We start from the raw sequence: 135,231 nt of genomic DNA on the forward strand, positions 1-135,231 counted from the left end.
TCTTTGTTTGTCGAAATGAAGCCTTAAGCAAACACACCTCTGCCCTCTGGCGAGCCCTTGGCCACCATCTCCAGAACAAAGTCCGGATTTGCTGAAGAGGCTGCGCGCATGCCAGCTTCTTTGCCTCACAGGATTCTAAACCAGGAATGCTCAAGGGAATCCCGCCCGCCACCCCTTTCCCTGCCCCTTCCCTCTGCCCACGTGCACCCCAGTGCTGTGAGGAGCATACAGAGGATCCCCTCATGCCCCCCAAGACCGCACGCCACCCCCAGCTCCTCTGACACGCCCACACCAGATGAGGTGACTCAGTGCAGAGGCAAGCGCACACCAAGGGCTCTTTAAGGTCTGGAGGCAGGTGAGCCATTGAGCAATCAGCCAGTGGGATGACGCCTCCTCCAGAAGCCCTCCTGGTTCCCACATCAAGCGCTCCTTTTCCTGAACTGTGGCAGCACTGCCCATGACTTGAGGTGACACATTTGGTTTCTCTATTTCTCTGTTTCCCCATTTCTGCCATTTCAGTAGGTGAGAATCAGAACGGGTTGTGTTTACAAGCGGGGTACTCAGGAAAGGCCTAGAAAAAGGAGACCCTGTGGCAATGACCGTGACCTCTCCGGGGGACATTGGTCAGGGTCACACCCTGCCACCTGCTAGTTAGGTGATCACCACCCACACGGGCCAACCACACCTGTCTGTGACCCCCCACCCAGAAGACTCGCTGGCTGGCCCTTGTGAACTTTCCACAAACCCTCCCCACCCACCTACCCCTGAGTATGTTCAGGCCACTCCCGGCTCTGCACTCAGGGATCACTCCTGGCGGCCCAGGGGGCCCCATGTGGGGCTGGGATCGAACTTGGGTCTGGTACAAGCAGGGCTGTGGCGCTAGAACAGAAACCAAGACAAACCCTCACACTCCCAGCTGCTCTCTGAGCTGGCCACTGTCCCAGTTCTGCGTCCACCCCCCCACAAGGGCCTGAGGCACTCGGAAGTTGGGATGCAGATGCTTGTTGAGTACCGATGCTTGGTCCTGGAGGGTCACAGGGTGGGATGGCCCCTCTGTGACTATTTCACCCTCTGAGTCCACGCTCTGGCTGTTCCCCACGCCCAGAACACTCTTCCCTGCACTCTCCACCAGCCATTCCCGCCCCCCCACCCAAATGAAACCGCCTCCTGGAAGCCCTCGCAGACCCTCCGCTGGGGCCTTTCCCTGGCTCCCACCTGCTTCCCCCCAGAACCCCTCTCAGGCAGCTCAGCTAAGGGTTAAGTTCTGCCCCGCCTCCTGCCCGCTCTGCTGGGGTCTGCAGCCCGGCTCTCCCGGGCGGGCGCACAGGGCCGGCTTCGAAGGGAGGGAGAGGTCCGGGCTGGCGGGCAGGGGGAGGCGGAGCCTGGGACTCCAGGCGGGGACGGAAGTTGCAGAAATACATTACTTTCAGTTTTGCTTCTTTCAAAGCCCAGCCACCGGGGGAACCCGGGCCGCAGGGCCCCCCAGACTCGGCCTGCAGCTCGGTAAGGGGGCGCGGGGGCGCAGCAGGGGGCTGCCCCGCGGGAGAGGGGGAGGGGAGGCGGCTGGGGCAGACGCATCCACCACTCCCTCCAGCTCTCCCGGTCCCTGGAAGTTTGGGAGGGATTCCCCCAACTCACCGCAACAAGTCTCCCCATCCGAACCTGGGGGGCTGTTTCCAGGTGCCCCTCAGACTCTGGCCGCAGCAGGGAGGGCCCTGAGGAGGGGACCCTGGGAGTCAGGCGCAGGCGCTGGACCCCAAGAGCCAAAACAGGAAGGAGGGGGCAGGCGGCTGTGGCCTCCTAGCCAGCTTGGCCGGGGAGAGCAGGAAGGGGGTCCGCACCCCTCCAGGGGTCTGCGAGGCCCACGAGGGGCATCATAGGCAGACCCCACTGCCAGGCCTCAGCCGTTTACCCACCCCCACCCCCAGGTCCAAAGTGGCCACTGGCCGGCAGGGCACAGTCCAGCGGCTGACCCAGGAGCCAGGCCAGTTTCCTGAATGTCCCTCGGCTTGCCCGGGGCCCAGCAGGAAGTCTTCGCGCCCTTCAGGTGAGCGGGCACCTGGTCGGCAGGGGGGACTGGGAGGAGGCCCTGTGGACCTGCCCTCTGACCCCGCCCCTGCCCGCAGCATGTTCTCCAAGGCGGCCCCATCCCTGCTGGAGGCCCTGAGCAGCGACTTCCTGGCCTGCAAGATCTGCCTGGAGCAGCTGCGGACGCCCAAGACGCTGCCGTGTCTGCACACCTACTGCCAGGACTGCCTGGCGCGGCTGGCCGAGGGCGCCCGGCTGCGTTGCCCCGAGTGTCGCGAGGCCGTGGCCGTGCCCCCGGAGGGCGTGGCTGCCTTCAAGACCAACTTCTTCGTCAACGGGCTCCTGGACCTGGTGAAGGCCCGCGCCCCGGACCTGAGCACGAACAAGCCCGCCTGCGCCCTGTGTCCCCTCATGGGCGGCAATAGCGCCGGGGGCCTGGCCACCGCCCGCTGCCTGGACTGTGCCGACGACCTGTGCCAGGCCTGTGCCGACGGGCACCGCTGCACCCGGCAGACCCACACCCACCGCGTAGTGGACCTGGTGGGCTACAGGGCCGGCTGGTACGATGAGGAAGCGCGGGAGCGCCAGGCCGCGCAGTGCCCGCAGCACCCCGGGGAAGCGTTGCGCTTCCTGTGCCAGCCCTGCTCGCAGCTGCTGTGCCGGGAGTGCCGCCTGGACCCCCACCTGGACCACCCCTGCCAGCCGCTGGCCGAGGCCGTGCGCGCGCGGAAGCCCGGCTTGGAGGCGCTGCTGGCCGGCGTGGACCAGCACGTGACCGAGCTGGAGGCGGCGCAGCGTGGGGAGCGGGAGGCGCTGGCCGCGCTACGGGACCGTGCGCAGCGCGTGGGCGCGCAGGCCGAGGAGGCGGCCGAGGGCTTCCTGCGGGCCCTCCTGGCGCAGAAGAAGGAGGTGCAGGGCCGGCTCCGCGCCCACGTGGACGCCGCCGAGGAGGCCGCCCGGGCGAGGCTCGGGGAGCTGGAGGAACGGGAGGCAGCGGCCAAGGCGGCGGCCGGCTTTGCCCGCCGGGTGCTGAGCCTGGGCCGCGAGGCGGAGATCCTCTCTCTGGAGGGGGCCATCGCCCAGAGACTGCAGCAGCTGCAGGGACCCCCCCGGGCGGCGTCCCCCGGCCCCTACAGGCTGCCGGAGCTGCAGCTTCACCCCAGCCTCCAGGACCCGGCCTGCCAGTTCCTGCTGCTCTCCTTGGAAGAGCCTGAGCGCTCCAGCGCCCAGAGTCCACCGAGCCCCAAAGGCGAGGGAACCAAGACGGAAAAGCCAAGCGCAGCCAAGCCCCCGAGTCGGGAAAGGACCCCCGACGCCCAGGCCCAGACCCCGAAAGACGGCAGAGCCCAGACGCCCGAGACTGAGAGGGTCCGGACACCCCGGGGCCGCAGGGCCCACAGGAAGGGGAAGTTCAAGGACAGGCTGAAGTCCATGTCCAGGGAGGTCAGCCCGGCGCCTGGGCCCAGCCTGGAGGGCACCGGCCTGTTGGCCAGACCTGTGTTCTCCTGCAGCTTCCCCACGCGCATGCCCGGGGACAAGCGCTCTCCCCGCATCACGGGTCTCTGTCCCTTCGGGCCTCGGGAGATCCTGGTGGCCGATGAGCAGAACCGGGCGCTGAAGCGCTTCTCCCTCAACGGCGACTACCGGGGTTCTGTTCCCGTGCCCGAGGGCTGTGCCCCCTGCAGCGTGGCCGCCCTGCAGGACGCCGTGGCCTTCTCGGCCACCGCCCGGCTCTACCTCATCAGCCACGACGGCGAGGTGCGGTGGCGCCGGGCGCTGAGCCTCTCCCAGGCCAGCCACGCTGTGACCGCCATGCCCAGCGGCGACCGGGTGGCCGTCAGTGTGTCTGGCCACGTGGAGATCTACAACATGGAAGGCAGCCTGGCCACACGCTTCATCCCTGGGGGTAAGGCCAGCCGCGGCCAGCGGGCCCTGGTGTTCCTGGCCGCCACCCCAGAGGGCCACTTCGTGGGGTCCGATTGGCAGCAGAATAGTTTGGTGATCTGCGACGGGCTGGGCCAGGTCATTGGGGAGTACCGGGGGCCGAGTCTTCATGGCTGCCAGCCGGGCTCCGTGTCGGTGGATAAGAAGGGCTACATCTTCCTGACCCTCCGCGAGCTCAACAAGGTGGTGGTCTTGGACTCCCAGGGCTCACTGCTGGGAGATTTCCTCACAGCCTACCACGGCCTGGAGAAGCCGCGGGTCACCACGATGGTGGACGGCCGCTTCCTGGTGGTGTCCCTCAGCAATGGGACCATTCACGTCTTTAAGGTTCGAGGCAATGACAGTTAAAGGAGGGGGTTGGGGGGTGGGGGGGGTCAGGGCTGTTTCGGGAGCTTGAGGCACTGACAGTCCAAGGGATGCAGAAGAGGGCCATGGGGTATTCCTAGAGTGAGGACGGTAGAGTATATGCCAAAGTGCTCGACCCTGTCAGTTTGGCAGGGTAATGCTGGGGCAAGGCTGGCCCAGTGCCGCTTGCTTTGGGGGTGACGATGCTGCTGCCACCTGGTATTTGGGTTTCTGAGACTGATACATGTATGTCCTTTGGAACTGTCCCAGGTGGGGGTGGGACAGGGATTCCGCAGAGGGGACGCCCCTCAGCCAGGAAAGAGGGGAGAACGCCAAGCACCCAGGTTTCCTTCAGACTGGCTCCTGCCACCAGGCTAGTGAGGAACAGGTAGTGTGTGACAGGCCCTTGATTCCCTGGGACCGACAGGGCAAAGTCTAGAAGCCACGACAGGTGGGTGGTGACAAAGCAGGGTGTGAGTGTGAGAGCTGGGGAGCGCCCCCCCACCCCACACACACACACACAGGCCTAACCAAGAGCTGGCCTGAGGCCATGTGGGATGCCAATCTTTATGAGGCAATCTTGGACTTTTGTTGTGGTTCCCCCAGGTTTTCTAGAAATTTTTTTTTGAGAAGCATTGGTGTTCATGCATTGCTCTAAGATGGGATGAATATGGGCAGTGATGGGGGGTGGGGGGAAATGGTTGCACCCCTGAGGCCAGAGGAGGGTCTCGGGCAGGAGGGGCCAAAGGGGCAGGAACCCCAAATAGTGGATATGGGTAGGTCTGTGCTGGATAGAAGCAGCAGGAATCAGAGGGGATGATGTGGGGAGAGCAAGTGACCACAGGCCCTTGGCAGGGCTATGGCAGTAGAACGGAAGTCGATGTATTGAGAGATTCCAAGGGAAGCTTAGTCTCCAGTGCTCTTGGGGACCAGGGGGATTTGAGACGAGTCTAGGAGGAATGTGGAGGGCATCAGGGAGAGGTGTGTGCAGAGTAGCAGGAGAAGGGTCAAGGAAACCCACAGAATGAGGGAGATGAGAGGGAAATTGGCAAGGGGGAAAACCTACGTAGAATTGGTCTGTGGAAGAGCTAACCGTTGCCTTCCAGACCCGGGTGAGCACTGCACCTGGAATCACGCAGTCGGTTGGCCAGTTTCGAAAGCAAAGAAATTCCACGCTCGCATCTCTTGGCCGTCTGCCATGATCCGGCAGCGTGGGGAAGCAGATTTCAGGCAATGGGAGAAAAAACTTCCCAGGGGCAGGAGAGAGAGCACAGTGGGTAGGGCACTGGCCTTGCATGCGGCCCACTGGGGTTCAACCACCAGCACCGCATATGGTCTCAGGAGCCCACCAGGAGTAATTCCTTGGTGCAAGACCGGGAGCCACCCTGAGCATCACAGGGTGTCGCCCCAAAAACAAAATAAAGGGGAGGAAAATCCTTCTGGAAAGATATTTGGCAATGCTCAACAAGAGATTTTATAAAGGGGAAAAATATACATATATATATAGTGAAGTTCAACCCCTTTGGGAAAACCCATTCTGGGATCAGCAACCTAAAAAAAAAAAAGAGAGAGAGAGAGAAAGAAACTTCCCAGCTCCCATCACCTCTGGGGTCTGACGCAGCCACAGACCCGGCCAGCTAAAGGGTCTGTAACTGCTAAGTGGCGTGTGGTGGGTCACGACCACAAGGTCCCACCCTCACGAGTGATAAGCATGGAAAGTATCTCGAGGAGGAGGCTGTGACAGGATGTCACCATTGGTCTCCAAAACGGGGAGTTAGAGAATGATGCTGGGCTAGAAATTGGTCCCAGATTTGTAAATAGGTGGGAAGATGGGTTCTCTGCAAGGTATGTTAAGCTGTTACTTGTCTGCATTTTTCCGCGCCTTTCTCCTTTGGCCATTATTACCCGTGAAGTAATATACACGCTTGAATTCATGCTGCCAAAAGGACACCTCACCGGCTAACATCTGAGACACACTCACATGCTTCCCAATGACAGGGTCAGTTTCCACAAAGGAGGCTGTCCCGTGTGGGGGCGAGGAGCCCCTTAACAGGAGACCCGGTGGTCAGAACCCCAGAGATCTATGGGCGCCTGACGAAGGTCCCGCCCTGGGAAGGTTTGGGGGGACAGGTCATTCCAGAGTGACCTGAAAGCAGGTCTGGCGAGTCCACGCTTGGACCGACTGGAACGCAGCATGGTTCTCCGAGCCTGGAGGGGCGGGGGGTGACTGTCTGTGGCACAGACCCCAGAGACGGTGGCTGCAGGGCATCTGTAAAGCGAAGGGCTCCAAAAGGGAGGGAGGGAGGGCCAGAGAGCACATGGGCAAGGTGTGGCCTGCACAGGCGGAGCCCACTTAGAGCCTGGCACTTCCAGGAGTGTCCCTGAGCATGACTTATTGTGCCCCCCTCCCCAGAAGAGAAAGGGGAGAGGGTGGCGTAAAGAGAATTCCAGAGACTTCCATAGCAGCCCTGTGGGATTTGCCATGGGGAAGTGGGAGCCACCAAATCTAGAACACCTTAGCAGCTGGCAGTGTCCAGTAGGGGGCACTGTAAACACAGCCCACTGGGCCTCCAAGTCACAGCAGGACTTAAGTCCCCAAGGAGATGAGATTGGGGGGACTGCTTCTGGAGGAGGGGGCAGGTCTGGAAAGGGGACCTGCAGGCTGGGGTGAAGGACAGCCCTGGTGGCTGGAGGGGCTGAGGTGGACTTTCCAAGAGGGACGAAGGGACTTCTAGTTGGGGGCCACCCACCTCCACGGGGAGCAGCATCAGAGAGAAATATTAGTGTGTTCCTCGCGGAGGGCAGGTGGGGGAGGGGGGCAGTAGCTGGAGCTGAAGCCCCCAGTAGGGGACCCGGACGAGTCCCACAGCACAGAGAGTTCTGGGTTTAATGACAGATGACAGGAGATCAGGAACATCAAAGGCAGTGCGACCACTGCCCTACGCAGCACTGCCTACAACATCCACACACAGACTAATGTGTGCACAACCTGTAAACATGCACAGACACATGTCCAGCCCTTGCTCTACACAGCACAGCACATTTACATGCACCCATACATGTGTGCACACACACTTTGAACTATGCAAGTAACGCTGGTCCGGTGTCCCTCCTCCCAGCCCGTTTTACAGGTTGTGGCAGAGAAGCTGGGGCTGGTAGGGAAGCATCTGGGCAAGTGTGGCTTGCCCTCATCTCCTGAAGGCGCGTGGATGGGCATCAGGCCTGGCACTGTTATCTCTCCCCAAAGTAGCTTATGATCTGGGTCTTACTCCCTGCATGTCGCAGACCCTTGCTTTTAACATCAGTGCAGTAGCCTGCCGCCTCTACCTGGGGGTACTGGGAGCCCCCCGAGGTGCTCGGGCTGTGGGATGGAGGTGTCGCCCACAGAGCATCTTGTCTGGGGAGACTGTCCTATGGCCTTGAGAGGTATCTGCTGCCGCCTCTCTGGGTGACTCTGGGCCCTCTCAGCTCACAGAGGCTCCAAGGGGACAGATAAAAGATGAACCATCAGAGCTGAGCTTCAGAGACGCCCCGAGGCCCAGCCTGGGGGTGCTGTAGGAACCTGCAGCCTAAGGCCCGGCCTTGACTTTGCTCAACCTGGCCTGGCTCACCTGGGCACCAAGGGGGCAGGAGAGACGGACAGAGGAAATTCTGAAGGGGCAGGAGTGCATGAGGGATTGGCGAGACAGCGTCTGCCTGAGCTGTGTGGGGGCTGAGGTCTGGGTGTTCGACCTTTTCCCCTCGGAGGCGAGAGGAGCAGGCTGGTGAGCGAGGGGAGTCGTGTTTGGGGGGTCGCAGGACTGGGTGACTGGGGTGCAGGGCTGCCAGAGGGAGCCAGGCTCAGGTTCACGGGCAGCCTCAGGCTTCAGGGACGCCTTGGAGCCTAGAGAGGGCCAGCGGGTCTTCATCTGACGCCCCAGGAGAGGCTGCTTGGTGGCCAGGCAGAGAAGGGCATTCGTGGGTTGGGGGAATAGTGGGAACCTGTCGGCTGGGCCTCTAGTGTCCGTCCAGCGAGCTGGACTCTACTGCCACTGGCTGGGACCCCAGGGCCGGAACCCGCCACACTTCCTTGACTGGAAACCCTCTGTGTCTGTTGCTCAATAAACTTTGTCAAGCGTCTCAGCAGAGTTCATGGGTTTGGGGACTGGGCGACCTCCGGGCTCAGATACCTGGTGCGACACCCACCTGGCACCAGGCACAATACTACAGATCACCCCCCCCACCCCGACACCGTGGCATGGGGACAGTTCAAACCTTCCTGGGCGGGGCAGCAGAGGACATGGGGGCAGAATGCACCAGACTCCATGGCCCACAGATTGGCAAGTCTAAGCAGCCCCTCCAACACCTTCTCCAGAGTGACACCCCACCCAAGTAGTCCTGAGCAGGGAAGACCTGAGTCTGGGGGGGAGAAAGGTGAGGCCCCACGCAGTGCCCAGGGGTCCCACCCGTGATTCTCAACCAACTGGTAGCTCAAGCGAGGGCCCGCGGTACAGCTGGGGCCCGTGGCACTGGGAACCCCACATGAGCCCGTCGCCCTGGTGGCTTGTTTTTCTTCTCATCACACTCAGCATGCTCAGGGCTGATTCCTGGCAGGGTTTGGGGGGCTCTCCGGGAAGCTGGGGATGGGACCTAGTCAGCGCCTGCAAGGCAAACACCCTTCCCAACATGCTGTCTCTCAACCCCAAGCAGGCTTATTTCCAAGCCACTGGGCCTCTGGTCTCCAGGGCGGCCCCCAGGGGCAAGATGGGCAGTTCCGTCCACCCCTCTGGCCCTGTCCTTGTCCCTCCATCCACTTCCGGAAGCCTCTTCTCCCTGAGACCAAGAGCTTTGCTCATCAATCGATGGAGATTCTAACCGCAAACATGGCCTTCCGGCTGGCTGAGCCGTGACTCTGGGAGGTCCTCCAACCCCCACGCGCCCCCCCACCACCGCCTCCAGCTCAACCCAGCCTGGCCCGCAGATGGAGACAGGCAGGGCCGCTGAGGAGTGTTCTGAGTGGCCCGGTGGGGGGCCCAGGGTGGGGATCAGAGCCCCCACTTGCTGGGGCGACAGGCTGAATAAGAACGCAGCAATTCATCAGCTCATGACTCAGCCTGGCTCTGGGCGGGCGCCCCTGCAGCCGGAGCGTGAGTCAGCGGGCCGGTGGGAGCCGGCAGCGTCCATGTGAGCCCGGCCTGGAGCCCGCGGCTCCTGGCTCCTGTGGTCAGACACGCGGATCCCGGCCCGAGGCCATGCCCCCTCCCTCAGACCCTGATGTCTCCTGCCCCGACAGCCAGGGGACTCCAAGGACAGCAGAGATGGGGAGGGAGAGACAGGCAGACCTCGGCCAGCTCCCTCATCACAGCAGGGGCAGGAGAACGGAGGTCTGAGCCCTAGAAATGACCCTGCACCCTCAGAATTAGCCGTTTCACTCGTCCAGGCGAGAGACAGCCCCGTCCCTCGCCTACCGGAAGCAGTGGGAGGGAGTCGATGGTCCCCAGGGACCCACAGCCTGGCCTCGGAGGCATTAGTGGGGTGGGGGTGGGTGGGAAGAACCCCCGGAACTTTCTGGTCATTCGCATACACGCTTCCCTCACCTGCAGAATCTTTTAGGACAAGAGTGTGTAACTCACGTAGAATCTTCCAGAATCAGATATCCTGTAACTCTCTGGCCATTAGGGAACAGCAGCATGCACCAGCCTCCTCCCTGGGATGGAAAACACAGCCCCTGGGGGAGCAGCCCTGAGTCTAAAGAGGGGTGAGAAGAGGACCCCAGTGAAAAGGGGGCAGGACAGGCGGCATCTGCCTCTGCAGAGCTCCTTGCTCCCAGGCGCCCAGCCTTCTCACTGCCTCTTGGCTCATCCCAGCCCATTGGGGGCTTGTGTTCCCCCGGTCTCTGCTCCTGGAAGGAAGGGGCTCCTCGACCAGTTGGTCACTGAACCACAGACCAGTCCCTGGGGGTTAGTGGACACTGCGAATCTGAGAGTGAATGAATGAATGTGAGTGCACGAGTGAGTGTGAATGAGTGAGTGAGTGAATGAATGAATGAACATACCTATTTACCCCGGGGCAGCCCCTCTCCACACTTTCCTGTAAGGGCTCATTTGCCCCCCTGGCCCCCTCCCAGCTCTCTGTGTCCTGCGCGGGAAGCTGAAGTCAAGGACACCCTGTAACAGGGCCAGGCCCCCAGCTGGGCAGATGCCGAGACCACAGCCCCTTATCTCGGCCCTGTGCGCCCAATATACCTCGGCCATGTAGTCCTGGCAGGGTGTGGCTGTTCCCCAGTCCATGGTTAGCCCCCCTCCCTACTGCCCCAAGGACTGCCTGGAGGAGGAGGGTCCTGGCAAAAGCTCGGAGTGGGGGTAGCCCAGGTCCCTTGTCCCCAGCTCACACTGCCTGGAGCCCAGCAAGTCCTCTGGAAGGGCCCTGCACATCCCCATCTGGCTCCCAATCGCTCCCCAGCTCCCCGCTGTCCCCCCCATGACAATAAGATTTCCCAGCTGATGGGAGGGGGGTCTGGGGGTCCAGGTGGCTTATGGAGTAGGTGGGGAGGGAAACAGAGGACATCACAGAAATAAGACCCTGCCTGTGAGCGTGCCCGAAAGAGGTCAGGCTGCCCCGCCAGCCGCTGCCCAGCCGGGGACTCCCTGACCCAGGCCTCCCTGGGGCAAACAGGAGGAGGGGGCTGAGAGCAACAGCAGCACAGACAGCAAGTGAGCTGCCCAGAGACATATCTGTTCATTCAGTCATTTACTCACCCATCCATTCACACGTTCATTCACACATTAGAGCTCTCATTCATTCACTTGTTCCTTCACTCATCTGTTCACTCATTTACACACATTCACACACACCGACTCACTCATCCATTCATTCGCCCATCCATTTGTTCACTTATCATTTCATTCTCTCATCCATTCATTCTCTCATCCATTCGTTCCCCCATCCATTCATTCTCACCCACTCATTCTCTCATCCATTCATTCACTCATCATTTCATTCTCTCATCCATTCATGCGCTCATCCATTCATTCTCATTCATTCATTCGCTCATCCATTCATTCTCATTCATTCAGTCACACATCCATTCATTCTCTCATTCATTCATTCCCCCATCCATTCGTTCTCTCATTCATTCATCCTATCCCGGGGAGCATGACCCCAGGTGGATTATGGTCTTTGCTACGTACCTTGCCCTGTGGCCATAGGGAGCACAAAGCGAAGTGAGAATGTGGGGGTAGGACACGGGCACAGAGGGTGGGACAAAAGCACCCACATTCCGGGAAACACGGTGCCCTGTGCCTGTACCCAGACAGGGGCAGGGGTTGGGGGTGTCTGGAAGAGAGAGGAAGGGAAGGAAATTGCAAAATCTGAGCAACAGCAAAAAGCGGGTCACGGGGAGGGCAGCGGCAGGTCAGGGTCCCAGGGACTTGGCTCAGCTGCACACCAGCACCAGCCCGCGTGCACTTGAGCCCGCAGCCCCGAACCCGAATCCTGTTTCTCGCTGGGCTCTGCTGAGGGAAGGCTGAGCTCTCTGTTTCAGGGAAAGTTGTGCTCAGGGAAGGCTGTGCTACCTGTGATCCAGGGGCTCAAGGGGGTGAGTGGGGGTGGGGGCAAGAAGACGCCTATGGGGTGTTCCCAGGCAAGCCCCGTGCCAAGGCTCCAGCCTGGAATTTCCCAGCACTCACTTCCGACCCAGGCTCAGCCTTTTCCTCCAGGGCATTCCCCGCCTCACCGCCTGTCTCCTGTCTCCTGGGGCCTTCCTCTCCAGAAAGATTCTGGGAAGGAGTTGCCTGGGAGCCAGGTGTCTCTGCCTCGGTGACACGGCCTGCTGGTCTGTGCGGAAATGGGGCTGAACCCCAGCAGGAGGCAAGCGGGTAGGGGGGCAGGGAGAAGCCCCTAGGGACTGCACGATCTGTGTCCAACCCTCACACCTCCCCTGACCCCCGGGGTCCCGCTTTCCTCCTCCTTCCAGAGAACAAGTCCTTTGCTGCACTGTTCCCCTCCAGGAAGGGGGGTGGTGGGGGGCTGCCTCCGAGAAAGCAGAACAAGAAAAGTGGGGGAAGGTGCTGGCCGTCTGCAAGACCCGGAGTCCTTGCAGGCGTCCCTGCTGGCTGACACCTGTCCAGCACTGTGGGTGGCAGTCTCAAGGCCTGGAAGCAAGAACCTGAGGACCCAGGGCCAGGGCGATAGGACAGCCGGTAGGGCATTTGCCTTGCACGCAGCCCAACCAGGTTCGGTCCCCGACATCCCATATGGTCCCCCGAGCACCACCAGGAGTGATTCCGAAGTGCAGAGCCAGGAGTAACCCCTGAGCACCGCTGGGTATGATCCAAAAAAGAGCAAAAATAAATAAATAAATAAAACCACTTGCGGACCGGGAGCCTCTGAAACTGGACGCGGACACACGGACCCAGACACCAACACACGCAGCTCCAGGCCCGCAGAGCAATTCCCATGCACTGAGCCAGACCGAATGAGGGTGTCCGGCGAGTCTGATGGCCACTGTTGTGAACAGGGACAACCAACAGCATCCACACCACCTCTGACATGACCGACCCAGGGATGGTCACCCCAATTTTCTGGGCAGGGCATCAACTCTCATGGACATTCTGGACACTCAGCAGTAAACTGGGGCCAACTGGGGCTTTTCTGTAACAAGGAGGTGTGGGCCCGCAGCCTGAAGACAGCACAGGGAACTTGCCTGTGGGTCCTGGGCAGGAAAATGTGGACAGTCCACCTTGGGGGTCATTTCTACTCACTGCTCAGCCTCTCCTAATCTGGCTTCTGCCTGAGTTCTCAGAACCCAGGTCTCATGGGGGGCTGTATTGAGGGACACTGGGGGTCCCAACTGTAGCACAATAAGGACATGAAAGTCAGAGCCCTCGGGGCAGAGTCCCAGGAGGGACAGTGGCTGGGGCACCTAGGAGGGCCCTAGGGATGAGGGGACACTCAATGGGCCCAAGGATGGTCCCTAGTGGCAAGAGATGGGCAGGAAGAAGGAAATCAGACAGGGCGGGGCAGACAGTGGGGAAAGTGGCCAACCCCAGGTGGATTTTCCAGCACGGCATAAGGTTCCCTAAGCATGGCCAGGAGTGACCCCTGAGTACAGCGGGGTGTGGCTCAAACATCAAAGGGGAAAGAAAGGAAATCAGAGATGTACGTCAGGGGGACCCAGAGGCACAGGGAAGAAATCCCACGTATATCTCCTGCTTCCTCTTTCTGGCACTCCCACTGCTCTCCCCAGCGGGTGAACTGAGCTTGGGGAAGCACCTCAGCGAGTCTTGGGGAACACCTCCGCAAATCTAGGGGAGCATCTCCGTGAGTCTGGGGGAGCATCTCAGTCTGGGAGAGCATCTCAGTGAGTCTGGGGAGCACCTCAGCGAGTCTGGGGGAGCATCTTCAGGGGCGTGGAGAGTACCTCAGTGAGTATGGGGGGGAGGGGCCCCTCTCCCTCAGCCTTGCCAGTACACATGTGGCCTGTCCAGTCGAAGAACTCTCTGTCCTGGGACACCCCACCCAGCCCGGGGTGCAGATCAATCCTGAGTGCCCCAGAGGACCCCCATGACTGCATGACCTTCTCGGGGGAGGAGGGTGCTCAGGGCTTGCTCCTGATGTATTGCCTGGGGGCCTTGCAGTGCTGGGGGTCGAACCCGGGGCTTCCATAGGCAGAGCCGCACTCGGGCCTGTGGAGCATCGTCCGCAGCCTGACTGATCCCACCCTCACCTGCAGCCCATTGGCTCTCAGATGTGGTCCCAGGAGACCCCCTCAAGTCCAGGCTTTCTGCTGCGGGTCCAGCTGCCAGATTTGACTTTCCCAGGCCGAGGAAGGTCAATTTCCAAAAGAAGGGACGCGAGGGACAAAGGGTCCCCAGCCCTGGTCCCCAGCACAGGCTCAGGGACCCCACGTGTCCCTGGCAGAGTAAAGTCAGAGTTGAAGGAGAAAGAGGAACCCCAAATATCCCAGCCCTCTCCGAGTCCCTGTGTTAGATTCTGGGCCCCCCAGCACCCCAAGGAGGCACAACACGCCCTCCAGGCTGACCCTCAGGCAGAGCTAAAGGGCTCAGGAGGTTCCCGCCCTCCGGACGACCCAAACTGTCTGCACCCAGCCCTGCCCTGTCGCCCGGTGAGCCAGGCTGTGAATAACGGGGTCCTCATCATGCTCCGAGTCCAGGAGTGGCTGACTAAGGGACAGGCCCGGGCACGAGGGTGCTGGGCAGGGAGCAGAGGGCGTCCCAGGCCACACATGCTGCTTCCTCGAAAGGCAGTTGGGTGTGGGGGGTTGGGGGGGAGTGAGGGTTTCCTGATCACCCAGTAGCACAAACAATAACTAGGGCAAGACCCCGGCTCGCCCCAACCACCTCCCTCAACCGCCTGATTTAAGATATCCGAGAGGCCTGGGGGGATTACCAAGCATGCCCTGGCTTTCTCCATGGGACCTAGGGACCCCAGACCCATGGGCTTCTGCAGCAGAACCACTGATGCGTGCCCCACCTGCAGGTGCCCAGGACCCAGACCCTGCTGTGAGGCCTCTTCCATGCCCTCCCTCAGGGAACAACAGACTCCCCTCCAGGCCGTCAGAGCGGGCTGAAGCCCCTGGGGAGCAGGGTGTGAAGGGCGCAAGGGTTAGATTCTCTGTGGGCAGCAGACAGTCGGCTGCGAGGGAACTCAGCCACCTGCACCAGGTGGCCCTGGATGGGGACTTCTGTCTCCCAAAGCCCCTAGGGGAGCACAGGCTGTCCCACTCTGGAATCTCAATCCTGGAAGAACCCCAAGGGCAAAACAAAATCCAGCTGGAGTGAGAGGATAGTGGGGAGGACACTTGCCGTGAACGCGGCCATTCAGGGTTCTTCGATCCCCTGAATCCCATAGGGTCCCCCAGGCACAGCCAGGAGTGATTTCTGAGCACACAGCCAGGAGTCAGCCCTAAGCACCACCAGGTAAGGCCCCAAAATGAGAAAAAAAAAATTCAGCATTCTTGCTCTCTGCTCAAGAATCAAACAATCAGGGCCAGAGTGATAGATAGTGGGGAAGGTGTTGGCATTGCACGCCACTGAGCCTGGCTCGTCCCAGCGCCACCAGGGGTGACCCCTGGCAGAGGGGCAGGAGTGAGCCCGGAATAATGCCAGGTGTGGCCCCAAAACCAAAGGGATAGAGGGGGCAGGGCATCGATGCCCACTGGTAAGAGAGCTCAGTGGGGAGGGCGTCTGCTTCGCAAAGCTGACCCAGGCTCAGTGTCCACTACCCCAATAGGGTCCCTCGAGCACTGCCAGCACTGTAATTTTTGAGTGAAGAGCTAGGAGTAACCCCTGAGTATCACTAGGTGTGACCCGAGAAAGGAAGGAAAGGAAAGAAGGAGAAAGAAAGAAAGAAAGAAAGAAAGAAAGAAAGAAAGAAAGAGAAAGAAGGGAGGGAGGGAGGGAGGGAGGGAGGGAGGGAGGAAGGGAGGAAGGAAGGAAGGGAGGAAGGGGTAAGGGGAGGGAGGGAAGGAAGGAGGAAAAGGAGGGAAAGGAGGGAAGGAGGGAAAGGAGGGAAGGAAGGGAGCAAGCTCGGAACTTTCCAGCGTTTCTGGAGGAGGCAACTGTGCCTGAACACTGGGTGTGGAGTGTAGACTGGCACCCCTGTGGGCGCGCGAGGAATCAGTTTGTTCAGCAAGGCCTGGGAAGCTCCTAAGTTACCTGGGGTCAGGGGGTCAGGGAGCAGCATGGGAGGATGGCGAATGGGCACGGGGTGCTGGGACCGGACCCCTCATCTGAACCCCGTGTCCTCCGCTGCAGGGGCAGGTGTCTAGCACCAGGGGCACGTCCAGGCCTATGCCACATCACTGCTGCTGCGTGGGGGAGGGGCACCACCACCCCTGAAGACACACAGCCCTCGACCCTCTGATTCTCCATCAGAGAATGTCGAGGGGCCGTGGGCTCCCCAAGACCAGCTCACTGCCCCCAGGCCTCCTCTCTCAGCACACCCAGAGGGGCTGGGGTCCTTGGTGCCAAGGCGGGGGCTCCCGCCTGCAGGGCCAGGCTAAGCTGGAAAGCGGCACAGGCCAGGATGGACACTCGGGCACTGGAACCCCCAGCATGTGGGGGGGTTCTTGGTCTCCCCCCAAATATTCACCCCTGGGGCCCCAGGAAGGACTTTCCCCACCGGCACCACTCACACCAGGGGGCTCCTTTGGCCCTCCTGAGAGAGCTGCCCCCCAAAAAGTCCTGGCCCGGGGCCCACAGCCTAGAGTGCGCGTCCAGCTGTCCCTGGGGCGGCCTCTGACTGCGGCTGTCCCGGATCCTGATGTGGCAGGCGGGGGACTCCCTGGCTCCCACCCCACTTCCCCTGCCGTGCGCAGACTGGGCACAGCTGCCCGGGCCTTCCCCGCGCCTTGTTTACCTGTGGGCCGTTGCCGGCCAGGACTCCTTCCGATGCATTGTTTGCTTTCCGCTCCTGGGACAGGCCGTCCCCGCCGCTCCTAACGCCCTGGTTTCCTCCTGGCCAGACGCTGCTGGCCCCCGCTGGCGGCTGCCCCAAGGGGGGGGTTGGACGGGCCTCAGCACAACGGGAGCGGAAAGGGGGCCAGGATCCAAGGGTCAGTTGGTGCTCTGTGCGCACTGCACGCTGTGTGCCACTGGGAATGCCACTGTGTGTGCCACACCACTGTGTGTACTGTGTCACTGTGTGTCCCACTGTGTGTTAGTGTGTGTCACTGTGTATCACTGTGCGTTACTGTGTCACTGTCACTGTTAGTATGTCACTGTTACTATATGTCACTGTGTGTGTCACTGTATGTTACTGTATTACTGTGTGTGTCACTGTGTATGTGTCACTGTGAGTTACTTGTGTGTGCCAGGGTGTTACTGTGTGTGTGCCACTGTGTGTTACAGTGTGTGTCACTGTGTGTCACACTGTATCACTGTGTGGCACTGTTACTGTGCGTGCCACTCTGAGTGTGTTACTGTGTGTTTGCCACTGTTACTTTGTGTGTGCCACTGTGTGTTACTGTGTATCACTGTGTGTGTCACTATTACTGTATGTGCCACTGTATGTTACTGTGTATTTGCCACTGTGTTACTGTATTACTAGATGTTACTGTGTGTTACTGTGTGTCACTATATGTTACTGTGTGTTTGCCACTGTGTTACTGTGCATGTCACTGTATGTTATTGTGTGTGTTAGTGTGTGTTACTGTGTGTGTCACAGTGTGCACCACTTGCTTTTGTGGCTTGTCAACTGTGGCCCTGTGTCCACTGCGTGTGCCACTGAGTGAGGCTTGTCTACTGTGTGTCCACATGTGGTGTGTCCACTGTGGCCCTGTGTCCACAGTGGCCATATCCACAGCACACCTCCGTACTCTGCAGAGTGACCCAGGCAGGGCTCAGGCCTGGGTAGACGTGAGGAAATGCCAAGCCTGGTGGGGGGGCACCCCAGCCTCGCATGCCCTGCACCCCCAGACTCCTGGCTCTCCTGAGACTCTTGCTGCTTCCAGGAAGGTGAGCAAAGCATTAGGGGCCTCAGGGCAGACACGGACACCTCAGCGGTGCCAGCTTCCTACGCTGGTGCCCCCCACGGGGTCACACTGATCCCCAACTCTGTCCCAGCCCACAGGAGTGCCCAGGAAGCCCGTGCTGACCCTGGGGCTGTGCCCCGCACCCCAGCTCCTGTGCCCAACCCGACCCCCCAGGACAGCTCTGCACAACTCCCCACCTCGGCTCCCCGCACCCCTGCCCTGCATCTGCCTGGGAGCGTGTGAATGGTAGTTACTGGTTCCGCCTGCATCAGCCTGACTCACGGAGTCCCGGGCCTTCCTGGCAGGAGTGAGGGGTGCACCGCCCGGGCCCCCAGACGAAGCTGAGAGAGGCCAGAGCAGGCAACCATGGGAGCAAGACTCAGCTGCCATGCCCACACCTTTGACGGCTTTCTGGGTCCCGCACCCCACAACACCGGGCTTCCTTCCAGCACCCCCCAATCAAAAGTCCTTCTCCAGGGGTCGCTGGGATCAGGACCCTCCAGAGGACATGGGAATAAGAGGGGCTGGGATGGGGCGCTAAAGTCGTATTACAGTGGGGAGGGTGTCTGCCTTGCACATGGCTGGCCTGGGCTCGATTCCCAGGTGGTCTCCCGAGCACTGCCAGGAGTAATTCCTGAGTTCGGAGCCAGGTGTCATCCCATGAGATCGCCAGATGTGACCCAAAATAAATAAATAAAAAGGATCCCCAGCACCTCACATGAACTCCAGAGTCCTGCCATGAGTACAGAGCCAAAGCAAGCCCTAAGAACCTCCAAAAATACCACACATGCACACAAAGATACACATTCAACATCCCCTGCAGGGACCCCACCACCACGTCCTCCTCGGTATCTCTTTCCCCTCCTGCTGCCTTTCCTGGGCCACGCCGGGCTGGACAGGACATTCTCCCCACTCTGCAGAAGGGACGTCGGAGGCCAGGCCGTGGACTCAGAGGGCAAGGCAGCCCAAGGTCACCTGCTCCTCCCGCATCCGGGCGGTGTCCTGATACAGAGAGTGTGGTTTCCACCCACAGGCCCTATTCCGAGAAATGGGGCTTCCAGGGAAGGGAAGAGCCTGGTCCTGCCTGCATCCTGGGGGTGGTGACAAGGCCCAGAGCTTCCTGCGTGAGAAGCCTCCGCAGCAGGTGGACAGAAGGGACTCGGGGGCCGCGGGATGCTCCTTGTGCCACTTTTCCAGATCAGAGGGGCTCCACATGGTCGGGGAGAGTGACAGTGAAGAGGGTCTTAGAGGAAAAGGGCCCAAGGAACACCGGCTTGATGTCGGGGCTGGGTTCGATCCCCAGCACCGCAGTGTCCCCCAAGAATCATGGGAGTGAGCCCCAGCACAGACCTGGAGTGCCCCACCCAGGTACATTCCTCCTCCCATAAAAATAAAAATCGCAAGGGGCCCCCTCGGAGTGATAGCACAGCGGGAGGGCATTTGCATTGCACACAAAGATCAAAGGCATCCATTAGGGTCCCTTGAGCACTACCAGGAGTGATCCCGGAGCACAGAGATAAGAGTAAGTCCTAAGCACTGCCGTGTTGGCTCCCCAAAAAAAGTAAATAGAAAGGGTGAAGGGGTACTCCAAAGGAAGGGTAGGCACGAGAAAGGGGCCGAGAAGGGGTGCGTCTTTTCATGTAGCAGGGACGGTGGCAGGGACAGGCTTGCCCCACTCGGCCTCTCCATCTTTGGCATCTAAACTGTCCCCAAGAACCCCCAGGAACTGCCAGCTGTGCTGGAGGGGCAGCGCCCTTGGACACCGACTCTCCACACCCCTCCCCTGCCCACATAGCCAAACGCCTGGGGAGAAGGATTGGGGGGAGGAGGTGGATAGAAGGTTCTGGGCCCGGGTTCATCCAGGCCAGCCGGCAGCCCCCCTGACTCAGAGGCAGAGACGGCCAAGTGTGGTTGCTCCATCCCCAGTGGGAGGAGAAAGTCAGGGAGCAGGAATGGTCAGTCACAGAGGAGGCTGCTCTCTGCAGATTCCAGTGCTGCTGCATCACCTCAGCCACACAGGCCCCCATGACCCCCCACCTCTGGGTATCTGCACCCCCCAGGCCCCGTTCATTAAGAGCAGCTGGGATGAAACAAGGAACAGAGCTTGGATGCAGTGGGGGCAGGGTCGGAAGGGATGCAGAGCCCGAGCAAGCGAGGGAAGCCTTACCCCAGAGATGGGTCTGAGAGAGAAGGGGACACTTGCCCCACATCCTCTCTACCTCTCCCATGCTCAGCCCACCCTCTGCCTCCTCCAGCATCAGCCCTCTTCCTCCAGGAAACCCCACTTCGTTCTAGCCACCCGAACACCCAGAACTTTACAACCCAGCCGGAAGGCGGTTTTGCTTCTCTTGAGGGGATGGGTATCAGTGGGTGTGAGGACCACACCAGTGATGCTGGGGGAATCCTCCAGGCCCCAGGCTCAGGGGTCACTCCTGAGGGTGCCAGGGAAGCGCTGGAGATAGAGACAGACGGCAGGGCCAGCTGCGTGTCTCAACCTCCAACCGCTGGCGCCTTTCCCAGGGAAAAGGCGCCGTTTTTCTCTGTCCCACATGGCAGAGTGGGGAAACGGACCATTCCGAGGAGCCAGAATCCCGGAGAGTGAATAGGATGTGCCTAGAGTCACGAAGACACTCAGAAATGCTGAGAATGAGGAACAAGGTCCAGAGAAGGTGAAAGTGAATCAGGGTTGGGCAGTGTAGACCTTGGGCGGCAGCGGAGAGCGGGAATAGCCCAGGAGGGTTGCGGGCTGCAGGGAGCAGCGGGTTCTGGCGACTTCTGCTCTAGAAACCTTTCACCTCCAAAGACCACCCATTTTTTTCCATCTCTATTTTTCTCTTTAGACCACACCCACAGTGCTCGGGGCCACACTCCACAGTGCTCGGGGTCACTCCCGCCTGCCTGCAGCCCCTGGAGTCATCGCTCTGCCCAGTCCCCTCCTCATTCCCCACCAGAGCACAGGCCTTGTGCTGGGGTGCTTTGCAAGGGATAAATGCCCCCTGCCCTGCCCTGGGTCATTATGGTTAAACATCCCTGGCTGGGTTGAGGGCAAAGATCAAATACTGCGGCCTGGAAGCAGCTGAAGGCCTGAGGCTCAGCCTTCCGTGCACGAGGACCTGAGTTGGATCCCCAGCAGGGTCTAGGCCCCAGGTCTTCCAGACCCAAGGAAGGGCAAATAGCTGAGCTCAGCATCGGACCATCCAGCCCAGTTAACTGTGTCATGCCAGACACAGTTACCCCCAGGAGTGGCCGCTCTGCCACTCGAGTACCGCAGCTTTGCTGAGCGAGTCCTGTGTCTGACACAGAGCCATGAGCCCGGGCACTGCCAGGACGGCACCCCTCCAAGCAGACTGGCTCGGTCGAAGACCACCAGGCTGAGGGGAGACCAGGCGAAGGTGCACAGGAAAGCAGGAGATTCGGCGCGTTGGACAGACAGACACCAACACAAGAGAGGCTGAGTGCTGCTGCGGTTTATTGCATCCAGAGTTCTTCTTTTTATACAGTTACAGAAACAACGTGGCAAAGCACACATTACATCAGACCATGGGTCATGTTCCCAAGACATCAAGGGGCACGTACACGTTCTGTTTTAAGATTAGGGCAGAAGATCCGCTTGTTCCAATAAAATATCTGAGTGAAATATTATGTTCCTTATAATTCCTTTATTGTCTACTTTTACTGACATTTAAGTTTTTATTCCCCTAAAGACGCCTACCCATAAACTAAAAAAATATCAGGACTTTACAAAAGCTAATATTAACTCTACTTTACTAGCAAGTATATAAAAATCAGGACTTTACAAAAACTAATATTAACTCTACTAGCAAGCATCTTTCCAAGGCCAAAAGTTAAATCAAAATATCTAACAAGCAGGCTCCTATTCCCACAGAATGGCAAGTGAAGACTGCATGTCAGAGGCGCCTAGAAAACAGAGAAAGGGGGCTGCCGGAGGCATAGACCCGTGGGTCGCGAACCTCCCATTCCCAGGGACCCAGGCCCTTGCCTGAGCCCCCTTGCAGCATGTTGCTACGTGGGCGACGCCATTGCCGGCGTGGCAGAGTGGCCCCCCATGGCCTGGGGGTCCTCTCAGATATGTGACGGGTTTGGCCTGAGAGAGTGACTGAAGGAGTAGGGGTGCAGGAGGCAGACAGCAGAGGCAGATACCCCTCAGCCAGTCTGGCCAGCTCACAGGACCCCTCTGTGGGGGTGGGTCCCCTCTTTATTCCTGCCTCAGCCCCACCCGTGGAGGGATGCCATGGTGAGCAGGAGCTGGACCTTCGCGGACATTCACGGCCACAGCTCCCCAAGGTGGACACTAGCCACCTCCCCATTGGGATTCTTGCCTCTGGACGAAATGGGGGCCCCTGGCCACGCCCACACGGCAGGTGTCCACAGTCACCACGCACATCCACGTGCAAAGCCATGGTGTGTGTCAGGGCAGGAAGCGGCTTCTCAGACCCTGCGGGTCCCACTTGCCCAAAGCTGAACTCCATTCTGGGGCCACCCGGGTCCCTCAGAGAGGCGAGCGAAAGTGACAGCAGGACCCTGTGGGACCTGGGCTTCAGGGTGTGGGGGTGCAGAGGGATCGGGCCTAGGAGGGGTCCACAGTGGTGGGACCTGCCCGGGCGGCCCCATGAACTGCAGCTGAAAGGCCACAGGCCGGGCCAACCTCCCTCCCTCCCTCGGCCCAGAGGCCGGGATACCGGCCCCCAAACCAAACCAAACATGGGCTATTTTCAGCCACTGAGCTGTGTGGGGGACAAGCCGGCCCAAAATAGCTCTGTGAGTTAGCGGGGCCCGGCCCGGCCACCCTGGCCACCCCCGGCTCTCCCAGTGAAATCACCAGGAATCAGGAGGTCGCGCCAACATTCCCGGGGCCTGTGTAACAGATAGAGCTGCGTGGAGGGCGGGGGGGGGGGGGGGGGGGCGGCGAGGGGTGTCCAAGCACTGCCAGGAGGACAGGGAGCCAGGGCGGGGTGACAGCAGCAGAGGGGGGGTGGAGAGGGGCTGGCCAGGCCCAGCAAGATGCAGAAAGGGAACCAGGGGGAGAGAAGGGGAAGAAAAGGGCGGGGGCGCCAGACCCGGGGCCCCGGGAAGTTCCGGAAAGAGTGAGTCTGGCCTAGTCACGAACCACCTGCTAACGGGTCAAGGAGACACTTTCCCCTGCCGCCGCCGTCTGGAACTTTCCCCAAAAATCCACGAGCAACACTCACCCCTTATCTGTGGGCCTCCGGGAAACCCGGGCCGCTGTTGCTTCAGAGGGACTTTACTCCCTGGATCCCTTGGGTTTTGAAGAAGGGGTGGGGTCCCAGGCGAGTGTGTGGGTGTAGGGAAAGGGGAAGATGATCAGTCCTTGAGGGGCAGCAGGTGGCCTGGCCGCCTCCTGGGAACAGGGCAGGGGTCAGGGCAACACCAGGTCCCCCGGACACCCACTTCTGTGGCACCGTTTCATAACCTTATCCCAGCTGTGGCGTCTCCTGACTTTAGCCCCTTCCTGTGGCTGACCAGTGACCCCTAGGATCATACTCTGCCCCCACCCCCCGTTATGTGATTTTCACCTGAGCCCTCTGAGATATCCTGGCGCCTGCAGGGGCCATACGAACTCCCCCCAGCCCGCAGCTCTGGCAGCATCAGCACCTGAAACACCAAGCAGGGGCTGGAGCGAGGGGACAGCAGGGAGGGCACTGGTCTTGCTTGCATCCGGCCCAGGATCAATCCCCAGCACCCTACAGGGTCACCCGAGCCCCCCACCCCAGGTGAACCCTGAGCGCAGAGCCAGGAGTTACCCCTGAGCATTTCCAGGTGTGGCCCAGAAGCCCAAAAATAAAAAAATAAAAGGATTCGCTTCCAGCCCCGTCTCCACCCGCCGCTCTGCCACTCGAGTACCGCTGCTTTGCTGAGCGAGTCCTGTGTCTGACACAGAGCCATGAGCCCGGGCACTGCCAGGACGGCACCCCTCCAAGCACAGAGCCGATGAATCCCTCAAGTACCGCCACTCATGGCCTGCCCCCCAGAATAAAAACCAACGTGGGGGTTGCACTCAACCCGATCTCTGTTCCTGTCTCATGCCCATGGGTGGGAGGCAAGGCCTGGGGGCCTTCGGGGAGAAGAGACAGGGGTCTGCACGGTGCCCCCAGATGCAGCCCACTCCAACTCAGTGCTCTCAGCTGTGCACGCCGCCACAAGTGTTTAAATGAGGCGCAGCCCCGTGGGAACATGAGTGGGATGACTGCAACTTTCCAGGGAGGAATCTCCCTTCTCTCTGCCGCCCACCTTCCCACCTGACTCTGGGGGCCCCAGAGAAGGGAGGGGGGAACCGCCCAGCTACGGTTGCCCTTGACATCTGTTTACTGAGAAAATCCAAAACAAATATCCTGATGCTGTCACCCGCAAACACTTCCAGGTGTTTGTGCCGGGCATTTCCAGGGCGCCCCGAGGACCCCCAAGCGGCCAGTGTGCACCCCCCACATTCCAGGTTCAGGCCTGCCCCCCACCGCCCAGTAGCCTCAAGTCACTTTCTCAGCTCTCGAGACTTTCCCTCGCTGGGCCAGCCCGGATCCCAGCAGCGCACCCCACAAACCCTTCCTCCACCCGCCCTCCCCACAGCTGTGGTACCCAAGTCTGGTCTGCAGGAAAAGGATAAGACATAATTCTTCCAAGAAAGCAAACTCTCCTACCCAGAGACCAAACCCCCAGCACAGCACCGCGGGGAGGGCGCCTGCCTCGTGCACTTGTGCACTCAGACCCGGGTCTGACCCCACAGGGTCCCCCGAGCACGGCAGGAGTGATCACTGAGCACCCTCGCTGAGTGTGGCTCCAAAACAAAACCCAAAAACCTTGGGCTGCTTTGACAGTCCAGCAGGGAGGGCTCTTGCCTCGCACCTGGACCACCCGGGTTTGTTCCCTGGCATCCCATAGGGTCCCCCGAGCACCTCCAGGAGAGATTCCTGAGTGCAGAGCCAGGAGCAACCCCTGAGCATCGCCGGGTGTGGCCCCAGAGCCAAAAAAGAAAAAAGAAAAACAAACTCTGAATTCCGCAGCCCAGACGTCCCCCTGGATCCTGTCCAGCCTCCAGTCCCCCACCGGGCACACCTGTGACCCACCCAGAGCCCTGGGCACAAAAGAGGGCCCCTGGGGGCATGTCCAACGTCTGGATGCTCCGGGGACTCAGTCCTGCATCACCCGAGCCCGGCAGCCAGAGGCAAAGGCAGCGTCTGTCCCAGCAGCCCAGACCCAGACATGGCACGTTCCTCCATGCCCGCGGGCTGCTGGGGAGAGGCCAGGAGGGAGGGTGTGCCCACGGCCAGCGAGAAAACCCACAGGGCTCCTGGCGGCTTTGAGAACTTTGAGGTGACTGTCTCTGGGGAAAGGAGGAGTCGGTCTCACCCGACTGGCTCTGGGGGCCACTGTCACGCCAGACACTGGGCAGCTAGGGGGCATCAGCTCTGCCAGTGTCCAGTTGGCACACACCAGCCAGAGACAGAGGAGCTGGGAGAGGAGCCAGATGGAAGGAGACAGTGGCCAAGACTGGGGTGTCACATGTGTATACACACACATACACACGCACGCACACACACACACACACACACACGCCTTAGCAACGCGCAGGGGAGGGACAGGAGGCCCCCAGCTGCCGGACTCCACGGCCAGAAAGTGGGAGGGGCTGCCCATGAGTTCATCTACTTCCTGCCCAAATCTGCTTTAAAAGGAGGCAGCCTGGGCTCCCCAGGAATGCAGCTGCCTCTAGTTCCAGGCTCAGGAGCACTGCCCGCAGAGCTCTCTCTCTCTCTCTCTCTCCGTGCAGCCCCGGCCCAACCACCGCAGCCGCCACCACAGCCAGCATCCCTGCAACGGCCACTGCTGAGCCCGCACAGCCAGACCCCGGAGCACCGAGACCTGAGGTAAGAGGAGGGTGGATGCTCTCCGCACACTCGGGGAGCCCTGAGGATCTCCTCCATTCCGGGGCCCTCACTCCCGCTCCCTGGACAGACACGAACCCTGACTGAATCTGGCCTTAGTAGTGATGACCAGGCTGTAGGGAAGCCCCCACCCCCAGCAACGGGCGTCTCCCGCCTGCTCGGTCCCCCATGAGACACCGCCATTTGCCCCCAGAGCCCCCAGGAGGGATGAGCTGAGAGGGGAGCTCCCCAGTAAGATTCTGGAAGCATCCTTCAGGCTCGGGGCATTATCCTCGGATGCCCCAGCCTCCTGGGAGTGAGGAAGTTGGTACCAAGAATTCCCAAGAGACAGGGGCTGGGGCCCTAGTGCAGCGAGCTGCGAGGACCCTTGCCCTGCACGCAGCTGACCCAGTTCAACCCCAGCACCCCAGGGTCCCCTGAGCCCACCAGGAGTGCTCCCTGAGTGCAGAGAGCCAGGAGTCGGGTCCGAGCACCACCAGGTGTAGTCCAACCCCTCTCCCCCCAGAAAAGAAATGGTGCTGAAGACCTCATTATTGGGGGTCAGTGGGAGCTGGGGTTCAGGGGCAGAGTAGAGGCCGTTCATGCGGCACATCCAGGTTCCATTCGCAGCACCCAAATACAAAAATTTAAACCCTCCCAAGGGGGTCAGAGAGATGACCCAGTGATTGGGACTCATCCTTCACATGTCCGGGCACCTGGGTTCAAACCCCATCACCACCTGAGTCCCTGAGCACTGCCAGGTGGAGTCATGGGTCCCCTGAGCCCGCTGGGGAAACCCCTCTCCCCAAAAAAATATACACAAGATTGCCTGGGCCGGGATGAGAAGGGCTTCGATGCAAACCCAGCATGGTCTCCCCACTGCCAGCACAAAGTGGGGGCCCCTCCCCTCCACTGCCCCCTCCCTCACGCTCGTGTCTGTGCCCCTAGGATGCTCAGTGGTCCCGTCCTCGCCTGCCTGGCCCTGGGCCTGGCCCTGGCCGCAGGCACTAGGACCGACACAGTGCGGGCCGCCCGGCTGGTCACGGACTTCGGGGTGAAGGTGTTCCAGCAGGTGGCCCAGGCGTCCCCGGACAGCAACATGGCCTTCTCCCCGTACGGCGTGGCGTCCGTGCTGGCCATGCTCCAGACCACCACGGCGGGGGAGAGCCGGCGACAGATCCAGGAGGCCATGTACTTCCGGACGGAAGGTGGGACTGGGGCAAAGGATGGGGCCGGGGGTACCGCCAGAAACCAAGGAAAGGCTGACCCGGACGCGGGGGCCTCCCGTCTCCTTCCTGACACGCCCCTCAGCGGGCTTGATGACCTCAGCCTGCTCCCTGTCCCCTTCACCCTCTGAACCCCGGCCTTCTGCTTCCAGAAGGGGAGACCGAGGGTGCTGGAAAAATGTGCATGTTCACCCAAGCCCCACTGGACTGAAGTGTGGAACTATGCGGCCCAGTTAGCCAGAATCGGCCCCCAGAGCCCTGAACTAAATGGGAAAGGTTCATAAAAACGGAAAACTGGGGCTGGAGTGATAGCACAGCGGGTAGGGTGTTGTCCTTGCACGCGGCCGACCCGGGTTTGATTCCCAGCATCCCATATGGTCCCCTGAGCACTGCCAGGAGTGATTCCTAAGTGAAAGCCAGAAGTAACCCCTGTGCAATGCCGGGTGTGACCCAAAAAGAAAAAAAAATTAAAAAATAAAAAAGGAAAAACTTGGGGCAGAGAGACAGAGCAGTGAGCAGGACACTGGCCTTGCAGGCAGCTGCCTAATTTGATTGCCAGCGCCCTGTAGGGTCCTCGAACACCACCAGGGTCCCCCTCTGAGCGCAGAGCCAGGAGTAACTCCTGCGGGGTGTGGCCCACCCACCCCCGAGGAGGAGACCGCCCTGAGCGCAGGATAGAGGAGGCCTGAGCTTGTCATGTCCTCTGGCCCGGCAGACCGCGGCGTGGCGCCCGCCCTACGCCGGCTGCAGAAGCAGCTCCTGGCCCCGTGGAACAAGGACGAACTGAGCGCCGCCAGCGCCATCTTCGTGCAGCGCGACCTGCTCCTGAGCCCGGGCTTCATGCCCCACTTCTTCAAGCTGTTCCAGACCACGGTCAAGCAGGTGGACTTCTCGGAGGTGGAGAGAGCCAGGTTCATCGTGAACGACTGGGTGCAGAAACACACCAAAGGTGAGCACACAGGCCGAGAGCCAGTGCCAGAGAGACCAGGACCCCCACTCAGCCTTGCCCCTCCAGCCCCCTCCCCTGCAGTCAGAAAGCCAAACGCAGGGCTGGAGTGATGGAGGGGAGGGAGTTTGCCTGGCATGTGGCCAAGACAGGTTTGATCCCCAGCATCACATATGGTACCCAGAGCACTGCCAGGAGTAACTCCTGAGTGCAGATTCAGGAGTAACCCCTGAGTGTCACCAGGTAAGACCCCCCTCCAATCAAGGCCAAAATTAAAAAAAAAAAAAAGGCCAAATGCATTCAGAATCCTCAAACCCACCTTGAAAGAGCCCCTAAAAGCCGCCAGGTCACCGGATATAACCCCGGGACGTCCTCTACAACCTCAGGGAGCAAAAGGGGAAAAAAACCTGATTTTGGGGTCCCATCAGGGTCTCAGGACCAAGTCAGGGGGTGACCAAGCCTGATACTTACCATCGGAGGGAGACAGAACAGTCTAGAAGGGCCAGAAAGACAGTACAGTGAGAAGGCACTTGCCTTGCATGCGACCGACTAGGGTTCGGTCCCTGGCATCCCACAGGATCCTCCAAGAATGGCCAGGAGTGAGTCCTGAGCACAGCCAGGAGTAACCCTGAGCACTGCTGGTCATAGACCCTCCCTGCAAAACAGAAAAAAACTACACTAAAACCCAGACTAGAAGCTGCTAGAAGCTGCCAGAGGGGTGCCCCAGCCCCACCCTCTGCCCAGAGCCCTGAGCACCCGCCCTGCCCGACACCCCCAGGCATGATCACGGACCTGCTGAGCACGGACGCCCTGGACCCTCTCACACGGCTGGTGCTGGTGAACGCACTCTACTTCAACGGCCAGTGGATGATGCCCTTCCCGCGGTCGGCCACTCACCACCGCCTCTTCCACAGGAGTGACGGCAGCAGCTTCTCGGTGCCCATGATGGCACAGACCAACAAGTTCAACTACAGTGAGTGCCGCCCGCCCAGGAGAACCAACCCTGGCACGGTGCCCGTGGTGATTCCCTTGCAGGCAGAAGCTGAAGTGCAGAAACCTCCAGGCTTCCCTTTGATCCCCTGACCACTCCCTGTCCCGCCCACCAGGGTGCCTCAGCAGTTCCTGGTGGGATCCCCCTGGGAGTGTGGAAGTTGGAAGCTGAGATTAAGGAGTTCCATGGCAGGGTGGGTGTGGGGCAGGGAGGTGGGCAGGAGTGTGGAGGAAAGAAAGGAGCCACCCCCAAGAGGTCAAGGTGTCCCAGCGATAGGACAGCGGTAAGGGCTGGGGGCTGGTCCTGCAGCCAGCCAAGGTGGGTTCCATCACCAGCATCCCCGAGGCCCCCCCCCCCCCGAGTCCCGCCAGAAGTGATCTCTGAGCCTCTGAGCTCAGAGCCAGGAATCAGCCCTGAGCACTGTCAGGTGGGGCCCCCAAACCAAAAAAAAAAAAAAAAAAAAAAAGCAGAGAAACGGTTTTCCACAGGGTGACTATGCAAAGGGTTTAGGAATATGACAGAGTGCTGGGGAGTCACCGCAGGGGGCGGGGCCTTCCCCAAACTGCTGAGATAAGGGAGCGGCAGGAGCCTGGGGCCAGGGTGAGGAGCCGGCTGCTCCAAGGCACCGCCTGTCCCTGCAGCCGAGTGCACCACCCCCGATGGCCACATCTACGACATTGTGGAGCTGCCCTACCATGGCGGCACCATCAGCATGTTCATCGCCGCGCCCTACCAGAAGGAGGTGCCCCTGTCCGCCCTCACCGACATCCTCGACTCGGAGCTCGTGAGCCAATGGAAAGCGAACATGACCAAGGTCGTACGCTTGCTGGTGCTGCCCAAGTGAGTGCCCACCCACGGGGCATCCTGCCTGACAGTGGCGGTAGGGTGGGTGCCACTGCCCACCCCCACGGGGCTTCTGGCCTGATGGTGGGGGCAGGGTGGGCACCATTGCCCAACCCCCGGGGTTTCCGGCCTGACGGTGGTGGCAGGCTGGCGGGAAATAGACAAGCATGGGTTTGATTAAGCCACCGCCTCCGTCCTGCTTCTGCTGAAGGGCAGGGGGTGGGGGTTCTAGAACCTGTGCCTCATCTGGCCTCACACCACCCACAGGACCCCCAGAGCAAGGATGGAGGCAGGGCAGAAGGGGTACCTCCGCCTGCCCCTCTCCAGAAGGCCCCTCCCCTACCCCAGGGAAACACTGGGAAGGGCCCAGTCGCTCTGCACTGCTCTCAGCTGCGGCTCACATCATCTCTGCAGGAGCCAAGGGAGCTGGGCTGGGCAGTGACAGAAACATCCAGAAGCTGTGGCCATGTGTTCCCCGCCCCCCCCCCCGCCCCCTCAGCCTTCCTGTTGCCCAACTCTGGAGGGTGGAGATTTGAGTGGGTTCTGCCTCTCTCCCAAATCAAGCCCATGAGCCCATGAGTCACTTGCCGGTGGGAAGCAGTGACCCCCACCCGGCAGTCCTCCCTGGGGCCTGCACTCAGCAGCACACCTCCCGCCTAGGTGCCAGGAGAAATCTGTGCGTGCTCCTTCCCACAGCCAGACTGGGCTTTTCTGTAGGTGCAAAAGCTGAGGACAGTCATTAATCGCGGCTAAGGAGGCCCAGAGGGGCGAGGGTCGGAGTCAGGCGCCCCCCAGAGGGGGAGGGCAAGGGGGCGGCTCCCGGCAGGGGATGGGCAAGGGGCCGTGCCCACAGCTTCTCCCTGCCACTGCCACAGGTTCTCTCTGGAGACTGAAATTGACCTGCAGCAGCCGCTGGAGGACCTGGGCGTGAAAGATGTGTTCAGCCCCAGCCGGGCAGACTTCAGGAGCCTCTCAGGTGAGGCTGCCCCCTTGCTGGCTTCTCCCGGCAGACAGGGTGAGGGGCGCCTGTGGGACCCGCCCCGTGCAGCTGTGCCTCAGGGGCCTGTGATCCCCCCATTTCAGACCAAGAACCACTCTACGTGTCCCAAGCACTGCAGAAAGTGAAGATCAAGGTGGACGAGAGTGGCACGGTGGCCTCCTCCTCCACCGGTGAGTCCCGCCTGGGGTGCCAGGGGACCCGGGGGACGCCAAGGCCCTGCCCAGTCCCATCGCTAACCCACACCCGTCCCTTGCAGCCGTGATCATTTCGGCCCGCATGGCCCCTGAAGAGATCATCATGGACAGGCCCTTCCTCTTTGTGGTGCGACACAACCCCACAGGTGAGAGCTGGGTGTGCGCCCACCTCCCGGGCCCAGGCTGGACTCCAGCCAGACAGGTGCACACACATGCATGCACGTGCACACATGCAGATGTACCCCACACGAATATGCATACATACACACATGCACATGTGCAAGCACACACACACACACACACACACACACACACCATGACCCTAAAGGAACAGTGGGGACAAGGGATGCAAACCCAGTTCACTTCCTGTCCCCAAAGCACAGAGACTGGACCCCCTCAGGGTCCCCCCACTGAGTCTCAGGAGCCTCCAGGACCCCCATCTCACGCATCACCCACCCGCAGCCCCATTCACTGTTCCACCCATGCTCACCTCCTGTCCCTATCCTCAGGAACGATCCTTTTCATGGGCCAAGTGATGGAGCCCTGAGTGCGGGCAGGTGGCGGCCAGGTGGGACACAACTGGACAAGGACCCGCGAGGAAGCACATCTGGAGTGCGACATCTCTTCTATCTCTTCTGGATTGATCTTTCCAGAGAAAGAAAGACATTTGCTCTTTTTTTTTTTTTTTTTTGGAACTGATAACTCACCCAGACCTCAGCCTCTCCCAGGAGGACATGAGCAAACGCCCGGAGGAAGTCCTGGGGGCACCTCCGAGGGCCCCCCTGCTGGCAGAGCCCCCTCCTGCTGCAAATTTCCAGAAGTGTCCGCATGAGCTCCAGCCCAGCGTGGGGTGCTCAGGGCCGACCTTCGGAAGCCTTGGCAGGGCGGCTGCGAGGCTCCCGGAGCTCCTGGGGCTGGGGGGAGGATTTGCGTTCCGGTCACGTTGCCTGCACTGGAGCACTGTCTGCCTCCGCCGAGGCTGGCTGCAGGCCAAGGGCCGGGCGCGAGCCACCCTTTGGGCTCAGAAGCCGAGTGGGCTCGGGGCGCCCGCCCACCCACCCGCCCCGAGTGCTGGGTGCGTTCCTGATCCCGAGTGTCGGGGAATTGTTTACTCCCAGAAGCAGATTTCTGCTTCCCACAAACTTGATTTTGCAGGAAGGCGGGCAGGCTGTATGTGCTGGGCTCTCAGCCCCGGCTGGGGAGGGGAGGCGGGGGGCACGCTTGAATATTTATCACATCCTTCTGCTCGTGTGCTTGCCAGAGACGGTGCTTGAGGGTGGTGGGGGGGGGGACAGGGGGTGCTATGTACACTCACTTCTAGACCCCTCTGAGGTGTCTGGCGCAGAGCCTGCTTGCCCACTGTGGGACCCAGGGGGCACGCGGGAGTGACGGCGCCACACCGCCACCTGGTGGCCAGTCGGGGCTCCCCGCCCCAGCTCCTGGCCTGGTCCCGGTCTGGCCAGCCTCTCTCTCCCCTTGACTGGACCCAAAGGAAGTGGTGGGTGCGAGGGACCTGAGCGAGGCCAGTCAGCGGCTTCAGAAGTTTCCAATCTATTTAGGAGCACAAGTGGGAGATCTGCCCGACCCAGCAGGACAGAACTTTCCCCAATTACAGGGTGACTCAGCTCGCTGGTGACTCACGCCCGTGAGTCATTTCCGGCTGCTGTGTGGAGCCCAGACACGTGAGAGGGAGACAATGAGAGCGAGGAGAGGGACAGTGGCAGGCTCGGTGACCCGGGCGAGATCACCTTTGCTAACCACGTCCAGCTAGAGGCTGCCCAGGGCTGGCTCTACCACCCGCCCGCCTGGCCCAGCGGCCAGAGGAAGATCACCCCAGGAGGACGAACCCTTGGTTTCTGGTCCGGCTGAGTTCCCCTTTGTTCGTAATGCACTGGACAGTGTCGGTGGCCGTGGGCTGCCCTCACGAAGACCCCCACCCCAAATGTGAGCACCTGAGTTCTTGAGTGACATGTGGATGGAATGTGCCTTTTTCACTTTTGATATTTAAATGAGTAAAAAAAAATGGCTTTATTTTTTCAAAAAAAAAGAGTATTAATATAAATCAATAAAAGCATAAGCCTACACTGCACCAGTGACTGGACTTTTCATGTTTGCCATATAGATGAATCAAAACTGAAGTCTTGAGGGAGGAAGGATCCTTGGAACCCCCCAGCCCCCACCCCCACCCCCGGCTGCCGTCACAGAGCTGGACTAACACAGCTCACGTCAGCTCTGAAAGCAGATTCCAGGAATGTGATGCAGGTGGGGGGCTTCTTCCCTGGACCTGATCCTCAGAAAAGAAAGGTGGGGCCAGAGTGACAGCACAGTGGGAGGGCACTTGCCTTACAGATTTGATCCCCTGCATCCCGTAGGGTCCCCTGAGCCCTGCCAGGAGTGATCCCTGGGCACAGAGCCAGGAGTCAGCCCTGAGCACTGCCGTGTGTGGCCCAAGGAGCAAAAGAAGCAGGGGATAGTCCCCCAAACTCCTGCCACCCCCTGGGCAGAGCTGTCCCCATGGCTCCTGGCATGGTCTCCCCATATCCATGCCAGCTAGTACACCCCAGGCTTTGCACTCACACATGGGTGCCACTGCCCTTCCCGTGCCTAGGTACCTCCTGGGCACTTTGGAGACAAGACTCATTTATTCTCCAGACCCTTAAAATTTCCCCTGAAAAGCCCTTTTTACTCTTTCTCTATTTGGAAGGCCCCTGCCAGAGACCGCCCCCCCACCACTACCAATACCTTTCTGCTCAGACCTTCAAAATCAATTTCTTTCATTTTTAATTTTTTTTTCTTTTTGAGTCCACCTGGCAATATTCGGGGGTTCCTCCTGGCTCTGTATTCAGGAATTACTCCTGGCAGTGCTCAGGGGACCCTATGGGATGCCAGGGATTGAACCCAGGTAGGCTGCGTACAAGGGAAATACCCTACCTGCTATATTATCACTCCAGTCCCTCTTTATCTCTTTCTTTCTTTCTTTCTTTCTTCCTTCCTTCCTTTCTTTTCCTTTCTTCTTTCCTTCCTCCTTCCTTTCCTTCCCCTCTCTCTCTCTCTCTCTCTCTCTCTCTCTCTCTCACACACACACACACACACACACAGAGCACTGCTCAGGGTTACTCCTAGCACATGCAAACCAAGTGTTTTGCCTGCTGTATTATCTCTTGGCTCCCAGAACAATTTCTGCAATTACAAAAGCACCAAGAAGTGACTGTCTGAGTCCCTGGAGCTGCCCAGCTCTGGAAGCAGGACAAAGGACCCTGAGACTGAGCGTCGGCCTGACAGCATTTGCACTCACAAGGTCCAACCCCCGGTATCCCATGTGTGTCCAGCCTGGCATGTGTAAGCACCGCAGGGCAGTATTTGGTGAGCCTCTCAGCTAAAAAGCTGAGTGCACTGCGGCCAAGAAGGGCGATATGGATAACCCAAACTTGAGTGCCACCGTGAAGAACTTACTACACCCACCCCGGCCCCCGCGAGCACGTGTGCAAGCTCGTGTCTGAAGGAGAGCAAACCACAAGAAGCCCCCACTAAAACTGAGGGAGGGGCCTGAAGCAACAGCACATCAGGGAGGGCGTTTGCCTTGCATACAGCAGACAGACCCGAGTTTGATCCCCGGCATTCCAGAGGGTCCCCGAAGCACCACCCGGAGTGATACCTGAGAGCTGAGCCAGGAGTCAGCCCTAAGTACTGCAAAGTGTAGCCCAAAAACCAAAAAAAGAAAAACAAAAGAAACAGGGAATGAAATAGCACCCCCAGCCCGTAGGGGTTCTTGGATACTTTGCTAAGTGCGCAAAAGCATCCTCCAGATTCTCCCTGCGCACAAAGACGGTCATTGTGGAGCGGGCGGCTGTGGCGTCACAGTCATGAGTCAGCCCGCACAGCACACCTGCCCGGCTCTGGTTCCAGCTGCATCTGCGGGGGGGGTGGGCATGGGGGGCCCTGTGGTGGGGTGCGCGATTCTAAATCTGGAACCTCCGTGATGGGCTCTCTGGGCCTTCCCGGCTTCCTGCTACAGTCCTGGTCACTGTTCTCCACACCAAGCGTTGACACCCTGACCTGCCTGTCCCCACGCACAGACGCTGGCAACCCTGGGACAGAGCGCCCTGGGGACCTCCAGACAGGACCCCACTAGCCTGAAATGACACAGAGCTGCTGAAGGGTTCATGGGCCTGGTCAGAACCTAGTGGTCACCGTTGCCCACACAGACTGAGCCCCAAATAAAGTTGGGGTTCACACCCAGAACCGGGGGAGGCTCTGCTCACCCCCTACCTTCTCCTAGCACCCCATCTTCCCGAGTGAAGCGGGAGAGGCTGCTCAGGCCTTTGCATCTCCATCACTTACCATGCGCCCCTTTCTCTGCTTCTCGGGGCTGCCCAGGGCACTTCTGGGACTAGTCAGAGGCTCGGCCCTCCCGCTGACACAGCTCTCTTTTATTTATTTTATTAATATCATTGAGGATGGGTTCCACCCAGTGATGCTCAGGTGCCCCAGCGAGCTTGGGGGACGCTGTGGAGTGCTGGGAACTGAACCTGGGTCAGCCTCACACAAGGCAAGTGCCCTCCCCACTGGTCCTTCTCTCCACCCCTGCTTCTGCTTTAGATGGGTTTCCTCAAGGCTTCTCTTCTCCCTGATACTGATGCTCTATGAGGACCGTTAACCACCACCAACACAGGCTGGGCCAGGACCAGGGCCCCGGGAGGAACGAAGAAGGCAGGAAAGCACTGTCTCTGTTGGCTCAGAGACCCGCTCCTGAACCCCAGTTGCTCCTGTTCTCCCACCTGCTCCCCCATCCCCCCACCTGCTCCCCATCCCCCCATCTACTCCCCATACCCCACCTTCTCCCCATTCGCCCCAGCTGCTCCCCGTCCCTGCCCCCTCTACCCCCTCCCTCAGCTTCGCAGACAGACAGCCGGCAGGAACTGGGGGACAGGCCTTGGCTGGCATAGACTAGGGCTGCACAGCCAAGATGTGGCCTGGCGCGCTCATGAAACATACAACCCTTGGGCCAGAGTGCAAGGACAGCAGGTTAGGCATTTGCCTTGCATGTGGCCGACTGGGTTCGGTCCCCTGGCATCTCGGATGGTACCCCGAGTCCACCAGGTGCGATCCCAGAGGCAGAGTCAAGTGTAACCCCAGAGCACTGCTGGGTAGGGCCCAAAAAAACAAAAACAAGGGGCTGGAGTGAGAGGACAGCAGGGAGGATGCTGGCCTTGCACTTGGCCAATCGGGTTCGACCCCCGACATTCCCAAGGGTCCCTCCCCCAAGCAACACCAGGAATAATTCCTGAATGGAGTCAGGATGGAGCCCTGAGCATCACCGGATGTGGCCACAAAACAAAACACCCCTCCCCAAAAAAAACCCACAAAATACTTCTATACTCACCTCTGGGGGCTGGCACTCTAGCTTTCCTCCTCCTACTGCAGACCCCATGGTCACTCCCTCCCCCCAAGATGTACCCCCAGCCCCGTCTTTACCTGCTCTGCCTCTTCTGCCTTCATACCTGCACAGGATAATGCTCTCCACTGTTCCTTCCCTGCGGTTGCCATGGTGATGACCCGGGGTCACACGCACACTTAGCTGTTTGCAGAGTCCACACCATCAGCTGTGGCCTCAACCACTGCTTGTGGTGTCCAAGGTCGCAAATAGCTCAGAGGGACAGCCTCAGTGCACGCGGGCAGCCCCCGGGGACTCAACGCGGCCTCACACTCGCCGAGCGGGCGCTTTTGCCAGAGTCATCCTGGAGCACAGTGACAGATGAACAATGACCCACGGTAAAACAGGCTTGGAACAGAAGTTCTGTGAATGTGGCCTTCCCCCCTCCCTCTCTCTCTCCTTCTTTTTCTCTCTGCTGTCATCACTGCAATGACCGGGGGAGGGTGGGGTGTCAGGAGTCACAAATGCAGGGAGGGCCACTGGAATCGCATTCGGGCACCTGGGGCAGTCCTGGGCATCAAACTCAATCAAGGTCTCACTCCTGTAGGCAAATGCTCTACCACTGAGCCATTCCCAGCAGCCTCAAAATTCCTGCTTTTAAGGGGATGTTTTCAGACCCCAGCTGACAGCAGGCAACATGGGCGGCCAGCAAGCAAACCCATGGGGAAGTGAGGGGACCTTTCCTCCTCTCCTCACCTTTTGGGCTCCTAGGGGGCCGGCTGGGGTCCTGAGGGAACCACTGAGGATCCAGAGCCTGGTGCTGTGATCTCCTCATCCCCCAAAAGACATGCTTGATTTCAGGAGCTAAACTAGGCACTGAGGAGTCCATTCCCCACCGGCAACCGATATGCTCAGAAATTTAAAAAAAAAAAAACTGAAAGGGCCTCTCGACCGCCCTGCCAACCCCACACCTCTCCCACGAAGCCTCCAAAAGCGCAAACTCTCCTTCATCCCAAAGTACACAGCCCCAACATACTGCAAAGGTGCAGAAGAAAAGAACATTCCAGCAGCTCTGGCCTCGGGACCACCAGGGGCGCTTGCCCAGGACGTGCTCCATTTACCGACCCCCTGCTCTGCTGGGATATTTTCAGGACAAAGCAAGCGCGGGACCCTGCTGGGCCTAGCCTGGCCCCCGCTCTGGCCTTTCTACGCCTTTCTATCTCCCTCTGCCTCTGAATGTTTCCCCTCTGCCTCTTCAGAGAAGAAATGCCAGCCCACCCTGCCCGGCTGCGGCACTGCACGAGCCTTCCTGGTAAACCTCACTCACTGGCATGAGTCCCTGATCACGTGTGGCGCCATGCACCGAGCGTCCAGACCCCTCCACCGTGAAGACAGTCTATCCGAGTGATTTATCAAGGAGACACCATCTGCCTTCCAAGCCAAAGAGGGCGGGGAGGGGGGCAGCAGGGGTGGGGGGGTCCCAGCAGGCAGAGAGGCCAGTGGGAGAGAAAAAAACAGGGTGAAGGCCCTGGCCTGGCATGTTGGCACCCCCGTTTCGATCCCTGGCATCCCACAGGTCCCCTGAGCAGTACCAGGAGTCACTCCTGAGCACAGAGCCAGGAACAGCCGCTGAGCACTCTTGCGTGGCTCAGAAAAGAAAGTCACGCTGTGTTCACGAGGGTCATGGACTCAGCGGGGAACCGAGGTCCCGGGCAGGCGTGGCCTTTCCCTGGCCACCAGGGGGCGCTGTGGCTCCAGTGGTCAGAGAGCCTCGGGGAGCCCAGCAGCCGTGGCCCCAACATCTGGCCCACTCTGCAGGCCAGGCCAAGCCCAGATGTTCAAGCTTGACTCTATATATTGGGGCCTCAGGGCCCCGGGGCCCAGTACCAGAGGTCCTGTCAGCTCCTGTCAGGTGCTGCCAGAGATGAGGCTGTGGCCAGCGGAGACGCCACGCGGGCAGGGCCGATGCTGCCGTGTCCATCCGTGCCGAGCCGCCTGCACGGCAGGTCCCTGCAGGCACCCCCGTCCTGCCAGGTGTGTGTGGGGGGCGGTGTGGAGGGGGGGCTGTGCCGCGTGCCTGGTGGCGTGACAGTGACGTTCGCCCGAGGACACAGCCCCGGTGACGCAGCCCTCGGAACGGGTCCCTGTCATTAAGTGACGCACGACTGTATAGTCTGGAGTATAAGGGGCTCATCAGGAGCGGCTGCTTGATTGAGACTCAAGAGTGAGTAAGCCCAGGGGGGAGGGGGGGCGTGGGAAGAGAATGGAAGGCCTGCAGGAAACTCGGAACAGCGTCACCGCGGAGGGACAGCCCGGAGCAAGGTGGCAGGAGGAAGAGGGACGCAGGAGGTTGCTTTTCAGAAGACCCTTCCCTTCCCGTCGGAGGGCCCCTCTCTCCCCGGGCACCACCTGGTGTGGCGGGCAAGACTCACCCACAGTCCCTGAGAGACGGGACAGAGGTTGCGGGTCTGTGCATGGCCGAGATCCTCACACTGTCTCCTGGCATGGCCATGGTTGATGTTTGGACAACTCCAAGGGCTCAAGCAGAGAGTCCACTGGCTCAGGGAAAGGCAGGGACCTGGGCCGTGCCAGGAGGGAGAAAGGAACCTGTTCGGGTGACAGAGTACAAGGTGACAGTGGGATGTTCGAATGGAGAGTCATTTCTTTATTCATCCAGTAAAGACCTGGGACTTGCCGGAATTGGGCCTCAAGTGGGCAAAAACGGCAAAGGAAGAACCATGTGTGGTCTCTCGAGAACAGCAGATGAAATGTGCAGTAATCAGTTCTGGACTCAAGGCTGCCCGTTAGGGACTGGAAAGAGCAGCGGGGCCAGTCTGCCCCCCAGTTAAGATCACCCCCAGCACAGAGCTGTGAGCAGCACCAGTTCCCCTCCCCCGAACTATCAGGGACTTGAGATGGGACAGAGGTTGCCGATGGCTGTGGCTGACCACAGCTCCATCCCCAGCACCACAGTCCCCCAGCACTGTCAGGAGAGACCCCCTAGCAACAGTGGGCATGGCCAAAGCCCTCCAAACTAAGCACATTTTACATGAGACATGAGAAGAAAAACGGGGCGGGGGGCGGGGCTGGAGTGATAGCACAGCAGGAAGGGCGTTTGCCTTGCACCCGGCTGACCCGGGTTCGATTCCCAGCATCCCATATGGTCCCCCGAGCACCACTAGGAGTAATTCGTGAATGCAGAGCCAGGACTAACCCCTGAGCATCACCAGGCGTGATCCAAAAAGAAAAAAAAAAGAAAAAAGGACAACACATCTAACACTTGCATACAGATGATGACTCTGTGTGTGTGTGTGTGTGTGTGTGTGTGTGTGTGTGTGTGTGTGTGGTGGCAGGATTGAAGTCAGAGCCTCGTGCACAGCAGGTGGGGGCTCTAGCCCTGAGCCACAGCCCCCCACCCCGGTGCCTCCAGGTGCAGAGCAGAGGGAGCTCCAAGCTCAAGCCCCATGCGGGCGCCCTAGAATGCAGGCGGAAAAGACACTCCACGGGGGCTCCCTGTCCATCCGCCCTTACAGAGGACAAGGCGTGCAACCCCCCCTGGTCTCCCACCAGAACAAAAACCTGCTTCTGGAACAAAGGGGCAAAAGGGAAGCGGGCAGCTTGGGACATTGTCCCCGCACGGAGCCCCCATCTCGGGACACAAGTCACAGCTCCTACAAGGAATCAGGCAGCTGACTGAGCCCCCCCCCCCCCCACCAGCCCCCTCCCCAGCCTGTTCCCTTCCAGGGCAATGACCGGGCAGATGTGGAGGACAGGCCATCTCTGGGTGACATGCTCAGGCTAGGGAAGTCAGAGCAAGTGACAATGAGAGGTTTTATCAGGTTTCTCCCCTGAATGCATCAGGTGGGGATCCCCACTTGGAAAGGAGTGAAAAAGAAACTATTCTAATCACGGGGACTCTTAGGGACAGCAGAGATATTCCAACAGCCGGGTTCAAAGAGGGGAAAAATGGTTTAAGACAAGAACCAGCCTGCACCATCAGAGAACCAGAATCCTTTGTTGCTGTTTTGTTTGTGGGCCATACCCAGCAGTGCTCAGGGCTAACTCCTGGCAGGGGCTCAGGGGGTCATACCCGGGTCAGCCGCAGGCAAGGCAAGTGCCCCTGCAGTGCTATGGAGCCGATCCTTCTCTTGCACTTGTGTCAACAGCACCCCTGGCCTCCAGACTCACTTGGTTTTTCCTTCTGCTCTACTGAGAAGCATTTTGCTGTCAGGGGCACTGTGGCACCTCCTCTGTGGGTCCCCTTCCTTCATTTCAGGGTGCCAACACCGCCTCCAGAGGGCCTTCCATCTCACCAGCCTGTGTCCTTCAAGATTCCCTCCTTACACCCCAACATCAATTTTTTTTTTTGCCACACCGAGGGGTGCTCAGGCTTACTCCTGGCTCTTACTCAGGGACCACGCCTGGTGGGGCTCAGGGGACCTACTGGGGGTTGGGGAATCAAACCTGGGTCTGCTGAGTGCAAGGTGAGAATCCCCTCTGTGCTGTCGCTCTGGTCCTGGAGATGAACTTCGCTTGTTTTATCTTGGTCTTTGGACCACATTCAGCAGGTGCTCAGGGCTTACTCCTTACTCCTGGTGGGCTCGGGGGACCCTATGTGGTACTGGGGATCAAACCCGGGTTGGCCACACACCAGGCAAGTACCCTCCCATTGTACAACCATGACGGCTCCAGCCCCTACAGAGGCAGTTTCTTAAAGCTGCTGTTCTGGTTCCGCTCTCAGGCCGCCATAAGGGCCCCCACTGTGGCAGCTCTGAGCTCCTGAGGGCCAGCTCGGGCTGTCTGTCCATCACTCACAGCAGCAAACAGTTCCCTCTTTCAAACCACTGGAAGTCTGATTCTATGTGAGCAGATCCCATACTTCAAACAATCCTCTCACCACAACTCTTATCTTTTCTGCAGCGACAAACAACGCCTGGGGTGGGAATCCTAGTAAGCCTGTGAGCTGGCTTCCAGTGAGGGCCTAGGAGCTTCTGAAGTTCCTTCTGCTGTTGAGGCCAGAGTGACAGTCCAGTGGGCAGGGTATTCGCCTTACACACGGCTGACCTGGGTTCAATCCCTGGAACCCCAGAGGGTCCCCCAGACCCACCAGGAGTGACCACTGAGTTCAGAGCCAGGAGTAAGCCCTGACACCAGCAAATGTGACCCCAAAACAACAACAACAACAACAACAATTCCTTGGGCTGTTGCCTTCCTCTCTGACTTTCCCTCCAGGTCAGTAAATCATAAGTCATTCGGGGGAGAGCGGGTGATGTACTCCACAGTGCTCCTGACTATGTGCTCAGGAATCATTGGTGGAGCTCAGATTAACCCTGGGTGAGGAGTGTGTAAAGCAAGGCCCTCCTTACTGCTCTCTCTCCAGCCTCAGGCCTTACTGACTTTTATTTCACAGCCAAGGTTTGGGAGCTTCTACCAGCCCAGTGCTCAGGGGCCACTGTTGGTGCTGGACAGGGGACCACATGGTTCCAGGGATCCAGCTGGGGCCTCCTGTGTGCAAAGCATGACCTTGGCAGCACGAGGCTCTCTCCAACCCCCTCCCCAGATCCCTGTTCCCCCCTTCCAGCACCCCTCCGCCCCCAGAATGCTAGTCCTTCCTGGACACAGTATTCCTTCTTCTCGCTCCCTAATGACTGGCATTCCTTAAAATAATACCAAGAGGGACAGGAAATGACTCAGGGTTCAGATGCACACGCTTGGACCAGGTTCGATTCCTAGTGCCTCGTGTCCCCCTGTGCCAGCCTCAGTTATGTCATTAGTATCTGAGTGGGAAGCACTGATTTGCTGGATCTGAGCAATGAACCTTCGAGCCTGGGATCACCAAGATTGCCAGAAATGGATCACAGCCCCCTCATCCCCGACACTGTCCGGGAAGCCAGCAAGTAAAAAACTAGCAGACACTACCTGCCATGGGCAAGGAGTGAAAGGCAAATACCAAGAAAGAGGTCAGGAGGGGCTGGAGCAATAGCACAGTGGGTAGGGTGTTTACCTTGCACACAACCGACCCAGGTTCGATTCCCAGCATCCCATATGGTTCCCCCGAACACTGCCATGAGTAATTCCTGAGATTCCTGAGTGCATGAGCCAGGAGTAACTCCTGTGCATCGCGGGTGTGACCCAAAAAGCAAAAAAAGAAAAGAAAAGAAAAAAAGAGGCCAGGAGACAGCTCAAGTGGCCAAGTGAAGGCTTTGCATGGGGGGTGGGGGGGGCCTTGGGTTGATCCCCAACACTCCAGGAGTGACCTCTACGCTCAGAGCCAGGTGTAGCTCCTGAACACCACTGCATGGCAGGGGAGAAGGAAAGAGAAAATGTGGTAAAAAAAAAAAAAAAGGACGATGGAAATAATAATAATCGCCCCCATTATCAAACGTTCACAGGGTACCAAACACTATCTGGCTCCCTCAGGGTCTCATCTGCAATGGAGCTGTCTTCTGGGTCCAATGCTGAGATGCAGGCATAGCCCCAAGCTTTAAGGATAGAGACCAGATTTCCTCCCTTTTACTCCAGCTCTTTACCTCCAAAATAGAGAGCAGGGGATAGGAAAAAAAAAGTGCAAACAAGGACCCAAAGGAATAATACAATGGGTAAGGTGCTTGTCTTGTACCTGGACAACCAGGTTCTATCCTCAGCATCCTATTTGGTCCCCTGAGCCCAGCCAGGAGCCAGATGTGGCCCAAAAGCAAAAACAAACAAACAAGAGCAAACAGGTAATGAACAATTACAACCAGTGCTATTCAAAAACAAAAACAAAAAAACTCCCACTCCTTGGGACCAGAGTGACTGGAGGGCTATAGGGCCTTGCCTTGCATGGGCCAATCTGGTTTTGATCCCAGGCACTGAGTCAGCTGAGCCCACCAGCAGTGATCCCTGAGTGCAGAGTCAGGAGTAAACCCTGACCACCACCAGGTGTGACCCCAAAATCCAAATTAATTAATTAAATAATCCACTGCCCGAGACATATCTTCAATAGCCCCATGGGTGGGGACACCGGCAGGCTGGATTTGATCTTTGGGGTCAAAGGCAGGCAACCCTCCCCACCTACCCAGCACTGAGCGCTGAGAGGCTTCTGAGATTACCTGAGCCGCTGGGAATGGCCCCAAAACCTAAATAAGTACATCAGCCCAGGAAAGAGCCCCGAGGGCGAGTACACATGTTTTGCAGGCAGGAGGTCTCACTTTGATCCCTGGAATCAGCAGGGTTTGACCCAAAAACCAAAAATAAATCAATTCATCCAAAATAAGAGTGTCACTAGTTAACAAAAGTTATCTAGAGGGGGCCCAGAGTGATGTAGGGCTTTCGCCTTGCATATGGCTGACCCAGGTTCAATCCTCAGCATGGCATACGGGTCACCTGAGCACTGCTAGAAGCGATTCCTGAGTGTGGCTGGGTATGCCCCCCCCCCAGAAAAAAAGTTATCTAGAAATGACCATTAAAGGTAATGTATAACTTTAATTTTAGATTCTCTCTCATCCTGGTAGGCAGACCCCTCTACCCCTGGCCACACGAACAGGCATGCACACACGCACACTTGCACACATGTGCACATGTGCGCGCACACACACACACACACACACACACACAAGGCACACGGGCACACACGGCTGAGAGCTCGCTCCTCCTCCAGTCTCATCTGCCTCAGCCTGACTTGGCCCCAAGCTCACCTTTGCCTAGCCTACATTCCCCCGCTTTCCCTCACCTCACTTTCCTTCCCTGTGCCCACCCCCCCTGACCTATACACCCACGCGTTTCTCCTTTTAAGTGAGTCTTGAGCCCAGCAGGTGCTCAGTAAATAGCTGCTTCTCACGCTCCTTTTCCCGGGGTCCCTCTCCGTCACCCCACTTTGCCTTCCAGTTTTCCTCCCCATCCCTCTCCTTCCCTGGAGCCGCTCAGTCGCCCACGTCCCTTGCAACCCTGGTCCCCGCTTCCTCACATGCCCCAGAGCTCTTCGCATCCACCTCGGGGACCCCTTTTCCTGCCTTCTCCCCCTGCTCCCCGCCCCCCCAAAGGTTCCAAAGCGCGAGGGCCGCGGGGTCTTCCTCTACCCGCTTCCAGCCCACCCACCAGACAGCTCGTTACCATGACGACAGGGCTACTCAAAGCTGAAGTCAAGGACCTAGTTGCCATGGCTCCCGCTTCCCGCCTCCAGCCCCGCCCGCGCGCCGTTCGGCCTCGGAGCCTGCGCGGTTCGGCCCGCGAGGCCCCGCCCCGAGGGCGGGGTGAGGGGCGTGGCCGAGCGGGAGGGAAGGAAGGCCGCGGAGGGAGAAGAAAGGAGCGGGGCGGGCGCCTACGGTGGCCGGAGAGGGACGCGCCGGGCCGGAGGCTGCAGGATGGTAGGCAGGGTGGAGAGGGAGGGAGGGCGGGGAGCCGAGGGGCGTGGGCGGCACCTGCGGGGGTCCTCGGGGGCCGCCCCCCTGGCCGAGCCCGCCTGGCTTGCCCCGGCCACCCCAGCCCCGCACTTACCGGGAGGGCGGGCGAGCGGCCCCCGGAAGAAGAGCAGCTGGAAGGGGCTCGGGGCGAAGGGACGCGCTGGGGGCCGCCGGGGCGGGCGGGCTGGGCGGCGGCGGGACCGTCGCGAGCCGGGGGGCGCGCGCGGATCGTCTCGCAGGGGGCCGCGAGCCCCGAGCCGGCCGCCGCGTGGGGGGCGTGTGGGAGGAGAGTTTCCGGGCCGGGGCGGGCCGAAGTGCCGAGCCAGGCGTGCTCTAGGGGACGCTGCCCCGGGGAGCCGGGTGTAGGGGTCCCCAGTCCGAGCGCCGCGCTCCCCAGGTGCCCCTTCCTAGCCTTTCCGGATCCCTGGTCTTCCGCCTTCCTGCTTCCCCGCCCCCATTGGAGACGCGCGCCGGGCCCGACCCCCCTCTTCCCGCAGCGTCCCCTAATCCCGGCACCCCACATCCCCCACTTTTCTTTAATTCTGATTTCTTAGTTTGCTCAACCAGTTTAGGGGTCCCGCCCTGATAATGCCCGGAGAGAGGAGAGCTGCAAGTGGAAAGGGACCACCCAAAAGAACCCGGGATCAGGGGTGCCTACGCCCCTCTTGACCCAGCTTGCACTTTGTTCCCCAGACGTCCCGAGGGGACCGTGAGGGGAATGTGGAAATAACTCGTGGAAATACAGAGGTGGTTTGGTATCGGGGAAAAGTGGGTGATTAGACAGGAAGTGTCCTCAAAGTTTGGAAAGAGGACTATCAGAGGCCAAGGACCTGGAGGGGAGAGGAACACTTGGGCACCCCACAACCATGTGTCAAGGCAGTGGAGATCACAGCCCTGGGCTCAGAGGGTTGGGGTCCCCTCTTAAGGACATTACATGGTGTGAATGGAAGGAGCAGGAGAAAACAGACATCGGGACCTCAGTCCAATGTCACCAGGACAATGACACAAAGTGACAGTCCTAGAAATACTGAATGTTACTCTAGGGCTGACCCTGGAGCAGATACGAACTCCTTTCTTTTTTCTTTTCTTTTCTTTTCTTTTTTTGGCTTTTTGGGTCACAGCTGGCAGTGCACAGGGGTTACTCCTTGCACCTGGCTTTGTACTCAGGATTACTCCTGTCAGTGCTCAGGGGACCATATGGGATGCTTGGAATTGAACCCGGGTCGGGCACATGCAAGGCAAATGCCCTACCAGCTGTACTATCGCTCCAGCCCCCCCACCCCACTCCCTCCCCAAGCTCCTTTCATCCCTCCTAACTGCAGAAATTTGCTCCCAGACAACAGTTCCCCACAGGGCCAGAGAGATAGTGTAGCAAGTAGGGCTTACCGGAAGGAGACCAGAGATTGATCGGAGATTGATCACTGAAACCACATACGATCTCATGAGCCCAGCTGGGAAGGAGATTTAAGGCCTGAGCACAGTCAGGTGGGGCCCACAAACAAACAAAAAAAGAATAGAGATCAGGCCAGAGCAATAGTACAGCATGTAGGGCATTTGTTTTGCATGCAGCCGATCTGGGGCTCAACCCCTGACATTCCACAGGGTCCCCCAAGCCTGCTAGGAGTGATCCCAGAGCACAGATCCAGGAGTAAACCCTGATGAGTATTGCCGGGTGTGACCCCAAAATATGGAAAAGATAAATATTAAGCTCTCCACTGGTCACCCTTAACATAATCAGAGCTGGTATGAATTTGAGGTCCCATGTCTCTGGGAGAAAGAGGCCCTGAGAACTCAGTTGCAGCTCCCACCCTTGCCTTTCCTCCAGATGCGATTTATGCTGCTGTTCAGCCGCCAGGGGAAACTGAGGCTGCAGAAATGGTACCTGGCTACGTCAGACAAGGAGCGCAAGAAGATGGTTCGAGAGCTGATGCAGGTGGTTCTGGCTCGCAAGCCCAAGATGTGCAGCTTCCTGGAGTGGAGGGACCTCAAAGTGGTCTATAAGAGGTGAGGCCCTACCCTGGGCCATGCGGGGGCTGAGACAGGGAGCTGGCAGTCTCCCTGGTCACTGAGCAAGAAACTGCCCCTCAGGCCAGGGAATGTTGGGTGGGACCCCAGTGGGGCAGCCAACTCCTATACTTTCTAAGTTCCGTGAGAAGAAGTATGGAGGGGGAGTGCTGGGAGGGGGGCCTGGAGCCATAGTACAGTGGGAAAGGTGTTTGCCTTGCACAAGGCTCACCCAGTTTCGTTCCTCAGCATCCCATATGGTCCTTCAAGCACGACCAGGAATAATTCCTTAATACAGAACCAGGAGTAAGCCCTGGGCTTTGCCAGGTGTGACCACAAAAACAAAGAAAAAAAGGAAGAAATCTTTGGAGGAGGGCTCTGGAACAGTGCTCAGGGACACCAACGGCTACGCTCTACAGCTCTCAGCCAACTGGTGGGAGGCTCAGTGTGGGCCTGAGAATGTGGCACTCAGGGCCCACCAGAGCCTCCCCAGCAGTGCTCAGGGGTACTCAGGACCAAACCCAGCAATATTTGGGAGTCATGCAGTACAGAGGAGAAGGGCAGGTGCTCTAACCTTGGCCGGTTGAAGAAATGATGGTTCGTTCAGGAGTCACACCTTGCTTTGTTGCTGCTGCTATTTTGGGTTTAGAGTTTTGGGCGTGCCCAGGGCTTGCTCTTGCTCAGGGCTCTTCACTGAGGGATCACTCCTGGCTGCGCTCGGGGGACCATATGTGGTGCTGGGGATGAACCAGCAGTCGCAAAGCCTGAACCCACACAGTTACTCACACATCCCTTTCCTTCCAACATCCATAAATCGTGAAAACACGTAGTCTCTCTGTCCTGTCTGTGTCGTTCCTTCAGCAGCAGAGATCGTTAACACACACACACACACACACACACACGCGCGCGCGCGCGAGTCCGATTTGAACCAGCACAGACACGCGGACACACGCTCTCCAATTCCTTCTCAGCTGGAGAATTCGTTGGCTCAGGTTTTTGCTGAGTCAAACTGAACAGGTCAAAGGGCAAGCAAATGGAGACTCCACAGGTGTGTGCGAGCCCTTGCTCAAGCTGTACAGTCTTCTCAGCTACCCTTTGCAGACCCCGGGGAGGCCACTTTGCCCCTATCCAGCTGGGGCTCATCCCCTGAACTGGCCATGGGGAGAAACCGGAGGCCCAAGGCCACGCTCCAGAAGCTTCCCCTGGTCTACCCTCAGGTATGCCAGCCTCTACTTCTGCTGCGCCATCGAGGGCCAAGACAACGAGCTCATCACGCTGGAGCTGATCCACCGATACGTGGAACTCCTGGACAAATACTTTGGCAGCGTGAGTGCCCCTGCCGCCCCGCTCTGTCCCCAGCAGTTCGGCCTCTGCCAAGTCTTGGGGCCCTTCCAGGACCTACCCTGGGAGACCGGGTGCCAGGGACATTGGAACAGCGAGAGCTGTAGCTAATCTCCCTCTTTAAGCCTTAAGCCCATTAGCCGGGCCCCTTAATCAGCCCAGGGACACAGCGTGGGCACCAGAATCCCGCCCTCGTCCCCTCGTGAAGCCAGCAGATCTCACTGCAGACTCCTCCAGATAGACGCCCTGCTCAGATGTTATCTGGGGAGCCTGACCTTGGCGTGGCATTGGAACCTTCTGGAGAGGTTTGTCCTTTCCAGCAGGGCTGGGATTCCCAGAGATTCTTGAACAGCCTGACCTGGGGGAAGAGGTTAGACGCTGGCAGTCAGCCTGAGCTGACTTAACTCATCTCAGCAATAAGTGCATCCTGTGTACCCTCCTCCCTGCACACCCAGGCAAAGGGCTTTCAAGCACTCCTGTCTGCCGCTGTGGCCAGCCAGAGGGGGGTTGGCATCTCAGCTTCCAGATGACAGAGCGGAGAGTCGGAGTGGATTGGTGGGCAGGTGGTTGGTTGGTTAGCACTGGTGCCGTGCCCGGCTCCAGGATTTTCCCGCCTTCTCTCACAGTGCCTGGAGGTGGGGGGCAGGTCACAGGGGTGATGGGGTCACAGATGGGTGGGAGAGCCCAGGAACAGAGAGCAGATCGTGTTCACAGAGAACAGAAGTGCTGGGTGTTGAAGTGAGCGGTGGGGAGGGACCTAGGGTAGGAGGCTGGAAGGCTGGTCACACAGACCCTGAAGAGAAAGGGAAGGTGGGGGGCGGGGGGTGCACCTCTACACTCAGCTCTGCTGGCTCCCTCCCTGCCCAGGTGTGCGAGCTGGACATCATTTTTAACTTCGAGAAGGCCTACTTCATCCTGGATGAGTTTCTGATGGGAGGCGACGTGCAGGACACCTCCAAGAAGAGTGTGCTGAAGGCCATTGAGCAGGCCGACCTTCTGCAGGAGGTAAGGGGGGGGGGGGCTGCAGCGAGGAGTGCCCCGAGGGAAGGGCCTTCCCCCCGCCCCCAGGCCCCACAGTGCCTGTCCCCAGGCAGCCCCCTGGTCCCCACATCCCATGGCTCGTGAAGCTGCACATGGTAGGTCACACGTTGCTTGGCTGGCGCCTCACCACACATGCCCGTACTCCAAACACAATACTGTTCCTTGGAATCCAAAGCCGGGGGCGGGGGTGTGGGGGGGGGCCCTGGCTGCGAGCTCTCCCAGCACTCCCCCTCTCTGCTGTGCTGCTGAGACTTGGTGCAAGGAGATGAGTCACCGGAATCCGCAGTGACAGTGATGAGCACGCTGGCCAGAGCAGGCTCTGAGGAGGGCGAGCGCGGGGGGCTCACGTCTGCAGTGAGCGGAAAGGCAGCATCAGGCCCGCCAGCCTCCCCGACACAGTGCACGGGCCAGACCGGCCCCCACCACACTCAACTCCCCTCCTGCCCAGCATGAGCACAGACCCCCACTGTGTCATCTTTGCAGCCTCGTCCCCTCCCACGCCTGCCTTGGGTTTCTCTGGGTGGTCACTACTGCTGCCCACTTCACTTGGGTACTGTCCTGGCCTCTGCTGGCTCTGGGGGCACCCTCTGAGGAGGTCCCAGCTGTTGCAGCCTGAGGTTCACGGTGGCCTCTCCTCCCACCTCACCCCTCCCGGCTTGGGCCACTTACACCCCTCCTCCCCTCTTGTCTCTCACAGGAGGATGAATCCCCCCGCAGTGTTTTGGAGGAGATGGGTCTGGCCTAGCCCCCTAGCCCCGTGTGGAGTCGGGGAGGCCCCCAGCAGGAGTGGCCCCATCCTGGAAGGGACCCTTTCCAGCACCCCATTTTCCTCTGGAGTGAGCTGGGGACTCAGCACCCTCGAAGTTGATTCCCTCCCACCACCCGGCCGCCGTGTCCTCCTGCCCACCTGTCTGTGTTCCAAGCTCAGGGGGAGGGAGATGAGACCAAGATGGGGGTGCCTTTGAGGAACTAGTTCCCCCCCCACCCCACCCCATCTGTAAATATATAAATATGTCAGATTCAAGGGGGTAGGTTTTCTGGGCCCTGCTTGATGCCCCCCACACCCTTCCCACAGTCTCCTATCCTGGAGGGGCCCCCATGGAGCCGGGGAGGTCTTTCCACACCACAGTACCCTCCCCGCAGGGCCAGGGCTGGACCGAGTTAGTTTTTGTCTAACCTCGCCACTTGGATGGGAGGGAGGGCTGGGGCCAAGTGGACATGGGGGGGCTGGTCCCTGCCCCTTCACTCCCCGTGGGGCACGGCGGGCACCTGGGGGTGGGGGGCAGGGTGGGAAACGTCTACCCTAGTGTCTTTCCCTGTGAAATAAAAGGAAAAGCCTTTCTGGACTCGGCCGGCCCTGGGCTGCTGCACTGGACTCATTCTTTTCGGGAAGGGGGTAGCCAGGTGGGGGAAGACCATGTAGGGGATACTGGGTTCTTCCATCCGAGGGTGACAGAGAGTGTGCCCTGCGTCCCTGATTTCTGTCACTTACCACATTGATGACCTGAGAGCCCCAGGCCCAGGTGGTTCCATGAACAGAAGCTCCTAGGGGACAGGTGTGGCCGGCCCCTGAGTCAGGCTTGGAAGATTCCATCCATCCGGTCCACTTTTGCTATGCAAAGGGTATCAAGTGGACAGGAATAGCCCACCCCTTTATTTCTTATTTCTTGTGAAATTGAGTGCCATCAGGTAATTTAGGAGCGGCTGAGGAGCTGTTTGGGGTCGCCTGGATGGGTATGCCTTTACTGCTGCGCCCCTGGAACCACCATTCCCTTCCTAACTCAAAGCTGGAAGGTAAATTTAGGGATTTTTGCAAAGGAAGATTTAGGGCCATAAGTGGTGCTACGGAGGATCAAACTGGGCCTGCCGTGTGCAAGGCAAAAGATCAATAGCTGAGGGCCTGACTAGTCCCCCCACGCCCCGTGATGGCGGTGCTCAGAGCTTCCTCCTGGCTCTGTGCTGAGGGATCGTGCCTGGCAGGGCTCGTGGCACCCTCTCTGGAACCCGGGTAGGGCGTCAGCAAGGTAAATGCCCCGTTGACCATTTGCTTTTAGCCAGGAGATGGACCTGGGCAGACAGCGCTTCCCTCACCGACCCCTTGAGAAGACCTGCAAGGGAGCGGGTGAATAACCGAGAACAAAGTCCTAATAAAATAGTCACTTTTATTTCTTAGCAAAACTATTTCCTCCGTGAGGGGTATTTACAACAGAGATGGGAAAGAAGGGGGTAAATCCACTGCGATCGATGGGGAGGAGGGGGCGGCGGTGCCCCGAGGGCCGGCGACAGACACGCGGCGCACAATCCACTGGAATGCCTCTCCCGGTTTCGGACCCGAGCGTCTCGTGGGGGCCAAGGTGGGGACGCAGCCCCGCTAGGGACGGGAGCTCGCGCACACCCGCCGCCCGCCAGCCCCCAACCCCGCGAGCGGCGGGAGCGGGGGGTGGGCTGCGCACCCAGGAAGCGGTCTGAGCCGTGGCGGCGCGGCCCGGGGCGGAGCGGGGCGGGGACGGGGCCTGGCGGCCGGGGTGGGGCCTTGTGGGCGGAGCCGGGGCGGGGCCTGGCGGCCGGGGCGGGGCCGGGCGCATGCAAACACCAAGGGGGAGGAGCGACACGGAGGGGGGCGGTGGCGCGCGCGGCGGCGGCGGCGGCGGCGGCGCGCGGGGGCGGGGCGGGTCACGGGCGGCGGAACAGCACGTGCTCGATGTAATTCTCCATCTCCTCCTGCTCCTGCAGCCGCTTTTCCTCCGCCGCCGCCGCCTCCTGCGCGCGCCGCGCCTGGGCCTCCAGGCTGGGATAGTGGCGCGACGGCGCCAGGGCTTGGTGGTAGTGGCGGCGGCGCGAGGCAGCCGGGGGCTGCAGTGTCCGCGGCCGGATGTAGTTAGGGAAAGGGTGGTAGGGCCCCGGGGGGAACACCTCGTCCTCCTCCCGATCCCAGGGCGGGAGCACCTCGTTCCAGTCGGGCAGCTCGTCTCGAGCGGGGGCCGGGGCGGGGAGCGGGGGCTGCGGAGAGCGGATGTGGGTGGGGGCGGGAGCGGCACGGGGGGCCGGCACGGGCTCGGGAGGGGCGTTCTTCTTCCGCTTCCGCTTCTCCTCCACCTCCTCGATGATGCTGACCACGTCGTCCGCGGGCAGGTGGAGTTTGGTGGACAGCTCGATGAGGCTATCGATCGTCTGCGGGTCCATCTCCTCGTCGTCGTCCTCCTCCTCCCCGCCCTCCTCTGCCCCCTCTGCCTCCTTCCGCCGGTGGCCGGGCGTCTCCTCCTGGGAGCGCTTGTCCTCGGCTCCGGCTTCAGCGTCCTCCTCCTCGGCGAACAGCAGCGAGTTCTGCCGCGCCCTCTCCGCCTCCTCCGCCTCCGCCTCCGCCTCCGCCGCCTCCTCGTCCTCTTCCCCCACCCGGTCCTCCCCGCCGCGTCTCTCCTGCTCCGCCTCCTCCTCCTCCTCCTCCCTCTCGCTCTCGCGCTGCTTCTCCTCCTCCTGCAGCCCGCGACCCCCCAAGCCGCGCAGCCGCGCCCCGCCCTGCAGCAGATACTGGAGCAGCAGGTCCGAGGCGAGGTCGGCCAGCCGCTCCTCCTGCGCCGCGGCTTGCCGGGTGGCCTCCGCCTGCCGCCGCCCGGCCTCCACCTGCGCCAGCCCCTGCTGTAGGAGGCGCTCCCCTGCCTCGGAGCCGCCCAGGAGGGAGCCCTCGGGCCGGCGCGCCTTGGGAAGGGGGACGCCCAGGCCTTGGTACGCCTTGGACAGGGGTCCCAGTGCCTCGCCTAGGTGTATCTTGGGGGAGGACACGCCTTCGCCAAACTGGTGGGCTTCGGGAAGGGGCCCGCTCTCGGGCATCCGCGCCTGGAATTGCGGGGGAGCTGGGGGCGGCAGGGGCGCGCGCTCCGGGACGCGCGCCTGGAACTCTCCCCAGGAGGCGCGCCACACGCGCTCCGGCCCGGGGCTCTCCAGGTTGACTCGGGTCAGCGTGTGCGTGCGCGTCTCCGTCTCCGCGGCCGCGGTCTCCTGCTGGCGCTTGGCGCTGCTCGGACTGAAGTCTCTCAGTTCCTGGAGCAGGGCAGCGAGCGTCTCCAGCTCCTCCGAGGGGTCGCCCGCCTCGGGACCATTCTCCGGAGTCGGGGGGCGAGGCGGGGCCGCGGGCTCCGGGGGCTCCGGCGCCGCCTGGAGGCTGTGGGTCTGGCTGCGCACGGTCTCGGTCAGGAGCGCTTCTGCCTCGGGGTCCTCGGGCCCCTGCTGGGAGCCGCTGGGCGCCGGGGGCGAGGCGGGGCGGTCGAGCGCCTGCAGCAGCACCGCGGCCAGCGCCCGGGGATCCACGTCCTGGAAAAGCTCTCCCTCGTCCTGGGGCTCTGAATTTCGGGCGGCTCGGACCTCGGGGACACTGACCGCCTTTGGTCCGGGTGCTGCATTGCCAGCTACCGGCTCTTTATGCTCAGAGCCTAGGGGAGGGTGCCCCGGGGGCGCTGCCCCCAGCCCCTGGATCAGTAGGAGGAAGCAGAAGAGGGCGGAAGGCGGCAGCCTGAACAGTTTCATGGCCAAAGGACTGCCGGAGACTGAAAAATAGAAGGGACCGAAGAAAGGGGATTTCCGTGAGAATCTTCTTGTTCTCGGATTCTATCTTTCCCTGCCCCCACCTTTAATAAGGAAATCCGGGCTTCCCTTATCCCGCCGACCTTACCCAAAAGAGGGACGTTTAGGAGGAGCCAAGAAGGAAGGTGGTGCCGATCTCTGAAGTCGTATAAATGGGGAAAACCCCGCAATCCTCGCCCTCCCTCCTCGCCCCCTTCCCTGAGCCATCTCACTGCCAGCGCCCACGTACTAAGCAGCGAGGATATGGGGGGGAACCTCTTCTCCCTCCCCACAGGACTCCCCGGATGGTGCGTGGGCGACTTCAGCAGCAAGAGAAAAGCGGCGACTCCCCGATTTTATCAAGGACCCTCACCGGGGGCACCCCGCTGTGTTTTCAACACCCCCGTGGGGAGGGGGAGAGAGCGCACCCTCCCTCACACCCACGGCTGTCGGGGTTTTGAGGAACGGACCGCGGAGTATTTACCAGCTGGTCTCACGACGCGGGAAGTGGAGAGGAGGGTCGGGACGGGGTGGGGACAGGGGACGATCGGGACGCGTCCGCCTCGGCTCGGAGCGGTGGCTGGGGTACGGGCGACGGGCGAGATCTGACGTCCGCTGGGGCTGGGCTCCGCTCGGTCGACGCGACTCCCGGCTGTTCGCTTGCTCCGGCTTCAGCACGCTGGACAGCGCCCGCGCCTCTGCCGCCTTATAAAGGGGAGCGCGCGGGGTCACGTGGTCTGGCCCCGCCCCATTGACGTCAATGTTCATTCATGGGGAAGCGGGCGGGCGCCTCGAGGCGAGAGGACGCCTCGCGATTGGAGGACGCCGGCTTCTCCCGGCCCGCGCCTGCGCTCTCGGGGCCGCGGCTGGAGGGGCGTGCGCTAACCCGGCGCCGGGGAAATGAATGAATGAATGAATGAACGAATGAATGAAATGCCGAGACGGGCGGGGCAGGGGGCTACGAATGAATGAAGGAGGGACGAGGAGAAAAGGATGAATGAATGAATGGGAGAATGAATGGATGGTGGACGCAGAGGCGCCGCTGGGGGCAGGGTGGGTTACAGAGCAACTTGCAGCAGCGGAAGCCCGCGGCGCCGAGCGGAATAGGGTGGGGGCGCTCCCAGTGTCTGACTGGGCACCAGTCAGAGATCTATACTGGGGAGGGGGGCAGATGAGGCTTCCGCACCGAGCAGGGGCCCGGGCTCGCAGCCCCGGCCGCACGGGCTACGGGGATCACGACCAAGGACGGCGTGAACCTGACCAGAGGGACGGATCTGCGCGCCTGCGGGCGCTGTCCGCGATCTGCGGTGCGGGGTGCCGGTCCCCGGCCGGGGCAGATGGGCGGATCTTGCGGTCTTGCTAATTCCGTCTGAAAGGGTCCGAGTCGGAAGAGAAAAGGGAAAGACTGAGGATGTGTGTGTCCCCGAGTCGTGTCTGTTCACGGTCGGTGCGTGTCTGGAGAAAAAGGTGTGTCCGTCCTTCTGTCCAGCTGACTCCGTAGCAAATCTTGGTGCCCCCCCTCCCGCGGCGCCCCTTCTCAACCCACCCCTCCTTATCCTCCTCCAGCTTCTCTCCCCCCCTGCTGCTCCCCCCCAAAGGACATTTGGAGGGCGAGAACAGACCAGGTGGGGAGGGGGTTGCGCAGGTGGGGGGGGTGACTCAGCCCCCACTCTCTCTACCGCTTAAAGGGAACGGTGGAAATGTGATGGGGGTTAGAATGCAATGTCAGAGATTCCCCCCTCTACCCCCAGACCCCCCCAGTCCCCGTCTCCTGCCAGAGGGACTGGGGCTGGGGGCTTGGACAGCTTGAGGCTGGGGGGGGGGGGGCGATGACGCACAGATTGCGCAAAGAGAATCCATCAGCTCGCCTGTCCAGTGAAGGGAGACCAGCCGTGGGCGGGGGGTTGGGGGGACAGGACGGAAATGGGGAGGGGGCAGGGAAGAGGGGGGGCAGCCGACACTGCAGGAATGAAAAGGAGGGAGGGAGGCCAGAGGGGGCTGCGGTGCAGGCAGGGAGCCGTGCGGGGGCGTGGGCAGGGAAAGGGAGGGGGAGTGACAATGACACACACCAGACACACAAGAACTGCAGACACGGGTGCCCATGGGCACATGCAGGGCGTCAGTGCCCTAGGACTCTGCAGGCGGGGTCAAGGGCTGAGACTTTGAAGGGTCCGTCCTGCGCCCCCTCCCCACCTCTTCCTGGTACTGACCACCACCGCCACCCCCCTCCCCCATCTTTCTCTCTCTCTCACTCTCTCCTCTCTCTCTCTCTCTCTCTCTCTCTCACACACACACACACACACACACACACACACACACTCACGTGCTTTCCCTCTAGAGCCAGCAGTGACTTCTCGGCTCCATCAGTGGCTCGACTTTCCCAGAAGAAAACCCATCAGCTCTGCGGGGAAAGAGGTGGGGAGGAGTAGAGCGAGGAAAGAGGGAAGGGATGGGGGCAGGAGGGAGAGGCAGGAAGGAGCCTGGAACAGGTCGAAGAAACAGGCTAAAGGTGGGGGGGGGGCGGCAGGAATCTGAGAAACAAGGTGCTGAGATGCCAAAGAGGGGGGGCTAGGAAGGTCTAAGTGCCCCCATCCCCCACCCCCACCACAATCTAGGACCTTCCCCTGGTCCCAGGGGCTCCCTACACCCCCTTCCTCCTCTCCCTTCAGCTTTGCCTCTGCCTTCAGCTTTGCCAAGAGCACTGGAGTGGGGCGGTGGGTCACGTCACCTTCCCGGAGAGGACAGAACCCAGATGACATCTGCAGGGGGAGGGGCAGCCCTTCAGGAGGGAAGGAAAGGGGAAGGCAGGTGGGGGGCGGGGGGGGGGGGCGTGAGGGACTGCAGGGCTTAGAGACCTGGTATTAGACGTGGGGGACAGGAGCCGAGGGGAGCTGTTGGTGTGCCATGCTGGGGCGCACGCCGCCCTGTGTACATGTGAATCCTTGTGCCTGTGTGTGTATGTGAGCGTGTGCATGCAGGGCTGATGAAACAGGCGGGAGGGGGGGGGACCAAAGGTGTGTTTCAGCAGCTGTGGATGGCAGGGGTAAGCACTAGAGCGCCTGATTCTCTGTTCCCAGGTCCCAACGAAAGTGTGGCTGGCTCTGCCCTGTCCCCCCGGCCCCCATGGGCACCTGTGAGGGTGGGCGCCACTGCAGGCTTCTGGTCTGGGCACCGGCTGCTGAGGAAAGGGTGTGCCTGGCTGGATATGTCAACATCTATCCTGGGTCTTACATGTGTGTGCCTTTTCCTGGATCCTTCCACGCCCACCACGCTCATTAGAGGTCATGTGGGTGGCTGGACCCCACGACTCCTGCCCACCCCTCCCCACCACCACCTGCCCCTCTAAATTCCTCCGCAGGAAAATCTCAGGATCCAGCCTAACTCCCCAGGACAAGTCTTTGCCTCTTGCCTTCTGAGTGTTCACCCCAGCCTCCCAACCCTTCCTTCCTCTGCTCAAACCTGGCAACCCAGGGGGCTTCTCAGAAAGCACATCCTGGGTGGGGGAGGGGAAGCAGGTAGATCCCAGGCACTCAATGCAGGAGTGCCTGTGTGGCTGCGTGGCTGTGTGTGTATGTGAGTGTGTGCATCTGACCGTGTGTGTGTGCCTGTGTGACTGTGTACGTATGACGGTGTGTGTGTGTGTGTGTGTGTGTGTGTGTGTGTGTGTGTGACTGTGTGAGCACCTGTGAATCGCCAGCCTGGCTCTTCTTGGTGAATCTCCAATCTGAACCGGTGCTGCCCCAGTCTGAGTCTCTCTCTGGGTCTCTTGCTACATCTTTGCATCCCAATTCCCTGCCTGGGTCATTGACAGACACCCTACTTCATAGAGAGGGGCTATGCCCTCCTTCATCTCCCTCTGCCTCTAGGGGCTTCTGAAAAAGACAAGGCTGAAGTGGGGGTACAGGGAAGAGAACGGAATGGAGGATCTAGAGCTGGGGGCCTAGTGGAGCAGCCTGGTGGTCGCCCCGAGTGGTAGAAATTCTCTTTGTCTTTGTTCCTCACTCTCCCATCCTCTCCAAGAGGGTACCTGGGGAAGACGGGGTCTAGCCCACCAGCAATCCAGGCTGAAGGTCTGGAAAGGGGGAGGGGCGCAGGGGTGCTAGGTACTTCCGCTGAAAAGGTTTGGGAGAGAAAAAGAGGGTCTGTGCTCCCCAGCTTAGCATCCCCTCTTTCTTTCCCTTCCCCCAACTGGTGACTCACCTCTGCAGCCTTCCAATGCGTCAGCGATGGGGGGAGGGAGGCCGGAAGGGGGCACTCTAGGAGTGGGGCTGGGGTCCCCACTTTGAGCCGAAAGAGGGTGCTGAGGGTCCACCCTGAAAATGGCCCTAGAATTGGAACACCTCAATGCCTAATTCTCTGTCCCCAGTTTTGTGGGGTGGGGAAGCCTGGGAAAGAGACTGGAAGAGGGTTGGGGGCCCTGGTGAGTCTGAGAGTGATGAGCAAGAGGAAGGGGGTGCTCACTGTGCCTTTCAACCCCAAGATCTCAATCCCTTACGCCCCCACCCACTCCTGAGGGGGGAGGGAGACCCAGCAAGTCGGAGGAGGGCAAAGCCGCAGAGATGAGTCACCAAGAAATGGAGAGAGAGAGAGAGAGCAAGAGACAGAGATGAGGAGAGACATGGAGAGACAGCCATGGGGGGAGACAGAGGCAGACACATACCAAGATGGACCCCACAAATGGAGAGGAGGAAGAAATGGCTCGGAACCAGCCTCCTCCCAACAGTCGGCTGTCAGCCACAGTCTCACCCCTGACACACCCACTCACACACATGTCACACCTAACCCAGCAGGGTCTCCCCGACCCAGGCTGAAGAAGGATGAACGGAAGGGGGGAATGTGGTCTTGACACAGCCCTGACTCCTCCACCGGATGGTGGGAAGGGTTTTAAAAACAGCAAGAGGAAAATAAATCATAACCCTGAAGGACTGTTGACTTCCGGATCCAAAACGGGTTTCTGAGACCCAAGGGCTCCGCGGGTCCCCACGCAGAGACACACATTCTCCCGTTCCCCCCGTCCACGGAAGCTGGTGACATACCAAGCCCAGTCCTTCTCAAAAAAGCCACTCAAAGGGGCGGATCGTGGGGCACCCCAGGCGCGCTGTCCCGCACCCATCTTACCCAGAGTCCACCCCCACCCCCGACTCGTCCACATATGTACAGAAACGCAAACACACAAAGACGCACTCACACTCGAAACCACGACCGTGCGCTGCCTCGCACGCGTCCGCACCGTCCTGGCGCCCCCGCGTGGCCCTCGTCGGGATGGCAGTCCGCGCCGCTCCGGAGCTCAGTTCCCGGGGGGCGGCGCCCACCTCTTCTCGCCCGGGTGCGGTGCCCACCGCAGGGGGAGAGCGAGCGCGCTGGCCCCGGGGCCCGAGAGCTGGAGGGGTTAGATGCCTGGATCGTGGCGCTGAGGGACGCTGGCTGCCAAGGGGAACTTGGGAGAAGAGTCCAGAGAATTCTGGTGTGGCAGAACGACTCCCGGGTCCAAAGCCAAGCCAAGCCCCGGGCTGGAGAGGGCGCGGCGCGGGCGCCCGCCTCCGGGTCTGAGCAAGCGCTTCTGCTGCTGCTCGCCGGGGGCGGGGGCGGGGGGTGCGCTGGGCCCGCAGCCCTCCCCGGCTCCCCTCCAGGAAGTCATTAGCCCCACTGCCACCGGGCTTGCGGATCTTCCCGAACACAGGCTGCCGGGAAGCCGGAGACGGCATCTTCTGCCTCCCCACTGAGAAGTGAGACACACACAGAGGGTGGGCCAAGGGTCCGTTTTATTGCGTTACAGCTGCGGTTGGAGGGACCCCGGGAGCGGGTGGCGGCGTGGTCAGGCGCGGGAGGCAGCCAAGCCCAAGGAGAGGGGCTGAGCCGCGAAGTCGGAGCTGGGGGGAGTGGGAGTGGGGGGCGCTGGCCGTCCTCTCTCTCTCCCCCCTCTCTCCCTTCTTCCCCCTCTCCCTCTCTCCCCCTCCTCTCTCTCCCTTCTTTTTCTGTCCCTTCTCTCCCCTCTCTCTCCATTCTCTCTCTCCTCTCCCTCTCTCCTGTCTCCTCTTCCTCTCTCTCCTCTTCCTCTCCCTCTCTCTTTCCCTTCTCTCTCTCTCCTCTCTCTCCCTTCTCTCTCTCTTCCTCTCCCTCTCTCTTTCCCTTCTCTCTCCTCTCCTTCTCTTCTCTCCTCTTCTCTTCCTCTCTCTCTCTCTCTCTCTCTCTCTCTCTCTCTCTCTCTCTCTCTCTCTCTCTCTCTCTGCCCACCTTCTCCCACCTCTGGCGCCCTCCTCTGCTCACGACTTGAATTCCAGCCCCGTCAGAGCCTGTGAGTCCCCCAGCCCAACCAGAAGTTCCAAACTTCCAGTTCCCAGCGTCCGGGGCAGAGGTCCGAAGGCTAGCTCCAGCCGGGGATGCCTGGATTCTCTGCTCTGCCAGGCTCCCGGGTACAGCTGGTGACGCGGGAGTCACTCTGATCGCTGAGGCACTCTCCCCTCCCTCTGCAGTAGGACAACCCAGAGTAGGAAACCGTGTGATCCGAGGCAGCTGGAACTGGGGCCTTTCAAATAAAGGACCTCAAAGTGCAAAACAGCAGAAAGCAACTGGAGGACGGGAGTAGTGTGCAGAAATAGCTGGAGACTGGGGGTTCCGGTCGCACTAGAAGACTCAGGGTTAGAATCCAGTGACAGTTCTGCTCTGACTGGAGGGGCCTGCCCTCCTCTGGCCAGATTCTTTGGCTGGACAGCCCACATTCCGCTGCGGGCTGGGGGCTGGGAACTGAGCCCGCCAAACAGCAAACTCCCATGAAGAGTGGGAGGAAACCAGGGTGAGAGAGAGACGGGCTCAGAAGGGTGCGTGGTGAAAGCACTGTACACCCATGTACATCCCTACATGTGTAGGGTCTCTCCCTATGACATAAAGAGGTGGGGGCAGGGCGGGGCTGGAGAGGCAGAACAAACTAAGAAACAGATGGTCTGGGCTCAAGTGTCCTAACGGGGTCCAGAAAAGGAAGGAGAGGACATCTAGAGGTACAGGAGGCTGAGAGCACGGCAAAGAGGTAGTCTGGGGGCTTGAGGAGAACCACCTGAGTCAAAACCTGGCTCTCCCGGCTGAGACGGTTCTATCGCAGATGCCTCTTGCAGCCACGAGGGGTCAGACGAGAGAAGCTGGGGCGTTTAGCCAGAGTTCAGCCTGGTCCCGGCTACAGACAGGGTCAGCCTGTGGACACCCTCCAAGCAAGCACAGTAGCGCTGTCCTCCCATTGGTCATCGATTTGCTCGAGCGGGCACCAGTAACGTCTCACAACAAATTGTGAGACTCGTTACTGTTTTTGGCATATCAAATACGCCACGGGGAGCTTGCCAAGGCTTTGCCGTGCAGGCGAGATACTCTGGGTAGCTTGCTGGGCTCTCGGAGAGGCGCAGAGGGATCGAACCCAGGTCGGCCGTGTGCAAGGCAAACGCCCTACCCGCTGTGCTATCTCTCCAGCCCCCAGAGAAATAATTCAGAAAGAAGCCACCAAACTTCCCTCAACTGGTTTGATCATAGAATGGGTTGATTTTTTTTTTTTTTGCTTTTTGGGTCACACCTGATGATGCACAGGGGTACTCTGGTTCTGCACTCAGAAATCACCCCTGGCAGTGCTCAGGGGACCATATGGGATGCCGGGAATCGAACCTGGGTTGGCCGCGTGCAAGGCAAACGCCCTACCCGCTGTGCTATCGCTCCAACCCCTAATGGGTTGATTTTTATTTAATGAATAAAATAAATGTGTCTGTATATACCCTCGAAAATGATCATCCACACCCTATGCTACATTCACAGCAGGCCTTCTCCCCACTGCTCTGTGGGGTCTTTCTTGGCTCTGTAGGGTCTCGATTAGAAATCTACGTTGAACTGCCGAGATTTGGCTAGTGGAAACCCACTATGGCTGACAAGCTCCAAGCAAGAAGCTCCCCCAAGTCTGCCGTCCTGAGCTGTCAGGGCGTGGCCCTTGAGGGCGCTATAAGCAAGCCGGCAGATAGAAAGGTAAAGGGGATTAGCCAGAGCGATAGCACAGCCGGTAGGGCATTTGCCTTGCATGCGGCCGACCAGGGTTTGATCTCCGGCATCCTGTATGGTCTCCTGAGCACTGCCAGGAGTAATTCCTGAGTGCAAAACTAGGAGTAACCCGTGAGAATTGCTGGGTGTGACCCAAAAAAGGGAAGAAAAAAAAAGATAAAGGGGAAAGGAGGCGAAACTCGCACTGGGTGAGCAGAGTGGTGGGAGCCCAGAGCCCAGGCAGGGCGGGGCTTGTCTAATTAGGGGCGGGGCTTTCCTTCGGGGGCGGTGCCTCCACGTTTCTGGGCGGGGATTCCGGTTTGGGGCGGGGTCTGTCTGTTTCTGGAAGAGACTTGCCTATTTTGGGGCGGGGCTCTTTGGAAAGGGTGGGTCTAAAGTGCTGTTCATAGATATCGTTCTCTACAGGTACAATTCAGTATAACCCTTGACCGGCTCCAATCCCAAACCGACCTAGCCAGCTGTGACCACAACTGGGCACAAGGAAAAGTCAGCCAGCTGTGACCACAATTGGGGCGCCAGGAAGAGCTGGCACATGACACTGAGGCAGGGTCTGGCGCTGTAGGTGCTAGCGAAGCCGTCCCTGCCCAAGGCATCGGTCACTGGGGCAATGCCAAGTGCAGGATGGAGAAGAGACGCATGCAGTGTGAAGACGCACAGGTGTGCGCAGTTATCCACACGCCATTCTAGGCCCTTGGTGGCCAGCAGTCCAGGTTACTCTTGCTTGGACATTCCTGGATGAAGGTTCCACCCGGAAACACATCTTGCTTGCACAGAGGGCGACAGCGGGAGTTCCCGCCTGCCTTTGGTGAGCAGAGTTGAGGAGGTCCCCAAGGCCCGCAGCACAGTAACGTTGATTTGGACTAAAAGGATGCCTGGGGGTGGGGGGGAGGGATGCACTAGTGAGCACTGGACGGCAGCGGAAAAGCTGGCAAGGGGGGTTTGCGACTCTAGACAGCCACTCCCACCTTGCACCCCACCTGGTTCCTCAGGAGAACCGATTTGGGCAGGTAGAGTGGGGTGTTGGGGAGTCAGGGGCCAGGTCTCAGGTCCCTGCATCCCCGGAAAGGTGATCTGTATGGAGCAGTGTCCCGAAAGTGAAAGGAGTGGGCAATGGGAGACTGGCACACCCGGCGGGGAGGCAGGAAAAAAGGAACAGACTCCAGAATGCAACTTAGTTCCTGTGGGCAGCAGAAGGAGGAAGATAGGGCCCCGGGGGGCCTGGGGATGCCTGAGTTCTTGGGGACTCTGCTGCTGGAAGTCAGAAGCTTTTGACCTCTGAGCTGAAGGGTTTAGAATTAAGCTGGGTGTCCAGAGCAGAGCTCAGGTTGCCCCACTCGGTAGAAGTGGCAGAGAATATTAAATGTAATCAAATGTTGTGAACTACCTTATAAAAAAAAGTGGTAGAGAAGGAGCCAGTGATTGTCCAGGCTGTGGGGTGTCAGGAGAACCCGGGTAATCCCCCAGGGACAGGTCTGGCCCTATTACCCAGGGACAGGTCTGGCCCTGAGAGCTCCCTCGTCCTTCTCACCAGCGTGGTGATCAGGCTGTATTTCTTGAGCTCCCCGGGGCCCATGGAGTCGTTCCTGGTGAGCCAGACTACCTTGACCCCAGGGTGCTGTCCCTGGACCAGTTGCAAGCAGACACGCTGCAACAGCCGGGCCTCACCCTCGCCGCGTTCCCAGGGCGCCAAGCCCCTCTACCCTCATCCATCACATGCACTCCGGAGCAATCTGAGGACTTGAAAGGTGCTAGGAAGGCTAGAAAGGAGTTAATTAACTTGCAAAAATTGCTTTCTGTAAACAGTTCAGCAGCCTTGAGGTTACAAAATTGGATTGAACCCAGTAGATGTGTAAGGTATGGGCTAGGCATAACTATTTAAAGATAGATAGAGTGTTTTGACCATTCTGGAAACTGAAACTATGTGACCGGGTCAAGATGTTTGGGTCGAAATACTGCAAGAAAAACCGCAAGGAATCTAGCAAAACATGTATGTGCAAAATATGTGGTCTTTGTTCTCAAACTGCATAAAAAAGTGATCTGTTTCTGAGTTCGAGGCTCCCAGCCTCTGCCCTCTCTTGGGTATGTTGCAGAGCCCCAGCATGCTGGTCTGAATAAAACCCCGCTTAAATTCCTGCAGGAACGTTGTCTGTCTGGTCTTTCCGTGCCTCCCAGGGCTAGGGAACTCCCCAACAGACTGAGGCCATTAGGAGGTCCCCTCCCCGCCTCCGGCTCGGAGCTCTCAGGGCTCGCCTTCTCCCTCTTCTTCCTGAGCACTTTTCAACACTTGCATCCCAGATTCCAGAGCCGGAGGAACGGTCGATCATGAACGGGGGGGGGGGGGGGGGGGGGGGGCGGGGGGAGGGGAGGGGTGTCTTTCCCATCTCCGCGGATGCTCCAACTCCAGCAGGCTCATTAGGTCCCTGGGCAAGCCACGCCCACTTCCTTGGCCCGCCCCCCCAGGAACTGGCCACGCCCCCGCTGCTTCTTCCCTGGATTCCCTTGGAGAGCTTATTCCCCGAGCTCCAGGTCCTTTTGGTGGGTGAGTTCGGTCAACGAGGGAGAGGAAGGTTCGCCTCCTCTCGTTCCTGGGCTCCACGCCCCCAAACGTGGCCTGACCTTTTTTCACCCGGGCCCTGCTCCCCCGTCTCTCATCGCTCTGCCGGGGATCCTGGAGCCAGCTACGGTGGTGGTCGGGAAGGTAGTCCAGGCCACAGGAGACTGCCCGGGAGACTCCAGCATCAAGCCCAAATCGCATTCTGCATTGGCCAACACGAAGTCCAAGGCTCGGCCTCTGCCCCAGGCCCTGATGTGGACCAGACTCAGTCTCAGGGTCCCACTCGCGCCGTAGGATCAGTCATCTTAGCCTGAAGCCCCAATCTGGCATCTCCTGCTCCTCATCCAGGGGCATAGCGACCTCCTGACAGTGAGTTTCCTCCTTCCTTCCTCTGCAGAAAAGAGAGAACCCAGTATGGAAATCAGAGTCTCTAACAGAAGTGCCCCTTCTTGTCTCAGCCCTACTGAATGTAGGTGATCCTCTTGTATCATTTTTCTGAGGGGGTGCGGAGTAGGCAGACTTGGCCATCCTCAGGGGCTATTTCCCTCTTGGTTCTCAGGGGTCACTCCTAGCAGTGTTTGGGGACCAGGCCATGTTGGGACTCCTGCGTGCAAAGTCTGCACCCAACCCATTGAGCCACGTCCTGATCATTCTGAAGTGGGTCCTGTTGGGGCACTGGGGAGATAGTGCAGGGGGTAGGCACTTGTCTGGCACACAGCCAACCCTAGTTTAGTCCCTGGCACCATGTATAGTGGCGAGCTCTTCCCGGAGTGATTCCTGAAGAGGGATTCTTCAGCTTCCTCTTCTGCTTCATGTCTTTCTTCCAGTGCTTCCCCATCTCTCCTGTGGGCTTTCTCTTCCAGCTCCTCAAAGTTTGCCTTTGGGCTCAGTCAACTCTGGTCTCTGGCTCCTCAGAACCAAAGATGGGGTCAGAGAGATAACTCCTTCTTCTATCAGCTCTTCAGATCGCTCTCCCCAGTCAGCCAAGTATTGCCCTGGCTTTCGGTCAGGGATAACTCCCTTCACACACTGGTCTCATTAATCAGTAAACTGGGGACTCACATACCAGCCACTTGGTGGAGACTAAGACAAACTTTTTTTTGTTTGTTTGTTTTTTTGCTTTTTGGGTCACACCCAGCCAATGCTCAGGGGTTACTCCTGGCTCTGCACTCAGGAATCACTCCTGGCGGTACTTGGGGGACCATATTGGGATGCTGGGAATCGAACCCGGGTCAGCCGTGTGTAAGGCAAACACCCTACCCTCTGTGCTATTGCTCCAGCCCCCTTGGTTTGACTTTTGGATATGATTTTATTTGGGGTGCTTCTAAGCAGTGCTGGGAGAGTCCAGGGGCCCACTGAGAAGGAAGTTTTGACACTCTGGGGCCCAACAATGTGGCACTGATCAAGCCTCAAAATTCAGGGGACCACCAGAGCCATTCCTGGTGGTGCTAGGAAGGGTATACCGTGCCCAGGATCAACCTTGTCCAGGGCTGGATTGGACCAAGAATACAATAGGTAGGGCCATTGCTTTGCACGCAGCCCACTCGGGTTCAACCCCTCGAGCACCACCATAAGTGATCCCTGAGTGCAGAGCCAGAAGTAAGTCCTGAGCAACATCAGGTGCTCCTCCACCTCCCCTCTCCCCCGCACCCGCCTGGCAAAGGAACAAAACAAATTTGTCCCAGGGATGGAACTTGGGGCCTTGCACCTGCTGAACATGTGCCTTTGAAGCGATCTCCTGGCTCCGCCCCCTTCAAATCAATTGAACAAGAACATGACCCAGTTTGGGGCAGGAGGACAGGTGGTATCAGCTGTGTCAGCAGCACCGCTTATGTAAACACAGCCTAGTTACAAACAGGCTTCAAAATCAGACCTGCACCGAGCCCCTTCTCACTGGTGTGAATGTACATGCACCCTCCCAGCTAATCCTAGAAACGGAGGTGGTAGGGGCTGGGTGTCCGCATTGGTCCCAGAGAGCCCTGGGGGCCAACCCAAACCCTGGAACTCCCCAGATTTCAGAGTGAGGCCCCAGGGGGTGAAGATTTGCTCAGGGCAACTCAGATGCAGCAGAACTAGAAATGAAGGTAGAAATGACAGTTCTGGAACCCAGGCGGGCAGGGAGGCTGCTGAAGCTATCCCACACCCAGCCTGCAGAGCGAGGGCAGAGGACCCTCCTCCCCCACACACACACACAGGCTGTAAACTCAGCTGGGACACTGCTGGTGCCCAGCTCTGTGGGTGATGAGGACCATCAAGGTACCGCCCAGCTATCTGATGCTGGGAAATCCCAGCTCCCCTAAGGGGTCACAATGGGAAAATGTTGTGGTGTGAATGCATCACACCAGTAGCCTCACCCCTTCCTCTCTGCCCTGCTAGCCCATCCCAAAGGATGTCTTCAGGTTTTTTGTTATTATTATTATTATTATTATTATTATTTTGGCTTTTTGGGTCACACCCAGCGATGCCCAGGGGTTACTCCTGTCTTATGCACTAAGGAGTTACTCCTGGCGGTGCTGGGGGGACCATATGGGATGCTGGGAACCAAACCCGTCCTACCCACTATGTTATTGCTCCAGCCCCCTGGGATTATTTTAAGAGGGTGCCAGTCCCCAAACTCACAGGGAAGGAAGAGTCAGTAATTCAATTCCCTTTCTAGGCATTTATCTTTGCTTCTTCCCTTGGTGGTGCTGGGAGCAGATTCTTAAACCTGGGGTCCAGCAAGCACTGAAATGAAAGCGGGTCCCTTCCCTGCTGGTTTAACGGATCTTCTGGCCCAGCACCCACACCCTGGACTCTTCTTGCGGGCTCACTCCCTTAGGGGTCCAGACAGAGGTCCCTGAGACTCTGGGGGCGCTATGGGAGGGGGGCGGGGGACCTGGTCCAGGCACCCCGCAGAGGGGCAGCGGCTGCGACCTGACCCTCCCCTCTCATTCTCCCCAGACCATCCGCAGGAACGGGGCTCTTCAGCGTGGAGCACGGCAAACCAGGACCACCACCGGCCGGAACCCCCCCACTTCCCGCCGCCGCACCCCACACACCTGAGATACTGCAGCCCGCGCGTGAGGTCGGCCGCCACTCGGGGTGGGGGTTGGAGGGCGGCACGGGAAGGATCCGGGAGCCCGGCCGAGTGCGACGGAGACAAAGAGACAAAGGCGGGACGGGGCGAGATGTGGGCGCTCGAGGTGGCACCTCGCGCTCACCTCCTCCCGGTGCCCTTAAATAGAAAGTGGCGAGCCCCGCCCCCTGGTCCCCAGGGCGCGGGGCGGGGCGCGGGGCTGAGGCGGCTTGAGCGCAGAGACCCGAAAACTAGCCCTGGCGGTGGAGGGGTGACCAAGAGGGACGGGTCAGGGAGTGGGGAAGTAGACCACGAGGTGTTGAGGGGTACTCCGAAGAAGGGTCGCTGTCGTTGAAGAAGGTATTGCCCTGAAGTTTTTTCCTAGGGGAGTGGGTGAGAGGGGCGTTCCCCAAATAGCTGACCGTTTGACTGGCGACCACCCCCCTGGGCACCCAACTTTGGGGAGGGGTGTGAGAGACGTGGTGAGACAAGGGCTGGTGAGAAAAACGTCAGAATACCTAGGTCACTTGGTTGAGAGCACTGCTCCACCCCAACCCCGCGCCCCCAAGCCCCCGTCCTCCTCTGGGGGCTGGAGAAGCTCTAGCCCCCACTTCCTCTGGCCCATACCCGTCTTACCCTACCTGGCGGGTGGGGAAGTCGGGTTACAGAAAGCAACGGTATGTTGGGGGCTGGGGGGCACTGGGTCCTTTTCGGGTACCTCGTGGGCATCACACGGTGCCATCGAGTCTCCTCTTGGAGTTCAAAGGCCGTCATGGGGTCTGTGCCACAGCCACATGCGGGATCCCGCTCTGGGGCGCTCGGAGGGTCCTGGTCCCCATGGTGCCAAGGAAACCCCGCCCAGATGTGGAGCAGACTCAGGTCCAGCTGGGGCCTCGTGGCTGGGCCCCCATAGGGGAATACTGAGAGGGGTGTTCTGGCTACTGGAAAGGACCAGTGACCTAAAGCGGGGACTCCCTGCCATGTCCCTGCTGAGATGTCTTGTTTCCTGGGTGGTGCGAAATGGGGGTCATAGGAACGAGACTCTGGAAACAGGGAAAGCAGAAAAGATACCCCAACCGAAGCCGGAGGTCAGCAGGGCAGAAACCGGGGGCACCTGGTGGCTGTCTCCTGGCAGTACCAGCTCAGGGGACACTAAGCCCCTCAGAGGTCATGAGCAGCACTGGGACATGCAAGCTGTAGGGGTCAGTGGCTGGAGGTCATCGACCATGAGGGAGCCAGGCTGCGGTGGAGCAGTAGGAGGGAGGAAAGGTCTAATGCGGCTCCCCCTCCCCCACCACTAACACCCTGACACCTTCCCCGGGGACAACTGTGACTCCAGACATTAATGTCACTGGCTGAGCCACTGGGAGAGTTGGAGTCCTGGATTTCCACCCTCTGAAGTTTGCTTTTTTGCCGCACCTGGCGATGCTCAGGGGTTACTCCAGGCTCTGCACTGGGGAATCCCTCCTGGTGGTGCTCAGGGTGTATGGGATGCCGAGGATCCAACCAGAGTCAGGCGCCTGCAGGGCCAGCGCCCTCCCGGACCCTACACCCGCCCGCTGAGTATGAAAACTGTTGATCTCACCGATGGGGAAAAATGCTTTAAAATGTCAAGATACGGAAGGAAGCGCCAAGTTGTTGAAAAGGAGGCACGGTCACCATGGCACCCAGGCCACCTGCTCCAAGGAGGAGAACATTCTGGGTCCAGAATCCCTCGACTGGGGCAAATGCAAATCCAGCATTTGCCCCGGTCGAAGTGGACAATTCGCCAGATGTTCAGACCAGTCAGAAGCCAGATCTCACGGTAAGTCCCGCCTCCAGACGTCTCCCTGGGCCAATGAAACGCCACTTGGCTTTGAAGGACGGCGGTGAAGACTGTTCCGTCTAACACTTTCTTTCTCTCTCTTTCTCTCTCTCTCTCTCTCTCTCTCTCTCTCTCTCTCTCTCTCTCTCCTTCCTTCTTTCCTTCCTTCCTTCCTTCCTTCCTTCCTTCCTTCCTTCCTTCCTTCCTTCCTTCCTTCCCTCCTTTCTTTCTTTCTTTCTTTCTTTCTTTCTTTCATTTTTTGGGCCACACCTAGCGATGCACAGGGGTTACTCCTGGCTCATGCACTCAGGAATCACTCCTGGCGGTGCTCAGGGGACCATATGGGATGCTGGGGATCAAAGCCAGGTCAGCCGCATGCAAGGCAAACGCCTACCCACTGTGCTATCCCTCCAGCCCCAGAACAGACACTTTCATCCCTGGTTCGATCTCCAGCATCCCCTATAGTCCCTCAAGCAAGCCAGATAGGATCCCTGAGTGCAGAGCCCCGGGGTGCCCTCTGAGAACAGCCTGCTGTGACCTCAGCACACACAAAAAGAACAGTGAAATGAAAGGCGCTTTCGAGGCACTGGGCTGGCATCCTGTCTGCTTTCTGTCATTCAGCACTCCCAGCTCGTCTTGCAGATAAAGAAAGAGGCCGAAGGAAAAAGTGTCGGAAACAGTCCAAAGTCAGGGAGCGCACTGTTACCTTGGAGCCGCTCCCAGAATTATAGCATAAGGGGGGCGGGGAGACGGCTCAAAGTTGATAGCACCTGCCTTACAAGGCGGGAGGCCTTGAGTTTGATCCCTGGTGCCCCACGTACACCCAGGCGCCATCCCGGCAGCTCCACTGTTGACACTGCAGCCTGGTATGCGTGAGCCCAAATACTCAAGGAGCATGACCATGGTATTTATTATCCCTTGGGGCCCTCAGATGGGCTGGAGTGATAGCACAGCAGTAGGGCATTTGCCTTGCGCAGACAGCCTGGCTGAGCCGGGTTTGATTCCTCCGCCCCTCTTGGAGAGCCCGGCAAGCTACCAAGAGTATCTCGCCTGCATGGCAAAGCCTGGCAAGCTACCCGTGATGTAGTTGATATGCCAAATACAGTGACAACAAGTCTCAAAATGGAGACATTACTGGGCCCGCTTGAGCAAATCGCTGAACAATGGGAGGACAGTGTTTGTTTTGTTTGTTTGGGGCCCTCAGAGGTCTCTCCCAGAGACATTCAACCAACCATGCCATAGATTCCATACCAGGACCTGAATATAAGAGTTTTCCTCAGTTTCCCTCAGTTTCCCTGTTCAGTTGTGCAGACACTCCATCCTATCGCCCCTACGAGCCAGCTCCCTCTGCTGCTACTTTCATAGCATTTGTGCTCTGCGATGTCTCAGAGACGAAGAGTGACTGTTTCCGATTGTTCACAGGCCAAGAGGCCAGCATAGGGCCAGAGTTAACAATTTTCCTCAGCCAGAAAACATAAACAGTCTTTGTGGGCAAAGAGAGTTTCAATACTCTCCAAGCCCCACAGAGCCAGGAACTGCCAAGGGCTCACTCACCTCAAAGATGCCCAGAGCTGGGCTGGAGCAGTAGCACAGGGGGAAGGTGTTTGCCTTGCATGCAGCCTACCCGGGTTTGATTCCCAGCATCCCATATGGTTCCCGTGAGCACCGCCAAGGGTAATTAATTCCTGAGCGCAGAGCCAGGAGTAACCCCTGTGCATTGCCGGGTGTGACTCAAAAAACAAAAATAAATAAATAAAGATGCCCAGAGCTGGGGAGAGAAGGGAAGGTGATGGAAAGGAGGGGAAACTGGGGACACTAGTGCTGGGAAATGTGCACTGGAGGAGGGATGAGTGTTGGACACTGAATCACTGAAACCTAGTATGAACAGCTTTGTATAGATCTATCTCACTGATTTAATAATAAAACCGTTTTTCCGTTGCCACGGCATGGACCCGGCTAAGGGATGAGTGCGGTGGGCTCTGTCCCGCAAGCACCAGGTGCCACATCAGCTGTACACCAACCCAGCCTAAGAACTACCTCCAAGAACACACTGTCTGCTCTCAGATTGGGTTCCTTAGTTATGCATCTTCAGTGGTGTTGAATGACTTACCATCACATTGTAAGATGGTTTCTCTGCAAAGGAAAGACCTGCAGGCACGGATTCTCAGCTCAGAAGAAGAGGAGAAACTGAAAAGAGACCAGATCGTAGTATCTGATTTTAAACAGCAAAAGTTGGAGAAAGAGGTGCAGAAGAATTGGGATCTTTTTTACAAGAGAAATAGTACTAATTTTTTCAAAGATCGACACTGGACCACCAGAGAGTTTGAGGAGCTAAGATCGTGTAGGGAGTTTGCAGATCAAAAGTTGATTATACTTGAAGCTGGCTGTGGTGTTGGTAATTGTTTATTCCCTCTTTTGGAAGAAGATCCCAATATCTTTGCCTATGCCTGTGATTTTTCTCCAAGAGCAGTAGAGTATGTCAAGCAGAATCCTCTCTACAGCACCGAAAGATGCAGGGCATTCCACTGTGACCTGACGAAAGACGACCTTCCGGAGCACGTCCCCCCGGATTCAGTGGATGTGGTTACGCTGATATTTGTGCTCTCAGCTGTGCACCCAGAGAAGATGCCCCGTGTCTTACAGAACATTTACAAGGTACTGAAACCAGGTAAAAGTGTTGTTTCGCGACTATGGGCTCAATGACCACGCCATGCTCAGGTTTAAAGCCGGCAGCAAGCTTGGAGAGAATTTCTACGTGCGCCAGGACGGAACCAGATCATATTTTTTCACTGCCGAATTCCTGGCACGACTCTTCAGGGATGCAGATTATGAAGAAGTGGTGAACGAGTACGTGTTTCGGGAGACCGTGAATAAGAAGGAAGGCCTGTGTGTCCCCAGAGTTTTCCTACAGAGCAAGTTCCAGAAGACGCCAAAGAACCCCCCTCACTCCCAAGACCCCTGAATCCCAAGTCTGAACCTTTCGCAGGGCTGAGGTGGTGCCTTCCCTTGAGATGTTGAAAGTCATTCTCGAGTTGAATATTTTTTTATATTGTAATTCTTGAAATGAATGTATGTGACTTTTTTTGTATTATTAAATATCAAGCAAATGTATCTGTCCCAGAAAGCCAAATAAAATTTTGCGGCCGTAGAAAAAATAATAATAATAATAATAAAACCGTTTTTTTTTTTTTTTTGCTTTTTGGGTCACACCCGGCGATGCACAGGGGTTACTCCTGGCTCTGCACTCAGGAATTACTCCTGGCGGTGCTCAGGGGACCATATGGAATGCTGGGAATCGAACCCGGGTTGTACACATGCAAGGCAAACGCCCTACCCGCTGTGCTATCTCTCCAGCCTCTTAATAATAAAATCTTTTAAAAAAATAAGGTGATTATTACACATTCTTTTCAATCTTAAACTTAGTTGATAATCAACAACAACAACAACAAAAAAAAACCTAGGGAAAAAGAAAAAAAGATGCCCAGAGCTGCGGGGCAGACCAGGGAAATGTCAGACACTGTTCTCAAATATCTGCCTAGAAATGTTGGGGTACCCTAGCCCAGCCTGGCAGCTAGGAGGTGAGCATTAGTCATACAGTAGCCGCCAGGCTCAGGAGCTGAGAGGAGAGATCTCTCTGGTCAACAGAATGGGTACAAAGCCTTCCTCTTTTTTTTCTTTTCTTTTCTTTATTTTTAAATTGTTATTAGTGAAACTCCATGAGGTACAATTGTAGACTTACAAATTTTTGTGCTTGGGTTTCAGTTATACAATGATCGAGTACCCATCCCTCCATCAGTGCCCATTCTCAACCACCACGGATCCCAGTATCCCTCCCATCCCCCCATCCCCCATCCCACCCTGCCTTTGTGGCAGGGCATTCCCTTACTGAGAACAGATGACTGGTTAAAGAAACTTTAGTACATCTACGCAAAGGAGTACCATGCAGCTGTCAGAAAAGATGAAGTCATGAGATTTACATACAAGTGGTACTACATGGAAAGTATCATGCTAAGTGAAATGAGTCAGAAAGAGAGGGACAGACATAGAAAGATTGCATTCATCTGGGGAATATAATGTAACAAAATAGGAGACTAACACCCAAGAATAGACAAGATAGGGGCTGGAGTGATAGCACAGCGGGTAGGGTGTTTGCCTTGCATGTGACCGACCCAGGTTCAAATCCCAGCATCCCATATGGTCCCCTGAGCACCGCCAGGAGTAATTCCTGAGTGCAGAGCCAAGAGTAACTCCTGAGCATCGCCGGGTGTGACCCAAAAAGAAAAAAAAAAAAGAATAGCCAAGATAAGTACCAGGAGGTTCACCCCATGGCTTTGAGGCCAGCCGCATATGCTAGGGGAAAAGGCAGCTCAGATAGAGAAGGGAGCACCAAGTAAAGGGTGTTGGGAGGATCCTCCCAGGATGGAAGATACATGCTGAAAGTAGACTATAGACTGAACATGATTGCCACTCAATGCCTCTTTTGCAAACCACAGCACCCAAAAGGAGAGAGAGAACAAAAGGGAATGCCCTGCTGCCACAGAGGCAGGGTAGAATCGGGGGGGATGGGGGGTGGGAGGGATACTGGGATCAGTGGTGGTGGAGAATCGGCACTGGTGGAGGGATGGGTACGCAATCATTGTATAGCTGAAACCCAAGCACAAAAATTTGTAAGTCTACAACTGTACCTCATGGTGTTTCATTAATAAAAATTAAAAAAAAAAAAGGAGAGAGAGCCCTTCCTCTCTTTATTCTCCACAAACTTCCGCTTCTTAGGGCTGGAGTGATAGCACAGCACAGAGAGCACTGGCCAGCCTGCGCAGGTCCTGCAGTCTGGATACCCCAGGTATGCCCTGTGGCCTCCAGGCCCAACTCCTCATTCTTAGGGCCTCCAATGGCCTCTAGACCTACCCATGGTTGCAACTGGGATCAAACTGGGCCTGGGGTATTGGAACACTACAGGATCAAAACCCATTTATGAACAACTTTGTAATTGTGTAAACTGTGTATCTCACTGTGGTCATGGTCACGGTCACGGTCACAGTCCTCCCGTTGTTCATCGATTTGCTCAAGCGGGCCCAGTAATATCTCCATCGTGAGACTTGTTGTTACTGTGTTTGGCATATTGGATACATCACGGGTAGCTTGCCAGGCTCTCTAAGAGGCGGGGAGGAATCGAATCCGGCTCGGCCAGGCCGGCTGTGTGCAAGGCAAACGCCCTACCACTGTGCTATCACTCCAGCCCCACCTCACTGTGATTCCACAAAAATCAAAACTGAACCAAACCAAACACCTGGGCCCAGGTCCCTGTCCCTAATCCTGTGCTGATTCCTCCCAGCCCTTTCATCTTTGTATTGATTTGGGATCCACCCTTCAGGGGGGTGCTACTCTCAGTTCAGAGTTTGGGATGTCTCCTGGCTGCACTCAAGGGACCATGCGATGCCTGAGACAGAACCCAGGGCCCCTTGAACCCTTTGAGCTGTCGTCTGGTCCACTGCAAAGTGACACTGGACTGGGCATTTTTGTTTTGTTTGCAGTTTTGCTCTGCCCTTATTTTCACTTTTTTTCTTTTTTCCTTTTTGGGTCACACCCAGCGATGCACAGGGGTTACTCCTGGCTCAAGCACTCAGGAATTACTCCTGGTGGTGCTCAGGGGACCATATGGGATGCTTGGGAATCAAAACCAGGTCAGCTGCATGCAGGGATGGCGCCAGGTGATTCGGAGCCCTGTGGCCTGCTTAAGTCCAGCACAACCTGGGAGTGGATGGACACTCTGGATGGCTCAGTGACAGTGATCTGTGTCTGCCCCAGGGAAAGTGACACTGGACTGGGCATTTTTGTTTGGTTGGGGGCCACGTTCAGTGGTTCTCAGGGATTAGCCCTGGCTCTGTGCTCAGAGATCACTCCTGGTAGGGCTCAGGGGACCCTCCCTATGGAATGCCAGGGAAAGAGCCTGCCTGGGCCAACTGTTTGTCAGCAAATGCCCTCCCCTCCCCTCCCCTCTGGCCTCCGGACTGGTCATCGATCAAAGGAGTCCAGTCTCAAGGGCCAAAGGCTCAGACATTCAGGGCTTACTTCTGGCTCTGCACTCAGGGATCACTGCTGGTGATGCTTTGGGGATCATATGGGATGCCGGGGATCAAACTCGGTAGGCCGTGTGCAAGGCAAGAGCCCTCCCCACTGTAGTTTTGCTCTGCCCCTCTTTTCACTTTTTTTTCCTTTTTTTCTTCTTGGGTCACACCCGGTGATGCACAGGGGTTACTCCTGGCTCATGCACTCAGGAATTACTCCTGGTGGTGCTTGGGAGACCATATGGGATGCTGGGAATCGAAACCAGTTCAGCTGCATGCAAGGGAAACGCCACTGTACTATCACTACAGCCCCTCTTTTCACTTTAAAAAAAATTTTTTTATTAGTGAAACACCATGAGGTACAGTTGTAGACTTACACACTTTTGTGCTTGGGCCTCAGTCATACAATGATCGAATATCCATCCCTCCACCAGTGCCCATTCTCCACCACCACTGATCCCAGTATCCCTCCCACCCCCCAGTTCCCCCATTCCACCCTGCCTCTGTGGCAGGACATTCCCTTTTTAAACTTCTCTGTTCTGGAGCCACAGGTGGCAGTGGCTCTGTGGTTTGGGATGGTCTTGGGGGCCCCTCCCGTTGGGCTATGCTGCGCTGGAGTTTGAACCTGGGCCACCCCGGCAAGGCTCGAGCCTACCCTGGAGCCTGAGTTTTTCAAAGTGGATAAGTGTAAATGATCTCACAATAGCTTTCTTGCTGAGAGTCAGGTTTCACTTTCCAGGGTAGAGGGTTTGGGGATGGTTTCTGGGTTGGGCACACATCCAATGATGCTGGGGGCTATTCCTGGCTCTGCACTCAGAAATAACGCCTGGTGGTGCTTGGGGGACCATATTCAATGCTAGAGATTCAAATCAGGGGCAGCAGATCACAGGGCAAGTGCTTGATCCCTCACCCTTTGCTCTCTCTCTAGCAGAGAAGGGCTGTGTGCCGCTGTACTCTTCTACTGGAGCTCAAATCGGATTGTCTTACAGGAATTATCTTATCAGGCATTGATTTATTTTTATTTTTGGGGCAATACCTGACAGTGTGCAGGGGTTATTACTCCTGGCTCTGCACTCAACTATTACTCCTGGTGGTGCTTGGGGACTCGATGAGGGATACTGGGGATAGAATCCGGATAGGCTGCGTTAGACAAGTGCCTGCCCTGTTGTATTATGACTCTGCCCCCTTATCAGACACTGACACTCAAGACTTAAGTCCAGCCAGACATTAGGAACACAAGAAGACAAGATAATGATGTTTTTTATTCTTTTTTCCTTAGTAGCAAGGAAACTCTATGAAAGGAAACTTGTCCCCTCTTTCTATAATCACCCGGAAACATTTGTGAAGGAAAGACATTATAAAGTATTTGACCTTTTCTTAGGCTACTGTTCAGAATAATGAGTTGGTTTCCTGGCATCCTTTGGCTGGAATCAGGGGCTGTTTTCTGCACCGTTAGGAACTCATGGATGTGACCTGCTTAAGATGGTCAAAAGGTCCAGCACACTCAGTGCATTCATGCTCTGTCCAGCTTTTCGGATTAGCTGGTTGATTTTACCTTCATTGTTATGAGATGCACTGGCAGTGCTGGGAAGGGAGAGTCTTAGATATACAAAGCATGTGTCCTACACCTGAAATACATCCCTGCCCCTAAACTTTAAATGTTTTTAATTTTTAAAAACGGGGGTGAAGGGGTTGGGCTACACGCTGACTCTGTGCTCAGGGATCACTCCTGGGGTTCAGGAGACCCTATCGGGTGCCAGGAATCAAACCTGGGGTAGCTGTGTGCAAGACAAGTGCCTTCCGGGCTGTCCTATCTCTGAAGTCACACGAATCTGGAGTTAGTTCTAAAGTAACTCGAAGGTCAGGGCAGACATTGGAGAGAGTCACAGGGTGTCCGGCTGCCTCCAAAGTTTGTGGACATGTGGTCCTGTAGGTGGAACTTGTGCTGTGTTTCAGAAGCTCCCCCCAGGCAACCTTGAGACCTGGGTGAGATTATTTCCCTGTGATGATAAGGAGAACAAGGTCCCCCCTCCCTGCCCCCCTCCGGCCAGCCCCGCTCCTGGAGAGAAGGGAACCCAATGTTAAGACAGTCTGCTTTGCGGGGCAAGTGTCCTCAGCTGCCTGCGTCCCTCTGAGGGGCCGCTCCTTGCACCCATCCCGCCCACATCCCACCCTCACGTCCCTGCGGGCGGTGCCCCTGGCATCCTCTGGCTCAGGGTCTGCAGGGAGTGACAGGTTCGCGTGTGAGTAGAGACCGCCCTCTGGTGGCCATTTGGAGGATGGCAGGGGGGAAGCCCCCCCCCCCCCCCCCACCCCAGTACGAGGCGGTGTAAGGCCAGCACAGGTAACCTCACAACACACACACACAACACAACAGGGGGAGAGGTGGCTCAGGGACAGTCCTCTATGGCTTTGGCTGTGGGACCATCACGTAGTCTACGAATCTGCCTCTGCTTGCTCTCAGCACCTACATTGCCCCAGAAGCTCCAAAGCAATTGTGTGTGTGTGTTAAGTATAGATGCGTGTGTTAGTGTGTATGAGTGTGTATGTGTGTGACTGTGTGCATGAGTTGTGTGTGGTGTGTATGAGTGCATGTGTGTGTGAGACAGTGTGTGTATGAGTGTGTGGTGTATATGAGTGTGTGTATGAATGTGTGTATGTGTGTGTTATTGTGTGTATGTGTGATTGTGGATGTGTATCTGTGTGATTGTGAGTGTATGATTGTGTATGTGTGTGGTTGCGTATGTGCGATTGAACGTGAGTTTGTGATTGTGAGTATATGATTGTGCTTGACTGTGTGTCTGTGAGTTCTAAGTTTGTGAGTATATGATTGTGAGTATATGATTGTGTTTGTGTGATTGTGTGTGACTGTGCATCTGTGAGTTCTGAGTTTCAGCACCAAACCCTGTGCTTCTCACCCCGGGCACCTCACTCATTTCAGAAGCACTTTTTTTTTTTTTGATTTTTGGGTCACACCTGGTGATGTTCAGGGGTTATTCCTAGCTCTGCACTCAGTAATTACTCCTGGCAGTGTTTTGGGACGAAATGGGATGCCGGGGATCAAACCCAGGTTGACCATGTGCAAGGCAAAAGTCCTCCCTGCTTTACTATCACTCCAACCCCCAATAGAAGCATTTTTGGTGCTCAGTCGGCTGAACCCCGTGACTAGTGCCAGGTTTGCTGGGTTTTACCACAACCTCAAGGTTACCACCACCTCTGCGGGGTCCAGGATGTGCCTGAGAGGGGTGAGGCCCACGTTCAGTCCCGGGTACCACATGGCCCCCACTCTCCCCAACACGGCAGGATGCAGTACAGATGGGAGTGGACCTGAACCCCGAGCACAGCTGAGGTGACCCATATAAAAATCCACCTCTGTGAGCGAGATGGCACTGATCAGGACCTGGACAAAGTCCCACATCCCCAAACAGTGATACCTGACCTGTGTTCCGGAAGTCTCCGAGTATTTGCACCCCCTGGTCCAGGTTCACTGCCTGGGCTGGATCCCTCTAGAGCAAGAGCACGGATTCTTATTTTTATTTTTTGCTTTTTGGGCCACACCTGGCAGTGCTCCACGCTTCCACCTGGTTCTGCAATCAGGGATCCCTCCTAGTGGTGCTTGGGGACCATGCATGGGGTGCCAGGGATCGAACCTGGGTCAGACGTGGGCTTAGGCCAGCGCCCTGCCTCCGGTCCCAAGAGCACAAACTCCAAGGCACCCCTTTCTCCCGCGGGAGAGAGAACTAGCTTTATTGGGAGAAGTCGGGAGGAAGAAGGCTGGGCTAGTCCAGGGTGAGCTGCACAGAGGCAGGGACACCGCAACTGGCTTTGTGCTCCTCGAACAGCCGCTGCAGTGCGTCCATATAGAGCTGGTGATAGTGGTCCACCTCGGCCTCGGTGGGCTGGTAGCGCCGGGGCACCGGGATGGGGCGGCCCACTGAGAGAGAGAGAGAGAGAGAGAGAGAGAGAGAGAGAGAGAGAGAGAGAGAGAGAGAGTCAGTGGGCAGGGCTGCGGGGCAACCCCCCCCCCACGCCTGCCCTGGGCCCAGGACTCACCCACGGTGGTGATGGGTGCGGGTAGGGGCAGCAGGCCCCAGATGCGTGGGAAGAGGAGGCTGCGCCCCCAGAAGATGCAGGGAGAGAAACCCAGGAGGTCCTTGAAGGCCGTTTGCGCCACGTGCTGCCAGGAGCCGGCGGCGAAGCGCTTGAGCTGGAAGGAGTCGTTCTCCCCAAAGGAGTACACGGGTACCAGCGAGGCCCTGGGGGCGAGAGCAAAGGGACCCCCAGAGGGTTGCAGCCCCTCCCTCACACCTCCCACGGCACTCCTTGGGGCACCCAACCAGCTGAAAGAAGGTTCGGGAAGAAAGGCCCTTGCAGGGCTGGGATTTCCCGGAACCGGGAAGGCGGGGCCTTGGTTGACGTCACTGCACCACACGTCACTCCTCTACGCCATCGGATGACGTCACCACCACGCGGGTGGGGCTCCCCCTCCGGATGCCTCCTTGTCTGTGGGGGGTTTCTCTGGGGCTTTCACTGCCCCTTTCACTCCCCAGAGGGGCATGTGAGATTCGCTGGCCTGGGCGTGATGGGGAGGTGAGGGGGCGTCGGGTCCAGGGCACCCTGAGGTGGAGCCAGCAGGCGGGAAACGGACGAGGAGCTGCAACAAAAGGGCGTTTCCCCCAGGCGGGTCCTGGGCTTGGAAGTGTGGGGGTTCTGTGGGCCAGGGGTGGGGGAGCTCCAGGACCAGGCTGGCCGTGGTGTCTGTGCCCACCTGCTGGACTCGCCTCTCCGGAAGGGCTTAGCTCCGCTGTGCAGGTAAAAAAACATGCCAGGGGGGTGGGGAGGACACCAGGGAATCTCAACCGACTTGGACAAAGAACCAAGGGCCAGGAGGGATGGGGGGGGTATGCGGCCTGGGGGGTGCTCGGCCCCTGGTGTCAGGATATGCTGCTGCACCTGACTTCTGGGCTGTCCCTGGTTACCCCCAGGCCTGCAGGGGTCACCAAGCTCCGTGCCCACGGGGCATCAGTGCACCAACTCAGGGACACGCTGTGCTGCCTTGGGGACCCAATGCCTGGGCGCCCAGAGTGTCACCCCACACCCCCCACGGTGTCCGGGGCTCACTCACCCATGCCTCAGCGCCAGGCGGACAAAGCCTTTGCGTTTCCGCAGCGTCAGGCGATGCTCCCCGGGCATTGCGTCCAGGGATTCCTGGGCGCCCCCCACCAGGATGACCACAGCCTGCCCCGGCTGGCCCTGAGACAGCAGGAAATCCAGGCTCTGGCGGTTCACGGGGCACAGCCCTGGGGGAAGGGGACCATGACTGTCCGTGGGGGGGCCCAGGGCCTGCCCCACAGAGAACCAGGCGGGGCCCAGGCTAGTGCCCGGCAGGACAGGGGTTCCCGCCTGCTCACCCAGGGCCATGAGGTAGTCCCGGAAGACCGGCAGGCGGAAGAGGGTGGCCAGGGTGGCCACGGACGCACGAAGCCCCGGGAAGTGGCGGGAGAAGCCGGTGCTCTCGGTGGCGAAGTTGCAAGCGGTGCCCGTGCACATGATTCCGTGCGGGTGGGCGCCCAGCACATAGTTCCGGTCGGGGGGCAGCTCAGCCGTCTTCACCAGCTTGGGGGGCACACAGTGTGGGCAGGGTCAGCTTGGGCGGGCTCCAGAGCCCCGTTCTCAGGAGGGGATCAAGGGCACGAGGGAAGGCCAGGGTGATCGGACAGCGGGGCCGGTGCTGGCCTTCACATGACTGACCCGGGTTGGATCCACGGCAGCTAGTAGGGTCCCCCCACCCCACCAGGATGACTTGGTGACCCCAAACCAAAAATAAATAAAAAGGGCATGATGGGGGAGGGGGCTTGCTCCTGACCGCCTGTTCCCCCCCCCCCCCAAACACAGGCTCAGGTTCCAGATGAGGGGGTGTTGTGGGAGAGAACGGGACAGATTCTGGAGGGTGACTGTCACCTTAATGGGATAATAGTCCCTCAGGTGGTCCCAAATGATCCAGTTCTTGATCCACTTGGAGCTCCGGCCGCCTGGGAGCAGAGGAGGGCGCAGAGTGGAGCTCAGACTCCACACACGGGATGGGGGGGCTGATCCATCCCCACCTCTCCCCACCCGCCGTGAAGGGAACAGCCCCAGCCCTGTTGGGATGTGGCCCCGAAGGACTGAACAAAATCCCTGAGGGATGGGAGGAGTTTGGGGAGCCCCTGGCCCGGACTGGCCCCGCAGCGCTCACCTTGGAGGGGCGTGTCCCAGTCCACGGCCAGCCAGAGCCCGTACAGGACAGACAGCGACCACAGCGGCGTGAAGAGGAGGAAGATGGCGAGGAGGGTGCAGCTCAGACCTGCGGGCAGAGCAGAGGTAGGTTCCCCCATCCCCGGACACCGCTGCCTGCACCCCGGCCGGGGCTGCCCGCGCCCGCTCTCACCCATGAACAGGAAGGTCAGCACGAACTGGTAGGCACCCAGGGCGTCCAGAAACCACTTCCACAGGGATTTTGGAGGGGAGGGAAGTGGAGCAGTGGGGTCCCCCATCCCGACAGCCAGCGGGGGTCCAGGCAAACTGCGCTCCTGCTCAGGGGGCACCGGGGGCCCTTGCAGCCGCCGGGCGCGGTGTGGATGGGCGGCTGCTGTCCACGTTTCTTCTCCGCCTGATCTTTGAACTTGCTCCGTCAGCCGGTGAGGGTGCGGCGGTGAGGGGGCGGGGGTGCCCAGTGCTGACAGGGGAGACAACCAGGATTGGTCCCACCCCGTCCTGGGGGCCCCCGGAGACTGTGTGACCTGCAGTGACCCCCAGGAGATGCCCCAGACTCGGTGGTCTCGCAAAGGGGCCCAGCAAGGTCTGCGGGCTGTGGCCAGGCCTGGTGCTCACGGGGGCTCCTGCAGCCGCCCCCCTCCCCCACTCACACCAGTACTCTGGGTTCCCCTTCATTACACCCCTGACCCCCAAGACTCCCCAGTAGGCCTAGGTAGGCTCTGAGGACCAGCGGCACAGACACCAGGGTGCCCTGGAGTGTGTCCACCTGTGACTCCGAGCTGGGGTCACAGTAGGGCTAGTGGGGGGGTCACAGCAGTGGGGGAGGGGCCTGGGTGCAGCGGGAGGCAGAGCCCCACTAGCAGTGGCCATGGGTCACCCTGAGGGTCCAGCTCCTGGGGCCATGGGTAGTTGTCCGGGGGCTGAGGCCACAGAGGCCACAGGTAACCCCTGGCCCTAGCACCGCAGGAAGACTCAGAGGTGGGGGCGGAGCCCAATGCCCTGGGCACTGCACAGGCGCCCACTCCGGCCCCCTGACCCTCCTCTCGCTGGCTCCAGACTCTGCTTTCAGTATCGGGGGGCCCCTGGGTCAGAGCTGGACCCTGGCACCCGGCAGGCCCAGACACCAACACAGGCATAGGGGGCCATGCCCAAGGTTCCTCGGGGCGGGGGCACCCCGGGAGCTTCCAGCTGGAGGTAAGAGCATGGACTGAGGGTTCCAAGCCCGCTGTCCCCTCTGCATCACCAGGCAGAGGGACAAAGGGGCAGTGACACTTGGCAGAGGCGAAGGATACCCCGGGCCCTACTACTAGGGAACCTCGAGGGGAACCCGAGAGGTTGTGACCCCAACTTGGGGACTCGCAGTGAGACGGGACTTTAGGGGGTTAAGCGTGGTTCCGGGGAGCCTGTGGGCTGGGCATGGGGTCTTTTTTTTTTTTTTTTTCTTTTTGGGTCACACCCAGCCGATGCTCAGGGGTTATTCCTGGCTCTGCACTCAGGAATCACTCCTGGCGGTGCTTGGGGACCAAATGGGATGCTGGGAATCGAACCCGGGTCGGCTGCATGCAAGGTAAATGCCCTACCTGCTGTGCTATCGCTCCAGCCCCTGGGCATGGGGTCTTGGTGTGTCTCTGGGTAGACTCAGGGTCCTGGGGAGGGGACACAGGGGCCCCCAAAGCCCTGTGACCAGCCTGCAAGCTCATGGTCATGGGCACAGGCTACCTTTTATGTGGGTGCAGAGGCTCCAACCCCCCACCCCTTGGGCCCTGCCATGGAGCACCCCAAGGTCATGGCAGGGAGCACTGGGGGTCAGGATGCAGGTGCAGTGGCTGGGGAGAAGTGTGGGTGGGGCTCAGAGGCCAGGCCTGGGGGGTTGGTAGACGCAGCTGGGGTGGAGGTGAGCAGGGCGCCCCCATAACCTCCACCAGACCCGGGTCAAGGCGGGGACACGAGGCTTCTGGGGGGTGGAGGGAACTGTCACCTGCTGTCCTGCTGAGTCCCTGCCTGGCTGCCAGGGACCCCTGCTGAAGGGCTGTAGCCGTGGAGGCGCCTGGGCATGGACACGGGTCCCAGTACCTGCTGCTGGAACCTGGACCTTCCTCTGCGCTGCACTCAGGGGCCAGGCTCAGGGGGTCCATATGGGGTACCAGGGAATCCAGCCTGGGTCGCTGCGTGTCAGGCAGATGCCCTCCCCACCCTACCCGCTGTCCTATCGCTCTGCCCTTGAGTTTTCCCTAGGCCTGGGTGTGGGAGAGCGTCTCCCTCAGCCCCTACTCGGACCACACAGGGGGGGTCAGGGGAGGGCGCCGGAGCGTACCAGGAGGGAGGGTCAGAGGATGTCGGGAAGGGGGGTTCAGAGGATATGAGGGAGGGGGTCAGAGGGTGGCAGGAGGGGGGGTCTCAGGGTGGGAGGGAGGGGTCAGAGAGTGCTGGGGGAGGGCCCAGGGAGTATTGGGATGGGGGGCCTGAGGGTGTGGGGGTGGGGTTCAGAGGGTGTTTGGAGTGGGGGCTCAGTGACGCCCAGACTGGCCACGTTTTCTCTGGTTCCAGGGCCATACCTGATGGTGCTTAGGGGCCCCTCCCAGCTCCATGCTCAGGAGACCCTGCAGTGCCAGGGATGGAATCACGGCTGCCCGCTGGTTTGGGGTGGCTTCTGCCTGGGAGGGTGAGTGTGTGTGTGGGGTCCCGATCCACCCTCAGGTGCCTCTGGGATCTGCTGTGGGCAGCTGACCGTGAGACGTGCTATCACCACCTCCTCCTCCAGGGAGCTCTCCAGGGACAACCCTCCCAGTTCTCTCTTCTGGTGGTCCAACAAAGAATTAGATGTCAGAGCCTCTAGGAGGCTGGGCCAGTGGCCCCCGCAGGTGGTGCATCCCACCGGCCAGCCCAGCACTTGGTCACCCCACCACCGTGCACAGAGAAGACACCATCGGGAATCTGGGAAGCTCCCAGTACCCCGTGGGGGCAGGAGGCCGGGGCACCCCAGGAAGATTCACACGCACGAAGGTTTACAAATCTCCTTTTACTGGGCAGGAGGCTGAGAAAATAACTTATAACAGGGGGATCTCCGGACCCCGATTTCCCCCGAAACAAACCTCAGAGCTGAGGGGGCGGTCTGCGGGGACCCCTGGGGCTTCCGGGGGGGCCTGGGCGTGGGGCGAGACATTCGATCCCAGGCGCGTAGGGGGGCTGGCATGAGGAGAAGGCACCGCAGGTGGTGGAGGGTTCCAGGCTCAGGGGTCCACGAAGGACACCATGATGTAGCGTGTCCCCCGCGTGGTGGGCAGCCCCTCGTGGTAGTGGGTGAGCCGGCCGGGGTGCAGCAGCCCCCAGCCCTTCCGCGGGGACGAGACCACACAGTCATAGCGAAGGAAACGGCAGCCGCCACCCTGGGCAGGAGAGACAGCGAGTGAGGGGAGGACCCGGGAGCCAGCCAGCCACAAGCAGAGTAACTGGAGACCCAGGCGGCTGAGAGGGAGGGAGGGGGCTTGGGGGCAGGGACATGCGGCCAGCAGGCGAAGTGTGTGCATACATGTGCATACGTGTGCATGCATGTTTGTGTGTTTTTGCAAGGTTTGAACCCTGTGCGTGCCCGCCTGTGACCTGCCCTTCCTGCAAATGGACTTCCCTGTTCTTTTCTTTCCTTTTTTTTTTAATTTTTGCTTTTTGCGTCACAGCGATGCTCAGGGGTTATTCCTGGTTCTGCACTCTGCACTCAGGAATTACTCCTGGCAGTGCTTGTGGGACCATATGGGAGGCCAGGGATTGAACCCAGGTCCGCTGCGTGCAAGGCAAACGCCCTACCCGCTGTGCTATCGCTCCGGCCCCCTTCCCTGTTCTTTTCCTTCAGGAGCTAACTGCTGCCTGGGAGGCCCCAGTCCCATAGTGTTTAAGTTCATCTCTTCCCAACTGCTGATTTACTGCACAGACACCGCTGCGTGTCCACGGATGACACGCGGGTATGTGAGCACACACACATGCCCAGCCCATGCACATGTCTGCGCCTGTCCCGGGGCATGTTGGCGGGCCTGGAGGAGCCCAGGGGATGCCTGCAGTGAGGGAGGAGGGGGGATGCGCACCTCATAGTCCTGGCCCTTGTGGTTGAGGGCGACGTTGAGGGTGAAGGTGGAGGAGTCGTGGTGTGGCCGCAGGGAGGGCTGCTCGTCCGGCCGGTAGCGGACCACGAAGTTCATCACCGCCCGGGTCTGTGGGGCGGGAAACCTGAGTTGGGGCAGGCCGGGCTGCGGGGCTCCCTGCACTGCCGGCCTGCAGGGGTGGCACTGACCTTGGTGTGGTACCCAGGGAACAGGCTCTCGGTCATGGGCCCCACGTAGGCGCGCAGCAGCTGCAGCCACTGGTCCTCAAAGCCCACCTGCTTCATGTGGATGTCCACGGTGGGCACGTTCTCGTAGCCGCCTGCCAGCCGCGAGTCCTGTGGGCAGTGGGTGCTGAGCCACGCCCCTCCCTGTGCGCATGCGTGCGCGCGCTGTCTGCCCATGGCTGTGGCTGCTGCGATATTTCCCGAGTGCATGAAAGCAGGCGGGTCACCCCTCTCCCCACTCTCCAGTAGCCCCTCCCGCCTGCAGACCCCCTACCTCGTGCCGGCCCCCGGACCATTGCCCGAAGGCCTCCATCTCCTCCACCAGTTCGTCACACATCTGCTCCGAGAGCAGCGGGAACCAGTAGACGTCGGGGCACGGCTGTGGAAAGGGGCGGGGACACCAGGGTGCTGGGCGGGGTGGGTGCCCACAGAGGGGACCCACAGGAGGAGACAAGTGGGGACGCACCTGTGGGAGCGGCAGGGCTGGGCCAGCACAGAGGGGAGCGGTGTGGATGGGAGCCCCCTCGCAAAGGCCAGGGAAGTACCACAGCCCAGTGAGACAGTTTCCACTCTTTTTTTTTTTCTTTTTGGGTCACACCTGGCAATGCACAGGGGTTACTCCTGGCTTTGCACTCAGGAATTACTCCTGGTGGTGCTCAGGGGACTATATGGGATGCTGGGGATCGAACCCGGGTTGGCCGCATGCAAGGCAAACACCCTACCCGCTGTGCTATCACTCCAGCCCAGTTTCCACTTCCACCCGTGTCATTCCCCCAACACACCGGGGAGACATGGGGGGTGTGCATAAAGTGGGGTGCAGGGGTGTTGTCTGCCAGTGGGTGAAGGCCTCACCTGTTCCACCAGCCCCTCCCCTTCGAGGGCCCGGGTGTAGTTCTCGTGGATATACTGCTCCTTCCAGTCCTGCGGGGGCGGGAAGGAAGCTTGGGGTGGGCTCGCTCGGCCACCTGTGTCATCCCTTGCGCCCAGCCTGGCCACCCTCACCCCCGGGGGTCAGAGCCTGCCCAGGACAGATGTGTGCACATCTGTATCTGTGTGTGCACTTATGTGTGTGTGTCTGCAAGTGTGCATGTGTCATGCGTGCAAGCATATTATGTGGGTCCGTGTGCTTGGATGTCAGTGTACATCTTATTGTTTGCTTTTGTCTTTTTGGGTCACACCTGGGGATGCTCAGGGCTGACTCCTGGCTTTGCACTCAGGAATTAATTACTCCTGGCGGTACATGGGGGATCATATGGGATGCTGGGAATCGAACCCGGATCAGCTGTGTGCAAGGTAAACGCCCTCCCCCCTGTACTATTGCTGTGGCCCCAAAAAATCTCTTCTTCGTTTTGTTTTGTTTGGGGGCCATAGATGGTGGTGCTCAGGCATCATTCCTGGCAGTGCTCCGGGTACCATCTAGGGTGTCGGTGTCAGGACTGAAACCTGGATGGGCCACGTGCGAGGCTAATGCCCTCTCTGCGGTGCAGTCACCACGGCTCTGTGTGTGCATCCTGAGTGCGGGTCCCCCACTCACCACAGGGTTGTCAAAGATCTGCCAGAGGTCCGGGTGCAGGTGGTCAGTGTCGTAGCGGGATGTGGCCAGGAGGCGGCCGAACTCCTGCTGGTTGCTGAGGTGGAGGAAGATGCCCTAGGGGCAGAGGCGGGGCGGATGAGTGGGGGCGGGGTGGGTGCGTGGGGGCGGGGCAGAGGTGGGGTGGGTGTGTGGGGGGCGCACCAGGAGCCCCCAGGGGCTGCCAGCACTCACCTTGTCCCGCAGGCTCTTGCAGAAGGCCATGTCCGGGTCGCTGTCGCTGCTGGAGAACACGTCCCTCTGGCGCAGCTCTGTGCGCAGGGTGTCACCTCGGATCAGGTAGGCCTGGGAGATGTAGGGGACGTTCCACACGCCCCTGGGCGGGGACATGCTGCGGTCAGGTGGGAAGGGGGCGGTGGCGTCCAGGGCCCCGGGACTCTGGGGTGAGGGGTGGGGGGGCTCACACTCGCTTGCGCTGCACCAGCTCCACGTAGTCTTCGGAGCGCGCGTAGTACTCGTCGGGGCTCAGCGCGCCCCAGAAGTTGGACCACAGCTTCCCGTGGCGCGACAGCATGGGTGCGATCACCTTCCTGGGGCAGAGCGGAGGGTGAGGGGGTGAAAGGGTGAGGAATGGGGGGGAACGGGGGAGGGGTGGGCGCGGGTGCAGAACCTGTTCTCCTCGATGAGAATGCGCAGGGTCTGCGGGTGAGTGAGGACCGTGTCTGCGTCCAGGCTGAAGTAGAAGTCACAGTCGGGGTCCTGCCGACAGGCCTCCCTGGAGGGGACAGAGCGGTCGCGTGAGATAGGGGACACAGGACTGGGCACTCTCTGGCCTGGTGCACTCGCAGGGCCATGTTGGGGCCCCGGCACCCCCAACTCACAGGCCCCTTGGGGGACTGGGGGCCGGCTCCCCGACACTCACAGGCCCATGTCCCTGGCCTCCCCGGCGCTCAGGGCCTCTTCAGGCCCCACCAGCTTCACTGCTGAGAAATGGTCCTGGAGCTGCGGCCACGCGGCGGCCACGTGGGGCTCGTGGTGTACCTCCTGGGGACAGAGTGGGGCCAAAGCGGTAAGGGGGCACGGAGCTGGGTGGGAGAGCCGGGCTGGGGTGGGGCGGGGCGGGGCGGGGCGGGGATAGAGTGGGCAGGAGCTGGGGCGGGCAGCTGGGAGCTCAGGTGGGGCGGGGGGAGCTGCGCGGGGCAGGAGCAGGGGCGGGGCAGGTGGGAACCGGGGCAGGTGAGGTGGGCGGGGCTAGTGGGAGCTGGGTGGGGGCGGGACGGTGAGGTGGGTGGGCCAAGGCGGGATGGGCGCTGGGCGGGCACAGAGCTGGGCTGGGGGAAGGGGGGAGCTGGACGGGATGGGTGGGGAACTGGGTGGGTCAGGGGCTGGGCGGGGCGGGAGATGTGGGAGAGTCAGGGGCAGGGGGAGGGCGGAACAGCTGAACAGGGTCGGGGCTGGGCGGGGCAGGGCGGGGCAGGAGCTGGGGGCAGGGGCAGGGTGGGGCAGCTGGGCAGGGCAGGGGGTGGGGCAGGGTGGGCAGGGCATCTGGGCGGGGCAGGGGTGGGCGGGGCAGCTGGGCGGGGCAGGGGCAGGGTAGGAGGGGAGCTGGGACGGGCGGGGGCGGGGCGGGACTCACGCTGTTGTGCAGGAAGAGGGTGACCCTGTCGGGCGGGTAGTCGAGCGTCAGGAGGCGCTGTAGGAAGCGCGGCAGGAACGGGGTGGGCTGCTCCAGGAAGACAGCCAGGAGCACCCGCGGCAGAGCCTGCAAGGCACAGGGGGCGTTCGGGCACCAGCCACCCAGCCGCCCGGCCCCACCCCGGCCCCCGCCTCCCTCCTCACCTGCCCCTCTGGCAGTGGCCTCCGGTCCCGCTCACAGAAGCCGCAGCCGCCCTCTGGGGTCCAGCCGTTGGGGACGTAGTTCCCCAGGTAGTTGAGCTGGAGCTACGGGGGAGAAGGTGGCCAGGGGAGGGCCACGGGGGTCAGCGAAGGCCCCTCTGCTGCTAGCGCGTGGGGGTTTCCCAGTCCCGTCCCCAGGCACCTTGGTGGGGCCGTTCCCGTGGACGACGACAGGAAGCGTGTCGTAGGCCACGTTCCGGATCCGCACGCGGTTCCGATCAAACTTCAACACCACTTCATCTGCGGAGAAAGATGGGCTTCCAGAATCCTCTCCCGCGGCTCCCCGCACGGGGGAGGGGCGCGCAGCCCCTCAGGCTCCCTCACCCCAGAACCACACTGCGGGCCACGACTGCTGAGGCCCTAGCCAGCGCGGTGGCCAGGAACACCGGACCTATGTGCAAGACATAGGAGCGCCTTCCCCCAGCAAGGCCAGCAGTCAGATCCCGGTTCTACCAGGCCTGGCAGCAGAGCGGATGTCTCCCCCACTCCCACCCCGTCCCCACTCCATGGCTGCCCTTCTCTCACCTAAAGCCCCGTTGAGGTTCTGAAAGATCCGGGACCTGTGATCCAGGCCGAGGTTGAGCTTCTCCTGGCAGGGGTGAGATGCAGCGGTTAGTGGGGAAAGGGCAGGGCCGGACAGGTGAGCCTGGGCAGAAGGAAAGCCCAGAAGGAAGGGCCAGGCCAGAGCCCCTGGAGCCCTTCAAAGTTCAGTAGGCGCAGAACAAACGGGTAAGGTACAGCCCCTGACTCCTGGGTGAACACAGCCGCGAACTCCAGTGGCGGCGGTCAGCTCTCCTGGCAAAGATGAGGTGGGCCTGGGACAGGGGGAGGGCCAGGAAGTAGCTGCCCACAGCCCTGTGCGGCCTCACAAGTGTTCCCTCTACCCCTGTCCAGACACACCTAAGAGCTGGGAGCATGTGTGGGGTGGAGGGAGGATCCCCACACACAGGGCAGGAAGGTCACGAGGGGCTTGGAGAACTGCTAAGTCTTCAGAACTGGAACTTCTACAAAATGGCATTGATGGGGTGGGGGGAGGGGAGGTGAAGCGATAGGACAGCCGGGAGGGCGTTTGCCTTGCACACGGTTCCTGGGTTCAATCTCCGGTATCTCGTATGGTCCCCCAGCAACGCCAGGAATAATTTCTGAGTGCAGAGCCAGGAGTAACCTGAGCATCGCAGGGTATGACCCAAAAACTCAAAAAAAAAAAAAACTTTTGATGGTGTTTAGAGAAAGAAAATGCATTGTAGGCCTGGGGGCAGGTTCAGGGGGCTGAACCTGAACGCGCGGGACCTCAGGTTTGATTCCCCAAATTGCATCGAGGGGATCCAGGGGCCAGACTATCTCCAGCCCTTGACATTTTTCTGTGGGTTTTAAAACTATCTGGGGTAGGGCAGACAGTACGGTGGAGATGGCACTTGCCTTGCAGGTGGCTGGCCCAGGTTTGATGCCCCAGTACCCCACAGGGTTTCCTGAGGCCTCAAGGAGTAAGACCTGAGCACCTTCGGGCGTGGCCCCAAACCCCCAGCAAACACAAAGGATGAAGCATCTACAGATGGGGTGGTGGGTTACTTCCCCACTTTTTCTCCTTCCGTCCGATCCTCCTGCCTGCCCGCTCCTACCCGATCCTCCTGCCCGCCTGCTCCTACCCGTAGTCCCGGGTCCAGGTAGAGGCGTGTGTAGAACAGCTGGTCATCATCGTCATCCTTATACTTCCACTGGCGCACAATGCGGTGGATGGTGGGGGCGAAGCCGATGAACCCTGCGGGGCAGGGGTCGGTCAGGGATCGGTTGGCTCCTGAGGCTCTCCAAAGCTCCCCACTCCCTCTCCGGGCAGTCCACACTCCCCCCCCAATCCCACCACTCACCACCAGAGTTGAGGAAGCGCTTCCCCGTGCCCACCTCTGGGTACTGCTCGGCCAGCGCCCACTCGGGCCAGCAGAAGCTCTCCGCGGAGAAGAGCAGGCGGCTGCCGCTCTTCATGAACTTCTTGAGCAGCTCTGAGGGGCTGCCCGCCAGAACCACATCGTAGCTGGGCAGGGAAGGAGGCAAGGAACAGGTGGCCACTAGGAACCTCAGTCTCCTTTCCGGCGCCCCCACCTCCCCTGTTTCCGGTGAGTCCCTTCACCCCTTACCTGTCCACAAACATAATGACCATATCATCCCTGTCCGCATACTTCTCCATTTCCTTCTTCAGCCACCGGACTTTCTGTCCTCCGCCCACAGTGCGAGCCACATCACCTCCTCTCCACTCTTGTCCCAGGCCCAGGGTCTGTCGGGGGTGGACCCGCGGGCCAGGCAGGTCAGGGGAGCCGGTGGGCCCTTTGAAACCAGGCTCCCCATGGGGCCCCAGCCCTCCAGTCTCAGCGAACCCACATCACTTGCTCACCTGCACGGTGTAGTTGAAGAACTCGGCAGAGCGCAGGAAGCGCCGGTAGCCCTCCGTCTCGGTGGTGGCCACGGTGATCACCAGCAGCTTCTCTGTCATCAGCCAAGAATGGGCCCTGGGTCCCCTCCCTCTGTCCCCGCTCCTGTCCCTTACCCGCTTGTTCCACCTTTCCCTAAAACACTTGCCCTTCGGGGGGCAGGATGGGCGACGGCGGGGGTCACCCAGAATGTGCCCCTCGAGGGCGGGATGGGGGGCGGCCAGGTCGCCAGGGGGAGCCTGGAAACCTCCGCTCCGGGTGGGAACCGCGGACCCACGTGGCGCGCAGGGCGCATTTTTCCTCCACAGCTCGCCCTGGGCGCGCGCCGGGCCCGTCCCGGCTTCTCACCTGGGTTGACCGGGTCGCCGGCCCGGGGACGGTCCGACGTCGAGCTCGCGGGAGACGGCGGCAGAACCAGCAGCAGCAGCAGCAGCAGGAGGCGGCACCCCCGGCCCGGGAGAGCCATGGCGGGGTCGGGGCGCCACGGAGGGGCTCAGGGACGGGGCCCGGGCGCGGCGCGGGCTCCGCCCTGGAGACGAGGCGCGGCGGCTGGGTCCCGGCGCGGCTCACCCAGCGAGGACTGTGCGGGGCGCTTGGCTGGGGGTCCGGCCGGCGATCGGCCGCCCAGGAGGACTTTGATCGGGGTCAGCGGGCCCACGGGACACACGAGGAAACCGAAACCTGAGAGGGGAAGTGACCCTCTGCGGGTCCGGCGGGACACGGAGGCGGGTCTTCGCCACCGCCCAGCCCGGAGCCGCCGGCGGAAAACCCGAGGGCGCAGCGGGGGCGCGCGGGGCGGGGACGCGGCGGCGGGCGGCGAGGCACGACGCCCAGACGTCTGGGCCCGGGAGGGCGCGAGGCTGAGCCCTGGGCTGAACGTCCCCCCACGAACGTCTCGGATTGCCAGCTCGGCCCTGCCCACTTTCCAGGGTCCGGCCCATCGTCTCTCCTGCGCCAGGGACAAGCTGGGTGGGGCGGTGGGCTTTGTGATCATAGCGTCTCCAGAAGGTCCCCCCCAAAATATGTCGTTTCTCGCACCACCTCTTTAAAACACCTATTTTGGGGGAGATGCAGCTGAGGGTGCGCGTTCGCGCAAAGCACCCAGCTCCACTAAGGCCGGAAGTCGACTTGCCCTTATCAAAGATGGCGGGAAAGCGTTCTCGTTTCCAAGGGAACAGTCTATCTAGAGTGACCGCTGCGAGTTGCTCTGCGCACGCGCAGGAATCCACGCATCCGGAAGTGATGCTGCCCGGACCCGGTCCGGGGCTTTAGCGCGCGTGCGCGGTGGGCTTTTCCCCCGCCGCTGTGTTGTGGCTATGGTGGAGAAGAAAACTTCCGGTAGGTGAATTGCTTTGGGTACGGTTGGGGTCCTGCCGCCCCAGCAAATCTGAACCTGGTCGAGAATAGCCTCACTTATTCGTCTGAAATCTTTTCCCCCGCGCCTCCCTTGGGTACAGGCGTGGGACACGGCCCTAAGTCGTACTGTACGTTTCCTGGATGCGGTTCCCCTCTGGGCGCCGGGACTGGGGAAGAAAATTCATCCTTCCCTCCGTCTGCTGGGTTTCGGGGAGCAGGGCCGACTCGCCGGCCTTGGCATTGCAGAGTGATGCGCACTCTGGGAGCGGGGCCGACTCGCCGGCCTTGAAATTGCAGAGCGATGTGCGCTCTGGTAAAAGGATGCGATGCATGTGGTACCCAGCAGCAGCCGCGCGGCCGAGGGGATGAGGAAGGGCTGGAGGGCACCTAAATGCTCGCCTTGCAAGTCGAGTTACACCTTCGCTCCTGCAGACTCGAGGGAACTCGTTCCTGGCAGCGAGGAGCGCAGGAGCAGAGGCAGGAAAGTGTAGACCAAAGGGGAATAAATCTGGGGGGTCAAATCTTTTTTTTTTTTTTCTTTTTGGGTCACACCCGGCGATGCTCAAGGGTTACTCCTGGCTCTGAACTCAGGAATCACTCCTGGCGGTGCTCAGGGGACCATATGGGATGCTGGGATTTGAACCTGGGTCGGCCTGCATGCAAGGCAAATGCCCTACCCGCTGTGCTATCGCTCCAGCCCCCTGGGGTCAAATCTTAAAACCGTCCATGGGGTCTTTTCCTTTTCTTCTTTTTATCCGGTGTAGGGGATCGAACCCGAACTTCAAACAGGCAAGCAGCCTACCCCAGATGCCCATCCGTGGCTGCATTTGGGGATCGAAATGAAAGCCTTTGATTGCAAGCAGCAGTTTGCAAACACAGGGAAACAATGTGTTTGTGTAAAATGAAAATTCATGCGCCCTCACCCCCACACACATTCAGTAACAGAGGAAGAAGGGTGCTTTTTTTGTCTGGGGGGTGTGGCCAGGGAGATGATCACACAGGGTGGTGCTTAGGGTTTATTCCTGGCTCTGCACTCAGGGTCACTCTCAGTGCTGGGGAATCACATGGGATACTGGGAATTGAATGTAGGTTGGCGTTGTGCAAGGCAAGTGCCTTACTGGGTCTACGATCTTTTGGCCCAGAAGTAGGGGCTCTTAAAGGCAAAAATCAAAGCAGACAGGGGTGGAGGGGGGCAGCTTGGGCCTGACTGACAGCAGGCTCCTCCCAGCAAGGTTTCAGGTCTCAGTCTCACTAATTCAGTCTTAGGAGGGCTCTAAGGGAGAGGAGCTCCTGACCTTTTGTTTTTCAGAAGAAGTGACACCAACAGAGATGGGTTTGAAAGCCAGGTTCAGGGCTTGCAGAGGCATCGTGAACGGTTTGGGGAAAGACACTCCAGGAAGGCCTTCACTGTGCAGTTTGAGCCATGTGGGAGGGCAGGGGAGAACTGGGCAGGGCTTTCCCACTGAGTGATGACTTTGTTTTTTGCTAGGTTTTACTTATATTTTGGGGGCGGGGAGGTGAGGGCTCACATCCAGCGGTGCTCAGGAACGAGTCCTGGATCTGCACTCCAGGATCACTCCTTAGGGGCTCAGGGGACCAAATGGGATGGCGGGAATCTCCCTAGGCCCGGTGTGAGCTAGGCAAGCACCCTTCCTGCTGAGGTATTGCTCGGACCCCTCAGCTCCATTGTTCTCTTTTAGAAAAGGCAGTTATGGGGGCTGGAGCGAGAGCACGCAGCTAACCTGGGTCTGGTCCCTGGTAAGGGTGAAAAGGTTTCACGTATGAGGAGAGTACAGAAGATGCCTGTGACTGGCACTAGGGCTGCTAGGATGGTTTCCTACTAAGAAATAGTTGTTGAAGGCATTTTGTGGGGATGTGGTGGAAATGGCAAGGGCACAGCAGGATCACTCCAGAGCCTGCCAGGAGTGATCCCTGAGCACAGAGCCAGAAGTAAGCCCCGAGCACTGCTAGGTGTGGCCCAAAACAACCCCCACCCAAAAAATAAAAGGCACTTCTGGCTTCAGTGCACAAGAGGGACCCCCACCCCAAGCAGCTCTGTCCCCCATAGAACATTCTAGAAGGATGAAAATGCTCTTAATCAGCATGGATTCCTGCTGGAGCTACTAGGAATACCATGTGGCAGTGAACGCTCGAGCCACCTCTAGTCCGTTTTCCGGCCCTAGCTCCCCCTCGCTGATGCGGGTGGTGCAGAGGTCAGAAGTTGGAACATCAAGGTCAGGGTGCCCAGCAGTGTGGCTCCTCGTTCCAGGGCCATCCCTTGGGCTGTGTTCACGCGTAGTGAAGGGCAAGGGTCTCAGCTTATTCCTCCCTTGTCCTGCCGGTGACAGGCCTTAGGATGGCATGCACATTTCCTGCCGCATGAGGCAGTTGCTGCCTCAGTGTAGACACAGGACGGTGGGGCTGGTTAGGAAGGTTTCCACACGTCCAGGTGGGAAGCGATGAGACGAGTTGAGTGTTAGGATGCTGCTCAGCCACCTGGTCTGCATCTCCCCCTCTAGAGATCTCTGTCCCTCTCCATCAGACTCCCAAGGCTGATTTTCTGTAGACACTAGGCTGGAGCGATAGCACAGCGGTAGGGCATTTTGCCTTGCATGCGGCCAACTTGGCCGACCTGAGTTCGATTCCTCCACCCCTTTCGGAGAGCCCGGCAAGCTACTGAGAGTATCTCGCCCGCACGGCAAAGCCTGGCAAGCTCCCCGTGACGTATTCGATATGCCAAAAAAACAGTAACAAGTCTCACAATGGAGATGTTACTGGGCCCGCTCGAGCAAATCAATGAACAACGGAGGACAGTACTACAGTGCTACAGTGTTTGTCTGGAAAGTACTACTAAATACTGGAAAGTACTTGAAGGTCAAACCCTTTATTGGTGGGGGGAGCCACACCCCGCGGTGCTCAGGGATCACTCCTGGTGGTGCGAGGGGGTCCATATGCGGGGCCGGGATTGAAGTTGGCTCCACCCGAGCAGGTGCTTTTCACCGGGGCACTGTGAACTGTCCCTTTCCTCGTGCATTCTATGGATGCTGTTGACTCACTTGAGTCCCCGCCCCGCTTCCCACGGCAGGTTCTGGCATTTGCTGGAAGCCGGGAGACAGCTTGGCACGTGGAAGGGAGGTGGCAGGAGGCAGCTATCAAGAGCAGGTAGTTCCGGCTTGGAAATGTGCCCCAGTCACTTATCAGCAGCGTGAACTCTGACCTCTGAACTTCAGTGAACGTGGCTGATATAATGATGCTATCTCAGGGTTGTGGCAAGGGTTAAAGGGTTCCATCTATGGGGCTGGAGAGATTGTAGGCAGGGAGGGCCCTTGCCTTCCACACGGCCCACTCAAGTTTGACCCCCAGCATCCTACATGGTCCCCACAAGCACTGCTAGGAGTAATTCCTCAGTGCTGAGCCAGGAGTAAGCCCTGAGCACCGCCAGGTGTACCCCCCCCCCAAAAAAAAGATTCTGTATATGCAGAGTACAGAAAGTGACCCGTGACTGGTGCCAGTGCTGTTAGGATGGTTTCAAGCACTAAGGAATACTTGTTCCAGTAAATAAGTATTGGGGCTGAAGTGATAGTACAATGGGTACGGCGTTTGGCAAATGGCCAACCTGGGTTCGATTCCCAGCATCCCATATGGTCCCCTGAGCACTGCCAGGAGTAATTCCTGAGTGCAAAGTGAGGAGTAACCCCTATGTTTCGCTGGGTATGACTGTCAAAAAGAAAAGAAAACAAAACAAAACAACAAGTATTTTTTGGCACATTGCAGGGATGTTCTGGGCGGGCAGCCACGTGGGTGGGAGCATAGGTTGCCTTGTAGAGCCCTGGGAACCCTTGAGCACCGTGCTAGGGAACCCGAAACCAGAGGGGAAAAAACCCTGATAAACATCTGGCAATGGAGAGAGAAGTTGAGAGTGACTTCTGGACTCTGGGCTGGGTGTCGGCAGTGACACATTCTGCCACTACGGAGGCACAGAAGGGGACACGTGCCTGAGTGCCTGGGGTCTGCAAGGCCCGTTTGCATGGCGTCCTGGGAGGCAGGGAAGCCCAGGTGGGAAAGACCTTGAGGCAGAGGGACCTCCACACCTTGGGAGGTGGAGGGTGCAAATGCAGAAACTCTCCACCAGGGGGCGCCCGTCAGTGGGGGTTGTTGGGGGGGGGGGGGCGGGGGCTGCAGCTCAGGTCTGCCCGGTGCCTCTGGAGCCTGTGCCCACCTTCCCCTCGGCCAGAACCGGTTGGCTGCGGGCTGGGGTGCAGACGCAGGTGAGGAAGTGAAGTGGAGAGATGCAGAGAGTCTGTGGGGTTTCTGTGCAGGCCAAAGCCCCCGGGAGGAAGCGGCCCCACTGGGGAGCAGCCTGGGAGCTGCAGGGTTTGGGGGAGGCGGGGATCCACGTGGCCCACGCTGTGTGAGGGGGAGCGAAGGTACCCCGCAGGGCCCCAAGCTGCCTGGGCTTCCACCTGCCCGTCCGCACGCTCTGCCAGTGACTTTTTTTTTTTTTTTTTTTTTTTTGCTTTTTGGGTCACACCCAGCGATGCACAGGAGTTACTCCTGGCTCTGAACTCAGGAATTACTCCCAGCGGTGCTCATAGGGGATGCTGGGAATCGAACCCAGGTCGGCCACATGCAAGGCAAATGCCCTGCCCGCTGTGCTATCGCTCCAGCCCCGCCCGTGATGTTTTGCATGGCTGGGTGTGGGACGGGGCGCAGGGAAGGTGGTGGGGGGGGAAGATACGGAACCCAGGGCATGGGGACTTGGGTAAGGGCAGAGATCTGGGGACCTGCATCCCCTCCCCCCCACTACTCAGAGCCAGATTCAGCCCGCCATGCCCCCGCCCCGCCCCCTGTCTAGTTCGCTCCCAGGACCCTGGACAGCGGCGGGTGCTGGACCGCGCCGCCCGGCAGCGCCGCATCAACCGGCAGCTCGAGGCCTTGGAGAATGACAACTTCCAGGACGACCCGCACGCGGGGCTCCCCCAGCTAGGCAAGAGGCTGCCACAGTTCGACGATGACGCAGATACCGGTGAGGTGGGGGCAGGGACGTTGACCTATGGGGCCCTCCCGGGGCCGCCGTCAACGCTGGCATCAAGCCCCAGAATTGGGTTGTGGGGATGGAGGAAGGCAGGGAGGGGGCCGAAGCCTCGGGGATCATGAGGTTGGGAATGGACACGCGGGTCATCGGGAAATGAGGTAACCAGCTCCCCCCACCCCCTGCTAGGGAAGAAAAAGAAAAAAACGCGGGGGGACCATTTCAAGCTGCGATTCCGCAAAAACTTCCAGGCCTTGCTGGAGGAGCAGGTGAGGGGCCGCGGGGGAGCCTCGGCGTGGGCCCAGGGGGCGGGGGTGGGGGCGCGTGGTGGATTCTACCACTGTGTCCTGCAGAACCTGAGCGTGGCTGAGGGCCCCAACTATCTGACCGCCTGTGCCGGGCCCCCCTCGCGGCCCCAGCGCCCCTTCTGCGCCGTCTGCGGCTTCCCCTCGCCCTACACGTGCGTCAGTTGTGGCGCCCGTTACTGCACCGTGCGCTGCCTGGGCACCCACCAGGAGACCAGGTGAGCCAGCATCCCTGAAGACCGCTCCCTCCAACTCCCCGAGCTCCCCACGACTCATCCAGGCCTCTGCCTGCAGGTGCCTCAAGTGGACTGTGTGAGCCAGGCAGCGCACCCGCCAAAGGACAGACTCCCCGGGAGCCTGCACCCTGTGGGGGAGCCTCACCGCGACCCCCCCCCCCCCACACCCCCCCCCCCGTGGGGGTGCACTTGTAATAAAAGGTTTGGAGCAGAAGCGGCCTGCTGGGTCACGTGGAGGGGGCCGGGGCGGGGCTCACTGCCGGCTCCACCCTGCTCCAGGTACCCTAGGGGTTCCCTGAGCAGGAGGTGTGTCCCCTCCTCCCACCCATTCCCGCTTTCAGGCCTTTCTGGCTTCTTAGAGGTGTCTGAGACGGTGGTCTGGTCTGGTCTGGTCAGGATGTGGGGGGCAGGGACCAGGGTGCGGTGGGTAGGGACCAGGCGTGAGGAGTCCACCTGCTCTGTCTTTGGCTTCTGGTTCTCAGCCCCTGGGGACCAAGCACTGTATCCCCAGCACCACCTGCTGCAGGTGGGGGGGGTGGTTTCAAATAAAATCCAGAAGGTTCCGTGGTGGGTGGGAACAGTGATCCTCCAGAGGCTCCTGTCAGGGTTCTGGGGCTTCGTCTCGGCACCTTGTAGGGGGGGCCCGCCAGCCCGAAGCGCGAGAGCGCCTGGAGTTGAGACTCGGCAGGGGCCTGTGTCACAGGCTACCTTTGCTGCCTGGGTCTTAATGAGATCCAGCGAAGCTGAGGACAGGCCCCTTTGCACGCCCTTCTCCCCACTTTGGGGCACTTTCTTGGGTGGACGCAGCCCCTCACAGGTCTTCTTGAGGAAACGCACGCTTCCTGCGCAGCCCTGCCCTGGACAGGCCTGAGGGCGGAGCAAAGGCTGTCAGAGCATCCTGACGGCCAGCAGCACCAGCAGCTCCTGACCAGCGTCCTTCCGTTGTAGAGGAGTGTCTGTCCTCTGCACTGGGTCTGGGCAGAACAAGCCCCTGAGATACCAGAAACTTCGTAGGGGAATAGCAGATGCCCAGGCACAGAGTAGGTCTGGCCACCAGCGGGGAGCTTGGCACCGGGACAGAGTGGTGGGCGAGTCCTGCACAAAGACAGATTATGGGGCATGAGGGGAATGGGGGACATTGGGGGAGGGTCGTGGGCATGGTGAAGGGACTGGTGTGAGAATACTGTATACCGGAAAGAAGCTCAGTCATAAATATCTTTGTAATTCATATGATTCAACATCATATGAATGTTGTTTGCCTTGCACGCGGCGGACCTGATCGACCCGGGTTCAATTTCTCCACCCCTCTTGGGAGAGCCCGGCAAGCTACCAAGTGTATCTCGCCTGCAGGGCTAAGCCCGGCAAGCTACCCGTGACGTATTCAGTATGCCAAACACAGTAACAAGTCTCACAGTGGAGACGTTACTGGGCCCGCCCGAGCAGAGCAAGTCGATGAGCAACAGGAGGACAGTGACAGTGATAATTAAACAAAATAGAAACAAGCCCCCGTGGCAGCCGGCTGGCCCCACAGCTGGAGGGGAGTGGCCACCCGATGACCTGCTCCCAGGCTCCCCTGAGGGGCTGAGGTGTGGCTGCCAGGCGAGGCCAGGTCTCTGTCCGTAGAATCCCTGACCTTCAGATCCCAGACGTGTCGTAAAACTGCTGCGTGTCGGGACGGGATGATGCGTCTTGTGTTTCCCCCAGCCTGTGGGTCCTGCCCGGCACCCTGTGCTCACTGTTCTTGGGCCTGTTGGACTGTCCACTTCCTGTCTCCACCCTGTGCCAGGCCAGGCCTCCTGAACCTCCTCCCTGCCTCCTTCTGGCCTTGTTCCCTGCCCCAGTCCCCCACCCGCCCAGTCTCGGGCTGCGACCTCTGGAACATCTGGCAGATTGTTGGGTACCGCCAGGCCCCTGGTGAGAAACGCTGCTGTGGCCCCCATCTTCTCTATAGCAGAGGACAGCGACCAGGGAAAGGCATGACATGACATGTTAGCCGCTTTCACGGACTGCTGCAGGTGGAGGTGGTCACTTCCTAGTTGGAGTCTCAGCCCCTGCCCCTTGGTGACCACCACACAGAACCACGTGCAGCCCGCCATCTCACTGGATGAGACTGTCCGCAGGTGATGCGGAGGGGACAGGTGATCCCAGTCAGCCCTTGCCTGGCTTAGAACCAATCCAGACTTTGTACCCCTGAAGAGTTCACGATAAAGTTTATTGATGCGACAATGATGCAGACTCCTAACACGGGATACTGCAGCTCCTTACTGCCCAGAGCCCGGGTCCAGAAGTGGGGGGGGGGGGGGGGGGGGGAACTGGCTGTCCACTCCTGGCAATCTGGGCTGAGTTCTTGCGAGGTGCATTCTTGGCCCAGGAGGATGCCCAGGACCAGGCGGAGCAGGCGGGGCCTGGGCGGGGCCTCTGGGTGCTGGGCGTGGTCTCTGGGCATGGGCAGGGCCAGAGCACCCCTGTGGCTCTGACTGGTGGCGGGGCCTGAGCCTGACCCAGCCCGGCTGCCCGAGTCCCCAGGGCTGTGGCATGGAAAGGCGATGGGGTCCATGGGCCAGGCCACTACACGTACGCATTTTTCCCGTACTTTCCAAAGCTGCTGTCCACGTCGTCAACGGAGGCCGCGGGCCGCAGACGGGTGTTGACGCTGGCACTGGGCTTGGTCGGGGGCTTGTAGGGCAGCCAGGTCCTGTGGGGAGAGGGGGCTACGGGTTAGCGCCAAGTGCTGCCGCCCGGCCCCACTGCCCGGCCCATGGCACCTACTCACCTGGCGGGGGCCACCTCATCCTCCGGGGCACAGCAGCAGTTGACCCCAAGACAAAGGCCACCGAGGATGGACATCAGCGAGGCGCTCCAGCCCAGGTAAAGGGCCGGGCCCAGCTCGTACCTGGAGACAAGGGCGGGCAGGCTCGGGACCAGACTCGGGGGCCACCCACAGTCCACCCCCACCCCCAGCGGCACCCCCACACTCACTTGGTTCCAGGGTACAGGGGGTCAAAGAATTCCCGGGTGATGTTGAAGGCGTACCAGGAGATGGCCACCATCCCACAGAAACCTGCGGCAGCTGGTGTTAGGGAGCTGGGAACGGGCCCTGTCCAGATCCTTCCCTTCCCCTCTCAACTCCAAACCACCATCCTGGGGTCCGTGGCACCTCCTGCCCCAGGGGACACCTGTCTGTTCCCCAACTGGTCTGCTTGGTCCCCGCTCCTCATGGGCCGCTGCGTGTCTCCCACATCTGGAGCCGGGTCCAGCTACCCTGGCCTTGCAGGCTTGTGGGGGCAGGCCAGGGTGAGGGTTGAGGGAGACTTCCCAGACCCTGTGTGCGGGACGTCTGGCCTAGTCCTCCCTGCCAGGCTGGAAGTTCGAAGCCAGACACCCCTCACCACTACCAACGATCCATCCCCCAGGAAACACGCAGAGTCTGGGGAAGGGGGGAGAGGGGGTGGGCAAGCACTAGGAGGACAGGGCATTACCAGCCAGGATGTGGAGGACCCCGGCGGTGGCTGCCAGCTTGGCCTTCCTGGAGAGCACATCGCTCCCCACGGTGGTGCAGCGCAGGCCCGGCACGCCGAGGAGGAGGCCCAGGAAGCCCAGGAGGATGGCGGTGATCATGAGTGCCCGGCTGGCCTGGAGGTACCCTGCGGGGATGTGGCCATGGGTCCCCAGGCCTGGGCAAGCCCGCCTCTGCACAGGAGCCCCAGCCCCACCTGGCACCCACCTCCACTCCAGGGGTGCCATGTTCCCCACTGCATGCTGTTCACCTGCAGCCTGGTCTCTACCCACCAGACATCAGCAGCACTGGCCCAAGTGGCCAGTCCAGTGGACACACACTGTCACATGCCCACAGAGGGCCCCCCTTCTCCCTCCCACTCTGCTGGGCTCCCTCACTCGACTGCCAGCAGGGGGCAGTGGTGGGCTCTGGTGGCTGGGCCAGTGCCCGTAGCCACTCTAGTTCTCGGGCTTTCTGCACCTCGGTTTCCCTTTCTCTGGAGCAGGGGGTGGACAGCACTGGGCCCCCTTCCTGCTCCCCCTTCCCCTTCTCTGGAGGCTGCCACGCGCTGCCAAGGACCTTGTACCCCTTTCGGGGGTGGGGCAGGTTTCGGTGCTGAAAGGGAAAGGCTGGGTCCCTGCCAGGAGAGTGACAAGTGGCGAGGAATTGGGGGGGGTAGGGAGGAGGGACAAAGTTCTCCGGGAGCACGTTCTCACTCCTGGCCACGCCCTCCAGGGTCCCTGTCCTGTCAGGCCCGGCCACGCCCACACCCAGGCTCTGCATGGGGAGTGCAGGAGCACTGCGGACGGAGTGCTGAGCAGTGTGGGCTGCAGTCAGCACCCGCCAGGCCCAGCACCTCTGTCCTCTGATACGAAAGTGTCCTTTCATGCTCCCCCATCCCCACCGGGCTGTCCTCTCTGTGCATGTGCCCTCTCAGACCCTGCACTGAGGCTGGGGGCATGGGGGAGGGAGTGGGATGGTAGCTTCTGAGGTGGCCACCCACTTCTGGCCACCAGACCCAAGTAGGGGAGCTGTCTGGCCAACTGGGGTGAGGGTGCCTTAGTCCTGAGGCTGCCTCAGGAGTGGGGATTGTGGGTGCAAGAGACACTCCCACCTCTGCATATATACACACACCCTATACCCACCCCCCCCAACACACACCCCCTCCACATACCCACACCCCCCCCAGACCATGTAACCGCTTAGTGTATGCCCCTCACCCTGGCGGGGGGTCGACCCCAGGGTCTCCCCTGCCGAGCCCCGCCGGACAGCCTCTGTTCCCTCCAACTGCCCAGAAGGGCATGGAGCCACACTGGCAGGATTCCTGGTTACCCCTCTCTGGCCGACGGGGGCAGACAGCAAGAACCATCAGGAGGATGGAGAGCAGGCTTGGGAGGGGCAGGAAGCAAGCGACCCTCAGGCCAGCAGCCACAGCTCCAGGGCCCCAAGAGCCTCACAGAACCCAGCACCTGTGCCCAGGAGCGCCCAGCCTCCCCGACAGCAGATGACGCGACAGGAGTTCCCCTAAAAACATTGGCTCCCTGGCAGCGAGCCCGACGCCCAAGGTAGTGGCCAGACTGTGTACTCTTCAACCCCACAACTAGAGTGAGCCAGTCCCAGACTGAAGAGCTAAAGCAGAAGGGGAGCAGGGACAAGGAGCAGTTGGTGGCCCTGAGAGCCCCACCTCCATCCCACGGGACCCCTGGGGCAGGCCCAGAGCAGGGAACAGCAGGTGTAGCAGAGCCTGGTCCGCCCCGGCAGCCACACAGACCAGGGGGCAGAGGGCAGGGGCCCACGTGCAAGCAGGTGCCTGAGCCGTGGGGGCCCCCCGTCCCAGCCCGCCCCCTGGCCCTCGTACCGGACAGCGCCAGCAAGGACGGGAACTCGCGGCAGTTGTACACGCCCGTGGAGTCCGTGGCACAGCTGTACCAGAGGTTCTCGAAGATGGTGCTGGTGGTGATGACGTTCCCGTGCACGGTGGACACCCGCCACTGGCTGTGTGGCAGGGTCACCCCCAGCATCAGCAGCCCCAGTGCACCCAGGAAGTAGCCCAGGGTCTCCACTGCCATGGACATGGTGGCAGGTGGCCCCCAAGAGGGCGTGGGCAGCAGGGGCCCCGGGGCCGCCTGGCTCCTGGGCGAGCCCTCGCCGGCTCTGCCGCGCTGCGGGGCGGTCTGGAGAATGAGCCGGGAGCGTGGCAGCTGCTGACCGGGAGATGGAGGGAATAAACGAAACGGCCAAAAGTCCACCCCCTCCCCCGCCTCCTGGCCGCCCCGGCCTCCCCGCCCCAAGAGGGTGGGGGGCAGGACTTGCCCGGGTGTGACTAACGGATGCAGCCAGGAGGGGGCCCCCCATGGGAGGCCCTGGGAGCCAAGGGGAAGCGTCTGTCTCTGACTCAGCTTTCACTGGGGGCCTGGGAATAGTCGGGGGGTACTCCAGCAGGGGATGGTTCGGGGGCATGTGGTCACCCCTGCTGGGAGGGTGGGCAGAGCGTTGGGAGAAACCCGGAGCCCCAGGTCTTCAGACTTTCTGGTCCCAGAGAAAGGTGCAGAGGACTCCATAGCCTTGGGGTCCAACCAGCCCCTCCATTTTGCACGAAGTCGGGGGGCAGGGGATGGAGGGGGAAGCTTGTTCCTGCCGGGAAACTCGTGCACCACCAGCAGCCTGCGGGCACAGGCGACAGAACCCAGGTGACACTGCCCACTCGCCCGCAGGCCTCTGACGTGAGGGCCCTGGCCTGATCCAGGGGCAGGTTCGGGGCGAGGCCAGCTGGTTGCTTCCCTCTGACTGGCCCGTCCCTGCCCCCCAAGACTGAAGGTCCCCTTGGTGGGGTGATCTTTGACTCTCGGCGTGGTCCCGAGGGGAAAGCACGGCGAGGATGAGAGCCTGCAGTTAATCTCCACTGTGGCCACTTATCGCATGTGTCACTCCCCTTATTAATGGTGATGATTAGGAGCCTCTGTGTCCCCGCCCTGAATGCAGGGCCAGCACCTGTCGTGGCGTCGTGCAGGGGTGGTCCATGGCCAGGGTGCAAGTGTGGGGCCACTCGCCCCCACCCCCATCCCAGGGCCCACGCCCAGGCTGTGCCAGGTTCTCCCCGGGCATGTGCAGCCGAGACTGGGCAGCTACATGGGTGCCCCCCCGCCCCTGGCTGTGGAACGCACGGTATGCGGGCGCCCGCGGCCCACACGGAGCCTGGCACGGGCGGGATGGGGGCCGCACAGCCTCCCACCAGCCAGCCAGCCAGCGTCCAGGGTGTCCTGGCTTCCTGGCCTCCCCCCGCCCGAGCCCCCCTCCCGAGGACAGGGGAGGAGGAAGGCAAAGACGCAGGAAGACAAAGGGAGGGAAGGGCGGGGGTTCTGGAGGAAGCGAGTGGGGGCCCCGGGTGTGGAAAACTCCACGTGCAGAGCAGCAGCTGAGTGGGTCAGAGGAGACAGCAGTGGCCGCGCGCCCGTCCCACCTCCGACCTCTCAACTCGCCCAGGGGCCGGGCCGCGTGGCCCCGCAGCTGCCCGGGGCAGAGGGGAGGAAGGAAGGGTGTGGGGTCGGGAGCCCGCCGCAGCCTGCAGGCCAGGGGGCAGAGCGCCCGGCTGGCCAGGAGCCCGGGAGGGTGAGGAACCTGCTGCTTCCTCCGCCTCCCAGCCAACGAGACGGGCGCACACGCCGACACACACATGCACGCCTGAGTCCAGAGCCGGTTTATTACACTCATCCCAAGGACATGGTTTGGGGCCCCAGGGCAGGGCGCAGGGAGCGGAGGCTGAAGCCAGCGGGGACAGACAGGCCCCTCGGAGTGTCCTCCTGGGCTCCCACGTGTCCCTGGGCAGAGGCGGGGCGCCGTCCGTCCTTCAGGGTTTGGACTTGGAGACAGCGAGTCCGATGAGTCCAGCCAAGCCCGCCACGCCCAGGGCCATGCCTCCGACAATGGCCATGCCCACCAGGCCATCTGGGGAGGCAACGGGATGGTCAGGGGCCTGCGGGGAAGGGGCGGGGGGCGGGGGGCGGGGGGAGGGGGAGGGGTCACCTTTCTTCATGGCCTTGTCGATGAGCCGCTCCAGTTCTTTGGCCTGGTTGTTCTGGGGCTCCGTCTGCAGCAGCCCGCGGACGTACTTCAGGGCCTTCTCATATTCCTAGCGGGGACACACACGCAGACCCCGGGATCTGTGAGCCGCCTTCCGGGCTCCACCCAGCCGAGTAGAGTCCATAAACAACCCCACTGTGTGGGGGTGATAAGCCGGGGGAGATAACAACCCACGGCACGCGGCTGCACCCCAACCCTGACATCATCTGCGCCCCACACCCCCGGCACCTGCTCCCTGCCTCTCACCTCCTCTCGTCACCTCGCACCCTGGGCCCCGCCCCCTCCCCAGCCTACTGCTCTGTCCAGCCCTCCTGCTGACCGGGGCTGGACCTGGGAGGAGAGAAGGTGGCACGCAGGGCACTATGCCCCCAGAGGTGGCAGTTGAGGGGCCGCTCTGGGCCTCACCTTGAGGCGGTAATTCCCCACGGCCAGGTAGAAGACGTAATCCCGCTGCTCCTCTTTGCTTCCCTTGGGCAGCAGTTCTGGGGAGGGGGGGAACGGGACAGATAAGAGGGTGAGAACCTCTTTACAGCAGACACCCCAACACCCCAGTGTCCCGACAGCCACTCAAGGGCCCCCGAATGTCTGCCACGTTCCTGAGAGCCGTGCACAGCCCCGCCGGCGGAGGAAACCCCCTTCCCTCCCCTCTGGGAAAAAGGGCACACAGACGCCACCCTCCATGAGGCTGCCCAAGTGACCCCACCTGACCCCACCTTAACTCGACAATTTCCCAGAAGCGTGTGTGTTTGGTTGTGCCTGGCTGGGCTAGAACTGGTGGTTAAGTGGTTCTGCAGGTGTCTAAAATTTCCCCCGTGTTTGTGCTCTGGCCTGCCCTAGACAGACGACACCGGGCAATCGCTTCCACAGCTGTGCCCGGGAGCCCTGCTGCAGCTAAGGACACGGCATGTGTGCGATCTTCCTCCATTTCCTCGAGGAATCCTTTACTCAAACACACGCAGTGCCCCCTAACCACAGGACCCAAAGAGGGAACGCTTAGGAAGGAGGGTGGCTGGCAAACGCGGATCCCCTTCCCAAACTAGCAGGAAGCAGAATTGGACAAATGGGGGCGACTCCCCAACGAACCAAGTAGGCTGCCAAAGCAAAAGCACCATCTCTATTAGCTCACAGGTTTGGGGGGGCTGTCTCTGGGGGGCTGTCTCTTGACGTCTGCCCAGCCGAACACCAGAAAAGGTGTCCAAAGGCTGCTGAATAAGCAACACGCAGGGCCAGACTGTTCCAGCCCCGGGGCTGGTCCCATGAGGGAGCGACCTTAAGACAAGCTGCTCTCCTGGTGGGCCACCAGACTAGGCAAGTCCCGTGGGACTGCCAGCCGGACTGTGGGACAAAACAATGACGGAGGAGGCCGGCAGACCGGGTGGGCGAAGCCAGGCTAAGTACAGCCCTTTGTTGTGCGTGTTTATACAGGAAAAGCGGAGTGAGGGTCTGCGGAGCCCCCGCCTCACCCTCCAGCAGGGCGATGCCTTTCCGGATGTCCTCGTTGTACTTGCTCCGCACCAGGCACCAGGCGTACTCGAACTGCGTGCTCTTGGACACGGCACCGGCGGCCTGCTCCGACTGAAACTTCTTTTCGAACTTCTGCAGTGGGGGAGTTGAGGTGTCATTTGCAAGGGACGGGGCCTCCCATCCCTATTTCCCTATTCCCCGAGCTCGAGCTCAGCTCGCTGCATCCCGGGGGGCAATCCCCTGGGGCCCTCCTCCCCCCTCGTGGCACTGGGCGGAGATGCCACCTGGTGGCGGCTCCAGGCACGGCTCCCGGAGCAGCTGACCGCGGCCAAACAGTAAACACGCTGTCAGAGCAGCTCAGCACCAGCCCCCGCGCCGCCCCACCCCACCGGGCCTGGACCGGCCCTCCTCGCAAAAACGGGCATAAAAATAGCGCTCACTTTCTAGGGCGGGCTAAGCGCTCGCTCGGGGCAGTGAAATTCTCGGGTTTTCGTTACCCCTCCCCCGCCCCGCCCTCCGCGGGGGGCGCCCAGGACAGTGCCCTGACCGCGTCACTCTGGCACGGACCTGGACCGATAGGTTCCCAGGTCAGGCTCTGGCGCGAGTCCGAGACTCAGTGCCGCAAGAAACTACAACTCCCATCGGCCTGTGCGGCACAGGGCAGCCTCGCGCGGAGGTCGGGCGCGGCAGGGGCCGCTGGGAGTCGTAGTTCGGTTTCGCTCTCGGGGCTGATGCTGGGTAGAGGGCTTGGCCCCTGCCCGACTCTCCCACACCCCGCCCGTCCGAAGCGTCCCTTTCCCTCCCTCCACATCTGGCCTCACCACCAGGTCGTCCACAGACACCAGTTCGTTCAGCACGGCCTCCATGGCCGCCACCCCGCAATCCTCACACCTCAGACACTACTGTGCCTCTGTTTCCATGGCCTACTGGCAGGGGCGGACGGCTACTTCCGGCGTCCGGCGGAAGCAGGCCCCCTCCCCTGCACAGAGCCAATCGCCTCGCGCAGCAGGTGCTAAGCCCGCCCTCACCGAAGGGCACGCCCCGCCCCTTCCTTCTCACAAAGTCAGCGGCGAGCCGGTGCGCGCATGCTCAGACCGGGCGGCCTCACCTGCAGTGGCCCACTCTGGTGCCACAGACCCTCTCTATAGCCGCCGCCCTGTATGTCGTCTCTCTCCATCTGAAACAAGTCTGAGGCTGGGTCTTAGTGACTGGCCTCGGGACAGGAAATGGCCGAGTCTGACGGAGAACTGGGCCTGCTCACATAATTTGGGGGCCAGTAACCTTGCGCCCATTGTCCGTCCCTCCCGCTCGGCTCCCAGAAACCAAGGACCCTGCAGGCTCCGTGACGCCCCAGCTCCGGCGAGGAGGTCTTGACTAGGAGCAGGGTTTCCAGGGGCTTAGCCGATTCTGGGAGAGGAGGGGGCGCTGCTAAGCACGGCAAAGAAAAGGGAGTCCACGGCGGGGAGACTGCACGGGCATGTCAAGAAAAGCCGTCGGCCCTTTCTTTGCAAAGGTCCCATCCTGCGACTATAGCATCCCCGAACGGTCTGCATGTGCGGGAGATGAAATGGCAGAGTACAAGCTCCTTTCCCCTTCAACCACAGTGCTCCAGAACACACTAGAAGGGAGGTCTCAGGAGGGTGGAGACTGTATCTCACATATCTCATTTATCCCCACTCCTCCAGCTCTAAGGGTGAATGCTCGGGGAAATAGATGTTCTGGTTGTTTTTTTTTTTTTTTTTTGGCTCTTCAGGTCACACCGGTGATCACAGGGGTCACTCCTGGCTCTGCACTCAGGAATTATTCCTGGCGGTGCTCGGGGGACCATATGGGATGCTGGGAATCCACCCGGGTCGGCCACGTGCAAGGCAAATGCCCTACCCACTCTGCTATAGCTCCAGCCCCAATAACCTAGTTTTTTGTTTTGGGGCCATACCGGCAGTGCATAGGAGTTAATCTTGGTGCTCAGGGGACCATACTGATACAGGCAGATATATAAGGAAAGGCTCTTGGCAATGAAACTCAAAACTTCTGGGAGGAAAAAATTCTAAGGCTGATTCACCCTGTGGATACGATAAGACCTTGAGAAGCAACAGACCCTGAGGAGATTGGACCCCTCCCCATGAAGAAAATTCTTTGAATACCCTAGCTTTAGTGATTCAGTTTAAAGAAGACCATCACCACTCCCAACCTCCCTGGTAACCTCCTTAGCAACAGACTTTTACCAGGAAGAAGCCCCACATGGGGGCAGGTTGGAGAAACCCTATAAAAGCCACCTTGAGCACATGTGATGCCAGAGCACATGTATCGCCAGCATCTCCCCTCTGGAGATGTGCACTTTCATGCTTTCCTGTCTAATATTCGGATGTGTCTAGGGGCTCTCTCCGCCCTTGGAGAAGCCCGTGTTCTCTCGAGTACGTTACTCTGTCTCTCTCTTACTCTCTCTCCCTCCATACCTTCAAAAAAAAAAACCCCAAATAAAATCTATTTCACTGCTTGTCTCCTCCTGAAATTCTTTTCTGTGAGTTGAGACAAGAACCCAGTAACTCTGGGTCACAGATGGCAGAGGCGGATGGGGAGAAAGTGACCATCTATCTCCTCCTCGCTTCACATAAGTCATCCGTGGGCCCACCGACATCAATATAGGATGCCGGGGACTGAACCCTGGGAAGGAAAAGTCCTACCCAGTGTGCTATCGCTGAAGCCCCAATACTTGTTGAGTGAACGTGAAACACTGCACAAGCGGATGGTACCAACAACAGAGATTTATCACCCAAAAATCTTCCCAGTTTGCAAGGCCCTTTATTTATTTATTTATTTATTTATTTTTTTGCTTTTTGGGTCACACCTGGCAATGCTCAGGGGTTACTCCTGGCTCATGCACTCAGGAGTTACTCCTGGTGGTGCTCAGGGGACTATATGGGATGCTGGGAATCAAACCCGGGTCGGCCGCGTGCAAGGCAAACGCCCTACTCGCTGTGCTATCTCTCCAACCCCTGCAAGGCCCTTTAATTCTCCCCCCCCCCACCCCACCACCACCAATTTTAATAAATGGCCTCGTGAGTCTAATTGGAAAGCTGTTCTCTGTTTGGCCTGGATGGCGGGAATGCTTTGTAGTTTATTTATTTTGGCTTTTTGGGTCACACCCGGCGATGCACAGGGGTTACTCCTGGCTTTGCACTCAGGAATTACTCCTGGCAGTGCTCGGGGGATCATATGGGATGCTGGGGTTCGAACCCGGGTCGGCTGCATGCAAGGCCAATGCCCTACCCGCTACCAATGCCCTACCTGTACTACTGCTCCAGCCCCGATGACGGGAATGCTTTGGATCTGAGACGTTTCAGTTCAGCAGCTGGCTCAGTGAACACCTAGGTCGAATCCAGGAGAAAAACTAATGATCCTGGGGCTGGAGAGATAGCACAGCACGTAAGGCATTTGCTTTGCACGCGGCCGACCCAGGTTCGATTCCCAGCATCCCATATGGTCCCCTGAGCACCGCCAGGAGTAACTCCTGAGTGCACAGTCAGGAGAAACCCCTGTGCATTGCCAGGTGTGACCCAAAGAGCAAAAATAAAAAATAAAAAAAAACTAGCGATTCTGCAAGGAGTGAGCCCTGAATTCTGGCTGGGCTGTGAGGTAACAGAGAGGCTTGGCCGCACGTGCGTGAAGATGGAGAAGCACACAGGCTCAAGACAGAGGGCGAGTTCTGACGCCATGCGGGCAGGATTTCTGCCCGGTCACCTCTCGGGTGGCCAGTGCATCTCACTCTCTTGTATTCCTGCTGGAGCTCTTGGCATATGCCCGGCATGCGGCAAAAACTCCACTGGGGCTTGCTTAAATGTGCATCCACAGGGAACATGAACTCAGGGGCTTCCCACTGTGCCCAGAAGAGGTCCAAGTCTCAGCCACCACCTGGGACACACGGATCTGAAGATGTGCCCATCGCTGCCCAACTGTTTGTTCACTATCAACTATAGGTGAGTCACTGTCCACTCTGCCTGATGACTGCATTCCACTGGCTCATCCCTCCCCCCGCCCAGCTCACACCAGGGTCAGAGCGATCTTTGGGGACACAACTTCCCAGCATGGACCCCCTGTCAGGACTCCCCACCGCCCTTCCCACAAACTGGGAAAGTTCATAGCGCCGCCCCCCTGCACCTCCATAGCTGTGCAGATTTACAGGCAAATCACAGCTCTCCAATCTCCAGTCAACCCTTTGCCTCATCTCTCCCCCTTTCTTGGCTGAACCCCTGCCCTGCAGGCCACCTTCCACCCCTGCAACCCTCCCCACTGGCAGTTCGCTCCATCAGGCACATTCCCAACCCCCTACCCCTGCCCCCCCCCTTGACTCACTCATTCCCTTGCTCATGGTTTCATTCATCCCACAAAGAACCCTGGGCGGCGACTGCGCCAGGCTGGATACAGCTCAGGCGGTCCTCACCAAATGAAACCAAGTTTCTGTTCTTTGCTGAGCTTGCATTTTAGTGGGGGACACAAATAAGGAATCACCGAACACAGGACAAATGAAAACCACAGCGAGGTGACATCCGGTGCGGGAAGAGGCCAGGCTGCAGACAGGGCCAGAGCTGAGGGAGCGAGCCACACCAGTGGCTCGAGGGGAGGAACATTCCAGGGGAACAAAGCAGCAAGTTGCAAAGGTCCCAGGGATGGGAGGGGGATGGCCGGCCTGAAGCCCCGCAAGGAAGCCAGTGAGTGGACTGAAGTGGACAGAAAAGATGGCGGCCGGGAGAGGTGGCCAGGGGCAGATGTTGGGGGCCTGCACACCGGGGTGAGGGATCTGTGTATGGGCAAGCACAGGCAGGACCCAGCAGGAGACTGAAACCTGCCTCTGGTACCCAGGGAGAGCAGACAGAGGCCAGCAGGGGGGGACTGTCCCGGGCGGCAGTGTGAAAAGAGGACAGGAGGGACTGCCGCCATAGGACAGCCAGTAAGGTGCTTGCCTTCATGTGGCCAGCCCGGGTTCCATCCCCAGCAGCCCATACGGTACCACCAAGGGCAATTCCTGAGTAATTCCATCACAGGGTGTGGCAGCTGAGAAAAAAAGAGGGAACGGAGAGAGAGAGACAGAGAGAGAGAGAGAGAGAGAGAGAAAGGAGGGAAGGAGGAGGGAGAGAGGGAGGGAGGGAGGGAGGGAAGGAAGGAAGGAAGGAAGGAAGGAAGGAAGGAAGGAGGGAGGGAAGGGAGGGAGGGAGGGAGGGAGGGAGGGAGGGAAGGAAGGAAGGAAGGAAGGAAGGAGGGAGGAAGGGAGAGAGGGAGGGAGGGAGGAGAGAGGGAAGGACAGACAGAGTGAGGGAGGATGGAGAGATGGAAGGACAGAGGCAGGGAGGGAGGAAGGGAGGGAGGGAGGGAAAGGAGGGAGGGGAGGGAGGGAGGGTGGGAGAAAGGACAGAAGTGGACAGAGGTGCCTGCCTTTATGATTCTGAACCCCTGGCCACCACATCTGAGCTCAGGGCTGTTTTTGTTTTGGGGCCACATCCAGTGGTGCTCAGGGGCTGACTCCTGGCTCTGCACTCAGGAACCACTCCTGGAAGGGCTCGGGGTACCCTGTGTGGTCCCCAGGGATCAAACACAGACAGGCCCCAGGCCAGGGGCAAGACAAGCACCTCCCGGCTCCTCTTGGGTTGTTCTTCCAGAGACTGTCTGGCATCGGACTCAGTGAGGTGGTGGGGCCCATCCACTCCCGCACACTGCCTGCACATCCTTCCTGGGGGACACCTGGGCCGGAGGCGAGCACACCATCTGCCGGGGAGCCCAGGGAGTGGGTTCTATTCATTTCGTCTGGTTTCACATGCCGGAGCAACACACGTGAACCAGCCACAAAGCACCGCCTCCAGAGGAAGCTGAGGCTCCAAAGGGTGGAGTCACATGCTCATGGTCACTGAGCTGGGCATCCCCCATCTCACCCCAGTTCTGCCCTGCTGGGGTGAGTGCAACCCCACAGCTGACCTGGGTTTGATCCTCAGCATCCCATATAGTCCCCTGAGCGATCCCTGAATGCTGAGCCAGGAGGCAGCCCTGAGCACTGCTGGGGTGTGGCCCCCCCAAAAAAACAAAATCTCTGAAGCTACCAGCCGCACCCTTGAATTGCTGTAAAACTGGTTTCAGCCTCTCAGTGAACAGCTGATAGCTTTAATTCCCACTGTTCTGTTTGCAGTTACCCACTTGGTCCCGGGATGAGCTGATTAGGGGCCCTCTTGCTGGATGAGATGGGCAGCTGCGTGAGGGCAGGCTCTGTGCCCGTCATGCTCAGATCAGCACCAGGATAGATAGTGTAACTACTGCATGCACATGGGGTCGAGGGCCAGAGAGGGAGTACAGTGTGTAGAGCTCTTGCCTTTCAGCAGCCAACCTGAGTTCGATCCCCTGCACCCCATATGTTCGCGGAGCCCTGCCAGAAGCGATCCCCTAGCACCCCCAGGTGTGGGCCTCACCCCCCAAATATATGCTTATGGGAGCTGTCGCGATTAACTTCTTTGAAAGCTATGCGGGTAATACAGAGCCAAAGTTCTGAGTGATAGAATTATTTAACAAGTTATCTGTACTTGTGGAAATATTCATTCAAAGCCGAAATAAATATATATTTTTTAAAGTGTGGAAGTCAGAAAGAGCTCAGTGTGCTGAACCCCTGTTTTACATGTGAAGGGGCCTGCGTTTGATCCCCAGTACTGCATGATTCCCTGAGCACTCTTGGGTGTGGTCCCAAACAGAGCAGAGAGTAGCCCCCAAAGGAAAAAAAAAAAAGAAAACAAAAAATGCCTGGGGCTGCTCTGTTGAAATAAAGTCATAAAGGTGGATCAAACAGCCTTTAAGACACCGTTCATTTGGATTTATGTGGATGGTAATATTGATGTGGATGGTAATATTTGAAGAAAACCAAAAAAGCACTATAGCACAGCGGGTTGGGCAATTGCTTTGCACAGGGTAGACCCCGGTTCGATCCCTGGCACCCCATATGGTCCCCGGGGCCCCACCAGGAGTGATCGCTGAGCACAGAACCTGAGCACTGCCGCGGGCGGCCCGTGAACAAAACAAAACAATCACAGTTCAAAAGTGATCAAGGTTGGTGGCACAAGGGAAACAGACCCTTCTGCTAAGGGGAGCTAAGCCCAGAGTGGCCCTCTGTTAGCAGAGGCCCGGCTCTGGGCCCCTCCTCCCGCGGATCCTGGACTCCTGCCCTCTCCTGGGTGGCCTGCCCCGCGGAGAGGTGCTTCGCCAGCACCCGGGTCTGTGCTCCCCGGCTGCCAGGCCTCCGACTCCTCTCCGGCCCCCGAGCCCTCCCCGCAGCGAGCGAAGGGAACCCACGCGACAACCCCGGCCGAGGCCTCCCGAGTGACAGCGCAGGCGAGGGAGAGTCGAGCCCCCACCCGGGGCGCCCCCGCGCGCCACGGCCGTCCTTCGGGACGGCCCCGCTCACCTGTCCGGCGGCCACTCCGGGCACGGCAGTCCTGCACACGCCGCCTCGCTTCTCCGCGGCCCGGGGGCTGCGGCAACTGTCAGGCGCGGGGCCGTTACCCCTCGGGGCCGGCCGCCTCCGCCGCGGCCCGCGCGCGCGCGCCCCGCTCCCGGCCCGCCATCCTTCCGAAGGGCCCGGACGGCGCCTCCCTCGTCCCCTTCTCCCCGGGGACCGGCACTCGCGGCGCGGCCCGAGCACACGGCATGGACCGACGAGTCGCGCGGGGACGGGACGCCGAGACCCTCGGCTGGAAGGCACTTCCGGGTGGCTGTCTGTGGAGTGGTGGGGGGGAGCACGCCCGGCGTCTCCTCCGCGGCTGCTCTAGGAGGAGGGCTCGGTGGTCCGGAGGACCCGGGGGAGCGCGATCGAGGCTTTGGCGCTGACTTCGACGCGGCGGCGGTCCTCCCCGGGGAGGCGTGGCCTGGGGCGGGGCTTAGGGGGTTTTCTGGCCAATGAACGAGAGCAATTTGGCAGGTGGGGCGGGGAAGGGGCCTGTCGAGTCCCGGGCCCGGGGTGGGGCTTTGGGGACTCCTCTGACCGACCAGTGCACCCGGGCAGTTTGGCAGGCGGGGTGGGAAGAGGCGGGCCGAGGCCTGGGAGTCCCGAATCGCACGCGCCCAGAGGCCCTGTCCTGGGTAGCAGCAATCTGGCCGACCGTGGCCCGACACCGATACTTTGTACGTGCTTATTTAGCTGTTGCCTCCTTTCGAGTCCGGTACACGAACTCATGCACACGCAGCGGCAGCGATGGTACCTGGCACAAGGCCGACCCGGGTTAGGTCCCCTGCACTCCCATATGGTCTCCCGAGCCCTGCCAGGAGTGCAGAGCCGGGGAGGTGGGGGGGGCGGCTATACCCAGCACTGCCCTGGGCTTGCTCCTGGCTCTGTGCTCAGAGGTCATTTCTGGCAGGCTCAGGAAACTATATGGGGTGCCGGGGATCAAACCTGAGTTGACTGCATGCAAGGCAAATGCCCTACCCATTGTGCTATGACTCCAGCCCCAGAAAAGCCTTTATTTGAGGCACACCTCTTGTTGAACCAGGAGCTCGTTTGCACTGGGAAAAAACAAAGCGAAATCTTGTGAATTGTGACTCATGAGAGCTCATGTGTTCTTTGTCTTCTTTTTAGGGGGTGGGGGCCACCCCCACAATGCCAGGGTTTACTCCTGGCCCTGCACTCAGGAATTACTCCTGGTGGCCCTCAGGGGATCCTATAGGCTGCCAAAATCGGACCTGGGTTGGCCACATGCAAGGCAAGTGCGTCCCCACTGTATCCTTAGGTCCCTGAGAACTCAGGTGTTCTCCCTTTTGAACAGTATCTCTGGCTCTAGAAATCTCCGATGAGGATCTCCCACCTTATTCAACATCAGGGCAGGTACCTTGGAGAGTGACTATCTGATGGGGAAGGGCGTGGGAGGACCCTCTGGTGCATTGGGACCTCAGAGTGTCACTGCTCTAGTGAATACAGTGGTATTCACTAGAATACCCTCGCTCCGCATGGTGTTGGGGGGAGACTCTGGTCCTCGAGATAGGAGCGAAACAAGCAAAGTTTGTCAAAGGTTGACCCCCATACCCTGGTCCTTAGTCCGTACTTATCAGACTTAAGTGATCAGGGGTGGGAGAAATAGAACAGTGGTTAGGCATGTGCCTTGTACGCAGCCATCCCAGGTTTGATCACCAGCTTCCCATAAGGTCATGGAGCACTGCCAGGAGTGATTCCTGAGTACAGAGACAGGGGTAACCCTGAGCATTGTCAGGTGTGGCAGAAGTAGGAGGAGGAGGAGGAGAAGGAGGAGGAAGAGGAGGAGAAGGAGAAGGAGGTAGAGGAGGAAGAGGAGGAGGAGGAGGAGGAGAAAAGGGGAGAGGAGGAGGAGGAGAAGAGGAAGGTGAAGGAGAAGGAGGAGAAGAAGAGAAATGTAAGGACTTTTTTTTTTTTTTGCTTTTTGGGTCACACCTGGCGATGCACAGGGGTTACTCCTGGCTCTGCACTCAGGGATTATTCCTGGTGATGCTTGGGGGACCATATGGGATGCTGGGAATCGAACCAGGGTCGGCCGTGTTCAAGACAAACGTCCTACCCGCTGTACTATCACTCCAGCCCAGGAATGCAAGGACTTTTTCCAAAGTTCTGGGACCAGAGATTTGTAAGACATGATAACCTTTCAGTTTCTATATTGCAAGCCATAATGCCCAAAAGGAGAGAGAGAAAGCAGGGGTAGGGGTTGCAGAGAAAAACTAGGGACATTGGTGGTGGGAAATGTACACTGGTGAAGGGATGGGTGTTGGAACATTATATGACAGAACCCCCCCCAAAAAAAGAGAGAACAATGGAATTTTATTGTTTAGCTAGTGTTTGAAAAATAGTAGTAAAATAGAAAAAAATTTTAATTAAAAAAAAAGACATCAAGGGAGCCTGGGGAGTTTGTTTGGAATGAACTAGAAAATCTCCTACAGAATCAAGGCTGCCTCCCCACACCACATGCCCAGTTTGCCCCTCTGCAGAGCTGGAGGGTATCTGAGGTGTTTTCCACCGTTGGATAACTATGCTATAGGCCAGAGCTTTAGGGAATAACCTGTATTTTTCTTTTAAGGGCAAGTTAAGAGGAAACCAGGATGGTGAAAACTTCATGTCTGATTGGAAACTCAAGTTTTTATAGCAGGAAAGAAGTTTGAGTCAGCCACTCTGGTTTCAAAGTGGAAAAAAAAAAACAATTTAGAATTAAAGATGTGAATTTCCAATTTTCTCCCCATCAAATTCTCCTGATTCTCAGTCCTCAGCAATTTTCTTTACGCATCAATGTAGGTGGTAGAAAGAAGAGAAGTTCATTCTGATGCAAAACCCCGTCTGTTCCTTGGTAAACACCAGGTTGCTCAGTCATTCATGAGAGAAGAGTGTTTGCATGCTTAAGGATCGCTCAGATGTTGCAGAAGAGAACGCCTCCCCTCCCACCACTTGGAAGTGTTCAAATACCAGAAGGCAGGTTCCAGGAGGCCAGCTGCGACTGAATAGAAGCCGGCTTCCTCAGGAAAGTCAGCTCAGATAAAGCCGAGGTGAGCTCGGGGCCCGCTAAGGCATCAAATCATTCTAAAGGGCCAAGTTGTCAAAGCTTTGATTTCTTGGGGTTGTTTTGGTTTTTGCTTTTGCTTTTGGGGTCACACCTGGCACTGCTCAGGAGTTACTCCTGGCTCCACACTCAGGATTACCCGTAGGTGGTGCTGGGCAATCATATGGGATACTGGGGATTGAACCCAGGTCAGCCACATGTAAGGCAAACACTCCCCCACTGTACTATCACTCCGGCCCTTTTTTTTTTCTTTTCTTTCTTTTTTTTTTTTTTTTTTTTTTTTTTTTTTTGCTTTTTAGGTTACACCCGGCGATGCACAGAGGTTACTCCTGGCTTTGCACTCAGGAATCGCTCCTGGCGGTGATTGGGGGACCGTATGGGATGCTGGGAATCAAACCCGGGTCGGTCACGTGCAAGGAAAATGCTCTACCCGCTGTGCTATTGCTCCAGCCCCCGGCCCTATTTTTAAAACACCAAGACTGTTGCGGAATTGATGGCTGCAGATAATATAAGAGCGGTGGCAAAGGCTGGGGAAATGTGTCATAGAGAGAAAATGCTGAATCCTTGGAAAGCTGAGGTTTGACACAGAACTTGGTGTCCTGTGTCATGATCTGAATTGTGTCCCCCAAACCCATATATTGACACTCTTGTCCGTATATCAGAGTGAAGGTGTTGGAAAGGGGAGCTTCTTTGAAGAGATATTTAAGTTAGAATGAGCCCTTAGGATGGGACACTGTCCAACAGGGCTGGGAATCTTGTAAGGAGAGACATTGACACAGACAGACATGTGTGAGGAATGTTTGCATGAGAGAAACATGTGTGAGCACACAGGGAGATGTCTGTGGGTAGGCCCGGGAGCGAGGCCTTGGAGAGCCAAATGCTGCTGGAATGTTGGCGTGCGGCTTCCAGCTTCCAGACAAGTGAGGACAAGATACTCCTCTGGTTTCAGACACCCCGTCTGAGTTTCTTTGTCACGGAAACCCTAGGAAATGAATAGAACATGCAAAAGTCATTTTGCTTGAAAAACTGATTTCTTTTGAGAATTCTATCAAAATTCTCTATGACATCCGGGGAGTGCATGATCCTCCTTGGGAGTCAGTCTTTCTGTCCTAGAGCTCTTGGGGTTTTGCCTCTGAGTAAACTGGTGTTCGCAGAGGGATCTGCCTCTGACGGTTCCAGCCACCGCCCTGATTGAGGTGCAGACAGTTTTTAAGAGACTGATGCTTCATACCCCAGACACACTGAGTGTCTTGGCATCTCTCCCTGTGGTCACTGATGTCCTGATTACGGGGCCTGTGGCCCCTGACCTTTTTTTTGTTTATTTTTTGGGTCACACCTGGCGATGCACAGGGGTTACTCCTGGTTCTGCACTCAGGATTCACCCCTGACGGTGCTCAGGGGACCATATGGGATACTGCGAATCAAACCCGGGTCGGTCGCATACAAGGCAAATGCCCTACCCACTGGGCTATTGCTCCAGCCCTGGCCCCTGACCATTCTTATAACTTAATGTGGTGTCCTGGTGCAAGGTTTGGGGAACCAGAAGGGGCCCTGCCCAGTGATACCCAGGGACATCTCCTAGCATGTGCCCAGAGAGTCACTCTCAACGGTGCTTGGGGATCAAACCTAAGGATTCTGCGTTCAAAGCATCTCCCCAAATCCCTTAGTCTGCTTCTCACCTTTATACACCTGGTAGATCTTTGGGTTTTATTTTGTTTTGTTTGGGGGCCACACCCAGCGGTGCCCAGGGGTTGCTCCTGGCTCTGCACTCAGGAATTACCCATGGCGGGACTCAGGGGACCTTATGGGATGCCGGGGATCGAACCCAGGGTCAGCCATGTGCAAAGCAAGTGCCTCCCCGCTGTGCTATTGCTCTGGCCCCACCTAATAGATCTTGACTGTCAAATCCTACTGATTCTTTCAGAGCAGTTCTCAGTTCTAATGCAGTGGGTCTCAGTGTCACCATCAGGAGACAAAGGTGAGTGTATGCCAATGTGACTTTTAAAAAATATTGTAGGGGCTGGAGCAATAGCACAGCAGGTAGGGTGTTTGCTTGCACGTGGCCGACCCAGGTTTGATTCCCAGCATCCCATATGGTCCCCTGAGCACTGCCAGGAGTGATTCCTGAGTGCAGAGCCAGGAGTAACCCCTGTGCATTGCCGGGTGTGACCCCAAAAGCAAAATAAATAAATAAATAAATTTTAAGCTTTCTTTTCATAAAGTTTTTCACAATAATTGATTGCATTCAATATTTCAACACCAGTCCCACCACCATTACACCTTCCCACCACCCATATTTTGAAGTTTTCTGCCACCGCTCAAGTTTACCCCAGAGGGCTGGAGCAATAGTACAGTGGGGAGGGCGTTTGTCTTGCACACTGCCGGCCAGGCCGACCCGAGTTCAATTCCTCCGCCCCTCTCGGAGAGCCCAGCAAGCTACCGAGAGTATCTCGCCCCCATGGCAAAGCCTGGCAAGCTCCCCGTGACGTATTCGATATGCCAAACACAGTAACAAGAAGTCTCACAATGGAGACGTTACTGGGCCCACTCGAGCAAATCGGTGAACAACGGGAGGACAGTGCTACAGTGCTACCACCACTCAAGTCTGCCCCAGAGGGCGGAAGCAATAGTACAGCGGGGAGGGCATTTGCCTTGCATGTGGCTGATCTGGGTTTGATTCTCAGCATTCCATATGGTCCCCCGAGCACCGCCAGGAGTAATTCCTGAGTGCAGAGCCAGGAGTAATCCCTGAGCATCACCAGGCGTAACCCAAAAAATCAAAACAAAACAAAAAAGACCCTCCAAATAAAATCTGATCCACACACGTCTTTATATTAGAAATGTTTTGGGGCCAGCAAGATAGTACAGTGTGTGGGTCACTTTCCTTGCATGCAGCTGAGCCAGGTTAGATCCCCGGCATCCCAGATAGTCTTTAGAGCCCCACCAGGAATGATCTCTGAGTGCAGGTACCGAGCAGCCCTGAGTACCACCGAGTGTGGCCCCAAAACAACATTTTTTAATGAGCCCACACCCACAGCTCCTTTCAAATTTTTGTCTTTAGTTTTTGCACGTTTGGTTTTGTGTCTTGGTGTGGCTTTCTTTGCGTTGATTGAAACTGTAGGTTTCTGCCTTTGGCCAGTTTGGGGAACCTCAACGATTCCTTTGATATTTTCTCCAGTCCAGCACTTTCCTCACCTCTGGGACTCCAGGGACACCATAGATTGTTGTGGTGGTGGTTAATGTCCCACATGTCTCTGAGACTCTCGTTTTTTTTTTTTTCTTTGTGGGTCACACCCAGTGGTGCTAAGGGATTACTCCTGACTCTGTGCTCAGGAATTACTCCTGGTGGTGCTGGAGGGATCATATGGGATGCCAGGGATCGAACCCAGGTTGGCAGCATTTGAGGCAAATGCCCTACCCGCTGTACTATCGCTCCGGCCCCGAGAGACTCTCAGTTTTTGCAGTCAAGTTTCACTTGTCCACTGGAAGCATCTCTTTCCCACAAGTCTGTGAGTGATGCTGTTTCTTCTCTGTCCGTCAAGCAAGCCCACGCAGTGCACTCTCTCTCTGCACTACTTTGGGCCACAGCCAGCACTTGTGGCAGTGCGATATTGGCCAGGGATAGAACCCAGGACCTCACATTCATTGTGAGTTTTGGTTTGGGGGCCCCACCCATGGTGCTCAGGGCTTACTCCTGGCTCTGCACTCAGGGATCACTCCTGGTAGGACTTGGCGCGGGGGAGCTATGGGTGCTGGGTGTCTGCTGTGTGCAAGGCAAGGTACTTACCTGCGGCATCTCTCTCCCTCCCTATCCCCCCCATCCTCCGCATACCCCACCAGGGAGTTCTAACGTTTCAGCAGCGGTATTTTTCAGCATTAAAATTTTCACTTAGGGGGCTGGAGAGATAGGACAGCGGGTAGGGCATTTGCCTTGCACGCGGCCGACCCGGGTTCGATTCCCAGCATCCCATATGGTCCCCCAAGCACTGCCAGGAGTAATTCTTGAGTGCAGAGCCAGGAGTAATCCCTGAGCATTGCTGGGTGTGACCCAAAAAGCAAAAAATAAATAAATAAATAAATAAAAAATAAAATAAAATTTTCACTTAGGGGGCTGGAGAGATAGCACAGCAGGTAGGGCGTTTGCCTGCGTTTGCCTTGCACGCGGCCAACCTGGGTTCTATTCCTAGCACCCCATATGGTCCCCTGAGCACCACCAGGATTAACTCCTGAGTGCATAGCCAGAAGTAACCCCTGTGCATCGCTGGGTGTGACCCAAAAAGCAAAGGTAAAGGTAAAGGCCCTCCCGTTAATCGTCGATTTGCTCGAGCGGGCCCAGTAACGTCTCCATTGGAGACTTTGTTGTTACTGTGTCTGGCATATCGAATAAGTCACGGGGAGCTTGCCAGGCTCTGCCATGCGGGCGAGATACTCTCGGTAGCTTGCCGGGCTCTCCAAGAGGGGCGGAGGAATCGAACTCAGGTCGGCCATGTTGGCCGCTTGTAAGGCGAACGCCCTACCCGCTGTGCTATTTTTTTTTTTCACTTAGTTCTTGTTTCTTTTACTTCTTTGCTGGAGGATTTTTTCCATTTACACCTAAAATATTTGTCATTCCTCACAGCATCTTTCTGGAGCCACAAGTCCCCACGTGTGTCTAATTTTAGTGTCATTTTCATCCCCATTCACTGTATCACTGTCATCCTGTTTTTCATTCATTTGCTTGAGCGGTCACCAGTAACGTCTGCATTTTTCCTAGCCCTGAGATTTTAGTAGCCTCTCCTTACTCGTGCTTTCCAATGGTGCCATATTGGAGGCTCTTTCAGGGTCAGGGGAATGAGACAAATCATTGTTACTGTTTTTGGCATATTGAATATGCCACAGGAGCTTGCCAGGCTCTGTCGTGCAGGCAGTATACTCTTAGTAGCTTGTCAGGTTCTCTGAGAAAGAGAACTAGACTAGAAGAGGTTGTGCGGCCACATATGCGGCCACGTGCTTCTGGGAGCTTTGTTTTATACTCTCTGGATCTTGGCCGTTGATGGGATTTCATGGCACGGGGGCAGTTTGTGGGCGTGACTGCCTAGATACTGGAAAATAGGGGCTCTGGGTGGAGGAGGCCCAGTCCCAATCCGATCAGGCTTGGATATCTCAACCCTGGGACCCAAATACCTGGGTTCCTCTGCTGGTCCCTTCATGAGTGAGGCTCATCCAAGCATGTGGAGAGTGGCCTTGAGCATGACTGTGGCTAGGTACCAGAGGTCTTCAGCTGCTGGGGCTCTGCTCAGGGCGGGGAGGGAAACTCAACCTGCCTCCCTCCAAGAGGCCTCAGTGAAGACAGCCTGGCGCACGGGCAGGAGACTCTGCCTTTATCCCCATTACAGTGTTGTAATTCTCATTTTTGGTTTGTTTTTTGTTTTGGGACCACAGTCAGTGCTGCTTGAGGGACCCTGTGTGGTGCCAGGCTCAAACCTGCATCAGCCACAAGCAAAGCAAGCACCTTTCCTGCTGTGCCATTTCTCTGGCCCAGGGAATTTTCTGATTCTTGGTAATAGATGTGGTTTTCAATTATACATGTGGTTGCCTGGGTAATTTGGATCTTATCAGGCCCTGAATCTTATTTAACAAGAGTTTTCAGGGGCTGGAGAGATAGTCCAGCAGGGGAGGGCACTGGCCTCACACAGGGTTGACCCAGATTCAATCCCCCTGACATCCCATCGGGTACCCCCAAGCACTGCTAGGAATAATACCTAAGGGCAGAGCTGGGAGTAATCCCTGATCACCACCGGGTATGGCCCCCAAACCAAAATAAATAGATGCATAAATAAATAAATAAATAAATCACTGTATCACTGTCACTGTATCACTGTCCTCCCGTTGTTCATCGATTTGCTCGAGCGGGCCCAGTAACGTCTCCATTGGAGACTTTGTTGTTACTGTGTTTGGCATATCGAATACATCACGGGTAGCTTGCCAGACTCTGCCGAGCGGGCGAGATACTCTAGGTAGCTTGCCGGGCTCTCTGAGAGGGGCAGAGGAATCGAACTCGGGTTGGTCGTGTTGGCTGCGTGCAAGGCAAACGCCCTACCGCTGTGCTAAGAACGTTTGTTTCAGGGCTGCCTCAGTGACAGTGATGGTGACATTGATTCCACCTCAGTTTCCGTGTGTCCCTCCCATCTGGTCCTCCCACATATAAACCACATGTGCCTTAGGCCCTGCCCTTGAACGTCCCTCAGTGGTGGCTTCTCTGCTGCCACTGGGTTGATGGGCTTGGGGACAAAGGTCACAGAAGATAGCCAGGTCACTAGAGTATTCCGAACACCGCCTCCAAGTCTACTTCCTGTTGACCTTTGTCATATGGCTAAGGAGTGTGGCTAGACTGGCCTGGAGCTATAAAGTCATCCTGTTTGCCCTGCTCCTCCCTGCACAGAACTGTCACAACTGTCCTTTTGGGCTGAAGTCCCTGTCCACAGCCAACACATACCACGCTTCACATTGAGACCGTGTCATCCCTTCCCTTCTGCCAGATTCATTCTTTACCTAGAGTTTTGTTTTCGTGATCTTTACACCAAGTTGAAGCAAAATTTTAGACAAAGCAGACTAGCAAGGGCTGATTCGAGAGACTTGCGCTCTTAATGCTTTTTGTGCACTCAAACTCAACTTTGAAACTCTTGAACAAATTTTAGAAGGTGCCTGGGGCCCCCTCTAAAGTGATGCAGGCAGGTAAGTTAGGGAGGACCCCTACGCCCACTTGATGGCAATAAAATTTCTGGGAAGGGAAGTTCTAAGGCTTACCCACCTTGTGGATACAGAAAGCAAAACCAGATAAGACCTTCAGCAGCAGACCCTGAGGAGATTGGACCCCTCCCCATGAAGGAAATCCCTGGAATACCCTTGAATCTCTCCCTTAATTTCATTAACTTTAGTGATTCAGCACAGAGAAGACTTCAGAACATCCCAGACCAAGACATCCCAAGAAGATACCCTATAAAAGCCACCTTGAACAAAGGATGTGCACGCATATGTTGCCCAAGCCCATGTGCTGGTTGCGCCCACGTGGCCGAGCACATGTATCACCCACATATCCCTCTTGAGATGTTCTTTCATGCTTTCATGTCTAATGCTGGGATGTGTGTAGGGGCTCTCTCTGCCCTTGGAGAAGCCTGGGTTCTCTCTTGAGCACGATTCTCTCTCTCTCTCTCTCTCTCTCTCTCTCTCTCTCTCTCTCTCTCTCTTCTCTCTCTCTCTCTCCTCCCCCTCCACATCTTAAAAATCCTCTAAATAAATTCTGTTCCACTTCACTGCTGCTACTACTGCTTCAACTTTTCTGCCTCCTCCTGAAATTCTTTTCTATGAGACGAGACAGGAACCCCAAAAACCCTGGGTAAGGCCTGGGACTGGTTTCTCCTTTCCTGCAAAAAGCAAATCCTCTCCCCAGCCTGAGTCCGTGACTCCCTGAGAAATCGGGTGGCAGGGATCAACTTCCATGCCTGGCAGACCAAGCAGATGTCAGGTGTGGCCTGATGGACACTTAGTGGGGCTGGCGGGGCTCAGGCCCATACTGAGCAGGGGCTGATCGCAGACTTTCCCAGTCCTAGTCTTCCCAGCTGGGTCTTGGGGTGGCAGAGGATGATTGGGAGAAGGTACCCGCCTTTCTCTTCTCCCTGACTCATGCGAGCTACCCGTGGGGTCCACCTACACCAATAGTATAGCAGGTAAGATGCTGTACTACATCCCGTGTGGTCCCCCAGCCCCACCTCGAGTGATCTCCCAGTTCAGAGCCAGGGGTAATCCCAGAGCACTGCCAGGTATGGCCCCCAGAAGAAAAATTAATAAATCAATGGAAATGAAAACTCAGTAATTTTTAGGAAAAATAGTTTTGGGGGCCACACCTTGTAACACTCAGGGGCTACTCCTGGCTCTGTGCTCAGGGATCACTCCTGTAGGTGGATCAAATGCAGTGCCAGAGATTTGAACAGGGGTTGGCCAGATGCAAGGCAAGCACCCCACCCTCTGTACTCACTGACCCCCTCATTTTTTTTTTTTTTTTACTTTATGGGTCACACCGGGCGATGCACACGGATTACTTCTGGCTCTGCATTCAGGAATTACTCCTGGCAGTGCTCAGGGGACCATATGGGATGCTGGGACTTGAACCTGGGTCGGCTGCGTGCAAGGCAAATGCCCTACCCGTTGTGCTCTCACTCCAGCCCCTGGCCCCTCATTTTTAGGAAAATTTCAAAAGCACGTGCAGGTCTGAGATTTCCTCTGCCACAGGGAAGCTGATACTTTTTCACCTTGTGGTGGACACACTCAGCTGTGCCCTGGGCTTACTCCTGGCTCAGTGCTCCAGGATCACTTCTGGCCCACTCCAGGGACCATGGGATGGAGGGGATTGAACCAGGGTCAGACACGTGCAAGGCAGCAAGTGTCTAGCCATTATTATTGTTCCAGCTGAAGTTTTTTTCTCTTAAGGTTTTTGGGTCTCACTCAGCGATGCTTAGGAATTATTCCTGGAAATCTCGGGGAACCATATGGGATGCCAGGGACTGGAGTACCCTCCCTCTGTGCTTTCACTCGGACTCTGACCACTCCCCTCTCTCTGTGAGGCTACCAGGACAGGACTTGGTGCCTGAGACTTCATCAGCCTCAGCACGGCAGCTCTGGCCAAGGAGACAGAAGCACGTCCACTGGGAGGTCACTGGCAGCCACTCCTGGGCCTAGACTGGCACAGACTTATCTGATGTCACATCTCTGGCTCTGGGTAGTAATAGGCCTTGGGGGCTGGAGCGATAGCACAGTGGGTAAGGCGTTTGCCTTGCATGCGATCAACTCAGGTTCGATTCCCAGTATCCCATATGGTCTCCTGAGCATCGGCAGAAGTAATTCCTGAGTGCATGAGCCAGGAGTAACCCCTGTGCATCGCTGGGTATGACCCAAAAAGAAAAGAAAGAAAGAAAGAAAGAAAGAAAGAAAGAAAGAAAGAAAGAAAATAGGCCTTTTCCATCAACACAGTTCCAGGGACAGAACATAGAGTTTCCTCTATGTTCTCTAGGAGAACTACGGAAATGAGCAGTGTCCAGTGCTCTCCGGAGGAAGGAGCCTGACACAAGCCTGATGTCGGGTGCACATGCTATTGGTGATGTGGCCTCAGGGCCCCCCTTCATTCTGATTCTGATCCCCAATGACTTGGCCAGGTAGACAGTTGGGTCCACTTATTTGGATACCTCACAGACACAGGCCCTCTCTACATGAGCTTGCCCGATGGAAAGCTCTGGGTAGAAAATGCTTATTTTCACTCTAAGCATTTTGAAAAAAGAGTCATTTAAGGGGCTGGAGCCGATAGCACAGCGGGTAGGGCGTTTGCCTTGTACGTGGCCGATCCGGGTTCGATCCCCAGCATCCCATATGGTCCCCCGAGTACCGCCAAGAGTGATTCCTGAGTGCATGATCCAGGAGTAACCCCTGTGCATCGCTGGGTGTGACCCAAAAAAGCAAAAAAATAAAAAAATTTAAAAAAGAGTCATTTAATATTAAAAGAAATGATAAAGTAGGGGCTGGAGCGATAGCTAGGTGGGAAAGGTGTTTGCCTTGCATGTGGCCGACCTGGGTTTGATTCCTCCATCCCTCTCGGAGAGCTCGGCAAGCTACTGAGAGTATCCCGCCCACACAGCAGAGCCTGGCAAGCAACAACAAGTCTCACAATGAAGACATTACTGGTGCCCACACGAGCCAATCAATGAACAATGGGAGGACAGTGCTACAGTGCTACTGTTGACCCATGTCCAATTGCCGGCATCCAACATGGTCCCACAGCCAGCAGTAATCCCTGAGCATTGCTGGATGTGGCCCCCAAATAAAAACAGACAAACAAAAATAATAAGATGATTAGATGGGTAGAGTGCTTGCCTTTGCATGTTTGAGTCCCTGGGCTCCATTCCAAACCCATCCCCGCCACTCACCCCCTCCATGTGTTCCAAACAGCAGGAGTAGCACGGTGGCTCAGAGCACCTTCTTGCAAACACATGGTTGTGAGTTCAAATCCCTGGTGCCCTACAAGTGCTGAATGTAATCTCGGCTCCTCTCCTGTTTGCGCCTGCCAGCTGTGCTCTCTGCAGGCACCAAAGCTGCAATTTCTAGCTGCCCTGCAGCCAAGTATATGTGTGAGCACCAAAAACAAACAAGAAGGGGCGGCCCCGGGCCAGCACCACCACAGAAAACATGTGTGTAGCCAACACACTGCAGGGACAACAGATGGTAAAGCTACGAGCTGACGTCTCCAAGGAATGCTGAACTTGGGCACAGGAAGCAGCTGGGACGGCAAACGCAGCTGGAGACAAACAACAGAAGAGACGGAACCTTCTAACACTAGGGCCGGAGGTGAGCGGCGCCAGCCCCAGGGAGCCCTCTCCTTCCGCCCCGCCTCAGGGGTCCGTCTCCTCCACAACCCGGGCCGGAATTGGAGCAGCTTCAGGAAGGCTGCTGTTCCCGGCACATTTGCTGGCTGTGTGCCAGTGGGGGCAGCGAGGTCCAGCTCTCCTCTCCACCAAGTTCACACACATGGCCAGTGGCCAGGGCAAGGAATTTTTGCTGGCCCCCCAACATTCCACCAGGAAATCACAAGGACAGGGAGATCTCAAAGGGCCATGCCAGGGCTCGAGTGATAGCATAGCGGGTAGGGCTTTTGCCTTGCACGCGGCCAACCCAGGTTCTATTCCCAGCATCCCATATGGTTCCCTGAGCATCACCAGGAGTAATACCTGAGTGCTTGAACCAGGAGTAACCTCTGAGCATTGATGGGTATGACCCAAAAAGAAAAAAAAAATCAAAGGGTCATGCCTCAGGCCAGGGGAGGGAGTCGCAGGGTTCCTTCCTTGGCACTGCAGGGTCCCCTGAGCACTAAGCACAGCTAGGGGAGGGCCCCGTAACAAGCCAAACCCAAATAACCCCCTCTGGATCTCCTGATGGTGCTCAGAAGTGGGGTCCCTAAGATCGACAACCTGGCCACTATCTGATTTTCACCCAATGCCTTGCTTGCCCTAATTCTTCCCAAATCTTTCCTTGTAGTCCAAATGCCGGCTTGCTGAGTTGCGAGTTTTACATTTCCTGTAACTGCAGATAGGATGCAGACCCCAGGGCCAAGCCCCCACACCCCACCTACCCCAGGAACTATCCCAGACACATGAGGTCAAGAGTTGGGTCTCTGAAGCTGGTGACACCTGAGAAACACATTGCCCCAAAGTTCGGGGACCCAACTCCATGAATATGAAGACTGGGGGAACCGCTGCAGCTTTTGGGGGGTTTTGGGGGAGGCACTTTTAGCAGTGCTCAGGAGGCACTCCCAGCAGTGCTCAGGGACCATGGCGTGCTGAGGATCAAACCTGGGGCCCCCTCCTGCATACAAAGCCTGCACTCAACCCACTGAGCTTTCTCCAGCCCCAGACCTGTACAATTTTACGCTCTCTAGACACAAGAAATAAAAAAAAGAGAGATCAGAGGGCTGGAGCGATAGCATAGCAGATAGGGCATTGGCCTTGCATGCAGCCAACCCGGGTTCGATTCCCAGAATCCCATATAGTCTCCCTAGCACCGCCAGTAGTAATTCCTGAGTGCATAAGCCAGGAGTAACCCCTGATAACCCCTGAGCATCACTGAGTATGACCCAAAAAGCAAAAAAAAAAAAAAAAAAAAAAAAAAAAAACCAGATAAGATTCATGCAGTCAAATCTTGGAGCAGGATTCAGATTTTATTCAGTTTGACCATACACTTGCTGCTGGTGAGGACAGCCTTCCTGTTGGGGGTTCAAGCCACCATCTTTCTCAGGGTTCCTAGCTTGCAGGAGGAGACCGCCTCTGCTAGCATTCTCCCCTCCCCCCCATCACATCATTGCTGCCCACTAAGGGTTGTCCACATGGCCTGTGGGCAGCGAAGTTTGGTCAACGTCAGAGAATTCACACTGGAGAAAACCTCATGAGTGCATATAACACCAGCTCACAGGGCACTGGACCGTGGACCCTGAGAGCAGAGGGCACCCCACAATGCCAGCCTGTGGACCCCGGGAGCAGAGGGCACCCCGCAATGCCAGCCTGCGGGAGCAGAGGGTACCACACAATGCCAGCCTGCAGACCCCAGGAGCAAAGGGCACCCCGCAATGCCAGCCCACAGGAGCAGAGGGCACCCCACAATGCCAGCCCACAGGGCACCCGGACCACGGGCCCTGAGAGCAGAGGGCACCCTGCAACGCCAGCCTGTGGGCCCCAGGAGCAGAGGGCACCCCACAACTCCAGCCTGCGGGCCCTGGGAGCAGAGGGCACCCCGCAACACCAGCCTGTGGGCCCTGGGAGCAGAGGGCAACCCGAGTAGCATCACGGAGGGTGAAGAGCCTCCCGCCTCACCTCAGCTCATTCATCGGAAGTTTCCAACTGGGCAAACGTGATGAATGTGGAAGAGGAGGGGCAGGTGGGCTGTGGGCGGACACGCGAGGGGCGACCGGATTCACAGGGAAGAAACCCTCCCTGTGAAGTGCAGGGAGCGGACCCAGGGCCTCGCCTCACTCTGAACGAGCAATCAGGCTGATTCACGGGAGAGAAAACACCTGCTTGAGGAGGAGGACGGCGAAGCCGAGGACCCCGAGAGCTGTATTTCTGTAGCGGAAACGCTGGGGGCACGCGGGGCTCAGCCAGGGGCACATGAATCACATCCGAGGAGGGGTTTAAACTTGCTTTCCTTCTGCCCTCGCAGTGCTGCGTGTCTCTCCCGAGTCACTGAGCATCCCACATCAACTTCACTTCTTTGCCTGGACCCGCCCGTCTGACAGCCGATGCTGCTCCTTCGGGAAACAGGAAGCGGAGCTCACGGGGCGGCTGGTTGGCTTTCGGGGGGCTCCAGGAAATACGTGGGGCGCCCCAGGACTGCCTCTGGGCTGCCAGGGTAATGCGTTGTGTGTGGGGTGCCTTTCTTAGGGCCACAGGTCTCCAGGGCACAGGGGGTGGGTGACTGGTGGCCTGCAGGCCTGGAGCACGCGAGCAGGTGACAAGGCTGAGTTTGCCTCATGTCAGGAGAAAACGCAGATGAGGCCGGTTTCCTTGCGTCCAAGAAACCCGAAGCGGAGCTGGGTGCAAACGGCAGAGAGTAAGTCTTGCCTCATGGGCCGCTGTGTCCTGCCTCACCCAAGTCAGCCCCGCAATCCTCTCCATCCTCTTCACGCTCTGTGTACCAGGGAGGAGCTCTTCACGAAGACAGGACAGACGGACGGACGGGGCACAGGAAGAGTGAGTAGTGGGGGAGGAGATGGAGTGAAGAAAAGGGAGCCGAGTTTGAGCCTTGGAGACGTCCCCCGCCAGGCGGACTTGCTCCCAAGGCCACATGCTGCCAGGAACCCGGAGGCCTAATCACCGCCAGTTCAGTTTCAGCGGCCACAGGCTATTTCGGTGAGCCTGGTGCTCAGGTGACCCTGTGATGCACCCCCGTTTTCTAGAAACACCCCCAGCCCATCCACGGCTCAGACTGTGCTACTCAGGCATTACACTCCCCCAGGGCTGCCCTAGGGAACTCTGACTCTCGAAGTAGCCGTCCATTAGCAAGGATATGTGGCTAGAAGCCTAGAACTTTCTAGAAACTTTTTGTTTGTAGTTTTTGGGTCACACCCGGCTATACTCAGGGCTTATCCTGCCTCACGTACTCAGGGATCACTCCTGGCAGGCTCAGGGGACCCTCTGGGGTGCCAGGGATCGAACCCGGGTTGGTGGCGAAAAAGCAACCTCCCCAATTGTGCTGTCGCTCCAGCCCCACTTTCTGGAATCCCTGTTTGCCTGTGGACTAGGTGTGTGATGAGTCTGGCTGCGTCTCCTGTCATGAAGTCCAACCCCCCAGGTCTGCACATGCCATGATTCTCCCAGCTGAACTGTTGCCCAAGGCGTGGGTAGGCTGGGAGAACTGTACTCCTGGTCACCAAGGTATGGGGATCAGTCGCAGAAATCTGCTTAAAAAGTCAATCTGTTTTATCTGCCCGGGAGCGCCGGGAGGCAGGTTCCAGGAGAGGTATAGCGGCTCAACACTAACATCAAGGGCCCAGCCTCGCTCTGTCTGCATGTTCGAAGTCTCGGAGGGCGCCTGTGTCCTGCCCAAGCCGCGCCTGCAAACATCGTGTGCAGAGGCAGGAGAGCAGGGCCAGGACTCCGGACTCCTCCTCATCAGGAAGCCAGTTTCTCCCACAAGGTCCTCCGGCCATTGCCCTGTCAATGTGGCTGGCACCACTAGGACCTGTGTCCACTCCTAAGCCAGCAAAGGGGACAACAGCCTGAGCTTTCTGGAATGATGCACCGGAGCAAGGACGATCCCGGGTGCCACGGGCGCGAGGGGGCCTGAGCTGTCCCACTTGCCTGTCTTGGCCCCTCACAGCTGCTGTCTCTGTCTCTCCAGTGCCTGACTTTGCCCGTCCCAAAATGCCCTCCATACATTTACTTCTGCGTTGTCCACCTGGGCTGAGTTTGGGGCTCACACTCTGGAGAGGGGATTCTGGTGGGTCCCATGGGCTTCCTTCTGCTTATGAGTCAGGGGGTGTCCTCTATGGCGGGGGGGGGGAGCCTCTACCTGGCAGCAAGGCCTGAATGATCCCCCCAGAAAGCTGCGGAGGGGCGGACTGGGGAAACCCTCGGGAGGGGCCTGCTGGCATGTGGAGGCCTGGTGGAGCCATTAGGAATGGGAAAGGTGAGGGGAAAAATTTTTTTTTAAAAAATAAAAAAATGGTTCTCGTTTTGCTCTGCCAGAATCTCATAGCACCCAGAGCCACAGACCCTTGAGCCCACCGTTGCAGGGACAGACACGCTCCCGAAGGCCCGCAGCTGATGCCTCTCATGAGCCTGGCTTTAATAGCACTGGGCATGGGGGCTACGGCCGCTCCCGAGGGTCTCCCCAGTGGGTTGTGGAAGCCTTAGCAAAGGTAGGAAAGTCGAAACTTCCTCCAGCAAAGGAATGAACCCTGCGGGGAGAAGGAAGGCCCCAGGAGAGGTGTCAAAGGCTTCTCTCTTCAGCTTAGGAAGCGTGTGACCTGGGCGAGTTATTTAACCTCTCTAAGCCCCATTGCCTTCATTTTTAAGGCTGGAGACTCACTCCTTCGGAGCGTATCGGAAGGACAGAGATGATGGAGAGATGGCAGATGGGTCAGGCGTGTGGGCCCCCAGCCAGGCGGCCAGAGACCGCTGACTTTGAAGGGTGCGTCTGGCTGGCCTGGGCTTTGCGCAGCAATCTTTGAGGCTCACCTGGGGGGTTGAAGGGGGCGTCTTTAGGGACCAAAGGCACCTCCCAGGGACTGGAGCGATAGCACAGTGGGCAGGGCATTTGCCTTGCACGCGGCTGACCCAGGTTCGATTCCCAGCATCCCATATGGTCCCCCAAGCACCGCCAGGAGTAATTCCTGAGTTCCTGAGTGCAGAGCCAGGAGTAATGCCCTGTGCATCATTGGGTGTGATCCCCCCAAAATAAAAGCAAGACAAAAAAAAAAAAACAAGAAACCAGAAAAACAAAGGCAACTCCCAGCTTCCTTTCCAACCCATTTTGTCCATCGATTTCCTCAGGCCCCAGCCTGTTACTTCAGGGTTGCCCTGCCCCATCACCCCAGGCGCCCTCCTGGCTCGGTCTGTGTCCCCCAAGGCCCCGGACAGTCCTTTCCAGACTGTCCAGTTTGGTGTGGAACTGTTCTGGATGGGTGACCAGAGCAGGCGCTCGGGGTCCATCTGGGGTGGTGCGGCTTTCCCCAGCCCACCCTGAGCCAGCCACTCAGCGGCTCCTGCCCCACCCTCCCCGTGTCCCTGGAAACTGCTCTCGGTGGGGGCAGCACTCCGCCCCTCTGCGGGGGGGGGGGGTCCCCACCGCTCTGGGGACTTCAAAATCAGCCAGAGCTCCGGGTGCCATCAAACTGTGGGCACACACATGGGGTCCCCCTCCATGGTTGCATCTGACAAAATGGGCCTTTCCTGCAAGGCGAGGAAGAGGGCCAGAGCCCTGGGAAGGCCTGGGCACTTGGCTGTGCACTTTGGGGCAATGGATGGACAGCGGGGGGTGGGAGGGGCGGGAGGCAGCTGGTGCGCCTCTGAGTCTGGGGAGGGAGGCCTGTGCCTTGGGCGGCGGCTCCGTGTCCACACTCCGCAGTCGCTGCCTTCAAGTCCTGCTTGCTCCCTGTCAGGGCTCTCTAGGGACGGGGCCCTCCCGTTGATCGTCGATTTGCTCGAGCGGGCCCAGTAACGTCTCCATTGGAGACTTTGTTGTTACTGTGTCTGGCGTATCGAATACTCTCGGTAGCTTGCCGGGCTCTCCGAGAGGGGCGGAGGAATCGAACTTGGGTCGGCCATGTTGGCCGCGTGTAAGGCGAACGCCCTACCCACTGTGCTATCGCTCTAGGGACGGGGGCACAGGCGAAAAGGGCGGGTGAGCAAAGGTTCCACCGCCCAGAATCACCATCTGATGGGACCGATGGTGACAGGCCGGGATCCTCAGCAGAGACACGCTTCTCCTTGTCAGAGAGATCCAGTCTGAGGAGAAAAAGGCGAAGCATTAGAAGGACCAGAAAGTCCCCCCAAGAACCCAACAAAGTTCCTGTGTGGGGCTCTCGGGAAGAGGGGGCTTTAGCCAGGCTGGAGGATGCTACATTTCGGGGGTCCCAGGGTGGTGCTCTCGCCCCCGCACGTGGTGGCAACGGGTGCGTCTGCAGCGTGGGCGAGGGACGGTCCCCCAAGGGCTGCTCATGACGCTTTGGCTTCCCGGCTGTGAGCGCTTGGCCTCCCTTCCAGACACGGCCAGAAGACGGTGCGGGGACCCACAGATGCCCAGAACTCACGGGGCTGGACAATGGGATCAGTGGACAGCTGAGATCAGCTCAGCAAAGGAGAGAAGCCGTGCTCCCCGCATCTCCCGATTCCAACAACATCCCGCTAGCCTGACCCCACGGGGAGGATGCTGGCAGAGAGGGGGTGTCCACTCCAGGGGCAGTTCTGTCTGTGCCAGGTGCCCCGAGGGTCACACAGGAAGAGGTGCTAGTGCGGGTGACTCCCTGGGGCCCGGAATGCAGCCTGACCCTGTGGACCCTGCCTTCTGGGACTGGGCCCTGAAATGTGACCATTGGAAGAGGTGCCTGCTCTGTCCATCATGCAGAGGGCCCCCCTTCCCCCGCATGCACCGTGGCAGCCACGAGAGGTCCACGGGGACAGAATACAGTAAGAA

The 135,231-nt window shown here is 58.8% G+C and overlaps 11 protein-coding genes across 12 annotated transcripts; 5 read left to right on the forward strand and 6 right to left on the reverse strand.

Annotated features, from left to right (window-relative positions):
• Window positions 1-1,400: 1,400 nt before the first annotated feature.
• Window positions 1,401-4,320, forward strand: TRIM56 (tripartite motif containing 56). The gene is made up of 3 exons (XM_056108222.1): window positions 1,401-1,503; window positions 1,929-2,047; window positions 2,127-4,320. The coding sequence occupies exons 2-3, from the start codon at window positions 1,998-2,000 to the stop codon at window positions 4,318-4,320; spliced, it is 2,244 nt and encodes a 747-aa protein (XP_055964197.1). The 5' UTR covers window positions 1,401-1,503; window positions 1,929-1,997.
• Window positions 4,321-25,590: 21,270 nt separating this feature from the next.
• Window positions 25,591-32,118, forward strand: SERPINE1 (serpin family E member 1). Its single transcript, XM_056108223.1, has 9 exons — window positions 25,591-25,689; window positions 26,635-26,894; window positions 27,628-27,861; window positions 28,637-28,831; window positions 29,491-29,689; window positions 30,568-30,668; window positions 30,776-30,862; window positions 30,949-31,032; window positions 31,396-32,118. Exons 2-9 carry the CDS (start codon window positions 26,636-26,638, stop codon window positions 31,431-31,433), a joined length of 1,197 nt encoding a protein of 398 aa, XP_055964198.1. The 5' UTR covers window positions 25,591-25,689; window position 26,635; the 3' UTR covers window positions 31,434-32,118.
• A 12,377-nt stretch (window positions 32,119-44,495) lies between these two features.
• On the forward strand, window positions 44,496-50,373 carry AP1S1 (adaptor related protein complex 1 subunit sigma 1). Its single transcript, XM_056108217.1, has 5 exons — window positions 44,496-44,605; window positions 46,467-46,645; window positions 47,863-47,971; window positions 48,854-48,991; window positions 49,725-50,373. Exons 1-5 carry the CDS (start codon window positions 44,603-44,605, stop codon window positions 49,770-49,772), a joined length of 477 nt encoding a protein of 158 aa, XP_055964192.1. The 5' UTR covers window positions 44,496-44,602; the 3' UTR covers window positions 49,773-50,373.
• A 1,187-nt stretch (window positions 50,374-51,560) lies between these two features.
• On the reverse strand, window positions 51,561-58,907 carry VGF (VGF nerve growth factor inducible). 2 transcript variants are annotated; one of them, XM_056108193.1, is made up of 3 exons: window positions 58,773-58,907; window positions 54,069-54,289; window positions 51,561-53,568 (listed from the first exon to the last, which is right to left on the reverse strand). In XM_056108193.1, the coding sequence occupies exon 3, from the start codon at window positions 53,546-53,548 to the stop codon at window positions 51,701-51,703; it is 1,848 nt and encodes a 615-aa protein (XP_055964168.1). In that variant the 5' UTR covers window positions 53,549-53,568; window positions 54,069-54,289; window positions 58,773-58,907; the 3' UTR covers window positions 51,561-51,700. The 2 variants fall into 2 exon arrangements, with proteins under 2 accessions (XP_055964168.1, XP_055964169.1); XM_056108194.1 differs by lacking the exons at window positions 54,069-54,289; window positions 58,773-58,907 and adding an exon at window positions 53,694-53,827.
• Window positions 58,908-62,011: 3,104 nt separating this feature from the next.
• On the reverse strand, window positions 62,012-67,995 carry NAT16 (N-acetyltransferase 16 (putative)). Its single transcript, XM_056108229.1, is given in 7 exon segments — window positions 62,012-62,319; window positions 62,322-62,376; window positions 62,378-62,484; window positions 63,098-63,308; window positions 64,295-64,415; window positions 67,552-67,602; window positions 67,940-67,995. Coding segments are annotated over 7 exon segments (909 nt in total).
• A 3,042-nt stretch (window positions 67,996-71,037) lies between these two features.
• Window positions 71,038-71,872, forward strand: LOC130017526 (tRNA N(3)-methylcytidine methyltransferase METTL6-like). The gene has a single exon (XM_056108224.1). It carries the CDS (start codon window positions 71,150-71,152, stop codon window positions 71,726-71,728), a length of 579 nt encoding a protein of 192 aa, XP_055964199.1. The 5' UTR covers window positions 71,038-71,149; the 3' UTR covers window positions 71,729-71,872.
• Window positions 71,873-78,872: 7,000 nt separating this feature from the next.
• On the reverse strand, window positions 78,873-81,746 carry MOGAT3 (monoacylglycerol O-acyltransferase 3). The gene is made up of 7 exons (XM_056108242.1): window positions 81,521-81,746; window positions 81,329-81,436; window positions 81,055-81,125; window positions 80,505-80,709; window positions 80,219-80,393; window positions 79,147-79,349; window positions 78,873-79,027 (listed from the first exon to the last, which is right to left on the reverse strand). Exons 1-7 carry the CDS (start codon window positions 81,624-81,626, stop codon window positions 78,873-78,875), a joined length of 1,023 nt encoding a protein of 340 aa, XP_055964217.1. The 5' UTR covers window positions 81,627-81,746.
• Window positions 81,747-84,348: 2,602 nt separating this feature from the next.
• On the reverse strand, window positions 84,349-92,434 carry PLOD3 (procollagen-lysine,2-oxoglutarate 5-dioxygenase 3). The gene is made up of 19 exons (XM_056108195.1): window positions 91,865-92,434; window positions 91,480-91,571; window positions 91,226-91,362; window positions 90,959-91,122; window positions 90,740-90,852; window positions 89,619-89,682; window positions 89,236-89,333; window positions 89,037-89,138; window positions 88,834-88,959; window positions 88,120-88,241; window positions 87,868-87,972; window positions 87,662-87,787; window positions 87,432-87,573; window positions 87,201-87,314; window positions 86,519-86,587; window positions 85,941-86,045; window positions 85,631-85,777; window positions 85,425-85,550; window positions 84,349-84,734 (listed from the first exon to the last, which is right to left on the reverse strand). The coding sequence occupies exons 1-19, from the start codon at window positions 91,980-91,982 to the stop codon at window positions 84,579-84,581; spliced, it is 2,226 nt and encodes a 741-aa protein (XP_055964170.1). The 5' UTR covers window positions 91,983-92,434; the 3' UTR covers window positions 84,349-84,578.
• A 260-nt stretch (window positions 92,435-92,694) lies between these two features.
• ZNHIT1 (zinc finger HIT-type containing 1) lies at window positions 92,695-98,626 on the forward strand. Its single transcript, XM_056108200.1, has 5 exons — window positions 92,695-92,854; window positions 97,728-97,898; window positions 98,094-98,173; window positions 98,258-98,427; window positions 98,504-98,626. Exons 1-5 carry the CDS (start codon window positions 92,833-92,835, stop codon window positions 98,523-98,525), a joined length of 465 nt encoding a protein of 154 aa, XP_055964175.1. The 5' UTR covers window positions 92,695-92,832; the 3' UTR covers window positions 98,526-98,626.
• Window positions 98,627-101,013: 2,387 nt separating this feature from the next.
• On the reverse strand, window positions 101,014-104,179 carry CLDN15 (claudin 15). The gene is made up of 5 exons (XM_056108198.1): window positions 103,800-104,179; window positions 101,925-102,089; window positions 101,425-101,506; window positions 101,219-101,338; window positions 101,014-101,140 (listed from the first exon to the last, which is right to left on the reverse strand). Exons 1-5 carry the CDS (start codon window positions 104,014-104,016, stop codon window positions 101,014-101,016), a joined length of 711 nt encoding a protein of 236 aa, XP_055964173.1. The 5' UTR covers window positions 104,017-104,179.
• Window positions 104,180-105,622: 1,443 nt separating this feature from the next.
• FIS1 (fission, mitochondrial 1) lies at window positions 105,623-108,465 on the reverse strand. The gene is made up of 5 exons (XM_056108201.1): window positions 108,307-108,465; window positions 107,485-107,617; window positions 106,427-106,503; window positions 105,965-106,070; window positions 105,623-105,886 (listed from the first exon to the last, which is right to left on the reverse strand). Exons 1-5 carry the CDS (start codon window positions 108,349-108,351, stop codon window positions 105,789-105,791), a joined length of 459 nt encoding a protein of 152 aa, XP_055964176.1. The 5' UTR covers window positions 108,352-108,465; the 3' UTR covers window positions 105,623-105,788.
• Window positions 108,466-135,231: the final 26,766 nt, after the last annotated feature.

Source organism: Sorex fumeus, unplaced genomic scaffold, assembly GCF_029834395.1.
Source record: "Sorex fumeus unplaced genomic scaffold, SorFum_2.1 ptg000199l, whole genome shotgun sequence".
In the NCBI taxonomy this organism is placed as follows: Eukaryota; Metazoa; Chordata; class Mammalia; order Eulipotyphla; family Soricidae; genus Sorex; species Sorex fumeus.

Excerpts from the sequence above, each read along its gene's own strand:
- TRIM56 (XM_056108222.1), top strand. The coding sequence starts at position 1,998 with ATGTCCCTCGGCTTGCCCGGGGCCCAGCAGGAAGTCTTCGCGCCCTTC. Across the intron at positions 2,048-2,126 it reads GAAGTCTTCGCGCCCTTCAG|CATGTTCTCCAAGGCGGCCC; the intron begins GTGAGCGGGCAC and ends CCCTGCCCGCAG.
- SERPINE1 (XM_056108223.1), top strand. The coding sequence starts at position 26,636 with ATGCTCAGTGGTCCCGTCCTCGCCTGCCTGGCCCTGGGCCTGGCCCTG. Across the intron at positions 30,669-30,775 it reads AGACTTCAGGAGCCTCTCAG|ACCAAGAACCACTCTACGTG; the intron begins GTGAGGCTGCCC and ends CCCCCATTTCAG. Across the intron at positions 31,033-31,395 it reads GGTGCGACACAACCCCACAG|GAACGATCCTTTTCATGGGC; the intron begins GTGAGAGCTGGG and ends CCCTATCCTCAG.
- AP1S1 (XM_056108217.1), top strand. Across the intron at positions 46,646-47,862 it reads CTCAAAGTGGTCTATAAGAG|GTATGCCAGCCTCTACTTCT; the intron begins GTGAGGCCCTAC and ends GTCTACCCTCAG. Across the intron at positions 48,992-49,724 it reads AGGCCGACCTTCTGCAGGAG|GAGGATGAATCCCCCCGCAG; the intron begins GTAAGGGGGGGG and ends TGTCTCTCACAG.
- VGF (XM_056108193.1), bottom strand. The coding sequence starts at position 53,548 with ATGAAACTGTTCAGGCTGCCGCCTTCCGCCCTCTTCTGCTTCCTCCTA.
- LOC130017526 (XM_056108224.1), top strand. The coding sequence starts at position 71,150 with ATGGTTTCTCTGCAAAGGAAAGACCTGCAGGCACGGATTCTCAGCTCA.
- MOGAT3 (XM_056108242.1), bottom strand. The coding sequence starts at position 81,626 with ATGGGGGACCCCACTGCTCCACTTCCCTCCCCTCCAAAATCCCTGTGG. Across the intron at positions 81,437-81,520 it reads GCTGACCTTCCTGTTCATGG|GTCTGAGCTGCACCCTCCTC; the intron begins GTGAGAGCGGGC and ends CTCTGCCCGCAG. Across the intron at positions 80,710-81,054 it reads GGGACTATTATCCCATTAAG|CTGGTGAAGACGGCTGAGCT; the intron begins GTGACAGTCACC and ends GTGCCCCCCAAG.
- PLOD3 (XM_056108195.1), bottom strand. The coding sequence starts at position 91,982 with ATGGCTCTCCCGGGCCGGGGGTGCCGCCTCCTGCTGCTGCTGCTGCTG. Across the intron at positions 91,363-91,479 it reads TCTTCAACTACACCGTGCAG|ACCCTGGGCCTGGGACAAGA; the intron begins GTGAGCAAGTGA and ends CACCCCCGACAG. Across the intron at positions 86,588-87,200 it reads AGATCTTTGACAACCCTGTG|GACTGGAAGGAGCAGTATAT; the intron begins GTGAGTGGGGGA and ends CCGCCCCCGCAG.
- ZNHIT1 (XM_056108200.1), top strand. The coding sequence starts at position 92,833 with ATGGTGGAGAAGAAAACTTCCG. Across the intron at positions 97,899-98,093 it reads CGACGATGACGCAGATACCG|GGAAGAAAAAGAAAAAAACG; the intron begins GTGAGGTGGGGG and ends ACCCCCTGCTAG. Across the intron at positions 98,174-98,257 it reads AGGCCTTGCTGGAGGAGCAG|AACCTGAGCGTGGCTGAGGG; the intron begins GTGAGGGGCCGC and ends TGTGTCCTGCAG.
- CLDN15 (XM_056108198.1), bottom strand. The coding sequence starts at position 104,016 with ATGTCCATGGCAGTGGAGACCCTGGGCTACTTCCTGGGTGCACTGGGG. Across the intron at positions 102,090-103,799 it reads GTCCTTGCTGGCGCTGTCCG|GGTACCTCCAGGCCAGCCGG; the intron begins GTACGAGGGCCA and ends ACATCCCCGCAG. Across the intron at positions 101,141-101,218 it reads GATGAGGTGGCCCCCGCCAG|GACCTGGCTGCCCTACAAGC; the intron begins GTGAGTAGGTGC and ends CTCTCCCCACAG.
- FIS1 (XM_056108201.1), bottom strand. The coding sequence starts at position 108,351 with ATGGAGGCCGTGCTGAACGAACTGGTGTCTGTGGACGACCTGGTG. Across the intron at positions 106,504-107,484 it reads AGGCATCGCCCTGCTGGAGG|AACTGCTGCCCAAGGGAAGC; the intron begins GTGAGGCGGGGG and ends CCCCCTCCCCAG. Across the intron at positions 106,071-106,426 it reads TGGGGAATTACCGCCTCAAG|GAATATGAGAAGGCCCTGAA; the intron begins GTGAGGCCCAGA and ends TGTCCCCGCTAG.